Source organism: Hippopotamus amphibius, chromosome 7 (assembly GCF_030028045.1).
Source record: "Hippopotamus amphibius kiboko isolate mHipAmp2 chromosome 7, mHipAmp2.hap2, whole genome shotgun sequence".
In the NCBI taxonomy this organism is placed as follows: domain Eukaryota; kingdom Metazoa; phylum Chordata; class Mammalia; order Artiodactyla; family Hippopotamidae; genus Hippopotamus; species Hippopotamus amphibius.
This window is the reverse complement of record NC_080192.1, coordinates 7,004,891-7,125,292: the sequence shown is the minus strand read 5'-3', so window position 1 is coordinate 7,125,292 and position 120,402 is coordinate 7,004,891. Positions and strand designations below refer to the sequence as shown.

Below are 120,402 nucleotides of genomic sequence, written 5' to 3'. Positions count from 1 at the left end.
AATGCCTTTCCAGCCCCTCACACTGAGAGCTCCTCTTTATTCTTCATTTTGGAACCAGACTAATGTGTGTTGGAATTCCTGCTCGAACAAGACCAATCAACCTTTCTAGGCCTCAGTTTTCTCATCCGCAAGATGGGCTGCTAGCTTCTCTTTGGCAGGGCTGTAGAGAGAAGCCAATGGGTCTCCAGTTGAAAAACATCCAGGAATATGTAGCTTTTGGGGAGCCCCAGCCATAGTGGTGCTGAGAAGATGGTGATTCCACCGTGAGTGCCACCCCCAAGCCTCAAAAGCTCATTCCCAAGCCCATCCTGCTTCCATTTCGTCCATGGTGGAGGGTTACCCAAGAAGCAGAGATTCTTGGGGACTATGGACTCCCTGCTAGTGCAGATGCCTAAGCCAGTACCGACCGGGAGGGGGTCTGGAGGGGAGGGCCCGAGGCTCCTTTGTCTCCCAGAGAGGCAGCTTGTGACTCAGGCTCCAGCTGCCTGTGGGAGGGAGGGGACGTCCGGGCTCCTGAGGTCGCAAGGGAGGGAGGGTTGGGGGTGGTGGTGCTGGGAGCTGGAGTTCAGCTTCCCTTCTCAATCCCGCACGCACTCAATGAAGGTACAAATCTGGAGCTGTCCACCAGGACCCTAGCGCGGGAACAGACCCGGGGAGGACAGTTCTTGGCGGAGGCCATACAGCGCCTCCACCCGGGACAGGTGCGCCCTGCCCCGCCAGCCTGCCGATTCCTGAAACACAACTCTGAGGTCAGCTCCGAGCCTGAGGTGGGGGACAGAGTGGGGGAGGCCATCCCTCCCTAAAGTCGGAGCCAAGCCTTGTATTTGGACCCCTTCTTGCTCGGACTGCAGTCCTCGGGCCTCGCTTGAGGTTGGGGACCCCGCGTGAGCGCGGCGGTCCAGAGGTTAGAGAGTCTACTGTTGGTTTCTGTGCCGCCGCTCATCCATCGCCTCCCTCTTTCCCTGCGAAGGGGGCCTTGAACCCAGCCCTCTACATGCTTCTGGCCCCGCCCCTTTCCTGCTACCGGGTGGCTTGGATTTCCTCAGCCCCACCCCTTTCCTTGACCCCGCCTTCGGCTGCGCCTCTAGTCCTGGCCCCAACCTCTCCGTCCCGCAGCCCCGCCTTCCGGCGCCCGAAGGCTCAATGTCAAGGTGCCACCGGTCTCGCTGACCGCAGGAGACGCCGAGATAGACTTTCACCTGCTCTGAAGTCGCTGGCACCGTCCTGGATCCATGCAGGACGCCTGGGGCTGGTCGTTAGACTCTCTGCAGCTCAGAGGAGTAAGGAGATGCTCAGAGGCCCGCTGGGCCCTGGGACCCCTGTGGAATCCCCCAAGCAACTTCCCTGCTCTGCAGAGTCCCTGGAAAGAGCATGGGCTGGAACACAGGCATCTGTGTCCTCCTGGCTTCTCCTGGACTCTCCATGTGACCCTGGGCAGTTGTTTCAACCCCCCCACCCCCCCTTCCCCACCCCTAAGTCAGGACCAGGAAACTGGGGAGCCAGCACAGATTGGAGAGAGGTCAGATTTTGGTTCTGGGTGAGGGAGAATTTGGCCTGAGCCACCTACAACAGAACAAATGGGAGTGAGCTCCCACCCTGTGCCCCCAGGAGGGCCAGAGGGATTTGGTGGCCTCTCAGAGGTGACAGAAAGGGTGAGACCAAACGATGGGGTTGGAGGAGCACCGGGTCCCCTGAGGTGCGTGCCTCTGTGTGCATGGGGCAGGAATGGCCACAGGGAAGGTTCTGACAGCCTCACCTGGCACTCAGGGGCCATGGTGCCCAAGCCTCCAGCCCCTCCTCCTGCCTCCTCTTCTCTGCACCTTTCCACACAGTTCCTCGGGCCAGGAATACCCTTTCTCTGCTCCGTTCCAGCAGGAAAACTCCACAGGGCATACCTTCTACTCTCCAAAGCACTCTAAATGCTAAATTAGTCACACACACACACACACACACACACACACACACACACACACACACACACACACACACACACACACACACACCACACACCCCCACCAGCTTGGGGCATTCTTTGGTACTGGCAGGGATCACCCTGTCCTGTCACTGTGTCCTGCTCTGAATCTCCCACTGGAATAGGACCTCAGGACCTCATGGCAGGGTCTGAGGCTGACCTCCTGGCACTGACCAGAATGGTCCTGGCACAAAGCAGGCGTGCTGGGATCTGGTGTGATCAACAGCGCAGTAAATAGATGAGCAATGGGAGTGGTAACTCCTGAGACCAGAGCCTCAGGCCAGCTCTGGGAAACTCACTTCCCAGGTGGAATTTCTGAGGGTTGGGGGCCCTGGGCAGAAAAGTGTCTGCATCCCAGGGAAGGAAGGAAATAGAGGCACTTCTGAGGTGGAGACCCTACTTGCCACATGAGCTCTTTAATCTTGGACAGCTGGTTGACCCTCAGGCTCTGTTTTAAATATGGAAGACAGGCCCAAAGAGATGCCACAGCTTCTGAATACAAGGGCTATGTGGAGCCTTCCTTGCTGAGACAGAGGGAGGTTAGGGGTCAGGTCCTTCCTCCCTGGCCTCACCAGCTGGGCCTCCCACCCCCACCCTGAGCCAGGAGTCAGGGCTGCTGGGGCAGGAAGTGAGAGGTGCCTGCAGGAAGCCCCAGGAGGAACTGAGACTTCAGCCAGCCCCGCCCCCACCTGTGGGGCCCTGGGGACTTCGGGGACACCTGACCCTCCATCAGGAAAAACTAGCCAGAAACAGGCAAGGGGAAGGGGCCTACTTCCCTCAGTTCCCATCTCAACAAGCAGCACTCCCAGTCTATCTTGGATCCCTCTTACTGCAGAAAGAGACCAGTCAGAGAGGGAAACCTTTGAGTAGCAATAGGAACAAAGACTAAAACCTGGAATCAATGCCTGGAGCCTGTTGCTCCCCAGGAGAGCACTTGGGCCAGGGACCTTCTGGCAGGCAGGTGCCCGTGTCTAGCCCAGCTCCACCACTGCTCATTGTATTTTGGGCTGGATCCCTTCACCTTTTTTTCCTGTCTGCAAAATGGGCTGTATCCCTGCTCATGGACATGAACTGGTCCCAATTTTCAGGAAAGCAACTTGAACAACAGGGGTCTTAAAAAAGATCGAGGCCTTTTTAAAGCAATGACTCGCCTAGGAAACAGAGACTCAGTTTCCTCATCTGTAACATGGAGGTGGGGGAGGGAGGATCCTCTAAGTTTCCTTCCCAGTCCTCCTGGGAGGGCTACAGGCCAGGAGGAGAACTTTGCATGCAACTCCCATCCCCATTTTTCAGAAAAGGAAACTAAGACTGGACTAGGGGTTCAGTGGGGACACAGTGGTGCCAGAGGTTTGCATGTCTGGGCCTCAGGGGGTTTCACCCACTTGTTTCACCCCTGGTTGTGGTAGAAAAGGTAGGGTGGAAGACAGGGGTGGCCGAGAACAGCTCAGACTCCCCCAGCTCTGAGATGGAGGGAAGTGGAAAGCTGGGCCCATTCTGGGCCTGCCCCCCACCCTCCTGCCTATGCCCGCACCCTGACCTCACCTCAGCCACCTGGTGGCCGGGGGCAGGGCATCTGAGATGGGTTCGGGAGGGAGAGGAAGAGACTTAGATGTGGTTGTCCAGGTTCTGGGGGCTCCAAATGCTGGCTGCTATCTTCTGAACTGGGAAGGGAGTGGGCAGGAAGGGAGGGTGTCTGCCAGGCAGCTCTGATGGGCAGGTCAGGGAGAGGTGGGCAGAAAGCAACAGATGCATGGAGCAGAACCTGGTCAAGATGGGACCTCCCTGGCGGGCCAGTGGTTAGGACTCTGAGCTCTCACTGCCGAGGGCCTGGGTTAAATCCCTCGTTGGGAAACTGAGATCCCTCAAGCCACGCAGCATGGCCAAAGAAAAAAGACCATGGTCAAGAACTTACAAGTGGGACAAAATGGTGCTCAGAATCCCATCTTCTGACTCCCAGTCCATTGTCCCTTCCAAGGGTGCTAAGCTGTGACAAATTCCAAGGACACTGTGCAGGGTGGAGTCCAGGTCAGGAGGTTCTAACCCTGTGTAGGGGGGTCAGCAGGAGAGTCAGTGGCTGACTGTGTGCACAGTGTGGTCCAGAATTAGAAGAGATGGTCTCACCTCCAGGCCCCAGAGCAAGGGGCACCGCTGTCAGAGGAACAGTTCTGCTGGAATGGTGGGTGACTGCAGGAGGCTGGCATAGAATGGCCAAGTGACCCGAGCACTTGGGCAAGACAGGCCTCAGAGAGAAGGGCACTCAAGGGACATCAGGTCCAGCTGGTTCAAGTCCTCAGGCCTGTCCAGGTCTCCTAACAAAGGAGCCTCCTGCAGGTCCTGGGCCCTGCCCTGTGTACAGCTCAGTGTGCCCTGGAGGCAGCTGGGACTCCAGGTCTCTGATGGAGATGCCTGGCAGTGTGCCTTCAGTGTGAATTTGCAGTCCAGCCCCAGAGGCTGTAGACTTCCTTCCAAGTGTAAGTCTGGGGCTCTGGAAGCTGCCACCAGGGTGAAAATGGCATCATAGGTCTTAGCAGATTGGGCCAAGCTCAGGGGTGACCCTAGGGTACCCAAGAATCAGCACAATTTAGGCTATTTCTTACAATCATCTTGTACTAAATCCCAAATCACACTGGTCAGTTGGTTACTCATTTCTGCCATTTGCATCAGTTTAAAAGCAGGACAGCTCTGAGAGCATGTATTAAAGAAATACAACACCCAGCTACAAATTAAGCATCCTCCCACTGGATCCCTCTCTTAGATTCATTCTGGCTTATGGTGGCTTCCTCATGCTTTAAGAAAAACTCCTACTCAGAGTATCCCAACCACTCAAAAGCACAGAACTCAGCCATGACCTTTGAGAGCTGCCATAGATGGTCTGATTTTAAGCCAAATGCTAACATGTCACGTGATGACATGCAGTCTGAACCCTGTGGTCTGCAGTGCCTGTAGTTCTGCAGGGTTAGCCAGGAAGAAGCCTGGCTCCCAGAAAAGGGATGGGTGGGCACTGGGATGAAAAACTGAATTCAACCTCCAAGCCCCTGGCTGGTGGCCCAAAGGCAGGGCATGGGCCACCTCCTGCCCCCTCCGTTGCTACCGTTGCTCGGGGCCAGCCGTCTTGGTGGTCACCAGCTCAGTGGAACCCAGCTCTGTGGCTGGCACAGGGACGCTGTGGGCAGGTGGGGTGGTGGCTGGGTCTTCACTGGGTGGAAGCCAGGTGGGAGCTGTGGTGTCCAGGGTTCCCGGGGAGAGGATGTCATTGTCCAGGGGCTCTGGGGTGGGAGGTGGGGGGGAATGCAGGGTCAGGATTGGGTCACAGCCTTCCCCCATCCCTGTTCTGGAAGCTTCCCTGGAGGGACAGCCCTCTGACTTATGAGAGAGAAGTCAGTTGGTGAAGCCCCGATGGCAGGATGGGGAGAGGTGGCACCTGACCGGCCCTCAGGACAGGAAGTGCTGAGAGTTGGTAAAATGGCAGAGCTGACAGAGGGAGAGGAGGGGTGGGAACCAGTGCGGCTGGTTCCCAGAGAGAGGGCGGGACAGACCCCCTCCCCTGACCGGGCTCCCCTGCCTGTGTCTCTTCCTCACACAGGCCTGGGACGCCAGGGCTGTGTCCCTCGCCTGGGCTGGGGTCTCGGGTGGGACTATGTCTCGCGGCTCCGCCTGAGGTCCTCGGGGCGCGCCTCTCGCCCCCGCTGCCCGCATCTCCCCCTAGAGCCCAGCTTCCGCTTCAGACCTCCCCCACCGCTTCGCCCTGCCCCGGCCGCTCAAGGGCCAGGTGTCCCCTCCGACGCCCGCCAGCCCGCGCGGTTCCCCTGGACGCGGAACTCACCGTCCTGGTCTCCGTCCGGGGCCCCCGGGGCGGCCGTCGCGCCGGGCCGCCGCCGTCGGCGCCTCCAGCTCACCAGGCCCAGCAGGACCAGGGCCAGCGCCAGGCCCAGGAGCGCGGGGGCGCCGAAGAGCAGCGCCGGGAGCGGCAGCGCGGCCGCGGCCTCGGCGCCGGCCCCCGGGCCCACCGACTCCTGCGGCTGCAGCGCCGTCCCGGGCGCCAGGCTGCTCGGGCCGCCTGCTGGAGGGGACGGGCAGGGAGAGCAGGGGGCAGAGGGGAGGGACGAGCGGGCAGGGGGAGGGTCGGAGGGAGACGAGGCTGGGCCGCGGAGGGGAGGGAGAGCCCGGCGGGGCGGGGCGGGGGGAGGGGGAGAGAGGGGGCCGTGAGGGCCACGCGGCGACGGCTGGTCGCCACCCAGCCCCAGCCCACAGGCCCCCCAGCCTCGCCCGTTAACCCGATGCCCCCCACGTCCCGAGACAGGTACAGCTGGGGCCGTGCCTGCGACTCTCAGGGCGTTGGGCGTCCTGGCAGAACCCTCCTTGCTCCTCCAGGGCCGCCCTGCACGCCATCCAGCAGAGCGGCTCAACTCTTACCCGGTCGAGGCTCCGTCGTCCGGAGGAGGCTGCAGGCCACACATCTGCGAACCAGCGGGTCGAAGCACTGGGTCTGCAGGCACTGCGTGGGTGCCTCCCTGTCCCTGACTCTCCGGCTCCTCCGCCCTCGCCTCATGCTGCCAAAGCCGGAGCCCCGTCTGCACACCCCACTGGGACTGAGTCTGGCCTCTACTGCCCTGTGGGGAGGAAACCGGGCGGGGCTACCACCCACTCCGCCCCAACCCGCCCTCCTGCCTGCTGGAGTGGGACCAGGTGGGAGCACTCTTAGCCAGGGCCCTCGCACCCCAGACCTTCTATCTGATTTCTCCATTCAACCATCACCCCTAGACAACCACTGGACGGGCCCTCTGCTGGGCACTGAGATAAGGCTGGGGCTCAGACCAGGGCCTGCTCTTGGGGAGCAGAGGATGGGCCCCTTGATCAGGGCACAGACATCTGGGTGGCCTCCTCTGTCCTGCTTCCCAAGGCCATCCTCGCCAGCCGTCTCCCCCCACCTGCCTCCTCTGGGGAGCCCTCCTGTCCTTCTCAGGCGGAGCTGGTCAGTTTATCAAACACATCCTGTGTGCCCACACTGTACCAGGCCCCAGGGGCAGCGTCAGTGAACGTGATCACCATGGAAGGGACAGGAAAGCTTTGTGGAGGAGATGATGAGAAGGTGTTTGCTAGATGGAGTGAGGGCTGGGGGAACGCCCAGTGTGAGCAAGGGCCTTGAAGCTAAATACAAAGGCCAGGGAGTGCTGGGACCAGAGGGTCTTGACTGAGAGAAGCTGGGACTCTGGCTGGAAAGGCACTGGGGAGCCATGAAGAGCTTTAAGCAGGGAGTGTCAGACAGACCTGCCTGTTAGCGAGGAAGCACTGGCTGGAATGGAGGGCACAGATGGGGCAGGTCCAGGGACAGCTCGGTCCCCAGATCCTAAGCAGGAGGGAGATAGATCAGCAGATGAACACACAAACAGACCAAGGCCCAGTAGGCAGTAGGCAGCCCACCCGCCCAACTCCTTTATCTCAGGGCTGTGTGTGTCCAGGCCTGCTCACCTCTGTGTCTCACCGAGGCCCCTCCCGTCTGTCTCTGCTCCCCAGGGTTTGGGGCAGCCCCACCTGTCTCGCACCCGTGTCTCTTAGACTGAGTCTCAGACAGACACTCAAGCCCCCTCGGCCTTCCTGGACATAGGCTGTCCCCTCCCTGGGGGCAGGGGCTGGCAGAGAGCCTCAGCACGGAGCACGGACTTAGTGCCTCATGGTCGGCCATACCAGACCCTTAAGCACTCAGCGCTGCAGGTGCACAGAGGAAAGAGTGACTGTCCAGGGGGCGGGGAGGGGGCTTAGGGGCAGGAGTAGATCTTTAGCAGCTCAAAGGGGGAGGGAAACCTTCCAGGCAGAGGGACGGGAAGGGCAAGGGCCAAAGCACAGAGGAGGGCAAGGGGAGGCTTGCCCTGGGGACAGGCATGGCCACTGCCTCAGGGGATGCTGCGGGGGGAGGGAGACTGAGGCCTCAGATGGGCCGGGCCGGGCCTCAAGCCGCAGGTCCCGGGCAGTGAGGATCCCAGGAGGTGTTTGAGTGGCGGAGAGATTCTCTCAGCTGTGCCTTAGGAGGGACCCTCTCCCTGCTGCTGTGGAGTTGGAGGCTGGACAGGGTGAGTGGAGCAGCAAGGAGGCTGGCACCATGGCCCAGGGCCGGGGAACAAGCCAGCAGTTGTTTAGGAGCAAAGAGGGATGCTGTGGAGTGAGGGGAGCCAAGGGAGGGGTTTCTGGCTCCAGGGACCTGAAGACTCACACAGAACCCTGAGTCGGCCGGCCTTGAGGAGCTGTGGCCCACTGCCTCTCCGTCCCCTGCCCACGGGCCAGCAACTCCGTGGCAGGAAGGTGTAGGCGGTGGGGCAACTGCAAAGGAGAAGTGGGTCTGGGGCGGTGGGTGTGGGTGTGGGTGTCGGTGTGTGGTGAGGGGGTGGGGGGCCAGGAGCCTGGAGAGGAGCCTGGGCAGGGAAGGCCCTCCTATGGGGCAGAGGAGTGGGGGCAAGGCTAGAAGCCTGGGCCCCAATCCCTACCCCGTCGCTACTGATGCTGTTATTACCTGTTCCCCTGGGGACTGCAGAGCTCTTACTAGCGTCAGGCATCTCTTTTAACCCGAGTGGAAGGGTCTGGGTCTCGAGAACCTGGAGGGGGAACCCATCCCTGGGAGAGGATGGGGCCAGTCTGGGGCCATTTACTTGAGCCACCACTGCACGGGCTGCCCCAGTCTCACTGTGTCGCTGTGGCTGCTCTGACTTTGGCGGGTAGCAGAGGAGGTGGCCGTCAGGGCCTCAAGCAATTCGGGCAGCTGTGGCTCCGCTGGTTGTGTACCTTGAAGGACAAGCGGAGACACTCAGTTGACACAGAGGTTTCCTGGGTGCTTCCTCTGTGCCCCCACGGGCAGGTGCTGAGGACAGAGCAGGCCTGCAACAGGACTCGTGTGGAGCGCGCGGGTGCCTGACTCTGGACAAAACTTCTCACTTGCGCCTCCTAAATAGGGAAGCGGGGAGACCTCGAATCTCTGCTCACGAGACAGGAATTAAGAAGAGAAATTTCACCATCAGACCAATGTGGTGAAAGGTTATTCCTCAATGATTCTTCTTTTTTCTTCCCACATAGCTCTTAAGTCCGGTTTATTAATTTTTAAAACTCGTCTTCTACATCACTTTTTTACCTATGAGATACGACCAAGAGGGAGGAGTTGAAGTTTCTAAAATCAATGTGGTTCCAGCAAAATTTCCCTGTTCTTTCAATAGTGTTTACTTTAAATAATTTGGGGGACTTCTGCGGTGGTGCAGTGGTTAAGAATCTGCCTGTCAATGCAGGGGACACGGGATCGATCCCCGGTCCAGGAAGATCCCACATGCCACAGAGAGCAACTAAGCCCGTGCGCCACAACTACTGAGCCCGCACTCTAGGGCCCTCGAGCCACAATTACTGAGCCTGTGCGCCACAACTACCGAAGCCCTCACGCCTAGAGCCCGTGCTCCACAACAAAAGCCACAGCAATGAGAAGCCCGTGCACCGCAACGAAGAGCAGCCTGCACTCACCACAGTAGCCCCCGCTTGCTGCAACTAGACAAAGCCCGCACGCGTCAACAAAGACCCAACACAGACAAAAATAAATAAATAAAATAAAATTATAAATAAATAAATTTGGTATCACTACCTCAATGTATGCTTACGTAGAAAATAAGGGACTTTGCTGCTGAAAAACCCTTCGAATTGAATCTATCAGTGTTCTCAAGTTTTCATGCATGGATGAGTTTTTTTAGAAAGATGATTAATTTGAGTTTGTCAGGGAAAAGGGAGTCTCCCTTGATCTACATCCCCCAAATACCCCCCCCAAACACCCCCCCCATGGTTCTGACACAGGTGCCATCATGATGTCAGTTTTTCAGACGGGGAAGTAGGGGCTCTGTGGGGCAAAGGGATGGCTCAGCATGTATGAGGGGCCTGGATGGCGTCTGTGTCCAGCCGACTATGAAGTGTGGCCTGTGCCCTTCATGCCTCAAGGACAGGGTTGGGGAAGTGAGGAAACTGCCTGTTGGACAAGCTCAGTGTCATGGTTGGGGCAGTCCCCGGGGCAGAGAGGCAGAGAGGTCTAGCCCTCCAGACCTGGATGTGAAAGTGCTCTGAGACCTGGGATGCATGTGTTCTGTACTTAAAAATTAGTTTGATTTGTCATTGTGTAATATCTGAACACATTCTCATGAAAAAACCCTCACACTCAGAAGGATATGAGTAAAAGGGGACTTTTGCCCGCCATCCCCAGAGGGAGTCTGTTTTCACTTTGGAGTCTTCCACCCCAGTCCTATTTTTATGCCTTTAAATTCTTGTATACCTGCACAGAGAAAAACAGGTTTCGTGTTTCATAGAGGGGCCGCGCGGTGCGGATTGTTCTGTCGGCCTCCCCCACACCCCACCCCGGGCCCATCCTGAATGCGGTGTTGGCTGTCTTGCGCCATCTTTTTTCTTTTTTTCTTTTTTTCCATGTGAGGCATGTGGGATCTTAGTTCCCCAACCAGGGATTGAACTCAGGTCCTTGGCCGTGAGAGCACGGAGCCCTAACCATTGGACCACCAAGCCATTCCCTCTTGCTCCGTCTTATTCTGTCATGGCTGCCGGAGAGCCACCCCCACCCCCTCCCCTCCCCCCAACCTCCTACAGTAGTCATTCCCTTTGTCTTTCTCATGTATTAGCTCTGATGTATAGGACCCTGCCAGAAAGTCCCCCTCACTGGGGAGAGTGGGAAGGATGCGATGTTGGGCCTCTGGACACTGTTGGGGGGTAGGGGTGGGGGGTAGGTAGAGGCAGGGAGATCAGTACGAGGTCCTGGTGCGGCCAGAGAGCCCTGGGGCCCCCTCTCCCCTCGAACCCAAGTTACACAAAGGCAGGTCATGTCTGTCCATGAAGCAGTTAGAAAATCCTTGCCCAGGCTCTCTCAGGCCCCCTCTGCCTACCTTCAAGCCCCCATTCTCCCTACACACACTCACCCACACAGGTGCAGTCCAGGGGTTCCTCTCCACCTGGCCCTGGGCTGGGGGACGTGGGCCCTCCATATGAGGTCAGAGAGGAGACCCGGCCCGTCAGCCTCACCGCCACAGGGAACGGAGTCCCCACCTCCTGGGGCCAGGCCTGCAGGTGTGTGAGGGGGACAGAGGCGGTAAGGCTGGGGGGTGGGTGGGGAGGAGCAGGGAACCTTCCCAGGGGCCATCCCTCCCCAGGCGTCATTCAGGGATAAGGAGGGGTAAGGTGGCCACTGGCTCTGGGCCTCCTTCGGGCTTAAAGCTCTACGTGAACGCACAGGCCGACGCCGTGTGCAGATACCAGGTACTTACTGAGTCTTACTACGGGTCGGGCACTGTTCTAGGTTCTGGGGAGACAGCAGGGAACCACAGAGACAAAACCCTAACAGTGAAACCATACAGTAGGTGAGGAGGCGAGAAGTGCTGGGGAGAAAACTTCAGGAGTGCAGGGTGGCTGGGAGGGCCAGAGACTTGGGAAAGGCCCGGTGAGACCTCAGAACAGGGGGACAGAGGTGGGAGTGATCCCAGAGGGTGTCCGGAGAGGGGCAGGCAAGGCCCAGGGACTGGCACAGCAGCCAGGATGACGGTGGTGTGCACGCCGAACATCCGCAGGGCCCGCGCCCTGCCCATCACCCGAATCCCTTGCCTCAGCCCTGTGGGTGAGGTGGCATCATGGCTCTTACTTTGCGAAGAACAAAGCAAGCTTAGAAGGAAAAGGGGTGAGCCAGGCAGTCCCCGAGCTCTCCCACCACCGCTCCCACCATACATCTGTGGGTCGATGACCAAGTGCTGGGGACCCCTCTGAGCCTGGCCTGGCAAGGCTGTTATGCAGTCAGACCAAGCATCCACTCCATGTGAGCTCCCAGAGCCCCCCAGATGTCTCTGGCATCCCCTGACATAACAGGGGCCCCAGGGAGGCTGCCACCTGTCCAGGTCAGGGGCACAGGGGATTGCCCCCCCCCCCAGAGCTGGTCCTCAGGGACCCCCAGTCCACAGGGTCACAATCAAGCGGGACTCGCAGCCCACCACATCGCCTCCCTCAGCCTCTCCAAGTGTCTGTGAGACGTGCTTTCACAATGATTCTCTGCTGGGCCCCAGGGGACACTGAAGGATGGGGAGGTTTACATCGGCAGGCACCTTCTGGAAAAGGCCCCTTCGTGCTGGCCTGGCACCAGGTGTGTGTGAGGAGGCCAAGCTGTGGCGGGGCTTTATCTCCAGAGCCTCCTGCAGCCACCTGGCCCACCACACCCCTGGGCACAACCAGCCGACCCTCGGGGACACCGTCCGTGGAGGGCGTGGAGGGTATACACGGGGCAGGTGCAGCGTCAGGCACTTCAGTTCCTCTGAGCCTCAGAAGAACCTCAACAGGCCGTGGCGCTCAGGGATGGGAAGTGAGCGGCCCCATGTCTCACTGCAGGTTGGCCACGGGCCCCAAGGCAGTGGGACTCAAAGGCCAGGTCCTTTCCCACTGCATCACTTCCCCTCTGCGGCCAGGCTGCCCTGCCTTAGCCACAGCCCCAGGCTGCCCCTGCCTCTGCTCACTGAGGGGTGGAGGAGACGCAGGTACCATGTGGTGGAGCCCCTCCCCGCAAGGAGGCCCTGCCCCCTGGGCAGGGATGGGAAACGGCGTCAGAGCGGGGCCGGAGCGCTTGGGTCTGCGCAGCCTCCTGCGGAGAGTGTGCGCTCCTTGGGCCTGGGCTCCCGGACTGCCCACAGCAACGTGGCCTCAGGGCACAAAAGAACCTGTGACCCTGAACGAGCCCTGCCCTCTGATGGCTTCGATGTCTCACCCACGCGGTGGGGGCCCAAATGCCCCCCTCCCTCCTCTGTGCTCTCAGAGAGCATGGACCGGGAGCTCCCAGACCCAGCAGAAGGGCATCCCTTCCAGGAGCCTCGGGTGCCCACCCACTTGGACCTGCTGCTCAGGGGTCCGTGCCCACCCTCAGTAACTGCCTCCAATGTGACCACCCTGTGACCATGGCCAGCTCAGGAGTCTTACATTTGCTTGAGTTTTATGTCTCAAGTAACAGCTTCTCATTCTCAGTCCTCACAACAGGCTGTGAAGAAAGGCATCAATTAGCCTGACCCCATTCTACAGAGGAGGAAACTGAGGCACATCGAGGATGAGGGACCTGGCTGAGATCATGAGATCAGTAGGAAGCCAAGTGCAGCCTCTCCTGTCTCCCTCCACAGCACCAAGTGCCAATTCCGGGCACCATGGGGGCGTAAAGATGGGTCTTCTGTTACTTCCCTCGGTCAAACTGTCTCCTGGACAACGTCGCTGGCCTCCACTGCCCAGCTGGGGGCAGGGGGCTGAGGGTGGCTGGCGGCTGTTTAGGGGTTGCTCCACTCTGCTGGGAGGCAGAGGTGGCCTCTGGGTTCCAGGGCGCCCGCCAAGCTCGCTGGAGTTGGCAGCAGTGACAGTACCATGCTCCCCCAGCACCTGGAAGGCTCCCAGATCTGCGGCTGGAGAACATGATGCCATTCCTCCTGTTAAATGGCACCAGGTGGCGAAGAAAATGTGGCACAGGGACTGGGGGTGGGGGGTAAGAGAGAGAGTGTCCCATGCTGGCTGGGGGAGGGCATACAGGGAGGACCCCACTGTCTCCAGCCAAAATGATAAGCCCAGAAGAGGCAGGCAGGCTCCTTGATGGCCCAGGCTCCTGAGGGGCTGAAGCCAGTGCTGGTTTCTAGGAGCTGCTGGGCCCTCGGAAAAGGCCGGCCTCCTGGGCCCCTGCTGCAGAGACCAGCGCACACCTTCCCCTCCCACAGCCAGCCTCTCCCTTCAAGCCAGACCCACCCCCGACCTCAGCGGAGAAGCGGGCCTCCCTTCCCAAATGCTGAGGCCCCAGGCCTGCACCATCCTCCTCCCCCGGTGGGCCAGGCCGGGGCTCCTACCCTGCTCTCCGCCCTCCCCGCCATGAAGCCTCCCCCTGTGCTGACGGGGCCCCAACCAGTGGGAGTGGCGCTTTAGGAGACCAGCCTTCCACATGGCTGCTTTCTCTGGCACAAGGTCTGTGTGTCCACCACTGCTGTGTTCTCAGCTCAGGGCCTGCCCGGCAGAGATGCCCAAACCTTTGTTCAACAATTAGGCACCTAAGAGAACAACCAGAGAGAAAAAGCAGAGAACTGGGGCCAGAGGTTGGCTCTGCCCCCGATGAGCTGTGGATGAGCCTCTGATGACAACAGTCTCAGTTTCATTAACTGAAATGGGGAAACACTGTCAGCCTCACAGGTCTGTGGGGAGGGTGGCAGGAATGACTGTGTGAGGAGGGCTCCGTAAAGCATGAAGCTCTGCGAAGGTTGGGTGACGTCTCGGGCTTGAACCAGAATCTCCACAGCTGAGGTTCTCAGAGGGCCCAGGGGACTGCCTGGAAGGTGGCCAGGAGTCTGCAAACCTTACTGAGCTTGCACAAAGGGTGGGGCCCTGGGCCAGGTCTGGGAGGAACCAAAGGAGAGGAGAAAGGCGGGCCCTACCCTCACGGCGCCTGCGTGAGCTGTGGCTGCCCCATGGTGACGTCAAAGCAGAGGCCCTGCGGTGCTGGCACCGTCCAGGGCATCAAGCAGGGCCGGTCCTGAGGCCTGAGGATGGAGGGCAGGTCAGGGCACAAGCTGGGTCGGGGGCGGGGAGGGTGCTGTCAGGCTCCAGGACCTGGCTCCCTTCCTGAGGCCTCTCCCGCCAAATCTCCTCTTCACCCCCAAGCTCCCACGTGTGTACCCAGCTGGCCACAGGGGAGGGGCAGGAGCCCAGACCTGGCTGCCAGGGTTCCAGGATTCTAATCCTGGCACTTCCACAAATACTAATTAGACCCAAAGGAGAGGGAAAGAAACGGTCATTGTGCAACCTCTTGCGGCCGACCCATAAACCAGCCCTTGGTCAGATTCTCTCTCTTAATTCTCATGAACTTAAGAATTCACTGTGTTATTCCTGGATGTGCACCAGTTTTTGAACTTAGCTCTGTGTAATTTCAAATAATAGTTCAAACACCTGTTCACTCAGTGCTTACCTGGCACTGCACAGGCACCAACACATTTATTATGAAATACATTGGCACCCAAACCAGCACAGGAGTAACACAGCCTCAGCCACTTCACCTCCACCCTTTCGTTCAACCCTCACAGTGCAGCAGGGTGAGCTGAACAATCTCCATCTCACACCTGGGAAAGCGGAGGCCCCGAGAGGCAACAACCAGGTCCTTTAAGGACGGCAAGGCCAGGATGTGGAGTCAGACCGGGCTCCTAGAGTCCAAGCTCCTCCTACCCGACTCCTAATTGTTCTGAGTCAGTTTCCTCATCTGCAAAATCAAAGTGGTGGATGAGACCAGTGATTTTCAAACTTTTTTTAGCTATGGGCCCTTTGTTCAATTGAGGTCTTAAGTGGAACTGAAGTCTTAAGTGGAAAGGTAACACGTCAGATGGAGGAAGCCCCGGGGCTCTGCTGGAGTGAGCATGGGAGGGGGAGGGGCTGGAGTCCCACCAGCTGGGCTCCCTCCGCCCCCCCGCCCCCGCCTCAGAACTCCCTGCTGGAGCTCAGGGACTTCGGCCCCGAGGGAACTGCCTGCTGACCCCGGCCTGTCAAGCCCGGGCACGGTCTCCAGCAACGGTCACTGTTTCCTGAGCTGGGCACCAAGCTGTGGGGAGGCGCAGCCCGGGGGCTGGGGGCCCTCACAGGTCCTCCAGGGAGGGGTTCTCGGAGCTCCTCAGCAGGGACAGCAGGTTCAGGGCCGAGACGCCGGGCACGTGGCCAGCGCAGATCTGCAGCATCCGGGCCAGGCGCTGCGCCACGGTGGCTCGAAAGTCTTCTATCTGCAGAGCAAGGGCAGCGGTCAGCGGTGAGGCGGCTGCTCCCCGCACTTGGAGCAGCTCCGCGGGCTTCCGGGGGGAGCTGGGGGCTGAGATGTGGGGCCAGCCACCACGGCCATGCCCTTGTCCGCGCCACACCTCACCAAGCCATTTCCAACCACCTCAGCTCATCCAATCCTTCAGACACCCTCCAGGGGTACCAAAGACGACGACCCCTGCTCCCGAAGACATGGAGGCTCAGCAAGCAGGGCTGGCGAGGGTAGGGAAGCTGTCCCGAGGCGCACAGTCAGTGCCTGCGGAGCTGGGATGTGAACCAGGGCTGGTCCCAAGCAACGCGGGGGCAGCACAGGCCCCCAAGGCTCCCTTCCCTGGGGTCTGTCTGAGACAGACACAGGGATGGAAAGGAGGGGTGGGTAGACAGTGGCCCTCACGGGGGACAGGGAGGCACCACCAACAGATGGTTCCTACATCAGGGCCTTTGAAGGGCTGGTGGGCACAGAGGAGCCGTGGGATTAGGCAGGGGCGACAAGACTGTCCAGCTGGTGCGGGGAAATGAGATGCTCCACAAATATCAGGTGGCCTCAGAAGCCTCTCCTCCTTCCCCTGTTCCCTCTCTAACTGGGGAAAGGGCGCCACCATCCACCCCATCACCCAAGCTAGAGACCAGGCATCCTCACGTCCTCCCGCTCTTACTCCTCTGTTTGTCACCCATGACATCCTTGGCTCTAAATCCAGAGGCCATGTCTCAGTCCTCATCACACTGGCCTTGTTCTCACTGAGACTCTCCTCACAGCAGAATCTGACGTAGCTGCTCCCCCGCTCCCGACAGGTCTTTTCTACCTGGCTCCCAGGCCCCCACCCTCACCCAGCTTTTCCTCCCACCTCACAGGCCACTCCCTCCTTTGTGCAGCACCTAACTGGGCCTCCCCGGGCTTGGTCTTTGCATCTCTTCCCTCCATAATCGGTCCTCAGGTGACCTCATCCAGCTCCGTGGCCTTCAAACCATCTAATTGCTGAGGATGCCCAAAGTGCATCTCCAGACCTTTCCTCTGAATGCCTGACACGCGTGTGCTGCTGCATCCCTGGTTTCTATGTATGTGTCTAACAGACCCCGGTCCTAGGGTATCCAAGACAGAGTTCCTAGGAGTGCCCCCAAACCTGCAGTCACTCCCATCTCAGCCAAAGGCAACTCCATCCTTCCAGTTGCTCAGGCTGAGACCTCCAGAGTCGACCTTGATTCTTCTTCCCCTCCTGTCTCACATCCAGGCCATCACATAGCTGTCGGCCCCATCCCGGAAATACCCAGCATCATAGACTATCCCATCTCCCTCTTCCCCTGACACCACTGAGCCCAGGCCATTCTTAACTCTTCGAGGGACAGTCCCCAGGCCCATCTCCCTATTTCTACCCTTACATCCCTTCAGTCTCGTCTCCTCCCAACAGCTGGAGGGACCTATTCAAAACCCAAGTCAGGCTGTGTCCCCCTGGCCTCACATCCTTCATTTGCTCCAGTCTAACTCAGAGTGAAAGCCACCGCCTTTACTACAACCCATAAAGCCCTAGTGATCTGGCCCCGTGGTCACTCTGACTCATCCCTGCAGCTCTGTTCCAGTCACCCCCGTCTCCCTGTGGGCGCTGAACACAGCAGGCAAGTTCCAAACTCAGGGCCTTTGCACTTGCTGTTTCTCCACCCTAGTGGGCCTTTCCATCAGGAGGCTGCCTTCCTTCACGTCTTCACTTAAAGGTCCTTTTCAGTGAGCCCCTTCAACCCCCATGTAAATCTTGCCACTTTACCACCACCTGACGTCACATCTCCATTCTCTAACACATCACACGTTCTACTTCCTCACTTTGTTCCCTCCGCGAGGACAGAACTGGGAGTTTCAAAACTGCTCTGCTCTATGTTGCCTGCCTAGTGCCTAGGGCCGGCACGCTGCAGATTACGTAAGAAACACTTGTTGGTAAATCCTCTGAGTTCTGCGGCCTCTGCCTCCGAACTGTCCCTCCAAACGGCTGCTGCTCTCACTCGGGCTCCAGGGTCCGCCTCCTGCACTGCCTCATCCCTGGCCTCCCGCCTCTGGCCGGGCCGCCTGTAATCCACACATCATACTCCAGAGGTGTGGCCCCCAAACCCCGCGGCTGACCCCCTCATGACTGCCCCGTCACCTACAGGAAGGAAAGACTGAGTTGCACTGCCGGGCTTCCACAGCTCTGCAAATCCTGCTGGCGCTGCTGCACATGGTACGTGCTGCTCTATTTCGCTCGAGCCTGAGAGGCAGGGCCCGTGTCTGAGGTATCTGTGCTCGCAGGGACCACGCAGGGCCCTCTCAGCGGAGCTGGGAAGTAATTGCACTCGGCGAATCCCACACCTCTGTGCTTCCTCTTCTGTAAAACGGGGCCAACGACTCCTGCCATGCAAAGGCCTCAGCATATACGAGGCTCCACCTTGATTAAGCAGAGGCGTGTGCCCCGAACAGGACAACACCGGTACGAGGAGTGCTGACTGTCCGCACACGGGGTGCTTCACAGGAGAGAAGGCCAGCTCTCGGTTCTCAGGCCTGGAAGTGCAAAGCGGGCCACAGACCTCCTGTGAGAGGACAACCCAGGACCGGGTACAGCCTGCCGCCGCATGGCCACGCGCAGAACTGCACCACCACGCACGCCCCCGCTGCGGAGCCACGCTCGCCATGCCCCTTCAGAGCGAAGAAAAGGAAGGCTGTGTGTGTGTGTGTGTGTGCGTGTGTGTGTGTGTGTGTGTGTGTGTGTTGGGGGGTGGGTCGACTTGTTCACACAGTCAGCCTGCTAAGACAGGAAAGAGACAGCTGCACACCAACTGGCTCTTCTGCTGACTTACCAGCTGTGTGGCTGAGCGCATCTCACCTCCCCTGTTGTGAGGAAAGCCTGCGGGGACAGGCGCCTCAGGGGTGCCGCGGGCCTCGGGTCCCATCTGTGAGATCAGAGCATTGGTCTAGTCGGGGTTCTTAAAACAGTCATCAGGTATGAAACACAGATTCGTGACAGAGCAGTAGGTGCATCTTACCCGATGCACTGAACGAGGAAATGAGGAGATCTAGGGCAAGTCCAGTGACTTCTGCAGTGTTGGAGTGGTAATGAGATCTGCCCCCATCCCCATGGGACACGGCAACGTCTGCCGCTTCTATCGTTAACCGTCACAGGGTCTGCTCATACCACTGACATCTCTTGCCTACATTCATAACACTCAATGTCTCTTAGAGGCTAGTGAAAATAAGAAGTAATTTTTCTCTCATCCAAGTCCACAAATTCACTGAATTCTTCTCCCTTCAGACCAGAGGGGTCCACAGACCCCAGAGTAAGAACCCCTTGTCTAGAGGGTGATGGGAGACCACATGCTGACTCAGTTCCCCCTGCATGACATCACTTTGCCTTTGGGGACAGGTACAAGACCCAGATACAAGAGCAGAAACACAAATCTTTAAAATGAATCTCAAAACCAATGAACATAACCTATGTGAGAAAAGAATCGGAAAAAGAATGGATATATGTACACATACAACTGAATCATTCTGCTGTACACCTGAAACCAACGGAGCAGGTCTGGTGTGTGGTGGGCGGCCAGGTCCTGGGAGCCCTTGGCAAACCTCCTAGAGGGAGCAGCATCAACTCCTCCTGAGGACCCTTCAGCAAAAATCATCAGGGTCCACACTGCACAGATAGAGGCTGGGGAGCAAAAGTCATCAGCAAACTAGAAATCCGCTGTGCTACCCCCACAAGTAGGATTCATCTCGTGAGAAACACCAACAGAAGCGAGTCAGGGCAGAACCAACATCATAGGTCTCCATCCAACCACCTACCCACACTCCATCCCTGCTGCCTGCTGGACCTCCTGCCCCGGACTGCAACCAGACAAGCTCTGCAATCCAGGGAGGAATGGGGGACGTGTGGCATCCTGATTGCTGGTTAAGGAGACAGACGCGATGCCTGCCCTCACAGCACTTACCCCGAGCAGGAAAGTGATATTAACATGGACCCACAGATACATACATGAAACTTCATTACAAGCAGAGAGAACAAAGCAAAGGCAAGAGGTGACGGCGCCTGGTTTTTGAGAGGAACTCAAGATGCATGTGGAGTGTTACCCTACTTCACACATGTGCACCCAGGGGTGGTGGGGACCCACCCAAGGACAGTGAGCGGAAGAGCCGGGATTCAGACGAGGACCCTGTCTCCACACCAGGAACCCCTCCCCTCGGGGACTCGCCAAGCCTCCAAGAAGCATCTCCACCACCCCCACTGTGTGCTGACCACCCCGTCCCCCAGCCCACGTGCTCAGAGTCCTCACCTCCAGGTCACAGAAGAGCAGGGGGCTCCGGTAGGTGTGGGCCAGCTTCACAACGGTGTTGCGGTGAATGCTGCAGTGGCTCTCCCGCCCAGCTGCAAAGAAGCCACGGCCTGTAATCTCCACCTTTGTGGCTGTAATCTAGGAAGCACTGGGCCAGGTCATTCACTCCCCCTCTCAGGGCCTCAGTTTCTTACGAGTCAGTGGGATGACAATCCTGTTCCAGCTCCCTTTCAGGGCAGTCAAGATCATCAAGTCAGAAAAGAGGTTGAAGGGGCTTGGATGGAGTGCTCTATAAAAACATGAGCGTCCTTGTCTGTGAAATGGGGACAGTAACAGCCCCTGCCCCAGGGAGTTACTATAGAGATTCAATGAATTCATACACAGAAGTGACCTGGTGTTCATTTACCCACCAATGCTGATTTAGAATAATGTGTGCCTGGCCCTTCCTGCAAGGAACTTGCAGTGCAGCTTGGCGGGGCGGGGCGGGGCGGGGGGTGGCAGGGGCAGACACACCATCAGTGTGTAGAAGGGTGAGGAGTCTCTGACAGAGGCATGTGTGGGATGGATACCCTGAAGGCCCAGACTGCAGGGCTGGTCAGGAAGGCGTCCCCCAGGAGACAGAAAACAGGGGTTAGCTAGATAAAGAAGAGTGAAAAAGACTTCAGAGAAGCCACATGGTATAATCATCAAAGGCGTGGGCTCTGGCGTATGACTATCTAGGTATGAATCTCTGCTCTACCACTGTTTAGCTACGGGGCCTTGGGCAAGTTACCTAACCTCGTGACCACAGTTTCCTCTGCTGTAAAACAGAGAAAATAGTACCCACCTCAGTAGTGCCTGTTGTGAAGATGAACCCAATATAGAAACAAAGCACTTAGAACAGTGTCTGGTCTGTAGTGAGTGCTCAGTATAGGGGAGCGATTGTTGTTTCCACTATTAATATTACAAAGCCTCAGAGAACTAAAAGCTGAACCAAAGGACAGAAGCGCAATAGGAGACGAGACTAGACAGGAAGGCAGAGGCCAAACTGCAAAACACTTTGTGCCTTTACAGGAGTTTGGATTTTACTCTGAAAGCCACAGAGAGCCACTAGGCACCTCTAAGCAACTAGCTCAGTGGAATTAACTTGGCAGAACCATCCGTTCAGATTTGCTTCATAAAGACCGACAACAGGTCAGATTCCAAAGCCTATGTTCTTTCCATCACCTAGGCTGCCTTTGCAGCGAGTCCCCCACAGGTCCAGATGCAGCTCGCCCTTGGTGGGAGGGTGGTGCGCATGGCAGGTGGGGGATGCACTTACCACCTGTGGCAAGGAAGGTCACCTTCCCCAGGAAGAAGGTGGCGTCCACATGCTGCAGGGACTCCTCCACATTCCGGAGGCTGGGGTGGCCAGGCCAGCGTGAGAAAACAAAGCAGAGGACAAATCTTACAACAGAGAGAGCAAAAGACCCCGCCGCAGCCAGAGAATGAAAGGAGGGTGACAGGAAACAGCCCTAGAGGAATACTTTGTCCTTTTGTATCTTGAAACTAATTTTTTTTTTTGGCCCCTCCACGGGGCTTGCAGGATCTTAGTTCCCAGACCAGGGACTGAACCTGAGCCCTCAGCAGTAAGATCTCGGAGTCTTAACCACTGGACTGCCAGGGAATTTCCCAAACTACTTTTAATTACAAAGTAACTCAAGTTCGTAATATAATCAAAACAGCAAATATTGGTGTATAAGTAAAAATCCCCACCTCCAGCACCACCCTTCAGTTTTTTTCTTTTTTAGTATTTTATTTATTTATATATTTGGCTACATCAGGACTTAGTTGCGGCAGATGGGCTCCTTAGTTGCAGCATGCAAACTCTTAGTTGCAGCATGTGGGATCTAGTTCCCTGACCAGGGATCGAACCCAGGCCCCCTGCATTGGGAACATGGAGTCTGAACTTCTGGACTACCAGGGAAGTCCCCACCCTTCAGTTTCAACTCCCCAGAGATAACTGGTGCCACCAGCAGGGGTTGTGATTCTTCTGGAATGTGTTTCATATGCAAATACAGACAGTGCTATGTGGAAGCATCCAGTTGGGTCTCACTGGGTTCGACATCTCTGTTACATTTTGTGGAATGACCACACAGTACCCCAAACTAACGACTTTCCCTGTGATGGACATTTAAATGGTATCCAGTGTTTCACAGCTACAAAGAATGCTGCGTGAACATTCCTTCCCACAGATTCTTACACAACCGAGCAAACGCTTCTGTAGGACAGATGCTAGAAGTGGAATGCCTAGGTTCTAGTATGTGTCTTTTTGTTTGTTTTTTATAAATTTGTTTATTATTTATTTTATTGGCTGTGTTGGGTCTTCGTTGCTGCACACGGGTTTTCTCTAGTTGCGGCGAGTGGGGGCTACTCTTCCTTGTGGTGCGCAGGCTTCTCATTGCGGTGGCCTCTCTTGTTGCAGAGCACGGGCTCCAGGCGCGTGGGCTTCAGTAGTTGCGGCACATGGGCTCAGTAGTTGCAGCTCACGGGCGCTAGAGCGCAGGCTCAATAGTTGTGGCACACGGGCTTAGTTGCTCCACGGCATGTGGTATCTTCCTGGCGCAGGGATCGAACCTGTGTCCCCTGCATTGGCAGGCGGATTCTTAACCACTGCACCACCTAGGAAGTCCCAGTATGTGTCTTTTTTAAGTGTAGATAAGTATTGCTGAATTGCTTTCCAATAAGATTACAGTTTTTTTTAAAGCATTTTAAAAATAAATTTATTTATTTATTTTATTTTTATTTATTGGCTGTGTTGGGTCTTCGTTACTGCACGCGGGCTTCCTCTAGTTGTGGTGAGCAGGGGCTACTCTTCATGGTGGTGCGCAGGTTTCTCATTGTGGTGGCTTCTCTTATTGCAGAGCACAGGCTCTAGGCACACAGGCTTCAGTAGTTGCAGCATGTTGGCTCATTAGTTGTGACTCACAGGCTCCAGAGCACAGGCTCAGTAGTTGTGGCGCACGGGCTTCGTTGCTCCGTGGCATGTGGGATCTTCCCGGACCAGGGCTTGAACCCATGTCCCCTGCATTGGCAGGCAGATTCTTAACCACTGTGCCACCAGGGAGGTCCAAGATTACAGTGTTTTAAGGCATATCAATTGTATGAAGACACTCTTTCCCTCTAAACAAGGGCACTCAGACCTTCTGGGTTGAGGCTTCCATTCACTTGCGTCCAGGGAGTGATGAAGGACTCTGTTGTCTCCTGGCCAAAAAGCCACCTTGGTCAGGCTTCAGCCTGAATGAACAAGGTCTGAGGCCAATAGCGAAGACGGCCCTGCCCTAAGTGTGGCCGTGGAGCAGAATCTCGCCAGAGAGCTGGCCTGGTGTCCCTTTGGGTGAACAGAGATCTCACCCGAAGAGCACCAGGTCTGCTGAACCAGGGCCCTCTGGCCATCATGGCAGAGCTCAGCTCTTTCTCAGCCCCACCTGGGCCAGCGTCACTGCCGACTGGTTCCAACTGGTCAGGTAGTGCAGTCTGGACTCGGTCCTGGTGCTACGTGTATCTGGTGTCTCTATTCCCCTGGGTTCCCAGGTGTTTCCACCACAGCCTTCCCTTAACCCCCACCACAGGACCAGGTGTCTGCCTTGGTTTCCATGCTGGACCCTGTGTCCTGCTCTTAGCCAGCTGTCCCCCAAGAGGGAGAGCGCAGCCCTTCCTTCTGTTCTCCCCAGGCTGGCAGCAGTCCTGTCCCCAGAGCTTCCAGCACCACAGGGAGGCTGGGTCAGGCCACCAGCAACACCACCCACGCTGCCCCGGCCACAGCCCCACACTAGCCTGGGCTCTGACCCTGCACAGGCCTTCACAGTCCTCCAAACACACGATACTCCTCCTCCCCTTCACATTAACCCCTCACCTGGAACCTGCAGCTCACTTTCATCTCTCCCTGGCTAACTCCTGGTCACCTCTCAGGAGTCTATTTCGAGATCACCTCCACCAGAAAGCCTAGCCTGACCTAAGTCCTGAGCGCCAGCCGTCTTGTTTGGGCTCTCACAGCCCCATGCTTTCTTCTTTAACAGTACACATCGCAGGTACTGTAACTGTCTGTTCAGAAGTCTAGTCCCCTCCCCTAATGGACCTTGAGGACAGGGGTCTGTTTCATTCATGTCTGTGCCTGCCGTCAGGGATACAGAGCAGGTCTCAGAGAGCATTAGCTACATGACAGACAACACTGCTGGCATTTATCAGTGTCTTTTAAACACCTTGCATTGGCCACTGGCTCCCCGCTCCTCACCGTCTAGGTTAACCCCAGGCAGCCTCTCCCTGTCTCCTCTGCTTCCCAACACAAGTGGGGCCACCGTCCCGGCACACCCCTGAGCCAGGTCTACCACAGCCCGCCAGCCCCCAGCCCCTGGCTCTCACCTGTATTTGCTGTGCAGGTTGACCACAAACACAATCAAGTCAATTCGGGGCCGATTCACACTGGAGGGCAGAGGGAGGGACTTTGCCAAGTGGCTGAAAAACAAGAAATTGCAGGACTAAAGATAGATGTACCCACATCACAATGACCGTTCACATGTGACCCTTCATAGGGCAAGAGGCTGTCAAGAGCTCCTTGCTTAGTCACCTGAAGCTTTGTGGACAAGACTCCTCAGGTGAGCACAGGGGCAGGGCAGGGCTGGTCCTATCCAGATGACCCCGGCTTTACTCTCCCTGCCAGAAAGTTTAGTAACTGCCTCACCAAGAGGGAGTCTGGGATATAAGATGGCACGAGGCTAGCCATCTACACTGCATGCTGGGAGGGAGACCAGGCTCAGAAGGGGGAGTGTTGGACTGTGAAGTTTAGGGGTCAAGATTGAAGCCCTTTGGGGTAAAACAGAAGTGGGCCCAAATCCCAGGTCTGCCAATTAGCTATGTGACTTGGGCAAGTCACCCTCATCATTCTTGTCTGGACTTGGTCTCAGATTGTCAAATACCCACCTGAAGGGTATTTTTGAATTCTCTAGTTCTGCTCATTTCCACATGTTCCTATTACTCATCTGCCCCCACCCCTCAGCTTATAATTCAAGAATACCACAAAAGGATACAAAACACAAAAGTTAAAGAAAAAAAAAATACACATAATCCTAAAAGTTCAGTGACCTAGAAATTACTATTAACATTAGAACATTTTTCTAAACATCTCTCCATGTGCACAATGTATACACATTCAGACACTAGAATACAGTAGATGTAATCTAAAAATAGGAGGGAGTTCCCTGGCAGTCCAGTGGTTAAGACTCAGTGCTTTCACTGCCGTGACCCAGGTTCAATCTCTGGTCAAGGAACTAAGATCCCACAAGCGGCATGGTACAGCCAGAAAATAAAAAATAAAAAAAAATAAAAATAGGACAACAGTATTAATTTTATCTGAATTTAATAGAAGCAAAATAATCAGTAAAACTGAAAAAAAAAGAGATGAACTTTGGATAAATTATTTTTTAAACACAAGAAATTATTTCCCGAAACAACCCAATTAAAAAAAGATTATGGGGACTTCCCTGGTGGCGCAGTGGTTAAGAATCTGCCTGCCAATGCAGGGGACACGGGTTCGATCCCTGGTCCAGGAAGATCCCACATGCTACGGAGCAACTAAGCTCGTGTGCCACAACTACTGAAGCCCATGCACCTAGAGCCCATTCTCCGCAACAAGAGAAGCCCCCGCTCACCACAACTAGAGAAAGCTGGTGCGGGCAGCAACAAAGATCCAATGCAGCCAAAAATAAATAAGTAAATAAATAAATAAATCTTAAAAAAGATTAGGGAAAAAAATGAGTAAGTTGGTATCATTTTTAACAGTTTTAATTTTACCTATATGGGATTGATTCTCTATTAAGAAAAGTGAGAAAATTAACATTCTTATAATTTACCTTACCATTTGGACAAAACTTACAAAGGTACATTTACATTACTATTATTAATGATATTATTGTATATATTTACATGTTGCTCTAACCGTAACTTTGGACGTCAGCTGATGAAGTTGCCACTCTAGAACCTGGGAGAGACAAAGAGTACTGAGGAGGGTCTCTCATCAGCAATGAAATGCTTCAGCAATAAAGAGACAATCATTTCTGCTCATATCTCACTGGCCAGAACTAGTCACATGGCTTCACACAACCACAAAAGGTCAAAAGGTGCAACCCTGGTTCCTGCCAAATTCTCCAAATGCAGAGAGTCGAAAATACTTGACAACAGAATGAACAGATAACCATATGGGTGATTTGCTTCTCTTGCCTATAAGTCTGAAGAATTATTGACTTGTGAAGTTCAGTAACTTAACTAGGATGTAACTGGACATGTGTTCTGTGTCCGTTTTTCCTAGAACAAGCTATATGGACCCTTTTTAATGGACAAATTCAACTCTTCACTCATTCCAGGGAAGTTTTCTTCTATTACACTTTAAAACTTGCTGTGACTTTCTCAAATCTTTCTTCTTTGTAAATAATTAAGTTTTCAACCACATCTACACTAATCCTTGCTGTTTCTGTGTATTCATTAGATAGATCTCATATGGTATTATTTTTCACCTTTTTTGTCCTTAGCTCTGCAAACTCCCTTTTCCTCTCATTCTGTTGTGTTATTATTTGGACACTGAATGCCTCTTTTAAAAATTCATGTTCCTATTAAATTTCTCAATGGCACAAAGCACTCAAAAAGGAGCTTTCTTCCCTTTTTCCCAGAGTGGGTTCTTCATCAGATTTTTGCATATCACGTGACTCATTCTTTTTTGGCAGTGGTTTCCATCTTGCTTAATGTAGGCAATTTTGTCCACATTTGCCATTTATTCTGATGCTAATTAAATTAATTTTTTGCTTTGGCCGCACCCCACTGCACGCATGTGGGATCTTAGTTCCCTGACCAGGGATCAAACCCATGCCCTCTGCAGTGAAAGTGCAGAGTCCCAACCACTGAACCACCAGGGAAGTCCCAAATTAATTTTTTTAACATTTCCTATTTCTGAGCAATGGGTTTGAGATTATTGGTTATTGTGTTGGTGTCCTATAGCCTAAGAGCCTGGCAATATAGGTAGAGCACACATGGACATATGAACAATCTTTATTTCGAGTGAAAGATTATGTTCTCTCTTATTCTACCTATAAGGGGCATTGCCAATCCCCACAGAGGAAATACCCTCTAGATCTGGATCATTCTCCTTCAACAAAGACTCCTGGAGCCTATCTTTCTACCAGGGAGAATGACACCCACCTACATTCAGTCCCTTGACTCCCGCCATCAGCTGATTCTACTCCCTATCAGTTAGAAAAAGGAAAACAGAACATGCTTCTTTAATCACCTTTTCTCCAAATTTGGAGATATTTGAGCATCTACTCTGTGCCAAGTACTGCTCAAGGCACTAGGGACATCAGTGAGTAAAAGTCAAATTCCCTGAGCTCAAGGGGCGGACCTTGGGGTCCCTTGGGGTGGCAGTCTAGAAACAAGTAAACATGTGAACAAGAAAATCTCTTGTAGTGACAAGCGCTAAACTGAAAAAACCGTGCGACAGAAAGTGATGGGGGATACCTTATACGGGGACAGATCACGCGTTAGCACGGAGACTCGGAGGGGTTGGTAACCGGCCCCACCTGTGCCCGCCTCTCTGGCGGTCCCCTCGCCGCCACCCCCGCTCTCCCTTGCGCCCAGGCCAGCGATCGGACACCCCCAGCATAAGGCTACTTACACCTTCAGCTCCGATGTGCAATCCTCCTTGAGCATCGAATCGGCCAGCTGCTGCAGAACAGCATCCTCCGTGCCCACCAGCTGCCCAGAGAGAGAAGGCGACCGATTGATACCTGGACACGGCAGTCCCGCTGGAGGGCCGGGACGGCCGCGAACCCAAGATTTCCGCCCCCCTCAGCGCGCGAGGCACCCTTTCACCGAGAGGACTCGGGCAGACGGCCGATGTGCACCCGTTCGGGTCTTGTCCGGAAAGCACTCACCACCCCCCACCTCCGGACCTTTCCTGGGACGGTCCCGTCCCTCTGGGAGGCCCGACCCCGCTACGCGGGAAAACCGAGTTTGGGACACCCGGCACCGAGCCCCGCGCGCGGTGGCCCCGCTCAGCCGCCCCACCAATCAGAACCTGGGAAAGGGCCCGCCGCGCACTTATTGGTGGGGACGTCTTTCAGCCTCAAGAGGGGGGCTACTCCGATTGGTTCAGAGCGTGGCTCTCCCGCCCACCACACCCCAGGCAGAAGAGCCCACTCCAGCACCTCAGAGAGCGCAGAGGGCCTGGAGGCTGAGGCTCAGCCTGGGAGAAGAGGCGGGCGGGGGAACCGGGGCTGCGGGAGCCTACCAAGATGGTGGCCGTGTTCAGGCCAGGCAGCTTGTCCAGCGGCCGCAACACCGACATCCCAGTGACAAGCCGAACCGCCGCTCGTGCAGTGCGCGCCGGGCTTTCAAACAGCCCTGTGGCCCTCGCCTAGTGCGTAATCGCCTGTCACGTGACACTGCCTGGGCGGGGCTTCGTGGGGGCGGGGTAGGGCCTTCTTAAAGGAACCACTACCCCCTTTTCTAGGGGGAGGTTCCGCAGCTGGCGCTAGGCACAGAGGGTGCTGCCTGCGGGCCAGGACTTTTATTTCACTCCTGGGAGAAAGAAGATATTCAGTGATTCATTTATTCATTTTCGTTCATTCATGCTCATTCAAGGTGCTCTTGATTCCTTCCACGCCTGTTCCTCACACATCTTTTCCATCCCAGTTGACTCCGTCCTTGCAGCTGCTCAAAACACAATCTGGGTAGCACAGACATATATATACTACCAACTGTAAAATAGATAGTCAGTGGGAAGTTGTTGTATAACAAAGGGAGTCCAACTCAGGATGGAAGATGCCTTAGAGGACTGAGGCGGGGAGGGTGGGGGGGACTCGGGGGGGGGGGAGTCAAGGAAGGGAGGGAATACGGGGATATGTGTATAAAAACAGATGATTGAACTTGGTGTACCCCCCAAAAAATAATAAAAAAACAAACAAACAAGATCCTTTTTGACCCACCTCCTAGAATCATGGAAATAAAATCAAGAATAAACAAATGGGACCTCATGAAACTTAAAAGCTTTTGCACAGTGAAAGAAACCATAAACAAGACTAAAAGGCAACCCTCAGAATGGGAAAAAATAATTGCCTATGAAACAACGGACAAAGGATTAACCTCCAAAATATACAAGCAGCTCATGAAGCTTAATGCCAAAAAAGCAAACAACCCAATCCACAAATGGGCAGAAGACCTAAATAGACATTTCTCCAAAGAAGACATACAGATGGCCAACAAACACATGAAAAGATGCTCAACATCACTAATCATCAGGGAAATGCAAGTCAAAGCCACAATGTGACCTATATTTCTGTTTTTGTGCCAGTACCATACTGTCTTGATCACTGTAGCCTGGTAATATAGTTTGAAGTCAGGAAACCTGATTCCACCAACTCCGTCTTTCCTTCTCGAGATTGCTTTGGCTGTTCAGGGTCTTTTGCATTTCCATACAAATCATAAAATTTCTTCTTCTAGTTCTGTGAAAAATGCCATTGGTAATTTGATAGGGATTGCATTGAATCTGTAAATTGCTTTGGGTAGTATAGTCATTTTCACAATGTCGATTCTTCCAATCTAAGAACATGGTATATATCTCTCCATCGGTTTGTGTCGTCTTTGATTTCTTTCACGAGTGTCTTATAGTTTTCTGAGTACAGGTCTTTTACCTCCTTACTTAGGTTTATTCCTAGGTATTTTATTCTTTTTGTTGCAATGGTGAATGGGATTGTTTCCTTAATTTCTCTTCCTGATCTTTCATTGTTAGTGTATACAAATGCAAGAGATTTCTGTGTGTTAATTTTGTACCCTGCAACTTTACCAAATTCGTTGATTAGCTCAAGTAGTTTTCTGGAGGCATCTTTAGGATTTTCTATGTATAGTATCATGTCATCTGCGAGCAGTAACAATTTTACTTCTTTTCCAATTTGGATTCCTTTTATTTCTTTTTCTTCTCTGATTGCTGTGGCAAGGACTTCCAAAACTATGTTGAATAGGAGTGGCAAGAGTGGACATCCTTGTCTTGTTCCTGAACTTAAAGGGAATGCTTGCAGTTTTTCACCATTGAGAATGATGTTGGCTGTGTGTTTGTAGTATATGTCCTTTATTATGTTGAGGTAGGTTCCCTCTATGCCCACCTTCTGGAGAGATTTTATCATAAATGGGTGTTGAATTTGGTCAAAAACGTTTTCTGCATCTATTGAGATGATCATGTGGGTTTTATCCTTCAATTTGTTAATATGGTGTATCACATTGATTGATTTGCATATATTGAAGAATTCTATTCTTAAAATGCATGCAGAAGCCTACCATTTCTCGGCACCTCCACCCCATCACCAGGAGAAGCCAATGTCATCTCTCACTAGGTCTATTATAACAGCCTTCTCACTGGCCCTCTGCTTCCACGCTGGTCTCCAGGAGTACTGGCTATTCTCCACACAGCGATTGGAGTCATCCTTTTAAAAGGGAAATCAGGGCAGGCCACTTCTCTGGTCAAAACCCACCGCCAGTTCCCCTGTCACCCAGAGTACATTGCAAATGCCTTAGGTGGCCTTTGAGGCTCTGTGTGCTCTGGCCCCATTTTCTGCCCTTCTCCCTCTAACACCTGCTCTAGGACCCCTGCCCCTGTGGTTCCCTCTGGCAGAAATGCTCTTCTCCCAAATGGTCACATGGCTTGTTTCCTAACTTTATTCATGTTTCTCTGCAGTGTCATCAGAGGGGACTTTCTTTAACGAACCTATCTAAAATACCAAGCCCTGCCATAATCCCTCTTTCCCCATTTCTGCTCAGTTTTCTCAGTAGCACTTCACATATTGACTAGAACTGTGCAGCATCTGAGATCTTACAAACTAATAAACTGTGACCGTTTATTACTGTTCAGTAATAGTCTGTTACCTCTTCATGGATGCTGCAGAAGACGTGAAACTGCTGGGTAAGGGACAAAGGATGTTATTGCTCATGGCAAAAGCAGTAGGTGGGACTTATGTTTGTTTGTGTTATTTCCCCATGTCCCCCAAGCCCTGCAAAGGACCCATCATGTTTGCCCGTATGCCTCACGGATGGCATTATAGGAGAGGAACACACTGCTTTTACAGTGAGTGGTAGGCACGCCTGTTCTTTTTCTGAGGGGAGATGTTGACCTCATCCCTCAAGGTTGCTTGCTGCAAACACAACTCTGAGAAATGGCCTGGGTAAAGAGCTTTCGGGGCCTTGCTTTCTTAGCATGCCGGGCAAGAACCTGCAGGGACTCAGAGCCCACGGCAGATTGTTTCTCCCGACAGTTATATAATTAGCTGCTCATTGTTTATCTCTCCAAGTAGACCCTAAGATACATGAGGGTAAAGATTTTGTCAGTTTATATGTCCAGCACTTTATGGTACATTAGTAGTTGCTCAATAAATATTTGTTGAATGAATGGATTTACATCCATTCGTTTATTCTCAGCAGTGATTCATTTGTTCATTTCCTAGGGCAGACCCAATGCCCCACCCTGGGAACACAGATGAATCAGACATTACTGACCAACTCAGTGTGATGGGGGAGTCGGACTGTGATCACACAGTGTGCTCATTGCTGTGACATCTGGGAGAACAGAGGCATACTTCCTGTCTAACCTAAATCCTTCTCACTGCAGACCAAACTAGTTATACCTTGCTTAGAAAGAGCAGAAAGTACATGGCTTCACGGAGCCCCTGCCCCAGCACAGAGGGAGCTTTGATTCCCCATGGCACGGGGCATGGAGGGGACTCCCTGACAGGTAATAGTAAGTACTAGGAAAATAAGGTAAGGTGGACTGGGGGATAGAACGTGATGGGTAGGAAGAGCTACTTTAGGTCAGCGGAAGCCTCACTGAGGAGGTGATGTTTGGGCATATGTCTGAATGCGGTGAGAGAGGAGCCAATTAAATATAGTGAAGAAGACGGGACTTCCCTAGTGGCACTGTGGTTAAGAATCCGCCTGCCAATGCAGGGGACACGGGTTCGATCCCTGGTCCGGGAAGATCCCACATGCCACAAAGCAACTAAGCCTGTGCGCCACAACTACTGAGCCCACACACCTAGAGCCTGTGCTCTGCAACAAGAGAAGCCACCGAAACGAGAAGCCACTGAAATGAGATGCCCAGGCATTGCAACGAAGAGTAGCCGCTGCTCACCACAACTAGAGAAAGCCCGCACACAGCAACGAAGACCCAACACAGCCAATAAATAAATAAATAATAAATAAATCTTTAAAAATAAACAAATAAATATAGAGAAGAGCAAAGGAGCAGCAAGTGCTAAGATCTCAAGTGGGGAGCATTCCTGACACTTTTGAGGGGCAGCAAGGAGGCCAGGGCTGAAGCGGGGAGGGCAGGGGTGAGGAGTGAAGGAGCTGAAGCTAGAGAGGTGATCGAGGGCCAGGTGACTGAGGCCCTTAGAGAGTCATGGAAAGACTGGACCCTGCTCAGCACGTTCCAGGAGGGGCTGAGCTGAGACCCATTCAGTCAACCTGTGCTGCGTGCCTGCCTTGGGCCCGGCCTCGTGCTGGACACAGTGACCCAGGCTCAGAGGTGTAATCCCTGCTTGATGGCGTTTTCAGCGGTGGATGGGCAGATAACAACAGCCAAAGGCAGCACAATAGGTGATAGCCACCCTGGAAGCAGCTGGAGCCCAGAGGAAGTTGCAGTAAGGCTCTTTGGGGAGCTCCTGCTACACTTTGCTGGGAGGTGGCTGTTAACTGAGGCATCAGGTGAGGTGGTGCTTGTTGCATAGGTAGTGTGATAGAAAATGGTTATGTGTAAGATCCAGGCTGTGACGAAGGGTAGAGACTGGCAGGAAGCCCAGACCCAGGCCTGGAGCTTCTTGTATCATCAACACCCAGAACTGGCAGGGCCATCGGAGACCCTCTGGGCCTGTGTTTTTCAAACTGACTTCTGCGGAACCCTGGGGAGATGCCTCAGGGGCACCATGAGGGGTAGGGGAAGCTGATGGGGCCCAGAAACCCCAACCCACCATTTAACAGAAGCAGTCTGGCTTTATCTCTATCACATATTGTGCTTCCCATAAACTTCTGTGTGAATAAAGAATCACGTGGCTGAAACAATATCTAAGGGCCATTGATCACTTTTAAAAACAGATTTATTATGGTGTAATTGACACTTAATAGGCTACACTATTTAAAGTGTACCATTTGGTAAGTTTTGATATAAATTGACACCCAGGAAGCCACCAGCACAATTTATAATGAACATACCCATTACCTCCAAAAGTTTCTCTGTGCCCCTTTATCATCCTCCCCCACCTCCTCCCTGTCCTCCCACTCCAAACTGTTGAACGGCACTTTGCCAGCTTTGTTCATCATAGTTCAGTACTGGAAACGCCCCAAATGCCCTTCAGCGGTGAACAGATAAGCACACTGTGGTCATTGGTACAGGCAGCATCATCAATGCAGAGATAAGCACTGCGCTGAACAACAGAAGTCAGACACAAAAGAGCACAAACCATGCGATTCCATTGATGTGAAATACTAATACAGGAAAAACTAATCTATGGTGACAGAAATCAGATCAGTGGGTACATTTGGGAAGGCAGGAGTGAACAGTCTGGGATGATGAAAATACCCTAGACGTGATCTGGGTGGTGGTTGCAAAGGTGTAAACACAGGGAAACAGTCATCCCTTAAGGCTTGTATTTTACTGTATGTACCTTATATCTTTTAAAAATATATATTTATTTATTTGGCTGTGCCAGGTCTTAGTTGTGGCACACAAGATCTTGAGTTACAGCATGCAAACTCTTAGTTGTGGCATGCGGGATCTAGCTCCCTGATCAGAGATCAAACCCAGGCCCCCTGCATTGGGAGCTCAGAGTCTTAGCCACTGGACCACCAGGGAAGTGCCTGCACCTTATATAAATCTTAATGAAAATCTCTTTGGAAACTCAGACTCATGCCCCTTGGCCCACATGTGCTGGAGAGGACACTTGCAGGGCCCTCAGATTGTCCCAGAACTGGCAGGAGGTCTATGGAGTGGGGTAGGGGACCCAGAGTCCCAAAGCCATTTTACCCATAGCCTTTCCCACCTGCCATCCTCAGTTTCTGGGAATGGACTCCCCAGGGAGATGGTTCCTCGAAGCCTCTTCTCCACCCTGTGGGCCTCTGGGGCTGCTCTCTCCTCCTGAGACAATAACCACTGCTGTTTATGGAATGCTCACTGGGCACCTGAAACTTTGCAGACACACTGTCTCTAGCACAGGAGGGAAGACCCAGGCTTGGGAGGTGGACCCCCTACCCCCACCCCCCAGCCCCAGCACCCTGACTTTGTCACTGAGAAGCTGAGTGACCCTGAAGACAGAGAGGACAAGCAGCTTCATGTCTCTGAGCCGAAGCCGCCTCATCCCCAAATTGGGTTTCAACATCCACCCAGCTGGAGGACTGAATGAATGATGTGGGGGGGCCAGGCCTGGCATGTGGGGGGAGGGCTCAGTGCCTGGAAGCCATGACTATCTCAGGCCGTATCCCAGCCGGGGGGGCTCTGGGGCTGGTAAGGCAGAACCAGGAGGGGCAGCCCCTAGGAGGGAGCCTGCAGCCCAGGCTAAGGCTCCAACCCTGGCATTGAGACTCTTGTCATGTGACCTTGGATGACCAATAAATGAGTTAATATAAATACGTGAAGCACTGAAAGCAGTGTCTGGCATCTGGTAAATGTTACATTGGACCAATATGTCCAGACTCTCAGTCTTGGTTCTTCCCTCTATAACATATGATCCTCATTGGCTCTACTGGTCATTGCTTCTGTGTCCCACCCACATGCTAGGGACCGCAGTCTCTCCCTTCCCTCAGATGACAAGCCTCCAAATCCTCCTAGTTATGTTGGTCGGGGCCACTTCCTCTCCAGGCCCAGCAGCCACGGGGCCCACAGCCTGCTCGGTGGCTCCCATCCATCCCGAATTTATCCAACCCTGCCCTGCCTGTCATCTCTGTACCACGTGCACAGTGCGAGGGATCCTGAAGAGAAGACTGGTTGCCAGGGCAACAGAGGATAAAGCCCTTGCTCTGCCAGGCTGCTGATTGGCTTAGGCAGGTCCCACCTCCCGCTATCCTGAGGGTGGGGGGCAGAGAGAAGGGTCTTGATGGGAAGGGAGAGGTACAGGCTGCTGGAGCCAGTCTAGGACCACCCCCTCCTGGCCCAGTCAGAGCCCCTGGGCCTGGGAAACTCTGTCTCCCGTGGGGAGCGTTGGCCTCGCCCTTTCTCTGTTTCCAGCACCCAGGGCGGCTGCAGATGGCAGCATCTCTGGGGACAGGAGCTGCGACTGAGTCCATGGGCCGATGCTGAGCTGCTCAGGCGGAGGCGGTGCGCTCAGCCCGGAGCCCCCGGAACAGGCATCTGCAGGGCTTGAGGTGGGTCTGTGGGCACAGGGGTTGGGGTGGAGGATCGTGTGGTGCCAATGGCTTGGGAGGCAGGGAGAGGGGCTCTGCAACCCTCACACTGTCCTGGATGGGACTTTAGCTGGAATGGGGGCTAGAAAATTCCTTATAGGTCATCTGGTAACCCCCATCCCCACCTCATCACTGTGCAGGGAATGCTTGAAGTTCAGAGAGGGTGAGGAGGGGCTCAAGGTCACACAGGAGGCCAGTGAATGTTTTGCTTCAGCTAAGCCAGTCCTCTGAGAAGCCAGAAGAAGGTCTGGGGTCCTCAGTTGCCCCAGGATGCCCGGGATTTTGTTCACAGGGTTGGAGAGGTTGGGAGACCCTGAACACTGCTCCGGAGACCCACAGCATTGCAGCTGAAATGGCCTCTGCTCTGCCCAAGTCCCCCATTCTTATGTTTAAACTCAAAGGAGGCTGGGGTCCTGGGTGGGGCCAGGGGAAGCGGCACGAATCACTTGGCCTCAGCAGGCTAGTTTGGAGCAGCCTTTCTGCTTGTAGGTCCCCTTCTCCACCTCCCCCTAAACCCAGGCCATACCAAGCAATTCTGAACCCTCTCTTTGGCTCTCCAGAAAGGCAGAGGGTTAGAAGGACACCACTCGAACCCCCACTTTGGGCCGTTAGCACACTTCATTTTATTTCTCCATGAATAGAACAGGGCACCTTGAGACATTATGCTTCAGAACAGCCAATGGGGATCCTGTAAAGCAGAGGAGGGGTTCCAGGTGGATGCAGGACCGGGAAGCAGCATCTCTCCCTCCTCTGGGGTCATAGTGCACCTTGTAGACCCACCTGGAGGTAAAGGGACGAGAGGAACTGGAGTTTGGAGACAGAGGTCTGAGAAGCTGGGGCTTCTCTTCAGCCTGCCCTGGAGGTCATTCCATCCATCCCCTTTCTTCCCTCCCTGGAAGACAAAGTGGGCCTCTGCTCATTTCATTCTGTTCAGGTAACTTTCCCCATCAAACCTTAGAACATCGCTGGGAGACTGGAGTCCAGCTCTGTCACTTCTCACTTGGGTAACTCAGGGCAAGTTAGTGAACCTCTCTGGGCCTCAGTTTCATCTGTAGTATGTGGACAGTAACACCTACCCCACAGGCCTGTTGTAAGGTCTGTGACTGCATTTTGACTGTTGTCTCCCTGCCTGGCAGGCGGAGGTGAGGCTTTTTACTCTACCACTTTCTCACACCTCAGGAACTATCTGAGGGTGGGTTTAACAGGCCCCAATTTATCCCATTTCTGGAGGAGATAATCTGTGGTGTGGCTTTTGAAGTATGTATAGGAGTTTGCCACATGACCATGAATGCAAAGGACTTTCCAGAGAAAATGAAAGCATATGCAAAAATGTAGACTGTATAACATGCAGATGCACATAGGTGATTGACAAGTGGTTCCCTATGATGAGTGGGAGATGAGGCTGGGAAGGTTGGCAGAGAGCAGATGTGGGCATCTTTGGGCCATTCTGAAGAGTCTGGGTGTATGTAACACTTGTGAAGCACCTTAAACCTGCTAGCTTCCACTTACCTGCTTCCCCCACCTCTGGTGCACAGGGAACAGCAATAGCTAACATTCACTGAGGGCCAGGTCTGCACCAGGCAGCATGATGCTAAATACTCTTTAGTCATTGTCTTGTTCAACATTCACAGACACCTTGAGAAGTGGGTCCTAATCCTATGCCCATTTTACCGATAAGGACACTGAGGCTCAGAGAATAAGGACAAACTACTGGTTCTGACCATTTTACGTAAATTAACTCTTTTAACAGTCACAACAGCCCTATGACCTAGGTACTGTTTTCACTCCCATTTCACGGATGTGGAAACCAAGGCCCACGTCTTTGGGAGCTGGTACCTGTGTCCACACTCTTTTCATTATGAGGTGGGGCATGGGCCTGAATTCGGGAGCCTGTGCAGAGCCTGTTGATATCAACCAGGTCCCCCGGGGATGGGTGGCTGTTCACCACGCTTTCACCAAGCCACACCTGGCCAGGATGTGCGCGTGGCTGGGGATCCACTCATCTGTGAGGCCCTGGCAAGTGGCAGCCTCTGCAAATGCACAGTCAGAGGCGGGAGGGGCGGCTCACGGGAGGCATGGCCCAAGCTGTCCTTTCCTGAGTGCTCTGAGGGCTCAGTCACCTCACTGAATCCCCTCATGGCTCCGTTCGTGTCCCCTTCTGCAGGGGACCATGCCGAGGCCCAGAGAGTTTAGGCATCTTGCCTGAGAGCACACATACTATTGAGGGACTGAGCCTGGGCCAGCCCTCTGCTCTAAGCTTCCTTGTAGACGGGTGAGTAGGAGCCGGGTGCGCCCCGTGGTGGGGGCAGCTGTGTGCTTGGTCAGGGGGGCCGAGGCCGCTGGGTCACTGCCCTGCTCTCTCCGGGGTCTCCAGTCTTCCCATCCCTAAGGTGATGCTCTGACCTGGCTCTGTGAAGCTTGCGGGTCCCCCTCTAGGAGGGTGGGTGGGACAAGCAGCCTCTCTGCTGGCTCTCACCGACCGTGTCTCAGCAGCCAAGGCCGCCGCGATGCCGCACTTCCTGGATTGGTTCGTGCCTGTTTACCTGTTCATCTCTGTCCTCATCCTGGTGGGCTTCGGCGCCTGCATCTACTACTTCGAGCCCGGCTTGCAGGAGGCGCACAAGTGGCGCATGCAGCGCCCCCTGGTGGACCGTGACCTCCGCAAGACACTGATGGTCCGCGACAACCTGGCCTTCGGGGGCCCCGAGGTCTAAGTTGATCGGCTCCGGTGGCGGTGGGGGGCGGGCACCGGGTGCCCTCTCCCACGCTGCCCAGCCTAGAGACCCTCGGGCAGAGGAGGACGACCCTTCGTCCTCCAGGCTACCCCTCTGCAGCCTGGCTCCTCCCAGGAGGAGGGGTCTGGGAGGATCCTGGCTGTGGAGAGATGGGGCACCCGGCGCCTTGAGATGTCGCCGCTGGTGGCCCAGGGCTTGCTTTCCAGGTCAAGCCAGCTCTCCCCACACCTGCCCTCCCCAACTAAGGGGACACCCACCGCCCCCCAGTGCCTTTGCGCTGCCGGGCACTCCTGCCTCTCCACTCAAGCTCAGGCATAGCTGCCCTGCCTGTCCTGAGCCTCCTGATCTCCCACTTCCCTACTGGATCCTCGGTGACCCTCAGCTCCCCACTCCAGCCAGTGCTATCGACCCTGCAGCTTGGTGGGCCAGGCTTCAAAGCTGACCCAAGGAAAGGGCCCCCTTTGGAGGGATGTCAGCTTAGTCCAGCCCAGTTCTACCACTCTGGACCCAGACTTTGCACTGATGTGTGTGTGATGGGGTGTGCAAGGGGCAAGAAGGAGGTGTGTGTGTGTGTGTGTTAGAGAAAGTTTGGGGGGACTGGGCAGGCATGGGGAGGGGAGGAGAAGCATGTTTGTATGAGAGGGAGGGGCGTGCCCCAGGCAGAGTGAGAGGAAGTGGGGATGGGGTGAGTTTTGTGGGCAGTGTGGGGGCCACCAGCAGCAGTTCCCGGCCCTCTTCCTCGGCTGGACTTCCTCATCCCTCCCCTTTCCCAAGGCTGAGGCTGCTGGCAGGAGCCCCTGCCCTCCCCTCCTGGTCCGGCACTGCACCAGGGGCCCTGTGCCCACCCTGGACCCCTCCTCCTCTGTGGAGCACCACCACCTCCTTTTGGACATAGATTGGCAACCTGCCTCACTCCCCTTCTCTGGGGCTTCCATCTTAATAAACTGCAATAATAAAGACTCCATGACTATCTTTGCAGGACTGTCTCCTTTCCTAAATGTAGGATCATGTCTGTCATTCACTGGGTCCTCTTAAAAAACGTGAGTTCAATATCCCCCATTTGGGTGATAGAAATACTGCATCTCCAGGAGGAAAGAGCAGTTTCTCAGCAGTGGCACTACTGACTTTTTGGACCAGATCATTCTTTGTTGTGGGGGGCTGTCCTGTGCGTGGTAGGGTGGTGAGCATCTCTGGGTCCTGTCCATTAGAAACCAGTAGCACTTGTGCCCTCCCCCCTAACTAACTGGAATCTCCAGGGTAGAGAACCAGTTAGGATATAAATTCAGGCACAGAGATGCAATACAGCAGGGCCTTAAACCAAATAGAATGTTCTTTCTATCTCACGGTACAAGAGAAAGGGAGGCTGTCCAGAGTTGGTCTAGTGGCCGGTTCCATGCAGTGTTCAGCGATCTGAGTTGCTCCTCTCTTGCTGCAGGGATGTTGTCCTGGTTGGTGCCATCTGAGGGGGCTATTCTGAACCCTGAGGAGCAGGGTGGAGGGAGAGAGGAAGGGGCCACCTGCCCCCTTGAGGGACACTCCTGCTGGCTGGACCCCTTATGCCTCACCAGGTAGTACTTAGCCACATGGCTACTCCTAGCTGCAAGGGAGGCTGGGAAGAGCTGGGTGGCTGCGTGTGTCCATTTAAAAAGTCCCCCTCCTTGAAAGGGGGAGAACACATGGAGGCAGCTGCCACTCCATTTTCACAGGGGCTTGCCAAGGCCACAGGGCAACGGGCTGAGATCTGGACTGGATCTCCTGACCCCAGACCGAGGCTCGCTCCTGCACACACCCCATCTCAGGAGTCAGCGAGGGCAAAAGCTGCCTTCTCTCACCTTGAGAGGTGGGGCTGCCCTTCCTCCCTGGGGCAATTGCAGGGGGCTGTCTTGCAGAGCTGGGTTAGAGTGAAGTAGGAGGGACACCTCATTCAGTTCTCGGCACCTCTCCTGCCTCACCCTAGGCCCAGCCCTGTTGTTTCTGAGCCTCACAGCCCTGACCTCTGACCCGCAGAGCATTTTGCAGCTCACAGAGATTCTCCCACACCCCCTCCCACACCAGGCAACTTCCCTGCGCTCCCCCCCAGGACTCTTACAGGCACAAGAGACCAAACTGAAAAGAGCTGCAATAAAAAGGTTTGGTTCTGGACTAAGGCTCAGCTGGACTCTGGGGCTCAAGGATGTCATCGCGTCACCCCATCTCTCCATCCTTCTCTCTCTCTCAGCCCTGTGGGCTTCATTCAGGTGGATTTTCTCCACATGGTGGCAAGGTGCCCTGGCAGTCCCAGGCTCACAGGTCCCTTGTGCCTTGATTTCAGGAGAGAGCACACATCTTGTTCTAGCAAAACCTCAGGGGTCGATTCCCATCAGCCCCCAGGGCTCGTGAGCTCAGGGGATGGGGTGCCCTGATTGCCAGGCAGCTCTGGCACCCACCACGGGAGCCAGGGATGGAGTTGGTTCTACTGATCACGTGGTCTGAGGGGGCGGGGGGGGATAGGTTGCAGCTGTTACCTAATGGGATGGTGGGTGAAAACCAAGAGGGATTGAGAACACTGCTTTACGGAGGAAGAAACAAGCATGGAGAGAAATGACCTAACCCTGCGTGACCCAGGGGGTTACTAGCACCTTGGTTTGGGACTGGGAGTCTGGGGTGGGGAGGGTGGACAGGAACCCTCAGAGTTGGGTGAGCATGTGAGTCGGGGCACTGAGTATGGGCTTGCAGGGCAGGCAGGGAGTGGCGGAGGTAGCTGAGCAGGTGGGTGGGTTCTGTGAGGACCCACTGGAGGGTAGGCCCCTTCCAGTGCCTTACAGATCACCCCACACAAGAATGGAGGGGAACCAGCACCACCCACTGAGTAGCCAGTCCCACACTGCCTCATTTTCTCTGGCAGTGGCAGCCCCAGTGTGTGCTGGGCTCCCTTCCCTGAGGGGATGAACTTCTTACATTATGAGGCTCTGGGTTTCACGAGTTCCTGCAGTGCTAATCCAAGTGAGTAGAGCCGGGGAGGGAGCCAGGAGGCCAGGACTAGGAGCTTGGTATGGCTCCTGTTTATCAGGAAACTGGAAAGAGCCCAAGTAGAAGCCATGTGCATAAGTTAGGACTGATGGCTACAAGCATCAGAAACCCTGACAAACCAGCTGGGGTGAGAAGAGGAAGTTATCACAAAGACAGCGGGGCGCCCTGTCCTGTAGGACAGGAAAGTCGCAGGGACTCAGGACAACTAGCACCAAGCACTCAGACCCCCTTAGGATTCTTTTTCAAACCTTTTTTTGTTTGTTTCTGGCCATGCCATGTGGCTTGTGAAATCCTACTTCCCTGACCAGGAATCGAACCCGTGCCTTCGGCAACGGAAGCGTGGAGTCTTAACCAGTGGACCACCTCTCAAATCATTTTTTATTCCTGTTTCTGTATACCCACTTCACTAGCCACCCCGACTTCCCCCATCATGGAAAATGCAGCAGGCAACTGCTGACAAGATTTATGTCTTACAGCTCTAGCCACTGGGAGAGAGTTAGCTCTCTCTCCGGCTGCAAGCACAAGTATCTCAGGGGAGGGGTTTGTGGCTCATCCTAGGTCAGGTGCCCATTTTAAACTCATCGCCCAAGACTGGGGCAGGGTCCTGTGTGTGGGCCAGCTTGGGGCAGCGCCTATGTGGACCAGTCAACATGATGTGGGCTCAGGTCATCTCAGAACCTGACTTTGACTCCTACTGTCAGGTCTCTTGGGATGTTATGGAAGGAAGGCAGGGTTCAGAAGAAATGATGAAAACTGCTCCCCCAGCCCTCCACCCCTAGCCTGCACACATCAGACAGTCTCTATTGAAGATGTATTAGGCTTAGCTGGCTGAGCCAAGGTCCAACACCAGAGTGTTTTGAAAAAAATGCCTTTTTTTTTTCGGACTGCACCTTGAAGCTTGCAGGATCTTAGTTCCCTGACCAGGGATCAAACCCAGGCCCTGGCAGTGAAAGTGCCAAGCCCAAACCACTGGACTGCCAGGGAATTCCTGCAAAACTACAAATTAATTGGCAACATTTATAAGTCAGAGATTTCACACGAAAATCTTTTTTCTGACTCCTTTTTAAAAATAAAAATTGCTCCCAGTACAGTCTTCTGGTATGCCCTGGCATATTTGGTCTAAAGTGTGAAGATGTTCAAGGCTACAAGTTTCACAGCCTTCACAGCAGCGAGGATGTTGATCGTGACCCTACCTGAGGCCTGGGCAGTGACCAGTCTTCATCACAGGAGAGCTGGCTGTGTCCAAGAGCTGCAGCAGGGCCTCCCACCCCAGGCTGCCAAGGAGGAGACTGAGGGTCAGAGAGGGTAAGGGATTCCCCAAGCCTTTTGCCCTTAAACCTGGATCCTTTACCAGTGCTCTCCCTAGGACTTATTACATAAATGTTTATTTATATATGCTCTTCCCATAAAGGACCCAAGAAGGTTTCAGCTGAAGGAGCCATATACACAGGGGTGGAACGGAAATATTCTGACTCTGACTCCTACTGTAATACTACTACTTGTCTCTGAGCTTCCTGGCAGCCAGAGGGAAAGAGGAAACACACAGGTCATTTTATTCCTGTTAGGTGATAGAAGGGAGAGATTGACTCAATGAAAGACAACTTTTCTATTTCTAAATTCTAAAAAAGGAATGTCTCAAATGGGATGTTAAGAGCAACACAGTAGACTGTGCCCTCAGCATCATTTTTTACAAAGGGGAGGGCTGACCGAGATGGCAGAGCCCATAGAAACAGGCCAGTGCCCATGGAGGCAGATTTTTCCATCTGCCAGGGCCTGCCAGAGAACTGTACTGGGTGCAACTTGAGGTCAGGGCCTGGCAATAGTAAATCCTATAAAACTGTTTATTTAAATTGCATTTTTTGGTGACTTCCTTGGTGGTCCAGGGGCTAAGACTCCACACTCCTGATGCAGGGGGCCTGGGTTCAATCCCTGGTCAGGGAACTAGATCCCACATGCTGCAACTAAGAGTTTGCATGCTGCAACTAAAGATCCTGTATGCCACAACTGAAAAAAAAAAGGATCCTGCATGCTGCAACTAAAAAAAAAAAGATCTTCCTGCAAGGAAAATACCACCTGTGTCAACGAAGATCCCATGTGCCGCGACTAAGACCTGGAACAGCCAAATAAATAAGTACATAAACAAGTATTTAAAAAATAATAATAAATTGCATTTTGGGGGGCAAGTTTCCTGCTCTCAGACACACAACTGAATTCACCAAGGATTTCTGTGTGCCAGACACGGAGAATCACAGATAATTAAAGCCCAGCTAAGTGACCCCTGCCAGTGCCTGGCATTGTGCTCTGCTCATGTCAGGTTCTTGTAGAGAGCTGGTTGTTTTTATATCAGTTCTGCCCTGCCTGCCTCACTGGGTTGTGGTAAATGTCAAAGGAGATGGTTGGCAAGAAAGCACTGTATAAATGCTATGCATAATACAGCTATTCTCCTGAACCCTACAGAGGCATGTCACGTACCTGCTCTGCCCCAGCACTAGGTCTGGCACAAGGAATGCAAAGACAAAGAAGATATAGTCCCTGAATCAAAGGAACTCACAAAGGGAAGGGGCAGATGGATATGTAAATAAATCATAACACTGTAATTGTAGCAAGAGAAGTATATGTGAGAAACTGAAAATAAAACTGAATCCCAGGGAAGGGGTTTATCAAGGAGGATATGACTACTGATCTGGGTTTTGAAGGCTGAATAAGAGTTTTCCCGATAAAGAGAAGAGGAGCCAGCAAGTGCAAAGCCATGGAGGCTAGGGAGGACTCAGTCCATTCTGAGAACTGTGAGTGGTGTTGTGTGGTTGCAGCACAGAATACCAGCGAGTAAGTGGTGGGAGTGGAGCATGAACAACCAGAAAGTTGTGTTTCAAGTAAGGCCTAGGTCCAGGGAGAGAACCTGATGACCTCCTAATTGCCACCTCCTCCAGGAAGACTTCCCTGACACCACCAGCAGCTTTCCCCATTACAGCCCTAGTCTGGTGCTGTGATTTTGTTCACGTGTCTGTGGAGAGCAGTGATGGCATCTTCTTATCTCAGCCTGCAGCCTCCCTGGCACTGAGCAGGGCCTCTCTGAAAGCATGCTTGTTGGATGAATGGGGCCTCTCTCTTTGCCTTGCCAGGGGCTACCCATCTCCTTAGAGAGGCTTGGAGGCTTCCTGGGGGTCAGGCTGTTGTGCAGGTTTTTAAAATGCTTTGGGAGGTTTTGAGGAGTCCTGGGATCTTTCCTTTCCCACCAGCTGGTTGCTGTCAGGATATGGTGGGCGTGTCTGGGCTGGGCCCAGGACCGGAGGACAGGAGGCGGGAATGTGCAGGGTCCCTGCATAGGAATGGCTGCAATGTTCGGACTCTGGCCCCGGAGGGCGGCACAGGCTTCTCATTGTTCTACCCCCTCGGCTCTCCACTCTGGCTAAGCGGGCAGGGCTTGGGAAGGCTTGAGAGACCAGCTTTGGGAGGAGGACAGCAGCTACAGGGCTCCTCAAAAGGCCATCGCACTGTCAGTCAACATCCTTACAGAGAACCCTGGGAGGGCAAAGCCCCACCTCCTCCACCCCACCAGGTGTGTGTGTGGGGGTGGGGGCAGGCACTCAGAATTTGGAGCCTGGAGACGTGGGTGTCCAGCTACTGGTTCATCATGTGAAATTTGGCAAGTCCATTTCCCTCTGTATCTGCAGCTGTAAACAGCTGGAATCGATGTGGAAGTACACAGAAAATGTACGAGGGTAAATAAAAGAGGAAATCAGAGCTACTAGGCAGTAACTTCAATGGCTGAAGTGGACTGAGTTCATGGCATGGTGCATCCTCACAGCCGTGCGAATGCACCAGCAGTGGTGCTCACCAAATATCTCTGGCTCTTGAGCTCTTGCACATGGTAGGGGTAACCTCCCTGCTTCCCTGTGATGGCTGGGGTCATGTGACTCGTTCTTGCCAATGAGTTGTGATCAGAAAAGTCCAGGCCAAAGCACTTAATAGCTACTGCATGACTCAAGACTCTCTCCTGCCTTCTGCCACAGTGACCCACACAGTTCCAGAAGGTGGCTGCTCTATCAGCCGGGGTCCCAGAGTGAAGGTGACATGGAGCAGAGCCTCAGTGGACCCAGACCAGGGCTGGCGTGAGGCATGAAATCAGAAATAAATCTTTGTTATTATAAGTCACTGGGATTTTGGAATTGTTTGTTATTGCAACATGATTTAACCCATCATGACTGATGTAATTCTGACTTCAAAGGTGAAGAAATTGGAGCTCACAGAGTTTAAGTGACTTGTTCAAAATTGCACAGCTGTAACAAACCCAGGTTTGAGACTCTAGAGCTTGTATCATTTGTCTGGGAGGCCACCACTATGATTTTTTGCTTGGGTGGTGGTCTGTCCTCAGAGGCCACTTTCAGGACTGTCAATCTTTCCTTCGGTGGCAAAAAAACTAGTGTACAGACCCAAGGAGGTCATTGCCACTTTGGGCCACTAGAGGGCAGCTGAACCCAAGCCTGTAATTACTGGGCAGGCGTGTCCTCCAGGCCCCCCAACACTGGAGGAGAGAGCTGGGCAGGTGGGCAGCAGGAATACTGAGATGAACAAGACTTATTTCTTGCTCTCAAGGCCCTAGTAGCCTGGCAGGCAGCAAGATGGAGGAATTCTTGATCTTCAAGAGGCCACATGAGGGCATCTGGTCCGTATTAAAAAAGCCAACTTGAGGCCCAGATGGGCAAGAGATCTGGTAGAAGTTGCACAATGAGTCACTGCCAAAGACAGGAGAGAAGCCAGGACCCCTGACTTCAGCTCGGGGTTTCTGCATCTCAAAGATAATGCAATGCAGTGCGGGTGGGTAGTAAAGTCTCCCCCCCATCCAATCTGTCCAGGGAGAGCTGTGCCATCCCCTCCCCCAGCCATGTCTGCTCTTCCTAGAGTCAGGCTTGTCCTCAGGCCTCAAAGCAAGGAGAGAAGGGGAAGAACTTCAGACAGATCCCCTCCCCCACCCACCGGGACTTCCAGCAGGTTGCCCTGGTAACCAGAGCACAGACAAGTTTGAGAACAGAAAGCCTGAAGGGGAGAGAATGAATAAGAAGAGGGGAAGTTCCTAGGTCCACACATTCACCGTTCATTCAATCATTTTTTCCTTTCATCCATTCATTCTACAGAAACTTATGAGGCTCATGCTCGCCAGGCCCTGGGACCCAGAGGCCCTTCAGAACTGTGCTGTCCAATATGACAGCCACAAATTAAAATTAAATAAAATTAAAAGTGCCATTTCTTGGTCACTGTAGCCACATTTTTAAGTGCTCAGTAGCCACCTGTGGCTAGTGGCTAGCACATTGGACAGCACAGATATAGAACATTTCCATTATCGCAGAAAGTTCTATCGGCCAGCTCCAGAAGCTCACTTGCTAAAGTGCATGACACGCAGGAAAATAGACCAGACCACACAGCACTGTGTGGGCTGCGATGTCCTCATCAGCAAAATGCAGGTGACAAGGTGAAGATTAAAGGCGATGCCAGGTTCTTGGCTTAGCCTAGTTCCCAGCTCAGGGTGAGTGCTCAGAGGATGTCCACCATCACTGTATTATAGTTACTGTAAGGATCTGTTTACATTCCCATCTTCCTAAGGGATTGCAGGCTCCTTCCCAGCCCTGATGTAGTGCCTGGCATGTAGTAAGTGTTCAGTAAATGGTAGCTATTATTATCTCCACCACTATCATTACCATTCCTAGGAGAGAGGCAGAAGAGGGCACCCAGCCCAAGGGCCAGGGTCTGCTGACAGCCCGCAGTGTCAGAGCCAGGGTCTGGGAGCCCTGGTGGGTCTCCTCGGGCCCAGGGGAGGGTCATCTTCGCAGGCTCAGGGCTTTAGTCCTGGGTCCAGCTGGAGGGAGCACGGGCTCAGGGGATAGTTGTTGAAGCAGACAGCCCCTGCTTTCGTCTCCGGGAACTCCAGCTTGCTCCAGGAAAGACCTCAGATGGGTGGGCAAGATGGTCTGAGGGTCACAGAACTAAACAGGGTGTGAGGCAGTGCAGGGGGAGAGCGGAAACGAGGCTGGCTCTGGGACCACCAGAGCGTGGCCATATTTGGAGTCTCTATTCTTACCACAGATATCTCTCCAGGGTCAGAGTCTGTGGGAGACAGAGCAAATTTGAGGAGGCCGGGTAGCAGGGCACTGCCCCCCACATGCCCTTGAGTCCAGGGCAGCTCAGCCTGGCCGTTACGAGCCTCCCATGGCCCTTTGGGATTCCAGAGGCTCAGAGCTGCCATTCACCGACGCCCACTGCTGGGAAGCCAGCCCCTCCCTGCCCCGGAGCCCAGCCCCGGCTGTGGATGTAGCTGGTGGGTCAGGTCAGGAGAGAGCTGGGCCCTAGGCCTGGGGACTACAGCCTGGAGACTGAGGGGACCGGAGGCATGAGGCCCCTGAGCTGGTCACCACGGCCAGAATCTGGGCACGGAGGAGGTGCGGGCCGGGCACTAGAGCCAGCTTCCCGGACCAGGGACCACCAGAGCGTTCTTGTTCTCTGATCAAGGTCGGTGAGTATTTGAGGGTGGGGAGAGGATAGTACTAAGTGACCGATGGGGGGTGGAGGCTCAGGGAGGGGAAGGGATCTGGGGATGTTAGAACAAATAGATCTCAGAAATCTTGAACACTGGCCAGCTCTGTGCATGTGTGTGCGTGTGTGTGTGTGTGTGTACACTGAGGGTAGATGTTTGCGGGAAAGGGCAGGGTAAACGTGCGTGTAACCAGGTATGTGTGGTTGTGAGTAAGGGCCCCAAAGCAGGGCTGCAGGGATATGCCAAGTGGGGAGGTGATGAGGCGGGGACAGCCTTGGGGACAGATATGTGACTGGAGGGGGATGAGGGGCTGGGACACCACCGTGAGGGGTGATGAAGACCCCTCCAGTGTCCTCCCTTCCCAGTCCCTGCTCCAGACTTTAGGGCCCCTGGCTTGGCCCCACCCCCAGCATCATGACCCCACCTGCTGTGTTGAAAGCAGCAGAAACAACTTTGTTCCAGAGGGCGGGTTACACGGAGCCCACCGTGTGCACCAGCTGGCCGTCTGGGAGCTCTGGAGCTCCCCTCGGGCAATGGCTCATCCACGCGGACCACCAGCCAGTCCTTGACCCCGCTCCCCTCTGAATGCCCAAGTGCAGGCATTCCCACTGCTTCTTCCCCTGTGCTATTCAGCCTTCTCCGCCCCCACCCCCAGCCCACAGAGTGTTTCAACTCACGGCTCTCCTTGCTGTAAGGCTTTCAGGATCTCAGTTCCCCAACCAGGGACTGAACGCAGGCCACAGCAGTGAAAACACGGGATTCTAACCACCAGGCCACCAGGGGACTCCTTCCTTGCCTCCACGTCTCTTCCCCGGCTCCCCCTCCCCCCATCTCTCTGTCACATGGCCCCGAGTGACCACCTGCAGATCTGACCAGGTCACCTTCCAGGGCCTGCGCATCACTGTGGCCTGGCCTGGGCCCCCAGCACCCCTGCAGCCTTGTCTCACCCATCCCCCCAGATACAGCCCGGGAGCCCCACGGAGGATTTTCAGAAAGGTGCCACACTCCCTCACCTTTGGGCCTTGTGTGTGAATTCTCCGCCCCAGGCCCAGCCTCCCTCCTTTAACCCCAAAGGCTGAGCGAATGCTCCCCCCGCAAGGCTCCCCTCAGGCATAGCTCTGCCTGCTTCACTGCCGGGCACCCCTGGGGATGGCGGGTCCCCCCCAGGGCAGGGACTGTGGCTTGCTCACTGGACAAGACCCCTGTGAAAGCTCATTACTTCTCTACTTCCCAAGCCTTGCCTCCTCCAGGGCCCCCTTCAGCTGCAATTCTGGCTCCCATTTCGGCTCCAGCAGCAGGCCAGCCCAGGGCTCTTTCTTGGTTCTGGTCAGGAGCCTCAGGTGCAGACCCTGTTCCTGAGCCACACTGGTCATCTTTCAGCCTCCTGCCTGCACACCTGAACTCCTATTTTGGCTGCTGTGTGTGGGAACCCAGAGTTCTCTGGCTCCTTCTGGAAGAGGCAGATAGACTTCCAGTAACCACTGCCCTCCACGGGGATGTGTGACCCCCACGGAATTGTCCATAGAGAGAGCGGCCACACTCGAGCCCAGGCAAAGGGAGAGGTTTCCTCATGCCGGGGCAGCCTGCTCACTGGGTGCCACCCATTGCTGGCACATTCTTCCACATTCACCTGGTATGTAGGTAGGTGTGTGTGTGAGAGAGGGCGCATGTGTGCAGGTATGTAACAGGTGGGAGCTGGGGGAAGGGCCATGTGTACCCTCTGAGGACCTGATGGTTCCCCAAACAAGGTCCCTTTGGAGGAGCACTAATAGCTAGCCAGGAGCGGGAAGGCCAGCACCTCCAGGCTCGAGACCTCACTCGTGCTTGGGCCCTTTTCTCTGTTGATCAGGGGAAGACAAAAGACCTGGATGGAGCACGACTTTGAGATGCAGCCACATGGAGCCCCAGGCCCTGGAGCCTCCTTCTCCCGCAGCCACCTACTGGGGTGCCCGGCCCGCCCCTCCAAGCTCCCTGGAGGAGTGTCACCTCTCATCCCTGTTCTCAAGAAGACCATCCACCTGGATGCTTTCCCCCAGAGCCACATCCCACAGGCTGCCAGCCGACCGGGCCTTGGAGCTAGGGCCTGGAGTGTGCCCCAACAGGAGACTGGCAAGGGCCTGGCGCCCAGGAAGCTCAGCTCCATCTCCTTAACAGTCCGCCAGCACAGCCAGCCATGGCCCCTACCTTCTCACTGGGAGGAGGTGTCCACCCTGGGCAGGGAGGCTGCCACCCGCAGAGGAGGGAGACTGTCCTCTCCTGACTCACCATCTATGACCCTAGTGCCAGGGGGCAGGGTCCATTCCGAGGGCCCGGGTAACCCAGGTCTGACCAAACCCAGCAGGATGCCCACGGTGGAGAAGCCCCTGGTGAGTTCATACCTGACCCTACCTTTCCAGTCCCGGTTAGCTCAGAGTCCACCAGGTCCTCCAGGGCCAGGCTCGGTAGGTCAGAGGCACCCTGTCCCAGTGACTGTCCATGCGCCTACCAGAGCTTCTCCAGGAAGAGGCAAGCCCCGGTCCAGGGGTATTCCGAGACCCCGGTTGCATTTCCAAAAGGCCACCCCTGCTACGGGGCCAGCGATGGCCATGGATTTGGCTACACTGGACACAAGGCCAGGCACAGCCAGACATTTATCCACAATGGCCACCAACAGACCTGGCTTGGCCATCAACTTGGCTACACCAAACACATCCAGACTGGACACAGGCACTGAGTTCCCTGATCTGGATACCAAACTGGGCTCTGCCATGGGCTTGGCTACAGCAGGCACAACCAAGCCAGGCATGGGCATGGATTTGGTAACCCCAGACCCAGGCAAGTTGGGCAAGGGCCTAGCTACAGCAGGCACAGCCAAGCCAGATATAACCACAGAGGGTACAGCCAGGGAACTGGCAGCACCAGACCCAGTCGAGCTGGGCACAGTCAGGCTGGACACAGCCATGGTGTTAGCTAGGGTGAATACATCCAAGCTGGACCCGACTACTCATTTTCTTGCTTTGGAAGCAAGCAGGCTAGGCACAGCCACGGGTTCAGTTGTGTCAGTCACCCCAGACCCAGCCACTGGCGAGACCACACTGGACAGTGTCATTAACCTGACTAGATCAGACACTGCCATCTCCCCATCAATGCCAAGGAGAAGCACAGACGCAGCCCTGGACCACGCTACAGCAGATGCTGCCACAGACTGGGCCACAGAGCTCACCATGCCTGACCTGGCCAGAGAAACCAAAGGTAAATGCAAAGAGCTGGGCTGGGGATGCACCGGACTCCTGGGGTGTATGAGCCTGGAGATGGATTATGCTTGGATAAATCTGGGGGACTTTAAGGCCAGAGTTGAATGAGCTGGGGGAAAAGGAAATGGGGTTGAAGGGGCAGAACACAGGGGATGCAACCTGAGCTGGGTCCCAACATACCAGTCAGAGGTCAGGTTTACGGGGGAAATTTGTGGGAGAACATTTACGCTGAGTCTGTCCTTTAGCATCTTCCATGATTGTTTCTTTGCTCCCTGAAGAGCTGAATTAATCAGGTGATCTATAGGTGAGTCCAGCTTGAAAAGCAAACTACCTACACAAAAATAGAGACCAGCACTTCAATAAGTGGTACAGTCGACACTGCCAGGCTCCTCTAGATGTCTCACCTGGAATTCTTTCTTGGTCCCCTACACCCAGCTCTTTAGTCCTGAAAGGTGAGTTGGAGACTTCTATGTTGGAAGTCCTATATAGAACTATAAACAGGTCAACACAAGGACTAGAAGTTCATTTGATCTTAGAGAGGCTGTGACATGCCTAAAGTCACACAGCTGGTTGGTGGCAGTAAGCTAATGGGAACCCAGAGCTTGGAATTCTATAGTACGTTGGGCAGTCTCATTCCCAACATTTCAAAGGCTCAGAGATCCTGGGTCTGGCTTGGAAAGCCTCCAGTCCAGTGGCTTAATTGGGGTTGGGGGTCGTCAGCTCCCTTCTCATTGTACCCTGCACACTCAGTCTGGGGGAGCCCACCTGGGCTCTGGTCTTTGCTCCTCCCTCCGGGACCTCAGCTCTTCCTCCATCTTCAACCCAGCCCTCTCTCCCGAAATGCAGGTGTGGACAGCCAGTGGCCTGCAGGACCCCTCCACCCAGACCACTCCTGGGCATGTCCAGAGGCAGCCCCTTTCTTCCTGACTTCTGCCCTCCCTGATCTCACTGCCTCAGCTGCAGGCACCACCACACCAGAAACCTGGGTATCCTCCTCTTCCTCATCTTTTTCTCTCCTTCATCCCATCCATCTAATGCCACCTCTGTTGACCAACCTCCTCAGTCCTTGGCTGTGTCCCTCCTCTCCATCCCTCTGTCCCTGTGAGGCCACCCCCCCTCCCCCCACCACCAACACAGCTGCCACAGGGACTTACATGTTTCATGGCAGCACTTTCTGCTTAACAGCGGTTGGTGGCTCACTGTGATCTTTTATAAGTCCAGCTCCTTAGCCTGGCTTCCAAGGCTTTGGGCTTCGCCAGCCTCTGAGCTTTATGTCCCTGTCTGGAATTTTCCCCGCCACGTTGCACCAGGAGCTCTGCTGTCTTCATCACCACGCAGCTCTCACCTCTGGGGCTCCTCACCTCTGCTGCCTGCTCTCCACAGAATGCTTACCCTTCTTCCTTATACTTGCCTTTCCATCTTGGCACTCACCCCCTCCAGGAAATCCTCGGAACTCCCTCTCTCCCCAGGGTGCCCACCTCCCTGCACCCACAGTACCCGGTGCATACCCCACCCCCTGCATCAGGACGGTCCGGATTTCCATCGTGACCCACCAGACCCAGAGCTCTTTTAGGACAGAAACGATGATCCTCATTCCTGTCCCCTCAAGGCCTGGCACTAAGCCGTCCATTCACGTTCACTGAATGCAAGGACTTTTCTGACGGGTAATTGAGGCTCAGGAAAGTTCCTGACCAGCTCAAGGTCATAGGGCTCATCATCCCAGAGCCAGGCCTGGAACCCTGGGCTCCCGAAACAGGCAAGGTTCTACAGGCATCCGCGTCTGAGCAGAACCGCGCTCGCTGGACCAGCCCAACATCCCAACCACCGCGTGACTCACGCGCGCGCACCGCCTCCCGCTGCTGCCACCGGTCCCCTGCGCTCCCCGCCCCGCCCCGGCCTAGAGGGTAAGAGGCCGGGAGCGGGATCGAGGGGGAGGGACCGGGACCAGGATGCGGGCACCATCCCCCGCCCGGCATCTCGAGCCTGCAGGCACAGCGCCCCCGCGCGCCTCCCCGGAGGCCCGCAGCCGGCGCTGGGTGCCCGCTCTCGCATGCGGGCGGGCGGGGAGCCTGTGCGGGCGAGGACGCCGTGAGAGGGGGAGGGGCCCTCGGCGGGGCGGGCGGGTCACGTGGTGCGGGTGGCAGCGGCGGCGGCGGCGGCATCGGTGCGCGCGGGCAGGGGCAGCGCTGCGCCGAGCCAGCCGAGTCGAAGTCCCAGGCGGGCGCGGCGGCGCGGGGCGCGGGGACTGCGCGGCCGGGCCGCGGGCCGGGCGGGTGGGCGGAGAGCGCAGAGGGGCGAGGCCCGGCTGCAGGGGCTGCTCGGCCCAGGAGGAGCCCGCGTCCCGCTCAGCCTTGCAGCCCCGCGCCCTGAGCATCTTCCCGGAGGAACGGAGACAAAGGAGGATTCATGTCCAAAGGTAGGGAAGCCGGCCGGGCCACCGGCGCGCGCCGGGAGGAGGCTACGGCCCCCAGAAGCCCGGCTGGAGATGCTACCAGGGGGAGGGTTGATGCGCCGAAAAACCCACGCGCGGTGACATATGCACGGAGACACGCACACACGGTGGCACACACGCCAAGATGTACAAACCCGGAGAAATGCACATACGGAAGCGCGGAGAGATACAGGGACCCCCGAACAGGCAAGCAGGCACCCAGATGCGCACAGAAAGCCTCACGCTGGAGCACATCAAGACGTGCACGCACATGCACACCACGCACAGGTATCAGGACCACCTCCTACAGCCAGATAAGAGACCTGGGCGCTGACACATGGCCCCTTCCCCCACACACAGGCGCACACGAGACAGGCACCAGCTGGTGGTCTCCAAGGGAACTCGTTGGCCTCCAGAGGACTGGGATGGAGGAAGTGGGTATCCCAGGGCCCTTTGCTTCCGTGAATGAGAAAGTACTAAGATACCTTTTGTGATTCCTTTTCTGAGAGCTTGGGGCTGGAGCTGGGGTGGACTGGAATTGCCTTTGCGGGTGGGGGTGGGGTCTTGAAGGCTGCTAGGGGCTGGGGGCTGGGAAGATCGCCAGCTCCGGATGGAAGAGCCTCGCCACCCCCTGGATCCACACTCAGCCAGGGAAGCAGGTGCTATTCTGGAAAGGTCCTCTCCCCCTGCTGCCACCTTCCCAACAGAGGGGTGGGGTCCCTGGGCCAGACAAAGACATAGCCATTCATTTGCCTGTAAAAGAAAGCACCAGGGTCCTTTCTTGGCATGGGGGGCTGCTGTTCCTGTGGGGACTAAGCCAGAGCTGAGTCGGGTGGCCAGCGTCTCTCCCTGGAGCACTGATGGGGCAGGTGGCTCCTGGCAGGGGTGCTGCAGACAGATCCCCTCCTCTCCAGGGAACCTGAGAGAGCTGGGAGCTTAGGAGGAGCCCCAAGAACCACCTACCTACATCCTGCTGTGACCCCATCCTGAGCTCTCTCCCACCCTTGCAGAGCCCCCCCTCCAATCCCTGTTGCAGGGGAAGGAGAAGGTCTCATAACAGAGTCTACCTCCATGACTGTGGCCCACACAAGGGCCATTTGGTGGGTGGAGGCCAGCTGCTCTGCCCAGGGAGCAGCATCTGGGGGAGGAGGAAAGCGATGGCTCTGAAGTAACATCGGCCTTGCAGTGAGGCTTGCATTCATTCATTCAGTCATTGCTTCCTTGCTGAGTGCCCTGTTATACTAGGTACATTGGGGCACAGAAATCGATACGACATGGCTGTGCCCTGAAGAAGGGTGGGAACTGGCCCATGTTTGGTGCCAGGTAATTTATGTCCATGCTTTTGTATAAGCTTCAATGCAACCCAGCAAAGTATGTACTGTCCCTATTTTCCTGAGAACATGGAGGCTTACAGGGGTCATCCAGCTGGGAGTCAAGTATAGGCCAGCTGCCCATCTGGAGTTGGTGGGGCGGGGCCAGGGGAACTGTAAGGGCAGAGGATGGAGCTGCAGAATTCAGCTCCAGAGCTGGTTTGTCCTGTGCCCTGAAGATCTTTATGCACTTGTCAGGCACCCTCACCAGAGAGTGGGCCCTCAGGGGCAAGGACCTTGTCTGGGATCCTTGGCATTTAATCTAAGGTTTGGCTGGAGTAGGCTCCTATTTGCCAGCATGCGGAATGGCCTGGATGGGATGGAGTGAGTGAGGGAGTGAATGAATGTGATGACCACTAAGGTACTCAGGGGGCCGAGGCAGCACGGAAGAGAGGCGTCCACACGAAATGGGAGGGCAGGGGCTTTCCTGAGCGGTAGCACTTGGGCTGAGTGGTGAGAGAAGAGTAGGAGTTAGCCAGGGGCTGGAGTGGGCAAAGGGTCTTCCAGCAAAGGCTGTGACACAGTGACCCACCACAGGTTTTCAGTACTTGTGGCTCATGGGTGGTGGTTAGCATGTGGTTGGCATGCAATTGCCGTGTGGTTGGGAGGGGCAGCTTGCCAGCAGGAGCTCTGTGGGTGCTAATAGGAGCTTGATGGAAACATGAAAGTGAGATCTGCTCCCGTGCTGGACCTGCAGCAGGCCTGCTGTAGCCCCTGGAAGCCGCCCTGGCATCTGGTAGGCTGGCCCCATGTTGCGACCAGGGTCTGTCTTTTGGGAATGATCTTTGAAGATGCTGCAGTTGACAGGCCAGGGCTGAGCAGGCCATGGTGAGGACACACACTTTATAAAAATACTTGCAAAAACTCCCATGCATAAATCCTAGACTCACTCTCCAGGTCTGTAAAATGAGGGAAGGCACCCCCTCCCCGCCACCCTGAAATACACACACATACACACAGATGGATCTATGTCACAACACAGGTGGTGGAGACCAAATGGGCTGGCTGTAGAGGCATGAGGGAGAGGAATAGGGCCAGCCGTGCGAGCAGCTGGGCAGGGAAAATGGGGCACTGGCCCCCAGTGCAGGTGTGCTGAGTCGGGCCCAGGAGCCACGTGCAGAGTGGAGGCGGAGGCCAGGCTGCTGAGAGTCAGCTGCCGCAGGGCTGAGCCAATCCTGCCACCTTCTGGAGCCGCCTGGCCGGCAGCAGCTTCCTGGGAAGCAGGAGGGAGCCACGCCAGGCCCTGGGGAGGTCCCGAGACTTTGTCAGATTCGGCTGTGCCTGGGAGTGACAAGGAGAAAACAGTTTCCAATTGAGAGAGAGAGCGAGCCTTGCCAGAAAGGACCAGGTGGTGGGGGTACAGGAGCAGACTCCTGGCTGGGCTTGGGGGTGGGGGAGGGAGGTACTCCTGTCCCCTCTCCCTCTTTCCCATCTGCTGCTCCATCAGTCCTCCCTGTGAGCTTGAGACTCTACAGGGTGGGAACTATGAACCATAGGATTCTAGAACTGCAGAGCTGGAAGCGGGCCTTGGGAGAGTGTGGAGTCCAGTAACTGTGCTGCGTAATTAGCATCTGGGCACCTCCCTTTAACAAGTGCTTTCACACGCAGCACTTCATTTCCCCTCCTGACAATCTGTGAACTTGAAAGGGGCAGGAGCAAGAGGGTCTGGAACAGTGAGGCGCTGTGCGTTCTAGGCATATACCTCAGGTGCAGTGCTCACCGCAGCCTTAATCACCATCCTAACCAGTTTACAGAGGAGGAAGCAGGCGCTTGGGGGAAGGTGGGAACGCCCAAGTCCACAAAGCTGGCAAGTAGCAGAGCCAGGTTCTTTCCACGTCACCACACACACCTGTTTTATGGGGAGGGAAATGGAGTTGCTCTATCCTGAAACCCACCCTGGTGGACAGTGGCCTGATGAGAAAACACACAGATTTCTCTTGTATGTGAATATACCCGTGATCTTCCAGACCCAGAGGATGTTTGCCTCAGGGGCTCCTCAGGGCAGACGCCCCTGCTTTGCAGCAGTGCTCATGAGACAGAGGGGACACTGAGGCCAGGAGACAGGAGTGATGCTCACTCCGCAGAGGCAGGGTATCCCCATGTGCTTCTAAAAGATGAAGCAACTGGGTCAGTAACAGCAGTCAATAGATGTTAGGTCCAGTATCCTAAAAGGTGTTTGCCCTTTATTTGGGGGAGGCAGGACTCAGGTTGGAATAACCCCAGACATCTCTTAGATCAGTGGTTCTCACCTGGGGCAGTGTTGCCCCCAGGAGACATGTGGCACTGTCTGGAAATATTTTTGGTCGTTAAACCGTGGGGCTACTACTGGCAACTAGTAGAGGCCAAGGATGTCACTAAACATCCTACAATGCACAGGATAGCCCTCTACAATAATTATCTGGCCCAAAATGTCAATAGCTCCAAGGTGGAGAAACCCCTGGGTTAGAGACACAGATGTGGTGCTTTGGAGCAGCGAGGTGCATCTGAAAGTGCCCCAGCACCTGGAGGGTCTGGGTCTTGGTCCAGATTTTGCATCTGACTTGCTCTGTGTTCTTACGCAAGCTCTTCCCTCACTAGGCCTCAGTATTCTCATCTGTGAGATGAGAGACCTGCACTGGAAGACATGTAAGGTCCCTTCCAGGCCCAACCCTGTATGATTCTGTATCCAGAGAATAATACTGTGGCTTCCATGTGACCTCTGCTTTCCTCCAGCCCACCTCTCCCACCCTGGCTTTGCAGGACTCCCAGAGACCAGGACGGACGCAGCCATGTCAGAGCTGGTGCCTGAGCCCAGGCCTAAGCCGGCAGTGCCCATGAAGCCCGTCGGCATCAACCCCAACCTGCTGGGCTACATTGGCATCGACACCATCATTGAGCAGATGCGCAAGAAGACCATGAAGACTGGTTTCGACTTCAACATCATGGTTGTTGGTACGGAGGGCATGGGCTCCCTGGAGGCCCTGGTGGTGGGCAGCACCGGCGATCCTGCTTCTTTCTCTAGGATGGCCTCAGCCCTGGCTTCTCTAGAATGAGCTCTTTCTTGGAGGAAAGATCCCACTGTGCTGATCTCAAAGGCCTGACCCCTTTCTTCCCGCAAGCCTGGCTGATCCAGGGCTGGGAGCTGTGGGTGGGTGGTCAGCCTGGCCCTGTCACCACCTGGCTGTACAGGCAGCCTCGTGGCCATGCTCAGACTGCCTTCGTGTGTGTAGCATGGGGGCATCACCAGTGTCCTTCCCCCCCTTCAAGAGCCAAGGGGAGGATCAGATGAAGGGTAGTCTTCTTTCTGATCTTTGATAGTGCTTTCAAGCTTAGAGAGAATTTCCAGGACACTAGTCACTAGGTAGGGTCACTGGGCCGCAGAATGTAAAAGCAGGGAGGGACCTTTGCCTGATCTCAGTGAGATGTTCTCTCAGGTGCTGAAACTGGGATCCAGGCATCATCCTTCTTTCCTCTTCCTTTATCCCCTAATCCAATTGATCACCAAATATGATCGGTTTTCCCCCTAAATATCTCTCAAGTCTGCCCACCTCTCTCCATCTCCACTGCTACCACCCTAGGCTGAGTGGGTCTCTCATCTGGATTACCCCGGCCACCTGACTCAGTGCTGCTCAGACAGAAGGAGCTAGGCCAGAGTGTAAATCATCTGGAAAGTCTTGCTATAAAAACATTGGCTAAACTAAACCCTGTGCTTGATGACATAAGTTGATTTACTTTCTGGTGCAAACTTCTTTTTCTCCTGGTTCTCTATCTCCTATCTCCTTCAATCTCTTGTCTACCAGTGACCAGCATAATTTTTCCAACCTGCAAAACTCATCAACTCATCCATCCTACTTAAAATCTTTCATTAGTTTAAGGGTTTAAATTCCTAGCTTGGCCTGGTACTACCTCTCCAATCATCTCTAACCACCTCCCATGTAGCGTTCAACTCCTCACTTAAAAGGAACAGTTTTCCTGGACTTGCCATCTTAGCCTCTGCATATGCTGTTCCCTCTCTCTAGAACCCCCCCTTCCAGCTTCTCATGGGTCATTTGAAGTCATTCTTAGGTTTTAGCTTAGCTGTTGCTTCTTTGTAGAAGTCCTCCTTGATCCCAGAGAGACTGGATTAGATTCCCTTCGTACACTGTGGTAATGCCCTCTGGTTACCTCTTTTACAGTGATTATTAAAACGAGTTGTCATTGTCCACTTATGTTTTGTCTCCCTCACACCAAATGGCTCCTGGAGGGTAAGGATAATGTCTTGTTCAACAGTCTACTTCCAGTTCTAGCACGGCACTTGACACTCAAGAATACTTAGTGAACAACGACCTTAGAAAACATCCAGACCAAGAATGGCAGTACAAGACACATGGGCCTTTTCTGTCCCTGGCAGTGCCCATACAGACATCACTGGTCAGGCACGGTGCACCCTCAGGGCCGAGCCCAGAGGTAGCCTTTTAAACATATTAGACAGGTGGCTACTCCCAGTTGATCAGTTGGATTGAGAAATGTACCTCCTTTGCCATCCTTGGTCTCATCCAATGCCCTCCCTCCCCACCATCCTATCAGTAAAGAGAAACTGAGGCCCAGAGAAGCAAACATGGCTAGTCCGTGGCACTCAGGGAAGAAGCACAGTTGAGTCCAGAACCTTAGGCTCTAGCCCCAAGCCTGGCCCATTTACTCGTAGACGACAGGAATCCTCTAGACTAGCATGTCTTAGACTTTACTGCCCATTTGAGTCATCTGAAGTCCTGTTAAAATGCAGATTCTGATTCATTGCGCTGGGGCGGGGCCTGGGATCCCACATTTCCTACAAGCATCTAGGTGATGCCAGTGCCACTCATTAGTTGCTAGGCTTGCTGGTGTGATTCTTGTGCATGTTTGAGAAGCACTGCTTAGACCAGTAGTTTTCACATATCTTTTAGTTGTGGAACTCTTCCTTGGAATGAAATCTTCTGCGGAACTGCAGTGTCAGTATGCAAAGTAATTTTTACTTTTAGTGTGATTAAATATTAAAAACTTAGGTTGAGCAAAACCAAAACAAAACAGAAAACCACTACACGGGACAAATGCAGAGGCTGTCCCTTTCCCAGTGGTCCTGGGGCTCCAGAGGAGACAGTGTGGAATCCAACTGAAGTTCCCCCAGGTCCTTCACCAGTAAGTAGGAAGCTGTTCCCACCCACTCGCTCTTCCCGCTCAGCCCCTCGCCTCCCCAGTGAGCGGTCGTCAAGGGCCTGGATCACAGCTCTAGAATTCTGTAAGCTCAGGGGAGAGATATTAGGCTTGGGGGTGGGCATGGGGTCTCCCCGCCTTCTCATCCTCCTCCTGTCTTGCTGCAGGTCAGAGTGGACTGGGCAAGTCAACACTGGTCAACACCCTCTTCAAATCCCAAGTGAGCCGCAAGGCCTCCAGCTGGAACCGGGAGGAGAAGATTCCCAAGACAGTGGAGATCAAAGCTATCGGGCACGGTGAGGACCAGGCAGGGACCCCTATGGGCATTGTTCAGAGGGGCCGCTCCCAGAAAAGGGAAAGAATGGGGCTTCTTGGGGAATGAGACAAATGAAAGGCAACCTCAGGACAGAATAGAATTGAGCCCTAAACACTGTGGAGCCAACTCCTTAGACTGGAAATCCAGAAAAGGGGGTGAGGGAATTAGAAAGGAATGAAGTAGGATTTGAGCTGGATGATACAGCCTGGGTGGATTTAGACAGGCAGAAGGGGTAAGGAGGGCATTCCCAGTGCAGGGACCAGCATGAACAAAGGTGCTGAAGACCCTGAACTCGACTTTTCCAGTAATCGGTCCTGCAGAAGCAAGGAGCCCTGGTCCCCCCCGGTAGGCAGCAGGGCGCCTGGCATCAGCTGGAGAAGTGACCTCCCTGGTGCCCTTTCTGTTCACTCCCTAGTGATAGAGGAAGGCGGTGTCAAAATGAAGCTGACCGTCATCGACACCCCGGGCTTTGGAGACCAAATCAACAATGAAAACTGGTATGTCTGCCTGTGAGATTTCCATCCTAAAGACTCTGCAAGGCAGATACTGAAGGCAGTGCTGATTCATTCACACTGAGAACCACGCTGAGGGGTTAGGCGGGAAGACTCGGGGGGAACAGTGCAGCTGAGGCATTGCCTGGAGGTAGGCGTGGATCTGTCACAGCAGGCAGGAGCGGCAGAGCAAGGGCAGCTGGGGTGCAAATCCAGGCTGACCTGAAGGCTGTGGCAGAGAGCTTGGCTTGAGGACCAGGTGTTGTAGCCCTGCACAAAGAGAGGACAGGTGGAAGACAGGAGGGAGGGGAGTTTCCACGAGGAGAGAGCCTCTGGGAATCCACAGAGCAAAGCTGCCATCAGCGTCCAGCCAAGAAGGGGTGAAATAGGCTGCCCCGACGTAGGTGGAAGGGTCGACTGTGAAAAAAAAGCACAATGTAAGGGCTGTGAGTTGGGTTCTATTCACTGTCTCACTGAGGATTGTAGCCTGAGAGACAGTCTCCCAGATGGCTCTGAGGACCTGCTCTGAAGAGGCAGGGGGAGAGGCCAGTGTATGTGTGACTTCTGGCTGGGCGACACGGCGAGTCAACCAAACATCTCAGCAAGAGGAACAGATATCTCAGTTAATGACTTTAGTTCTTTTCTAAGCAGGGGAAGGTGCAAGAATTTGGGTCCATAAAATTTTTTTTTTCTGAAATAGAACTATCTGAGGACCTGTTTTCCCTGTTTTCCCAAAGCATGGAGAGCCTTATCCTGTTCTTTGTCCTGAATTCCTTTCAGGGCATATTGTAGATCAGGGACTGCAGTGGCTAATGACTTAATCCTTGTAGGGCCGGATGGCAAGCGACATTCTCTGCTTTACAGAAGGTTCCAGGCAGAAGTGTGCTCCCAGACAGGGATGGAGGCAGTTGTGCCCCTGTGAGGGAGCTGGGGTGTGCCCCAGACAGACAGGGCCACTCAACCACACACCTAGGAACTGGGTGTATTGATCTTACAAAAAGGGCCGGTTGCCTTCTTCTGCGGCTATACGCACACTCCTGGACAGAGAAGGGTTATTATTGCAGCAGCTGTCATGAGAACAATGAACTGTTGCCATGATTGAGTACTTCCTCTGTGCCATTGCTCTGTTAAGTACTATACCTCTGCTCTTTCTAATGCTTAGATGAATCTCTCCAGGCACCTATTGTTACTCTCTTTTTACTTATGGGAAAACAGCTTCAGAGAGAGGCAGGGACTTCCCCAGAGCTGCCCAGCTCATAAGTAATGGATGTGGGGAAAGTGTGTGCTGCTGTCGGGAGTGGGGTGGGGTTCTATAGGTTCCCATAGGCCAGTCAGAGGGCTACGTCCCCAGGGGAGCTCTGTCCTTGCTAACAGGGAAAGCCATCTGTGGGGGCCTGAGGGAGAACAGTCAGCAGGTCACTTAGACCCATCAGGGAGGTAGGAAATAAGACAGATGTGAGGGGACTGCTACCTGACCCTGCCTAAGGTGAGCTCCCAGGTCCTGTCCTTCTGGGACATCCATCTGCTTTCTTCCCACCTTCCCCCAGCTGGGAGCCCATTGAGAAATACATCAATGAACAGTATGAGAAGTTCCTGAAGGAGGAGGTGAACATCGCCAGGAAGAAACGCATCCCTGACACACGTGTCCACTGCTGCCTCTACTTCATCTCCCCGACAGGACACTCGTATGTACCGGTCCCACCCCCACTGCTGGGCCTGGCTTTGGTTTGCATCATCCATGCCCAACCTGTGGTGGGTGACCTATACCTGGACTCAGCTAGGGAGGGCCCCCAATATAGTGACGGTCCTGTGATTCCCCAGAGTTTCTCAGCAGGCGAGTGAAGCTGACCAACATCAGCCCCCACGCGGCCCGCTGGTGATCTAGCACCATAGCACGACGGGGCCAGCAGAGAGGAGCCGGTTTACGTGGGCAAAGGGCTCTGCATTTTCTCAGTAGATACCTGCTTTGCACAAGCCTGGGGTTGGAGGCAGTTAAGAAGGGTGAAATGGATGGGGGAGGCAGGGAGCGGGCTACTGGATTGGGGCTGGTGTTTTGGGGGGGTGGGGAGCTGGGACCCAGCTGTAGGCATTTGGAGGGTGGCCAGCCCAGCATGAGGAGGCAGGTGTCTAGAGATGAAGGCTGGCAAGGAGCAGGGCATGCCGGGAACGCTGGCTGTGAGTATGAGGCAGGGCTGCACGATGGGGAGTGCCAGCAGAGAAGGCAGCCATCGGAGGGGGCGAGCGGGCAGCCTTCCTGTTGGGGGGTGTCTCATAACTTGCCACTCAGCCCGGCTGCTAGGCCAGAGGTCAGTTCTTGAGAAGATGGCACAAGCAAGGCAGGCCCCCAGTTCTGGAGGAACCAGATATTCAGCAGGTTTTCGATGGTGGGGCTAGGAAAAGGTGAGCGTTCCCCCCCCTAGAACCTGGAGCCAAGGTCAGAGCAAGCCAGCAGAGAGCCTGACTGAATGAGTCCGCTGGCCTTCGCCCTAGAGCCAGATTGGGGCCCCAGAGTCTAGAGGAAGCTGGGCCCTCAGATGGGGGAGGGGCTAGGCCGCCAGACGGACCTCTGTAGGCCTACCTGGGGGCTGGGAGGAGGCCTGTCAAAAAGTGCGGCCCCTTAGGCAGATAGACACACAAGTAACTGTGACGTAAGGCCGTGTGGGTAGGGACGACAGTCCGCAGCTGTTCCCAGGAGAAAGAAATCTCGGGTCAGAAAAGATGTTGTGAAGGAGTGGTTTGAGTGGGGCTTAAAGAAAGCCAGGATTTGCATGGGAACGAGGAATAGAAAGGGAGGTGGTGGACCATGTGTGCGTGGAGAGTTGGGGTCTGTTCTGCCCACTGAGATGGCGGATACATGTGAGAGAGGAAAGGGAGCAGCCTCTTGGCCTCAGCCAGTTCCCCGTCCAGTCCTCCTGTCCCAAGGGTGCCCCTGGAGTGGTGGCAGTGGCTGAGTGGGGGAGGGCACGGTGGCTCTGACACCCCGCCTTCTCTGGGCCCCAGCTTGCGACCTCTTGACCTGGAGTTCATGAAGCACCTCAGCAAGGTGGTGAACATCATCCCTGTCATTGCTAAGGCCGACACCATGACCCTGGAGGAGAAGTCTGAGTTCAAGCAAAGGGTGAGAAGGCCCCCTCCTTTTCCTGTCCCCATCCTTGCCTTCCCCTCTTCTGGTCCCAACCCTCTCCTATCCTTCATCTTTTTGAAAAAATTAGTTAATTAATTAATCTTTATTTATTGGCTGCGTTGGGTCTTCATTGCTGTGCATGGGTTTTCTGCAGTTGCGGAGAGCAGGGGCTACTCTTTGTTGCGGTGCACGGGCTTCTCATTGTGGTGGCTTCTCTTGTTGCAGAGCACAGACTCTAGGCGCTCGGGCTTCAGTAGCTGCAGAGTGCAGGCTCAGTAGTTATGGCACACGGGCTTAGTTGCTCCATGGCACGTGGGATCTTCCTGGAGCAGGGATTGAACCCATGTCCCCTGCATTGGCAGGCGGATTCTTAACCACTGTGCCACCAGGGAAGCCCCTATCCTTCATCTTTATATCCACCCTCTACCCCACTTCCCACCCAGCCCCTACTCAACCGTTAAAGAGGCTGGGCTGGCTGTGTCTGGGAACCAGTGGTGAAGAGAAGTTAGTGTAGCTGCAGCCTTCTTCCCATCCTCCAAACTTACCTGCAAAGACCGCTGAATACATAAATCACCATGAACATGAGAAACCACTCCTCACTGTTAGGTTGTTTGAAGGACTAGAGCAATGAATCAACTGCCCACTAGTCCTTCTTGTTATTTTCCATAAGCTCTATCCTGTGTCGGACACACAGGTGACAGGGTTGGAGAGATGCAGGAGTATAATGATGGTTGCTGCCTTTAAGAAACTTGCAATCAAGTAGATTACTGAAAAGGTAGTGGCTGGCTTCCTGGAGGAGCAGACTTAAGCCGAGCTTTGAAAGAGGACAAACAGAGAGGCTGGGGGTGGGGGGATGCACCTCTCTTCCCTGCAAGCAGGAATGTGACAAGTATGGCATGAGCACTGCCATGTGGAATCTGTTCCCAGCTGCACTGCTTGTCTAAATCCTAATCCTACACAACCTAAGATGAACAAGCTATCCCCCACCCCAGACTCTTCCCCATCGCAGGCTGGGGTGGGCTGTGGTAATTGTAGGACTGGGGCTCCTATTTGTTCCGGATCCTCCTGCTGCCCAGGGCCTCAGAGTTTAGAGATGACTGGATTATCAAAGACTTCATTCATCACTCTGACTTCAGTGTGCACGCACTTGCACATACGTACACACACAGCCCTCTCCCTTTATCCTGACACTTGGCTACCATGCTTCTCCTCCCCGCCTCTAGGTTCGAAAGGAGCTTGAAGTAAATGGCATTGAATTCTACCCCCAGAAGGAATTTGATGAGGATTTGGAGGACAAGACAGAGAATGACAAAATCCGGGTAGGTGCCTGGGACTCTGTTCATCACACGGATGCCCGCCTTGGCTCCCCTGGGATGTGTATCATGTACCACTTCTGTTTTTCCACCTGCTTTTCCCTTTCTATACTCCCTGCCCCACCTTGCCTAACCCAGACTGGAAGTGACATGGGAGAGGATGAGGACTTGGGGCCTTGGCCAGGACTGTGAATCCAGCACCCAGAAAGCCAATGCTCCCGTCCATTCCCAGACCACACAAAAGCCTCTCGTTCCCCTACAGGGCCAAGTAAAGCCAGGGTATGGGGTGATGGAGGGCACAGGTGGGAAAAGCTTCTGGCTGGAGTCCAAAGTATCTATACTCTAGTAGAGCTCTGCCTGTTTCCCCTTCTGTAAAATTCAGAGGTCAGACTAGATGAGTGGCTTATAGGCTCTTTTTTTCCCCCTAGAAGAACCCTTAAAAAACCTAAATGTTAGACAGCCTCCAATATATAAAACACAAAAATAGAGCTGCTCTGGCTAAGTGACACAGGCACAGCCCTACTTTCTGAGCAGCTCCTGGGGTATCTCCTGGGAATCTTAAGACTTCAGGAAACCTAGCTTGAAAACCATTGACATGTGTAATTTCTAAGATCCCTCTCAATTCTAAACTTCTACTATTCTGTGATTCTACATCAGAATCCTGAGTTCTAGTCTGAGCTTTTCCACTGATCACCATAACCTGGGACAAATCAAATCGCTCGCTTGCTTTGATCTGGGGTCTCCTCCATCAGGTGAGGTAACCTGGTAGAAGCCCCTTATCTGACGTAGTTGAGACAGGCAGTTGGTCAGTTAATTGAAAAAATCAATTGAAGTGAAGAAATCATTTTAAAAATGAAGCATACAAATCTTAAATATTTTAAAATAAATATTCTACTAAATTATTAAGTTAAATTATCATAAAACACATCACGTTCATGAAACATTCTTTTCATAGAGAGACAAGGCCTCTTCTTTGAAGATAAGTCCACTCTGAATGCAAAAGTAACCCACCTTTATCACGTCTTTCTGAAACATTCAACTTAATTTTCAGAGAAACAACTCTCCACACTGTGATATGGCCTCAGCTTATATAATAGTTAATTTATCCAGTTGCAATAACAAGTACACACCAGGCAAACAGATTTGGGAGCAGACACCTGGTGGAGCAGAGGGGCCAACGCACGTCAGAAAGCAGCCTTGGTGGTCAGCGGGTGTGGGCCTCCGCCAGCGCGGGAGACAGTGTAAAGCTTCGGTTACTTTGGCAGTCAGTTGGGTGGGTGTCCTTTAAGAGGTCTGTCTTTCCTGGCTAACTCACAGAGTTGTTCCAAATCAAATCAAACCTATTAAAGCACTAAAGAGCATGAAGCATTCTCCAGTTGTAGGAAAGCTGACTTACTGAGGTTAACCCTCTAGGCAGGGGAGCGATCAGGGTTAGACCCAGGACTTCGGACTCCCAGTCCAGTGCTCTTTTTAAGAGATAAGAGCCTCGCCCTTGCCGTCAGCGGGATCACTAAATGCGCTTCAGAAGTGTGCAGTTCAAGGCAGAGGCCCAGGACCATATGCCATCCTGCCTTTGGGGGCCCAGATGGTAGGAGGATGACATGCACGTGTGTCTGGTTTGTCAGCAGGAGAGCATGCCTTTCGCTGTGGTGGGAAGTGACAAGGAGTACCAAGTGAATGGCAAACGGGTCCTCGGCAGAAAAACTCCCTGGGGGATCATTGAAGGTAATTCAATGCATCTTCTTGAAGAACTGGCTGCTGGTCAATGACGCTTATTTATTAAGCATCTGTAGGTCAAGACAGAGTCCTAGGAAGTAAGACATAAAATGAATGCCAGCCAGACCCTGCCGTAAGGGGCTTACAGTCTAATTGAGAAGATGAGACTCACAGGCAGGAAGCAATAAAAGATGGATTTAGCAGCTGACCAGGAGGCACTAGCTCGAGGGTCAAAGGAGTTTAGAACATGGAGAGATTAATAAAGATCTGAAAAACCAGAGAAAGGTTTTGACATGAAAGGAGGCACAATCTGAAACACTGCTGAAGGGTTGTTCAGATGTTGCTATTTTCATTTCATTAGGAACGATGTGACCTTGAGAAGGTCGCAGTGATTATGAAAGTTCTCAGAGAATCACTTCAGTGATCGTGTTCATTATGATAGCCTTCCGAGCGGAGCAGGGCAGGTGTGACTGTTCTCAGAACATTCGTGCTGAGGCACTTGAGTCTCAGGCAGGTGAAGTGCCCTGCCCAAGATCACATGACTTGTTAGTGGTGAAACTTGGGTTTTAGAACCACATATTTTGATTCCAAAACCAAGTTCATCCCATCATATCATGTTGTCTCTCATTTTTCTATGACCCTTTGTTAGGATTTTTCTTAAAAAGTAACATTTTCTCATTATCTGCCTTGAATGGAACTATAAGAATATCTGTCCTACCCATCGATTGTGAGACAGGAGGGTTTATGACTTAATCCTCTTCTGCTTCCACAGTCTTTGGCAAGTGATTTGCAAATAGTAGGCACTCAATCTATGTCAAATTAGATTTATCAAGCCATCATGACCTTTTTAGATGGCTCGATTATTTTCTGTGTTCTTTTTTTTTAAAGAAGTTTTATTGAGATACAGTTAACATACAATAAACTGCATATATTTAGAGTGTACAGTTTGGTATCTGTGTGTTATTTCTTCCAATCAGTTTATAAGCTCCTTAAAGATAGGAATTGTGTCTTAGGCCTTGGGCAAGGTTCTTAGACTCCCTGTGTATTAGTGTCATTTTCTATAAAATGGGAAATATAATAGTGCTTATTAGCTATTATTCCACAGAGTCTAGAATAGTATTGTGCCATTGTAGCTGCTTAATGAATACTTGTTCAGTGAGTAAAATCCAGTGCACTAAAGTGCCAAGATGAGACACCTCTGAAAGGATGACAGTTGCCTGACCCATGGCTTGCTCCTAAATGCCTCCATGACCTGAACAGACATTCATCTGCTGGTGTTGCTGCATTAGTGAAATGACCACTTTTTTTGTTTGTTTGTTTGCAGTGGAAAACCTCAACCACTGTGAGTTTGCCCTGCTTCGAGACTTTGTCATCAGGTAAGATGCACCCGTTCCCGTCAGACAGCAGGGTTAATTATTTGGGGTCCAGAGCCCATCTGTTCAGATCCACTTCCTCAGTCCCCAGGTCCCTCTGACAGAGCCTTCTGCCCCAGTCCTCGCTCCCATCTTGAAGGCAAGGGGCTCAAGAGGTATTGGCTCTCTGGAGCGGGTCCCAGTCATTGGGTTCAGGCCATGGAAGCAGTAGGTTGACCTCAGATGTGGGTCCCCTCTTTCTCCTCCTGCCCCTAATCACATCCCTCTCTCTTCTCACCCTGTGTCCTTCAGGACCCACCTCCAGGACCTCAAGGAAGTGACACACAACATCCACTATGAGACCTACAGGGCCAAGCGGCTCAATGACAATGGAGGCCTCCCCCCGGTGAGCGTGGACACAGAGGAAAGCCACGACAGTAACCCATGATGACCTCTTCTCTGAATCATCACACATACCCACTTCTCCACGCACACACATCCCCAAACCACCAACCACCTTCTTCCTTTCTACTCTGTCCCACAGGCCTGTCTGGTAATTGTGGAACATCTTGTCTACAGCGTGTGTGTGTGTGTGTGTGTATGAGTGAGTGTGTGTGTGTGCTCGTGTGTGTACGTGTGTGTGCCCGTGCAGGGGTGAGGTATTTTTACTGCCCTCCCTGGAAAGTCCCTTGTAAGTTTGGTTCCTCCATGGCTGTCCATTATCTGTCTCCTTTCCTTGTGTCCCAGAACAAAGCCGTGTGCCTCACTCAAGAGGTCTGGGAGAGGTTTCATTTAAAATGTTGGGAGCAGGTGAGCCACAGGTAACGCTTTCTTATCTCTGAAACCCACCTGTAAACAGGGACTGCAGAGATTCTCCAAGGACAGTGTGTGGAGCTCACCCTGGAAGGGGGCAGGGAGTTGATGACGTAACCCTCCCTATAAGTCCGGGGTGGTCTGGGGTAAGCCTAGGACGTTTAGGGAAAAGAAAGTTCAGGGGAGAGCAGAAAAGTAGGCCAGAACTGGGCTCCTGCAGGTGGAACTAGTGCCTGGACGTGGAGAGAGCTCCACCCTTTGGTCTGTGTCGTGTTCACTGTCCAAAAGCAGTCACTTGTCACCATCTCAGGTTGCTGCTTTTCGCACTCCCCTTGCCTCCCTCCCCTCTGCTCCTACTTTCTTTCCTTCTGCCTCTTTCCCTCCTTCCTTCATCCTGCCCTCTCTGACTTCTTTCACTTCCTTTTAGCCTAATCCACCTTAGCTTCATTTCTACATTTAGGATTCATGCCCAGTCTCCTTCCAAAAATGACTTTAGGCCACTTAAAATCACCACGAAAATCACAGGACAGTACAAACTGAGATTACAGGAGAAATCAGGTCTATAGAGAGGCATGGGAAAGAAAGTTTCTGCAGTCAAGCGCTGAAAGTGGCCCTGAGCTTGTGGGCGGCCCAGCAAAGGAAGAGATACAGTGTCTGGTTAAAGAAGCATACGTGCTGGTCAAGTGAGACAACCCTTTTTTTTAAGGCATTAAGTTATAGAAGAACTGAGTCTAAAGAAGTATCAAGAACAACATACACTATTTGTCTTTCTTGGTAGCTTGGCTTCAGAGATGATTTTAAACCACACCTCCCTTCGCTCCATCAGGATCCTTTCTCCTTAAAGCTGCTTCTGTTTCTCTCTTCTTCTTGTATATATGTGACCCCCTTTTCCTTCTCTTCTATTCTCTCTCTTTCGTGTTGAAGCTAATTGCAGTTTTGCCTGTCTCGCTTTCTGTGCTTTCCCCCAGTTCCTCCTGCTGGCCCCTGTAGACATTCCCAGTGATACCCACAGTCATACATGTAGCCTTTTCTTGCCTTGTCTTTCAGCCCTGTATTTATTAATGCATATATTCCCCCTGTTCTTTTAGAAACAAGTTACTCTTTCTCCTTTAGTCTGTAAGGTGGCTGAAATTTGGGGCGGGAGAAACAATGTAGCCTTAGGTGAGGGAAAACAAGTGATACAGTTTACAATAACCTCTTACAACCTCCTGTTCCATCTCCTGGTCCAACCCTAGGTGTTTTACTGGTCCTCTACAAACCCCCGCATTTATAGTCCCTTATCACTCAGGTGCTAGGAAAACACATAGACTTAAGACCAAGATGCAGTGGGCCAGGAGAAAAAGGTTGGGTGATCAGATTGCCAATGGCCCCAAACTCACAGTTACAACCTTTCCTGGAAGCTCTTTACCAATCCAGCCCATATCTTCCCTCACCCACAAAGTTATTCCAGGATAGGCACCTGGTCAATAGAACAGCAGCAGGGTTAGAGCCCAGAGGTCACTACGTTTTAACAGAAGAGGGATCCCTGGCTTATACGGAGACGTGAGACTAGACATCTCAGCCTAGTAGGGAAGGTCTAAGGGTGGGGGTGGGGGGCATGGGAGAGGCTGAGTAGGAGAAGGATGCTTGGTGCCTCTAAACCATGATCTCAGCCCCCTCTGGAGAAGCTGTTTTATATGTCTGCTGCCAGCTGCTGGTCTCCACACCCTCAACCGTTCTCAACCCCCTGCAGGGAGAAGGTCTCCTGGGCACTGTCCTTCCACCCGTGCCAGCCACCCCCTGCCCCACTGCAGAATGAAGGCCATTCCAAGCGCCGCTCCTCCCTCCATTCCTCTCAGCTGTTATTGCTGCAGGGCCACGCCTTTTTTAGTGCTGTGCGTGTCCAGCCACCCCCACAGCCCCTCTCAGCCCTCAGCAGGTGGGAGGGGCCCGCTGCCTCTTTAGGACAGTTGCTTCTTCCACTTATCCAAACCACCCCTCTCCTCCCAGTGGAATGGAGTTCTCGCCAGCACTGCCCTCCTCCATCGTCTGTGTGAGCCGGTCCTAGCCCATCTGTAGGGTTGAAAGAACTCACCAAGAGCTTCTTCTGCCCTTGCAAACCCATATCAGCTACTTGTAACCATCTCCAAGGGAAACGGCACTGCTTCCTGTCCCTTCATCTGCATGAGCTACTCTTGGCTTCTTTAAAGAGTCAAGAAAGCAACTTTTCTGCTTGTCAGGTGTGTTGACGTCAGCTGTGTGAGCCCCAATGTGGGACAAGGGTGTCTCCTTCATTGCTCAAAGCTTATTTATAAAGATGGGTCACTACAGATGTGGGGAAGCAAGGGCTAGCATCACTTTAAAAAAAATCACCACTTGTGGCTGGCCCAGAGTGCAGTCACACACCCTCCCTACCCCATAATGCAGCCACTTAGGAAGAGTGGTTTTCCTGAAGAGACATTCTCGGAGCTGACTTCCTTATCCTCAAACTTTAAATCAGAACTAAAAACACACACACACAACTCCAGAAACTCATAAGATGTGAACCCTAGGAAGAAAAAAGCACCCTTCTGTCCACTTAGCAATAAGAGGGAATCTCTTCCCACCTACCCTGACTACTCCTACACCGCACCCCTGCCCCACTTCCGTTAATGTGAGTAATGAAGTAGTCTGGCCACAGTCCATCACTGTAGGCTAGTGGAAAATCCCCAGGGGAGGGCACCGCCCCCCCCCCCCCCATCAGATGCATGAATGTTTGCGAATGTCGGCTGCCACTGCCCCCCACACTACGTCCTTATGGAATACCCCTTGCCCACTGCTCCACCATTTCCACCTGGACACAACTTGCTCAAAGGCTGGTGACTTGTGGGCCATTCACCTACAACCAAATCCTGATGGAGCAAGAGGCCCAAGCCTAGGGGATGCAAGAACGACCCGTTTCTTAAATGTTACCAGTCCCAGACAACCTTTTGGTGACATTATGGTTAATTTTCCCAATTGAAAGTAAGCCAACAGACACTCACACTGGTTGTGTAAATGTTGCTAGACTTTATGTGTTGTACAACTAAACATTGCTGTTTGAACAACAACTGTCTGAACTGTGTTTTATTTGTGCCCCTCGATCCTTGGCCACATTAGCTCTTACGTCATCTCACCCTTGGGTGCAGGGTGAGACAGGGACCATCTTGGAAAAATTAGACACAGAAATAGAGATGGAAAAATTTTTGTGAGGTCAGTTCATGTTCAGTTGGCATGAAGTTGGATCCCAGTCGTTATTCCCTGGAGTTTTGTGTCCAAAATGAGGGATGGAGCTATCACACCTGACCTTGAGGGATGCTTTACTCTGCATAGCCTGTCTCCTTCAATGGAAACAATGTTTATTTTCATTCAATTAGTTTCCTAGCTTTCCCCCTCCTTTTTCCAGAAAGGAGTGGACCCCATCTTGCCTAGATACCTGCCTATTTTGCAGTGACTTTTAAGAGTTAAACTTAAAGCACTAGCTTGTCTCATCTTTTCAAACTTAAACCAGTCCTTCCTCTCTGTGAGGTTCACACTCTCGTCTATAGCCAGCAAATAACACAACTCTCCCTGTGTATTATTTCTCTGAATTTGAATGTGACAACCATGTGCCATCATGTTTGGGTCTTCAACATTCTGTAGGGTGAGCACAAGGTATAGATGAATGGTGGGGAGTCAAGTCTAGAGGAAGAGAGGTCAGTAGATTCTTGGAGTCATTCAAGTAAAGTGATAAGGCTGGAACTAGAGTGGCAAGGCCACACCAAGATGGAGAGAAGTGAGAAGATCTGAGTGACAGTGCAGTTTGGCAAACATAAAATATCACAGCTGAAAGAAACCTAAGAGTTCTTCTAGTTCTGCCTTCAAACAGACATGGAAACAAATCTAGAAAACATAATCACCTTGCCCAAGGTTATACACTTAGTTATCAATGCAGGACAGGGCCTAGACCTCCGTGCTTGTTCCACTGCTTCATACCATTCCTACTGTAGTCATACTTTAAATATATATATATAAATATAAAAATATATATATATAAATATATAAATATATATTTTTATCTGGGACTTCCCTAGTGGTCCAGTGGTTAAGACTCCACGCTTCCAATGCAGGGGGCATGGGTTCCATCCCTGGTCATGGGAAGATCCCACATGCCACACAGCATGGCCTAAAAAAAAATTTTTTTTAAAGACATATATATTTCTGAAATTAGGATGCCTCTTACAGCTGATGTCAGTTTATTTGGCAACTTTTTTCCCCTAGAGTTACACTTTAAAATGGTGCATTTTTATAACTGACATCTTAAATTTGATGAAATATGGTAGGTGGTCTGGAAGGTGTTAACATCCTTCTGTTGGAAGCCCTCTGGCGCTATTGGTGAAGTTTAAAGGAAATAAGAAGACATACAACATTTTAGTCTTAAAAGCAATTCCGGTGTAAGGTATCCCACCTGATCCTCACAGCCACCCAGGTATGATGGGTGACACAGAGACCACAGTCTCTCTCCGTCTTGGAGCTGGAATGGACTCAGGCAGGTTTGCAATTCCCCTTCAATTTCCTGACCCAGCTCACGCACCCTTTCCTGGATGCTACCTCACAAGAAATCGGCTTTGATTCCAGTCTTTCTCTGGTGGCAGAGAGTTCTGCTCGCCTTAGGAGAGGTGAGGAACCGTTCCGGACCCTTTCTACAAAGGGCAGCAGCTTCCTGACCTGGGCCAGGGAGGGCGTAGGAAAATCCTGCTTTTAATTTTGATTCCTGATAGGACCAATTCAAGGTCATAGCCGTGGGCAGTGGGGTCAGCGGGCAGGGGCACCACGTAGGGTCCAAGACGGCGAATGGTTGTTGAGGAGGCCCCTCGCTTATCAACTCGCGCTTCTGCGCCCTGAGGGAGGAGGCAATTCCCTGGACCTGCCGTCTTCCCCATCAGGGCTGTCTCAACCTCGACTCCGCCGGGTCCCCTGACCAAGGGCCCTCACTTGACCCTCACGTGACCAGACGCCGCGTCCGCTCAGTCCCAGCCCTTGCGCCATAATCTCCGCCCTCCCCTTCAGAGCCCCACCCAACAGCTTGGCGCAGGCCCCGCCCCTTCCCATCTGAGGGGCGGCAGGAGGGGGCCTGGGGCAGGATGGCAGTGAACCAGAGCCACACCGAGAGCCGTCGCGGGGCCCTCATCCCCTCCGGTGAAAGGTGCCTGAAAGGAAGCTCGCAGATTTGTCAGAGGAGGGAGGAGTTGCATGGGGAATCAGTGATTCGCAAACTCTCAGCAAATCAGAGACTTTCCCACCTTTCCCGCGCGGCACGCGTAGCTCTGCCCCGACGTTAAGGCGCGTGCAGCCTCGCGAGTGTTCGGGACGTGAAGACGATAGAGACGGGAATGGGATGGGGGGAGGGGGCGTCACAGGCGTGAAGGGCGCATGCGCCGGGAGTGAGGCGCGCGCTGCCTCAGAAGAAAGTGGAAGTGCAGCGTGGGGAGTGGGGAGTCGTACCGACCCTCAGGATCTCTTGCGGCTGCCGTGAGGAGTGCGCTACCTTTGTAGAGAGACGGGAACTAGGTACCAGGCTTCTAGGAGGTAGAAGAGGCATGAGTGTCGATCTTTCTGGAAAGATCCGGAACTGTCGGGGGCTTCTCCTTACCCTTAGAACTTCGAAAAGCCCTCTCTCTCCTTCACCCCAGCCAGGGAGACGCCTGGTCTTACGTTTCTGAAAAGATGGGGACCGAAAGAGGAAGCGTGTGGAAGAATGATGCTCTCCCGCCTCCGGGGGCGGCCTTGGGGTTCGCACGCCTCTTTGCGTGGTGCTGGCGGTGTCCCCGCGCGCCCCGCTCCTCTCGCCTCCGTCAGGCTCAGCCCGGAGCCGCCCGTGTTCGCCTCCCCACCTGACCCCTCCGCTCCGCTCCCCTCCTAACCCCCCTAATTCCAGCGTCCTGCTCCATCTCCGCAGCAATTCTGAAACATGCTCCTCTCTCGGCTCCGATTTCCCCTCCTTTCCCCTCGCCCTCGCCCAGCAGTGAGACTCTGAAACCCAGTGCAGTGCTCGGGGAGGCAGCACACACCTGGGGGTCACTTTGAATGCATCTGTCGGGAAAATCCGCTGAGACAGTACCAAATGCTGACGTCCAGATCTTTTTTCTGTGCCTCCTTCCCCAGAATATTTTCTTGACAGATGTATTTACACGCGCTGTCAAGGCCGTGTGTCCGCCCTTGCTCCCGAAGGACCGCTGCTGTTTGTGCCATTTTGTGGTAGGACGTGATTGCCCACCCGTCCGACCGCGTGCACACTGGCCTAGAGAACTTTGACCTGTGTGCCTGTGCTTCCGTGCCGGGAAGCCGCTTCTTATCTGATGTTTGTGTGTCTTCTCGTTGAGCCCACGGGTTCATCTCTCTGCTTTTCTATTTGTGCGCCGGAGGCAGGGAATGAAGCATGGTTTCAAAAAATTATAACAAATACAGATGTTATGGTGCTCTTGACCGGTGAACCATAGCCGAGCACTGTTCTGAGGACTCTATAGTTGTAACTGCTTTATCTGCAATGAGGATCAGTACTAGCTTCCTCATTTCACAGGTGGGAAAACTGAAACAGAGAGAAGTAATTTGCTTAAAATCATATGGCCAGTGAATGTGGGAGAGCGCTGAACTTAGCTACTGTGCATTCACTTCTCTACTCTGCGCGCCTCTCAAAAAGGAAAAGGACTGCTTCTCTGCTTTCTCCTCGGCAAGGAAGGCTCTGTCGGTGCTCTGGCTTCCTGGGTAGAATCTACTTTAAAGAAAAAGCTTGAGAGGGAGGCGATTGGTTACATTTTGACTTCTCCTTACTATTCACGATACCCAGTTGAGAAATTCCTCACAGCTTGACTGTGTTGTGTGGAGATTTTTTTCTGATCCCAGCTGAAAAGTCATAAATGTGTGGGCCAGACTCTACTGGTAAAAAGGAAAGACATTGAGTTTTGTATTTTTTTTTAAATCCAAATGCTGAAAGGTGTGCTGGTAATACCATGTAGAAAAATTGGGAAAATTTTTAACTTACCCCAAACTCCTACATCCTTCTGTCCTTTTTATATTTTGGTATGTACCCTTCTATACTTTCGCCTGTGGAAATATACACACCTTCCCCCCGTCAAACTCATTTGTAACTTTTCTCATTTACCAGTGTATTGGGAATGCTTTCCAGTATTGGTTATCTACATCATTATTTTCAATGTCTGGTGCTCTAGCATGCATACATTTTTGCTCAAGCCCCTATCTGGTAGTCTTTTTTATTTATTTATTTATTTATTTATTTATTATTTTTTGGGGGGTACACCAAGTTCAATCATCTGTTTTCATACACATATCCCCATATTCCCTCCCTCCCTCAACTCCCCCCCCTCAACTCCCCTCCCCCCCCCCCCCCCCCCGTCCCAGTCCTCTAAGGCATCTTCCATCCATCCTCTAGTTGGACTCCCTTTGTTATACAACAACTTCCCACTGGCTATCTATTTAACAGTTGGTAGTATATATATGTCTGTGCTACTCTGTCGCTTCATCTCAGCTTCCCCTTCACCCCCCACCCCCCCCCCAAACCTCGAGTTCTCCAGTCCATTCTCTGCATCTGCGTCCTTGTTCTTGTCACTGAATTCATCAGTACCATTTTTAGATTCCGTATGTGTGTTAGCATACAATATTTGTCCTTCTCTTTCTGACTTACTTCACTCTGTATGACAGACTCTAGGTCTATCCATCTCATTACATGTAGCTCCATCTCATCCCTTTTTATAGCTGAGTAATATTCCATTGTATATATATGCCACATCTTCTTTATCCATTCATCTGTTGATGGGCCTTTAGGTTGCTTCCATGCCATGGCTATTGTAAATAGTGCTGCAGTAAACATTATGGTACATGTTTCTTTTGGGATTATGGTTTTCTTTGGGCATATGCCCAGTAGTGGGATTACTGGATCATATGGTAGTTCTATTTGTAATTTTTTAAGGAACCTCCAAATTGTTTTCCATAGTGGCTGTACCAACTTACATTCCCACCAACAGTGCAGGAGAGTTCCCTTTTCTCCACACCCTCTCCAACATTTGTTGTTTCCAGATTTTGTGATGATGGCCATTCTGATCGGTGTGAGGTGATACCTCATTGTGGCTTTGACTTGCATTTCTCTGATGATGAGTGATGCTGAGCATCTTTTCATGTGTGTGTTGGCCATCTGTATGTCTTCTTTGGAGAAATGTCTATTTAGGTCTTCCGCCCATTTGTGGATTGGGTTATTTGCTTTTTTGGTATTAAGCTGCATAAGCTGCTTGTATATTTTGGAGGTTAATCCTTTGTCCCTTGTTTCACAGGCAACTATTTTTTCCCATTCTGAGGGTTGCCTTCTAGTCTTGTTTATGGTTTCTTTCACTGTGCAAAAGCTTTTAAGTTTCATGAGGTCCCATTTGTTTATTCTTGACTTTATTTCCATGATTCTAGGAGATGGGTCAAAAAGGATCTTGCTTTGATGTATGTCATAGAGTGCTCTGCCTATGTTTTCCTCTAGGAGTTTTATAGTGTCTGGCCTTACATGTAGGTCTTTAATCCATTTGGAGTTTATTTTTGTGTATGGTGTTAGGAAGTGTTCTAATTTCATTCTTTTACATGTAGCTGTCCAATTTTCCCAGCACCACTTATTGAAGAGGCTGTCTTTTTTCCATTGTATACTCGTGCCTCCTTTGTCAAAGATAAGGTGCCCATATGTGTTTGGGCTTACTTCTGAGTTCTCTATTCTATTCCATTGATCGTCCTTTCTATTTTTGTGCCAGTACCATACTGTCTTGATCACTATGGCCTTGTAGTATAGTTTGAAGTCAGGAAGCCTGATTCCACCAACTCCATTTTTCCTTCTCAAGATTGCTTTGGCTATTCGGGGTCTTTTGCGTTTCCATACAAATAGTAAGATTTCTTGCTTTAGTTCTGTGAAAAATGCCATTGGTAATTTGATCGGGATTGCATTGAATATGTAAATTGCTTTGGGTAGTACAGTCATTTTCACGATGTTGATTCTTCCAATCCAGGAACATGGTATGTCCCTCCATCTGTTTGTGTCGTCTTTGATTTCTTTCAGCAATGTCTTAAAGTTTTCTGCATACAGATCTTTTGCCTCCTTATGCAGGTTTATTCCTAGGTATTTTATTCTTTTGGTTGCAATGGTGAATGGGAGAGTTTCCTTAATTTCTTTTTCTGCTCTTCCGTTGTTAGTGTATAGGAATGCAAGAGATTTCTGTGCATTAATTTTGTATCCTGCTACTTTACTAAACTCATCAATTAGTGCTAGCAGTTTTCTGGTAGAGTCTTTAGGGTTTTCTATATATAATATCATGTCATCTGCAAAGAGTGACAATTTTACTTCTCCTTTTCCAATTTGTATTCCTTTTATTTCTTTTTCTTCTGTGATTGCTGTGGCTAAAACTTCCAAAACTTTGTTGAATAATAATGGTGAGAGTGGACACCCTTCTCTTGTTCCTGTTCTTAGAGGGAATTCTTTCAGTTTTTCCCCATTTAGAACGATGTTGGCTTTTGGTTTCTCATATATGGCTTTTATTATGTGGAGGTAATTTCCTTCTATGCCCATTTTCTGGAGAGCTTTTTATCATAAATGGATGTTGAACTTTGTCAAAAGCTTTTTCTGCATCTATTGAGATGAGCATATGGTTTTTATCCTTCAATTTGTTGATATGATGTATCACGTGGTAGTCTGGTTTTAATTCGTCATTGCTATAAACATTGCTGCAGTGAACTTTTTGAAGATTTATCTTTGCCCACCTGTCAAAATGTTTCTTTTACATGTATTCCTGAAAGTGGAATTATGGGATCAGAGGACACAGACTTTAAAAAAATTATTTTAAAAATATATTTTAATATGAAAATCCTTGTCAAAATATTTTAATATATTAAATATATTTATAAATAGAAATATATTTATTGCAAAATCACCCTACAGAGTTATATCAATTTATATTCATTTTAATACTTTGAGTGCCCAATTTCAACATACCCTTGCCAACACCCTATCCTAATCTGTGATAGCTCTGCCAGTCCGATAAAAGAATCTGAATAATGAAATCTTTTTAAAAGATTTTATCGCTAGTGAAATTATTTTTGTCTTATAGTTATTGACTATATGTATTTCGTAAATTTTCTTGGTTCATAAATGTTCTCCATTTTTTTGCTAAGTTCATTTTTGTATGTGGGAAAAAAACACAGCCAAATTTACCATCATAGGCATTAAAAAAATAAAAATTGTATGTATTTAAGGTATACCACATGGTAATTTGGTGTAATATACGTAGTGAAATGATTACTACAGTCAAGTTAATTAAAGTGTCATCTCCTCAGATATTTATAATTTTTTTGGTGTGATGAGAGGACTTCATATCTACTCTCTTAGCATATTTCCAGTGTTCAGTACAGTATTATTAAATACAATATAGTCTTCATGCCTGTATTTTAGATCTCTAGGCTTATTCATCTTACGTAACTGTAAATTTGTAACCTTGCCTAACATTTCCCCATTTCCCCCAGCCCCTCAGCCCCCGATAACCACTGTTCTACTCTCTGCTTCTGTGAATTTGACTTTTTCTTTCGATTCTACATGTAGGTGAGAGCATATAGTATTTGTCTTTATCTGGGTTATTTCACTTAGCATAATGTCTTCAAGATTAACCCATGTTGTAACATGTGACAAGATTTCCTTCCTTTTTAATGCTGAGTAATACTCCATTGTGTTTATATACCACATTTTGTTTCTCCATTTACTCACTGATAGACTTTTAGGTTGCTTCCACCTCTTGGCTGTTATGAATAGTGCTGCTGTGAACGTGAGTGTGTAAATATCTCTTTGAGACCTGCTTTCAATTCTTTTTGATATATACCCAGAAGTGGGACTGCTGGATCATGGAGTAGTTCTATTTTTAATTTTTGAGGAGACTCCATACTGCTCCATACTGGTTGCACCATTTTACAATCCCACCAAGAGTGCATGAGACTTCCAGTGTCTCGACATCCTGGGCAACACTTTCTTTTTTTCATTAGTAGCCATCCTAATAGGCGTGAGGTGATGTATCACTTGTGGTTTTGATTTGCATTCCTCTGATGATTAGTAATGTTGAGCGTCTTTTCATATTTTTTAGTCATTTATATGTCATCTTTGAAGAAATGTTTATTTAAGTCCTTTGTCCATTTTTAAATTGGGTTTTGTTGTTTTTGTTGTTGTTGAGTTGTAGGAGTTCTTTATATATTCTGGATATTAATCCCTTATCAGATTAACCCCTTATGGTTTGCAAATATTTTCCCCCATTCTGTAGGTTGACTTTTCACTTTGTTGATTGTATCCTTTGATGCACAATAGATTTCAAGTTTTATATAGTCCTATTTGTCTATTTTTGCTTTTGTTGCCTGTGCTTTTGGTGTCATATGCAAGAAATTGTTGCCAAATCCAATGTTATGAAAGTTTCCACCTATGTTTTCTTCCACAAGTTTTGTAGTATTAGAGCTTACGTTTGGTTCCTTGATCCATTTTGAGCTGATTTTTTAATATCATATAAGATAAAGGTCCAACTTAATTCTTTTGCATGTGGATATCTGGTTTTTCCAACAATATATGTTGAAGAGACTGTTCTTTCCCCACTGAGTGGTCATGACAACTTTGTTGAAGATCATTTGACCGTATATGTGAGGGTTTATTTCTGAGTTCTATATTCTATTCCACTATCTTTACACCAATACCACACTGTTTTGATTACTGTAGCTTTGTAATATGCTTTGAAATCAGGAAGTGTGAGTTCTCCAATTTTGTTCTTTTCAAAATTGTTTTAGCTATTCAGAGTCCCTTCAGATTCCATATGAATTTTAGGGTGAATTTTCTTGTGTGTGAAAAAAACACTATTGGGTTTTTGATAGGGATTGCATTGAATCTGTAGACTGCTTTAGTTAGTATGGACATTTTAACAACATTAAGTTTTCCAGTCCATGGGATGTCTTCCCATTTATTTGTGTCTTCTTCAATTTCTTAATTTTTTTAAATTTTTAAAAAAATTTATTTTGTGTTGAGTCTTCATTGCTGCATGTGGGCTTTCTCTAGTTGTGCTGAGTGGGGGCTACTCTTTGTTGTGGTACACTGGCTTCTCATTGAGGTGGCTTCTCTTGTTGTGGAGCACGGGCTCTAGGTGCATGGGCTTCAGTAGTTGAAGCACGTGGGCTCCAGAGTTGTGGCTCATGGGCTTAGTTGTTCTGCAGCATGTAGAATCTTCCCGGATCAGGGCTTGAACCCATGTCCCCTGCGTTGGCAGGCAGATTGTTAACCACTGAGCCACTAGGGAAGTCCCTTCTTTAATTTCTTTCAGCAATGTTTTTAGTTTCCAGTGTACAAGTCTTTTTCCTCCATGGTTAGGTTTATTTCTAAATGTTTTATTGTTTTTGATGCTATTGTAAATGGAATTGTTTTCTTAATCTCCTTTTTGAATTGTTTATTGTTAGTGTATAGAAATGTAACTGATTTTTGTGTGTTGATTTTGTACCCTGCAACTTTGTAGAATTTGTTTGTGTTATAACAGATTTTGTGTGTGTGTGTGGACTTTAAGGGTTTTCTACATATAAGATTATGTCATCTGTGAACAGAGTTAATTTTACTTCTTCCTTTCCAATGTGGATGCCTTTTAGTTGTTTTTCTTGCCTAATTGCTCTGATTAGGACTTTCAGTTCTGTGTTGATTAAAAGTGGTGACAGTGGGCATCCTTGCCTTTTTCCAGATCTTGGAGGAAATGTTTTCATCTCTCACCATTGAGTATGATGTTAGCAGTGGGCTTTTCATAAAAGACCTTTATTATTTTGGGGTAGTTTCCTATGATTCCTAGTTTGTTGAATGTGTTTATCATGAAAGAGTGTTAAATTTTGTCAAATGCTTTTTCTGCATCAGTTGAGATGATTATGTGTTTTTTTGTCCTTCATTTTGTTAATGTGGTGTATTGCATTGATTTTCCTTAAAAAATCTAATATATATCTATAAATTTGTATTAAGTTTGATCCTTTTACTAAGCTGTCCCTATTCTCTCCCCAGCCCCCTTGGCCCCTTGCCTCTGGCAACACCACAAAAGTAGAGTTTGACTTTTTAAAGATTCCACATATAAGTGATTCCATGCAGTATTGTCTTTCTCTGTGTGGCGCTCTCCCTCTCTCCCTCTCTCTCTCCCTCTCTCTCTCTCTCCATGTATATATCTATCTCACATCTTTATATGCTCATTAATTGATGGACACAAATTGTTTCCATATCTTGGCTATTATGAATAATGCTTCAATGAACATGGGAGCACAGATACTTCTTTGCTATCCTGTTTTAATTTTCTTGGAATATATACCCAGAAGTGGGATTGCTGGATCATAAGATACTTCTATTTTTATTTTATTGATTGATTTTCATATCTTAAACTATCCTTGTATTCCAAGGGTAAATCCCAGTTGGTCATGGTGTATAATCTTTTTAATGTGTTGTTATATTCAGTTTACTGGTATTTTTTTTTTTTTGAGGATTTTTTGCATCAGCATTTTCCCATTTTTTTATTTTTGGAATTTTTTTGACTACTGATTCAATCTCTACTTGTTATAGGTCTATTCAGATTTTCTTTCTTTAGTCAATTTTGGTAGCTTTTTTCTAGGAATTTGCCCATTTTATCTATGTTATCTAATTTGTTGGCATAGAATTGTTCATGTATTCTCTTATAATCTTTTTTTAAATTTCTGTAAGGTTTGTGATAACATCCCCACTTTCATTCCTGATTTTAGTAATTTGAGTTTTCTCTCTTTTTCCCTTGGTCAGTTTAGCTAAAGATTGTACATTTTGTTCATCTTCACGATGAATTAACTTTGGTTTCATTGATTCTGTTTTTCTATTCTTTATTTCACTTATCTCCATTGTAATCTTTATCATTTTCTTCCCACTGCTAGCTTTGGGTTTCATTTGCTTTTGCTTTTCTAGTTCCCTAAGGTGGAAAGTTAGGTTATTAATTTGAAATCTCTCTTTTAAAAAAATTTAGGCATTAAAAGCTATAAATTTCCCTCATAAGCACTGCTTTGCTGCATCTAAATAGTTTTGGTATGTGTACTTTTGCTTTCATTTATATCAAACTATTTTCTAATTCCACTTATGATTTCTTCTTTGACCCATTAGTTGGTTAAGAATGTGATATTTAATTTCCATATATTTGTTACTTTGTCAGATATCCTTCAGTTATTCTTTCTAATTTCATTCCATTGTAGTCATAAAAGATACTTTGTATGATTGCAGTCTTCTTAAATTTAGTGAGAATATGATCTGTCCTAGAGACTGTTCCATGTGCACTTGAGAAGAATGTGTATTCTACTTTTGTGGGAGGGGTTTCCTTGTATGCTAGGTCTAGTTGACTTTTGTTAGATGCATCCATGTTTATTATTGTTGTATCTTTTTAATGATTGACACTTTTATCATTATGTAAGATTCCTCTTTGTCTGATAGTAATTAAAAAAAATTTTTTTTTATATATTAGTATAGCCACTGCAGCTCTCTTTTGGTTACCGTTTCATGGAATATCTTTTTTCATCCTTTTACTTTCAACCTCTTTGTGTGTTTAGATCTCAAATGAGTTTTTTGTAGACAATCTATAGTGGTAACATGTTTTTTAAAAAATATATTCTACCATTCTCTGCCTTTTAATTGGAAAGTTTAATCTATTTACATTTAATGTAATTATTGATAAGGAAGAACTGCTCTTTTGCTATTTTCTATAGTTCTTATATCATTTTTGTTCCTCAGTTCCTCCATTAATACTTTTTTTGTGTTTAACAGATATTTCTTAGTGTACCATCTTGATCCTCTTCATTTCTTTTGCTGTATATATTTTAGTTATCTTCTCTGTGGTTGCCCCACAGATTATGTTTAACATCTTTATTTATAACAATCTGGTACAAATTAATACCAACTTAGTTTTAATTGTATGCACAAACTTTACTCCTACATAGCTCTGCCCCCTTATATTATTATTGTCACACATTACATATTTATACATTGTGCTCACCATTATAGGTTTATAATTATTGTTTTGTGCAATTGTGTTTTAAATCATATAGGAAGAAATAAAGAGTTATAAACCCCAAATTCATTCATACTGATTTTTAATTTACCTATGTAGTTATCTTTCCCAGTGTTCTTTATATCTTTGTGTGGATTTCATTTACTGCCCTGTGTCTTTTTATTTCAGGCAGAAGGATTTCCTGTAGCATTTCTTATTGTTCAGGTCTATTAGTGATAAGCTCTCTCAGTTTTTGTTCATTTGGTAATGTTTTAATTTCTCCTTAATTTTTGAAGGATAGTTTGGTCAAATATAGAATTCTTGGTCGACTTTTTTTTTCTTTTAGTACTTTTTTTTTTTTTTAAACCCGCTTTATTTTGTTTTGTTTTTTTTTGTTTGTTTGTTTTTTTGGCACATGGGCTTAGTTGCTCCCTGGCATGTGGGATCTTCCTGGAGCAGGGATTGAACCTGTGTCCCCTGCATTGGCAGGCAGATTCTTAACCACTGCGCCACCTAGGAAGCCTTCTTTTAGTACTTTGAATATGCCATCCCACTACCTCCATAATTTCTGGTGAGAAGTCAGCTGTTTGTCTTATTGAGGTTTCCTTGTGCATGATAATTTAACAGTTTGATTGCAGTGTGTCTCAGTGTTGATTTCTTTGAGTTTATCCTACTTGGAGTTTGTTGAGCTTGGATGTGTAGATTCATGTCTTTCATTAAATTTGGGACAATTTTGGACAGTATTTGTTCAGAAAATTTTTATGCCCCCTCTTTTCCTCTCCTCTCTTTCTGCCAGTCCCATTATGCATATGTTGATATGTTTGATTGTGTTCACAGGTCTATTAGACTCTGTTCCTTTTTCTTTCTTTTTTCTTTCTGTTACTCAGGTAGTGACTGTTAATCTCAATTTACCTACCTTCAACTTCACTGATTTGTTTGCCTGCTTAAATCTACCATTAAGCCTCCCACTATCAAACTTTTTATCTCAGTTATTATAGTCTTCAACTCCAGAATTTCTATTTGGTTACATTTTATAATTTCTATCTTTTTATTTGTATTTTCTACTTGTTGAGACATTGTTTTCATCCTTTTCCTTAAGTTATTAAGTCATTGTTTCTTTTAATTTTTTGAATGTATTTTAGATAGCTTATTTAGAGTCTTTGTCTAGTTAATCTAATTTCTTGGCTTCCTCAGGGGCAGTTTCAATTAATTTCTTTCTCTCCTGTGAATGGGCCATAGTTTCTTGTTTCTTTGCATGCCTCATGATTTTTTTTGTTGAAAACTGGACACTTTTAAAAATTATAATGTGGCAACTCTGAAAATCAGATTCTCCCTCTTCCTCAGGATGTTGTTGCTGCATGTTATAGCTATTGTTTAGTGGTTTTTCTGAACTAATTTTGTAAAGTCTATATTCTTTGTCATGTGTGGCTATTGACATGTATGGCCTTTTTATATTAATTTAGTGGTTAGCTAGTGATTTGACAATTTACTTGTATGTCTCAAACAACAACAAAAAATCCCAGTCTTTGCAGATGGGCTGTGTGTGTGTGTGTGTGTGTGCGTGCGCGCATGTGTGTGTGCTGGAGCCTGTCTTTATCACTAGGCCAGGCAGTTTAAAACTCTGTCTTAGCTTTCACTTCCTGCTTGAGCAGAGCTTCATTGTCAGCCAGAGGTTACAGTTTTAGGGCCTTCTCAGGTTTCTTCTGAGCATGAACCCAGCCCTGAAAATGTATGTGTGGTGCTTTCTAGATTCCCATGAACATGTCAGAGGTTTTCAAAGCCTTTATTCCTCAAAGCATCTCATTCCCCAGTCTTTTCTTCCTGAATTTTCAGGTTTTTTTAATTGTTTGCCCCAAATGTCATCTTTTGCCCCAGATAGCAGCTCTAACACATTTGCCTTGAAATGTTTTTGACAAATGTGCCCTGGGTAGCTGCCTGAGTCCTAAGAGAGTCCTGAATTAGGCACATGCCCTTAGAGATTGTCCTCCAGGAAGCCACTGGACAGGTCAAAACAGACAACCACAATAAGATCTGTTCTCCTCCTCCCAGTACTTGGTACCTATACTGAGAATGTAAGCTGTTGTCAAGGCTGTTGCCAAGCTGGGAAGTGGAGGTTAGTACCAGGGTAAGTTAAAATGCACAAAGCTCTGTTTTTGACATTTGACTATTTTTTTCTTGATTTAACATTCCCCTAGTTGCTATAAGCTTTTGATTAGATTCTGAAGTTCTAGACTGACTTTTAGAGTTCCCTATTCCACCATTTTTGCTGACAACCTATTTTTTTTATAGTCTCTTAAAAAGCCCTTTTTATCCATACACCACCACCCTAGTTCCAGTTCATATTACCTCATATCAGGACTGTTTTAGGAACTCTTAAATGGATCCCTCTGACATACCACCACTTCCTTGATCATGTGACTTCCCTGCTGAGACAGCTGCAGGTCACAGTTCTGCCTTGCCTACTGAATGATGTCTCCAAGTCCCAGCATGGTTCCAGCTTCATCTCACTGTTCCTCCCAGTCTCACTTCCATGCTGTTTTGATGAATCCACACAGGTAGGATGCTCCCAAGTATGCAGTTTTCTTTCACTGCACACTTCCATTAATGCTGCCCCTGCCTCTCCATTAATGCTGTTTGCTCCCCATCAGGATTGTCCCCTGCCCTCACCTGCCTACTCATACACTATTCATTTCTTAAGAATCAGCTTAGTGGGACTTCCCTGGGGGTTCAGTGGTTAAGACTCTGCACTCCCAATGCAGGGGGCACAGGTCCAATCCCTGGTCAGGGAACTAAGATCCTGCATGCCACACAGCACTGCCAAAAAAACCCCCCAGAAACTCAAGTTTCAACCTTTCTATGAAGTCATTCCTAATTACTTCAACCAAGAGCTAATCTCTCCTTCCACCAAACTGCCATGATATTTTTATTCCATTTGTGTGATGTATGTCATATATTTCTTGCATTGTTACCTATATTCGTATTTTCATTCACTCATTCTTTCAATAAATATTTAGTAGCACCCACTTATGTACTTATAATTTATATGTATAAATTACTAAGAAAGGGAAAAACGCCAATAGGATTCTATGAGTAAGAACAAGATGAGTCCAAGTTTTTCAGGTTAGGCGTGAAGGGAGAACATGATAGACAGAGGGAACATGTCAGAGGCTTCTGGAGCACTCTGTATGTGCCTTACCCTCTTTACCGGAGTCCAAGAAACATTTCCACTAACACAGTGCTTTATACCAACAGCACAAGAAGTAGAAGAATTAATGAATAGACAATAAGAATGGAAGTAGGTTTGATAAGAAAGAAAAAAAGAACCCAGTGATAAAGAGGAAGAAGAATAAGTGTGAATTGGGACTTCCCTGGTCATCCAGTGGTTAAGAATCCGCCTTCCAATGCAGGGTACACAGGTTCGATCCCTGGTCCAGGAACTAAGATCCCACATGTCATGGGGAAACTAAGCCCACGTGGTGCAACTACTGAGCTCCACGTGCTCTGGAGCCCACACGCCACAACTAGAGAGAAGCCTGCAACAAAGAACCCACACCCCGAAACTTGGACCCGATGCAGCCAAATAAATAAATAAATAAATAAATAAATAAAAATTTTTAAAAAAGAAAAGAATAAGTGTGAATTGTCAGAGAATAAGACCAATTCCTTTCTATTTTAATAAAATAGTAGTAGCAGCAGCAGCAGCAGCAAGTAACATTTATTAAAGTCTTCCTCCAGGCTGGAAACTTTCCTAAGAGCTCTGTTTGTATCATTGTATATAACTTTCTAAATTGTGTGCTATCTGTCCTGTCTTTTTTGCAGTGTCTTGAAGCAGAGTCAGGATGTGGACCTCTCCTTCCTACAGCAACCAGTGGGGTCTGATCTCTTTAGTGGTACAAAGAGAGGAACATTGTTTCTCACTTCATACCGGGTAATTTCTACTTCTACATTGATACGATTAACTCTACATTTGTCTTACTTAAAATGGAGAGAGATTAAACATTGACTTTCAAAGTGTTTTAAACCAATTCTACTTTGAGATTTTCCATGTTGAAGAGTGATGGAAGAAAACTGGTGATGTTTCTCAATTAGAGGCCAAGATGCCAAAGCAGCCTTGACTTCAGAATTGCTTTTGTATGTCTCAATCCATGGACAGATTGCATTCCTTTTCCAAAGTCTCTTTTCTCTCTTAGGTGATCTTCGTGACTTCACACTTAGTCAGTGACCCCATGCTTTCTTTTATGATGCCATTTGGTCTGATGAGTAACTGCACCATTGAACAACCAATCTTTGCCCCCAACTACATTAAAGGAGCCATCCAGGCAGCTCCAGATGGTAAGCGTTCCCCCTCAGAAGTGTATTTTTTCTCAAAAGCTTCCAGAAGGTTTGAGATTCAGACTTGGCCCTGCTTCGTTGGGTAGTGCTTCTCTCAGTGTTTGTGGCAGTCCTTCTGTTACAGTGTGTGCCATTTCTTCCCCCAGGTGGCTGGGAAGGACAAGCTATTTTTAAATTATCCTTCAGAAAAGGAGGTGCCATCGAATTTGCCCAGCTGATGATGAAAGCTGCCTCTGCTGGTGAGCAATGCTAATAAAGTTATTAACCGCTTTGGGGTTTGGGGGCCTGTGTCATTGAAGTAGGACTGTTAACTAGTGAAGACTTCTGGCCTCTGTGGTCAGGTGGTTGGTATTTGCACATGTATTCAGCAGGCATTTCCTGAGCCTACTGACCACGTGCCAAGTACCATACTATGCGCTAGGAACACAAGATTTACTCCCTCCCTGTCCTGAAGGAGTTTGCAGTCTAGTGGGAGCTTACCATCAAACACCTGAACAGCTAATTATACCTGATGGTCTTGTCCATTTAGGTGCCCCTCTCATGTATCACTGAGTAGTCTTGTTTTCGGTAGGGTTGCCTTGGCCCTTCTTCCTCTGGCATGCCTTTTTGTCTTCTCTCCTCTCTGGCTTTGCCCTTGCTTCTTATGAATTTCATTCTCATCTTCCATGGAACTAAAGCGTGAGAAGAGGTACTATCAAGCCCTGCAGCATTGATCTAGTGGATATACCAGAGGATACAAATAATCTTGTTATGATACGTTTTAATTCAACCTAGCCTCACTTTATATCCCTCACTCTCTCATCTTTTGTACTCCAATCCAACTGGACTTCTTTGTGCCTTGCTCTCCCATCTCTTAGCCTTCATGCTATTTGCTCTGTCTGGAATGCTCTTCCCCTTTCTCCCTTGCCTTCTCCACCCCCAACTCCAATCTAATTGAGTCGAACACAGTCTAGTAGAGATAGACACATGCAAATACATTATCCTCTCTTGTGGCATGTGCTGTAATAGAGGCATGGACAAAGTTCTGGGGATACACAGAAGGATGTAATGAATTTTCTACCTTAGAAGACTGACTGGATCATGATGCTGTAAACCATAGCCAATGGTATAAGAGATAGTCTAGGGAATTCCCTGATGGTCCAATGGTTAGGACTTGGTGCTTTCACTACTGCGGGTGTGGGTTTGATCCCTGGTCAGGGAACTAAGATCCTGCAAGCCACACGGTCCAAAAAAAAAAATGAGTAGGACTTCTTATGTAGTGCAGTGGTTGGGAATCCGCCTGCCAATGCAGGGGACATGGGTTCGAGCCCTGCTCTGGGAAGATTCCACATGCTGCGGAGCAACTAAGCCCGTGCGCCACAACTATTGAGCCTGTGCTCTAGAGCGCATGAGCCACAGCTACTGAGCGCATGTGCCACAACTATAGAAGCCCACGTGCCTAGAGCCTGTGCTCCGCAACAAGAGAAGCCACCCACTACAATGAGGAGCCCGTGCACCACAATGAAGAGTAGTCCCCACTCGCATCAACTAGAGAAAGCCCTTGTGCAGCAATGAAGACCCAATGCAGCCAATAAATTAATTAAATAAATAAATTTATTTTAAAAAATGAGTATAAGAAACAGTCTAAATTGGAGAGGAAATGAGTTCAATTTTAAACATAGTAATACTAGCTAACATTTATTGAATACTTATCATATACTGGGCAGTGTTCAAGGCCTTTACATGTGTAAATTTATTCAATCCTCACAGAAACTTATGATGTAGATTCTATCATTATCTCCAATGTACAGCTGGGGAAACTGAGTCAGTGATGGTTATACAGTTTCCCAAGGCTATACAGTTAGCAAGTGGTAGAGCTGGAATTTGAACCTTAAACCTACTCTCTCTCTCTCTTTTTAAACTTTTCATTGAAAAAAAATCAGATCCATAGAAAAGTTTTAAAACTATTAATTACAATGAATTCCCACAGACCTTCATCTAGATTCACCTATTATTAGTATTTGCCATTTGCTTTATGTTATTATTATTATTATTATTATTTTGCTTTTGTTTGAACTGTTTGGGACTAAGTCACAAAGATCATTTCCTTCATTCCTAAATATTTGAATGTGTATCTCTTAAGAACAAGGGCATTCTCTCATTTAACCTCAGTGTGCTTATCAAATCAGAAAATTTAACATTGAAATAATACTATTGAAAATTCAAATTCAAATGACTGACTATTACTATTCCTAATTCTAATAGCATTTTTTTTTCCAATCCAGGATCTAATCCCAGATCACATACTGAATTCAATTGTTCTGTTTCTTTGGTCTCCTTTAACCTGGGCTCAGCTTTTCTTTATCTTTCGTGACATTGACATTTTAAAAAGAGTACAGCCTTATTGTTTTGTAGACTATCCCATAATTTGTGTTTGCTGTTTCCTCATGATTATATTCAGGTCGCGTATTTTGGCAGGAATACTGTATAAATGATGTTGTGTCCTTTTGCGCCTACACTCTTAACCCCTGCACCATAATAAGTGTGAGGTAGATGAGATGCTAGAGGCAGTGGACATGTAGTTCAGAGCTCCAAAAGATGAATTGTGTCAAGACACTGATTTGGAAATCCTCAGCACACAGGTCATCTCTGGAGCCATGTGAATTATGGGCTCATTCAGTGGATTAAGGATGGTATTCCAAGGGTCCTTAACATCCCATAAGGGATAGGTAGGGAGGGTTGACCTTCAGTGAAGATTGAGAAGGGGCTGGTTGAGAGGTAAGAGAAGAATCAAGTGGGTTTTTTATCCTGGAAGTTAAGGGAGGAGAAAATTTTAAGCATATCTGGGTGGTCACCTGTCAGCTGCTGGAGAGATGTTTGGTAAGATGAAGACCGAAAAATGTGCATTGCATGTGGAAATATGAGGATTTTGGTGGATTTAGCAAGAGATTTCAGAAAACTGCTGGAGAAGAAAGGTGATGGAAGAACCATATTAGAGGAAATTGAGGAGTAAGAAAATTTGTTGCAGTTACCTTTAATAATACAGTGCAAATATATAAAGGCCAAGGAGTTCACAAGCTGTACCCAACTGACTGCTCTTCACGGTCCAGAGGGCAGACAGCACCTGGAAGCCTGGCGTTAGATAACAGGGTGTCCTACAGACAGACAGAGTGTAGCTACGTAGAATCCAGGGTCAGGGGGCACTTGGAAGTCCAGTTCCTCTTTGCTAGAGATGGCTGGAGAACTCGGAACAATTGCACCCTGAGTCTTGAGTTCACTCACTTTTGGCCTCACAGTACTGAAGGAGCTTAGTTTTAGGATTATGGGATAAGGGTCAGGCCACTTTAAGAGGATTCTCTTTGTGCTCTCATTAAGTTCTGCTTCTTGACCTGCAAAGGTAGGTCAGTGTCTCAGCTGTTACATAATCACTTGGAAGGATTTAGGCAACTTTTATGAACTTGGCCCAATGTCTGGAACTGCTCCAGGTCTGACTGTATCTTGGTTTAGGTGGGGGAACCTATGCCTGCTTCCCTGGCAAGAGTCAGGTCTTGTGAGCTGGGCTTCCTTGAGGCCTTTGGAATTCGTTAACCACCCATCATGCATCATGATCTGATTATTTGACCAGGAAAAATTTCTTTCCCCTCTGCAGAGTTGCTTTGTCAGGGCTCTTTGATTTATGTTTTTAGCAAATATGTATTGAGTACCTGTATTGCGCCAAACATTAGGTGAGACAATTGGGAACACAACAGTGAATGAGACATATGTACATAGTCCCTGCCTTTGTTAAACTTACAGTCTAGTGAGGGTCATATAAGAAATAAGCAAACATGTAAGTGAATAAAATAATTACTTATTCTGAAAGGGGATACTAATAGAATATTGAAAGGGAGGGTAACAGGGAAGGATGACAACTTTAGATTCAGAGTGAATTAGTGAAGATAATGCTAGCTATTGAAACATATAAACCCCAAATTATAAATGGCTTAAGGTAATGGATATTACTTCTTATATTAAAGACCAGTCAGCAGAGGTGAAAGGGGGCTCTGTTCCACTTAGCCCTTCAAGGACCCAGGGTAATAGAGTCTCTGCCATCGTTAACACATGTCTTCCAAGGCCTCTTTGGGTAGCCAGCAGGAAGGTGGAGAGAGTAAAGATGTCGCCTGGGCAGTTCTCATGGGCCAGGCCTGGAAGCAATGTATATTACTTCTGGTCATATGCCATAGGCCAGAAAGTAGTGTGGCAGTCTGATAATGGCTCCCAAAGATATAATCCTTGTCCTAATTCTCAGAATCTGTGAATGTTACCTTGTTTGTTAAAAAAAAAAAAAAAAGGTCTTTTCAGATATAATTAAGGATCTTGAGACAAGGGGATTACTCTGGATTATTCAAGTGGGCCCCAAATACCATCAAAGATGTCCTTATAAGAGAGAGGCAGGGCTTCCCTGGTGGCGCAGTGGTTAAGAATCCGCCTGCCAATGCCGGGAACACGGGTTTGATCCCTGGGTCAGGAAGATCCCACATGCCACGGAGCAACTAAGCCTGTGCACCACAACCACTGAGCCTGTGCGCTAGAGCCTGTGAGCCACAACTGCTGAGCCCACACACCACAACTACTGAAGCCTGCTATAAGAAACCCATGAACTGCAATGAAGAGTAGCCTCTGCTCTCTGCAACTACAGAAAGCCCGTGCGCAGCCACGAAGACCCAAAGCAGCCAATAAACAAAAATAAAAAATTAATAATTTAAGAAGAGAGAGAGAGAGATGCAGAGGGAGACAACCAGAAGTGCTTTCTTCGGTACTGCCATTACATTGGCCTTTAATGGACTTATCTTGCCAACTTGATAGAATCCTCACTTGGAAATTTTTTCTGAATACCTATTACGGTGGGTGTTACGCTAAGCCCTGCATAAGCACAGGCAAATACACACAATCACTGCCTTTAAGAAGCATACAGTTGAGGACAAGGGTGGTGTATATTTTTAATCTTGTATCCTGGGAGCATTGTTAGACACAAATGTAAGGTGATGGTTAAAACTCTGTTAATTATTTGGTTGATAACTGCTGTACCTCTGACTTAAAATAATTAGAGTCCCTATTTTGTCAAACTTGTCTTCTCAGCTGCCAGAGGAATTCCACTTGGAAGCGTAAATTACTGGTTTGGCGCTTCAGGACTGTATATAATTACTACACCAGGGGGCATGATGTGCACCCAGCAGGCGCCTTGTCCAGGTAAGTTATGGCAGGGAGGTTCTTCCTGGAGGGTGGAACGGTATGCCAGGGGCTCAAAGATCTACTCACTGCTAGCTTGCCTCCAACTCTGCTGCAGCAGAGGTTTGAGAGGTTAGAAAATGGTTGAGTCCATGACTTCATTTCCAGACTAAAACCCAGTGGCAAGCCAATAAGTGACCAGGCTTCTATTTCAGGTTTACTTTTAACTATAATGTACACATATGGAGCATACCTGGGCAACCCCATCAGTGGAAATAGCCATCATGCTTGTGCTGTGCCCTTCAGCCTCACTGAGGACTGCAGTTCTGGGCTTTATGCCCTGTGGCCTTTCCTTTAACAGTTGTGCCTGTCCATAGCTACTGAACCAATGTCCCGGGAGACGCAGATCAATGATTCTCAAATGTGGTCCACAGTCTGTTGGTGGACCACAAAATGTCTCCAACAGGTTGCCAACAGACCCCCAAATGCAGGCCATTTCTTGGTTTCTCCTTGGAACCTGACATGCATGTCCATTGGCTTTTAGTTTTGCATGCAACTGAAGGATAGTTATTTATAGCCTTGATAGTTACCTTAGTTTTTAAGGGTCAGTGAAATGTAATATTCAAAATCTAAAAGTAAGGGTTGCTAAGGTTTTATAAAAATGTTTTTGAGCTGAAATTCATATAACATACAATTAACTATTTTAAAGTGTACAATTCAGTGGTATTTAGTGTATTCACAATGTTGTGCAAGCATCAGCTCTCTCTAGCTTCAAAACTTTTTCAGGACTTCCCTGGTGGTCTAGTGGTTAAGACTCCATGCTTCCACTGCAGGGAGTGTTGGGTTGATCCCTGGTCGGGGAACTAAGATTCTGCATGCTGCGTGGTGCGGCCAAAAAAACAAAACAAAGTTTTTTCATCACTCCATGAGAATACCCTGTACCCACTAAGTAATCATTCTCCATTGTCCCCTCCCCACATCTCTTAGTTTCCTCTGATCTACTTGTTGTCTTTCTGGATTTGCCTATTCTGTGTATATCACAGAAAAGGAGTCAAGCAACATGGGATCTTTGTGTTTGGTTTATCTCACTCAGCATAATGTTTTCAAAGTTTGTCCAATCAGTAGCATGTATCAGTACTTTATTCGCTTTTTGTGGCTGACTGATATTCCATTGTATATATCACAATTTGTTATCCATTCATCCGTTGATGAACATTTGGCCTGTTTCCACCTTTTGGTTATTATGAATAATAGCTGCCATAAACATTTGTCTGTAGGTTTCTGGGTGGACATAAGTTTTCATTTCTCTTGGGTATATACCTAGGTTTGGAATTATTGGGTCATATGGTAATTTAATGTTTAACTTTTTGGGGAACCACCAAACTATTTTCCACAACAGCTTCACTATTTTGTATTCTCCTCAGCAATGCACATGTTCCTATTTCTCCACATCCTTGCCAATGCTTGTTATTTTCCTTTTTTTTTTGCTTGTTATTATTTATATTAAAGCCATCCTAGTGACTGTGAGGTGATATTATAATTTTAATTTGCTTTTCCCTAATGATCAATGATGTTGACCATCTTTTCATGCACTTGTTGGTCATTTGCAAATCTTCTCTAGGTATATCTACTGAAGTCCTTTGCCCATTTTTAACTTGGGTAGTTTATCTTTTCATTGTTTGAGTTGTAAGTTCCTTATATATTCTGGATATTAAATCCTTATCAGATATTGGACTTGCAAATATGTTTCCCATTCTGTAGGTCATCTTTCACATTCTTGAGAATATCCTTTGATGCACAAAATTTTTAATTCTTGTTGAATTTATCTATTTTTTTCTCTTGTTACTTGTGCTTTTTTTTTTTTTTTGGGGGGGTACACCAGGTTCAATCAACTTGTTACTTGTGCTTTTGGTATCAAATTAAGAATCCATTGCCAAGTCTAGTGTCTTGAAGATCGACCCCTATGTTTTCGTCTAAGAGTTTTATAACTTTGGCTCTTATATTTCAGTTATTGATTCATTATGAGTTAATTGTTTTTTAATTTTAAAAATTTATTTATTTATTTATTTATTTATTTATTTGGCTGCGTCGGGTCTTAGTTGTGGCACGTGGGATCTTCGTTGCCCCATGCAGGATCTTTTTTGGGTTTTTATAGTTGCAGCATGAAGGTCCTTTTAGTTGTGGCATGTGGGATCTAGTACTCTGACCAGGGATTGAACCTGGGCCCCGTGCATTGGGAGTGTGAGGTCTTAACCACTGGGCCACAAGGGAAGTCCCTGTGAGCTAATTTTTGTATATGGAGTAAGGTTAGGGTCCAGCTCTATTCTTTTGCATGTGCTTATCCAGTTGTCCCAGCATCATTTTTTGAAGACACTATTCTTTCCCCATTGAGTGGTCTTTGGCATCCTTGTTGAAAATCGATTGGTAATAGATGTTTAGGTTCGTATCTGAACTCTCAGTTCTATTCCCATTGGTATATAAATCTATCTATCCTATGCCAGTACCACGTTGTTTTGCTTTGTAGTAAGTCTCAAAATAGGGAAGTGTGAGTCCTCCTATTTTGTATTTTTCAATATTGTTTTGGCCATCCATGGTCCCTTATAGCTCCAGATAAATTTGAGAATCACCTTTTACATTTCTGCATAAAAACCATTAGAATTTTGAATAGGGATTGCATGGAATCTGTAGATCACTTTGGGGGGAATTGCTGTCTTAATATTGTCTTCTAACCCATGAACATAGGAAGTCTTTACTTAGGCCTTCTTTAATTTATCTCAGTAATGTTTTGCAGTTTTCAGTGCACAAGTCTTTTACCTCATGGTTACGTTTATTCCTAGGTATTTTATTCTTTTGGATGCTATTGTAAATAGAATTGTTTTCTTAATTTCCTTTTTGGATTGTTTATTGCTATAACTGTTTTTTAAATTAAACTTTTAATTTTGAGATAATTACAGATTCACATACATTTTTGGAAATGATACTGAGATAGTCCTTATACCTTTTACCTAGTTTCTCCCACTGCTTACATTTTGCAGAATGCTAGCATAATATCACAACCAGAATATTGACATGGATACAATAAAAATGCAGAACATTTACATTAGGACAAGGATACCTCACGTTTGTCTTTTTATAGCTACACCTACTTCTCTTCCTCCCCCTCCACTTTAATGCGTGAGAACCACTAATCTGTTCTCCATTTCTATAATTTTGACATTTGAAGGATGTTATATAAATGGAATCATATAGTATGTAAGCTTTTGGAACAGGCTTTTTTTCACTCAGCATAATTCCTTGAGATTCACCCAGGTTGTTGTGTGTATCAATAATTTGTTCCTTCTTCTTTTTGAGTAATATTTCATGGTATAGACGTACAACAATTTATTTAACCATTCAAACAGTTCAGGGATGTCAGAGTTGGTTGCAGGCGTTGGTTATTATGAATAAAGCTTCTGTAAACATTCATGTGCAGGTTTTTTTGTGAACATAAGCTTTCATTTCTCACCCATTAGGATGGCTGCTATCAAAAAAACTCAGAAAAGAACAAATGTTGGCAGAGATGTGGAGAAGTTGGGATACTTATGTACTGTTGGTGGGAATGTAAAATGGAACAGCCACTGTGAAAAATAGTATGGAGGTTCCTAAAAAAAATTTTAATGACGCAGCAATTCCACTTCTGGGTATATACCAAAAGAATTGAAAGCAGCATTATTCACAATAGGTAACAGGATAAGTTAGGAAGTCTTCCCTCATTTTCAATTTTTTGGAAAAGTTTGAGAAGGATTGGTATTAGTTCCTTAAGTATTTGGTAGAATTCACCAGTGAAACAATCAGGTTCAGGTCTCTTCTTTGTTGGTAGATTTTTTAAATTATTGATTCAATCTCCTTATTAGGTCTATACAAATTTTCTGTTTCTTCACGATTTAGTGTTATAGGTTTTAGGTTTCTAGGAATTTATCCATTTCTTTTAGGCTATCCAATTGTTAACATACAGTTGTTCATAGTAATGTATCATAATCCTTCTGATCTTATGTAGGGTCAGTAGTAATGTACCCTCTTCCATTTCTAATTTTAATAACTTGAATCTTCTCTTTTTTTTTCTTGGTCAGTCTAGCTAAAGGTTTCTCAGTTTTGTTGCTCTTTTCAAAGAACCAACTTTTGGCTTCACTGATTTTCTCTGTTGTTTTTCTATTCTCTTTTTCATTTATCTATGTTCTAATTATTATTACTTCCTTCCTTCTAGCTTTGGGTTTAGTTTGTTCTTCTTTTCTTAGTTCTTTAAATTGTTAAGTTAGGTTGTTGATTTAAGATTTCTCATTTTTTAGTGTGTTTTTAGCTATAAATTTCCCCCTTAGCATTGCTTTTGTTGCATCCTTTGAGTTTTGGTATGTTGTGTTTTCATTTTCATGCATCTCTAAGTATTTTCTAACCTACCTTGTGATTTCTTCTTTGATCCATTCATGGTTTAAGAGTGTGGTGTTCATTTCTGCAAATTTGTGAGTTTTCCAGTTTTACTTCTGTTGTTGATTTGTAAATTCATCCTTTGTGGTCAAAGAAGCTATTTTGTAAGACATATATCTTTTGAAACCTACCCAGACTTAATTTGTTGCCTAATATATGGTCTATTCTGAAAAATGTCCCTTGGTACTTGAGAGGAATGTGTATTCTGTTGTTGTTGGGTAGAGTGTCCTATGTATGTCTCTTAGATCCAGTTGGTTTGTTGTTTTTTTAAGTCCTCTATTTCTTAATTTATCTTCTGTTTGGTTGTTCTATCCATTGTTGAGTGAAGGATATTGAAGTCTCCAACTACTATTGTAGAACTGTCTATTTCTTCCTTCAGTTCTGTCAGTTTTTGCTTCATGTATGTGATAGTCTGTCATTAGGTGTGTAAATGTTTATAGTTGTTATATCCTTTTGCTGTATTGAACATTTTATTAATATGCAGTTTCCTTCTTTATCTCATAATCTTTTTGATGTAAAGTCTATTTTATCTGATATTAGTATAGCAACTTTTGCTATCTTTTGGGTACTATTTACATGGAATATCTTTCTCCATTCTTTTACTTTCAATTTATTTATGTCTTTGTATCCAAAATAAGTCTCTTATACACACAGTATATAGTTGAATCATGAGTTTTTATTTATTCTGCCAATCTCTGTCTTTTGATTGGGGAATTTAATCTATTTACATTTAAAGTAATTACTGATGATGGGAGCCTTACTTCTGTCATTTTACTATTTGGTTTCAATATACCTTATAGCTTTTTTGTCCCTCATTTCCTGCATTACTGTCTTCTTTTGTATTTAGCTGATTTTTTAATAGTGAAAAGTTTAAATTCCTTTCACATTTCATTTTGTTTATATCTTATAGCTGTTTTTTGGGGGCCTACCATGGGGGTTACATTTAACATCCTAAAGTTATAACACTAACTTGAATTTTTACCATTTTAACGTCAATAACATACAAATACTCTATAACTTTACAGCCTCTCATGCTTCACCTGTTTCAGTTGATTTCACGAAATTACATTTTTATACATTGTGTCCCCCAAAATATAATCTAATAATTCTTTTAAATTTATTCATCTTTTAAGTTATGTAGAAAACAAAAATGGAATTACAAACCATTGTTATAATAATGTTAGCTTTTATAATTGCTCAGTGATTTACCTCTGTTGAGATCTTTACTTCTTCATGTGGCTTCAAATTACTGTCTAGTGTCCTTTCATTTCACCCTGTAGGACTCCCTTAAGAATTTCTTGCAGAGCAAGTCTAGTGGTAAAGAACTCCCTCAGCTTTTGTCTATCTGAAAACATCTTAATTTCTTTCTCACTCTTAAAGGAGTTTGGCCAGATATAGGATTCTTGTTGGACAGCTTGTTTCTGGCCTCCAATATTTCTGATGAAAAATCTGCTGATTTTCTTATTGAGAATCTCTTGTATGTAATTATTCACTTCTCTCTAGCTGCTTTCAAGATTCTCTCTTTCTTTGACTTTTGAAAGTTTGACTATAATGTGTCTTGGTGTGGATCTCATTGAGTTCGTTTTATTTGGAGTTTATGGAGCTTCTTAGATGTTTATATTCATGTCTTTTATCAGATTTGGGAAATTATCAGCCATTATTTCTTCAAATATTTTCTCTGCATCTTTCTCTCTCTTTTCTTTTTCTGGAACTTCCACAGTATGTATGTTTGTCTGCCTGGTAGTGTCCCACTTGTCCCTTGGGCTCTGTTCACTTTTCTTCAATCTTTTTCTTTCTGTTCCTCAGTATCAGCAATTTTTATTGTCCTGATTTCAGGTTTACTGATTCTGTCTTCTGCCTATTCAAATCTGAATTTGAATCCCTCTTGTGAATTTTTCATTTCAGTTATTGTGCTTTTCTCCTCCAGAATTTTTTTTTTTTTTTGGTTTCTTGTTAGGTTTTCTATCTCTTAATTGATATTTCTATTTTGTTTATATATCATTTTTCTTGACATTCTCCACATTTTCCTTTAGTTCTTTGAGCATTTTTGGGACAGTTCTTTTAATGTTTTTTCTAGATACCTCAAACATAAATATGGATTGTAGAAAAATAACTTGACAGTTGTCCATTCACATTGACACACTTAAATCACTTTGGGAATGTAGCCAAGGAAATAAATAAAACCCATGTTTATTATAATGTTAATTGGAAAGTTGGAAGCAACATGCTCTCTGACAACCAGAGAGCACTTATCATAAGTAACACTTATCCATATGATAAAATAGTGTCCAGCTTTTAATTTATGAAATACATTAATAATATAAAGAACTTTCTCATAATGTCAAGTAAAAAGAGCCAGATTTAAAAAAAATCGAATGGTTGTTATAATCACAATTGTATAAAAAAGATTAACAGAGATCCTACCAATAAATCCACCAAAATATTAAGTTTTTACCTTTGATGACAGAATTATAGATGACTTTTTTATATATAAATTTATTTATTTATTTATTGGCTTTGTTGGGTCTTCGTTGCTGCACATGGGCTTACTCTAGTTGCGGCGAGTGGGGGCTACTCTTCATTGTGGTGCATGGAATCCTCATTGTGGTGGCTTCTCTTGTTGTGGATCATGGGCTCTAAGCATGTGAGCTTCAGTAGTTGTGGCACATAGGCTCAATAGTTGTGGTGCACGGGCTTAGTTGCCCCAGGCATGTGGTATCTTCCTGGGGCAGGGATCGAACCTGTGTCCCCTGCATTGGCAGGCGGATTCTTAACCACTGCACCACCTAGGAAGTCCCTATAGATGACTTTTAAAATTTTATCTCTTCTCTATTTCCCAAATATGTATTCCTCAGTGAGCATTTATTACTTTTTTATCACCAAAACAAACTTTATTAAGTATGTATCTTGTGTACAACTATAAGTAATATAGAGATATAAATAACTATAGGGTGGTTTTCATGTTAATTTGAATTCTTCCACAACAGGAAATGATAAAGCCTTCAGCTGGTGATGGCTGAAGGATATGGCTTTTGCATTGTTCTGCCTGAATTCTCTTCCTGTGTCAGTTTGCTTCAGTATTTATCTTCTACCTCCTTCTTACTTATTCCTTGTCTACCCTAAAAAATGAGTAACTGATTTTTTTTCCTTCTTATCATACCCAGTTGTGGTCTATGGACCCCCACCACCAGGATATGGAGCCCAAACAGGGGAATATGGAGCTCCACCAGCAGGATATGGAGCCCCACCTATGGGATATGGAGCCCCACCTGTGGGATATGGAGCCCCACCTGTGGGATATGGAGCCCTACCTGTGGGATATGGAGCCCTGCCTGGGGGATATGCAGCCCCACCTGCAGGATATGGAGCCCCACCTGCAGGATATGGAGCCCCGCCTGGGGGATATGCAGCCCCAGCAGGATATGGAGCCCTGCCTGGGGGATATGGAGCCCCACCAGTGACATATGAAGCCCTGTCTGCAGAATACGGAGCCCCATCAGCTGGAAATGAAGCCCCACCTCCAGCATATGAAGCTCCACCTGCTGGAAATAGAGCTGCCTCTCACAAATCTGTGGCAGCCCGGCCGGAGGCTTCTCTTCCCTCTACCTCATCTTCTCTGGCTCGTTTACCACCTTCTAAGAAGTAAATCTTGAAGACTCACCAAGCAAAGGGCACCCTAAAGCTGAAGTCATGATAAGCAGGAGGACTCAGGTATGTGGTTAAAGACCTGTATCAGGCAGTTGTCACACCCTTTGGGAGGGCAACCTTAGAGGGAAGATTACACTTTACTTCCATGCCTAGATTTTAGATGCAGAGTCAACTCTTGATTAGATGGGTTAAAGGAGAAGTAGAATTGTAGAGCTAATTCTCCAATACTTTGGTTGACATTGGGCTGCATTTTTTTTTAACATGCCTTAAGTGAGTGTGGAAAAAATGTCCTGCATTTTCCCCTCCCTCATTCAAGAAACATTTATTATGCTCATTTTGATAGGAACTAAGATATAAATTTAAAAATATCAAGTTGAACACTTAGTTCTTTTTCATAGCATTATTTATGTTAGTGAAAGGATGGAACAACTTAAATTTTCAATAGTGAGAGAGAATTTCACGAATTGTGGTATATCCACACAATGAAATATTATGCAGCCATTGAAAATGATATCTAGAGGTAGGGGAAGCCTTATTTAAGAAGACCAAAAACAATGAAGCAATAAAGGAAAACAGTGATAAATTTGACTATATCAAAATCTTAAGCTTCTGTATGACCAAAGTTAAAAGATAGGCAATAGACTGGGAGGAACTAATTTCTAACACATATATTAAACAAACAAATAATTTGTAGTCAGAATATGTAAACTTCTACAAATCAACCCAAAAGAAAAAATGGACAAAAGATGTGAATTCTCAATTAACTGAGGCAATAGTGTGACCAAGAAACATTTGAAAAGATGTTTGTTCAACTTGACTAGTGTTAGATAAATGCAACTTGAAAGGAGAAAGAATTATCTCTCAAGATTCACAAACATTAAAAAGATTGAGACAGGGACTTCCCTGGTGGTCCAGTGGTTAAGACTTCACACTCCCAATGCAGGGGGCCGGGGTTTGATCCCTGATCAGGGAACCAGATCCTACATGCTGCAACTAAGACCCAGCGCAACCAAATAAATACATAAATTTTTTTTTAAAAAAAAGATTGACACAGTCAGTGAGGTGACTTCCACCTCCTTTTCCATGCTCCTTGTTGCAAACTGCTTCTAAATGGCATCCAGCCAAGCTAGAAACTGGTGTAGATTGCTGCAGAAATGACTGTGCAGAGGTAGCCCCGAGCGGGAGAGGGACAATCTGGGTTTTCTGAACTCTGTGTTTTTCTGGTAAAGGAATCCTGAGGGCTGATCAGGTCTTGCAGGTCTAAAACCACGGCCTGTGGACCAGTAACATTCAGGTATGTGGCCGTAGAGTTCTTTCAGCATGAGTGGGAATTTCTCGACCCCGTTCAGAGTTGTACGTGATGTGATGATGGAGAACTATAGTAACTTGGTCTCACTGGGCCATTCCATTTCTAAGCCAGACATAATTGTGTTATTGGAGCCAGGAAAAGAACCCTGAATGGTTGTGAGGGAAGAAACAAGAAGCTGGAGTACAGATTTGGATTCAAGTTATAAAATAACCAGCAATAGAAAAAGTTTATGTCTGGAAAACATTCATCTCTTTTTCTGCATCAGAGAATTAATAGCGGTGAGAAACCCTATGAAGATGAAGACTGTGGGAAGGCCTTTAGTTATGCCTCAAACTTTATTCAACACAGAAGAGTTGACATTGGAGCAGACAGCCAGGACTCCAAGATGGCATCAGTTGTACCATGAAGGAGAAGAAGCTCCTGGATGTCAGATTCAAGGAGCTGTCAAGCTGGATACTAATGCAGGATTTCATCCCTAAAGGCATTGCTGGAGCCTTTCAAATAGGTTATTACTGTTGTTACAGCAAGTATTTCAGTATGAAGAAAGGGAGCATCATTGGGCTTTCTGTGGTGCTGGCAGCTTATGTGTTTTCAACTACTGCCATTCTTACAAAGAACATAAAGATGAGCAGCCAAGCGAGTACCACTGAAGAGGGCACACTCTGCATTCCTAACCATGATCTTTGCCTGGCACCCCTGAATCCTTTCATATCCTAATGGAGAATTAACACCCAATAAAAGATGACTGGTTGGGACTTCCTAGGTGGTGCAGCGGTTAAGAATCTGCTTGCCAGTGCAAGGGACGTGGGTCCGAACCCTTCTCCAGGAAGATCCCACATGCCATGGAGCAACTTATCGCGTGCACCACAACTGTTGAGCCCATGTGCCACAACTACCGAAGCCCATGCGCCTAGAGCCCGTGCCCCACAAGAGAAGCCAGCACAATGAAGAGCCTATGTAGCGCAACAAAGAGTAGCCCCTGCTCATAGCAACTAGAGAAAGCCCGTGTGCAGCAACGAAGATCCAACGCAGCCAATAAATTAATTAATTAATTAATTAATTTTTTTTAAAGATGACTGATTAAAAAAAAGATCTCTCTTCGCAACTTTCAAGTATGTAATACAGTATTATTAGCTATACTCACCATGCTGTACATTACATCCCCATGACTTACTTATTTTATAATTGGAAATTTTTAGCTTTTGACCACCTTCACCCATTTCACCCACTGCCTCTGGCAACCATCAATCTGTTCTCTGTATCTGTGGCTTCAGTTTCATTATTTTGTTTTTGATTTGGGGGATTTTTTAAATTTCATATGTGAGTGAGATCATACAATATTGGTATTTTTCTTTCTCTGTCTGACGTCACTTAGTATGATGCCCTCGAGATCCATCCATGTTGTCACAAATGGCAGGGTTTCCTTCTTTTTATGACTGAGTAATGTTCCATTGTGTATATGCCACGTTTTAAAAAAATCCATTCCTCTCTTGATGAGCTCTTGTTTCCATGTCTTGGCTATTGTGGATGGTGCTGCATTAAACACTGGGGTGCAGATATATTTTCAAGATGGTGATTTTGTTTCCTTTGGATTGTCAACTTAAAAAAACATGTACAAGGTGAGAACTGCGGGTTGAGGACTATAGCCAGGGAGAGAGCATTTCAGATAGCTCTGAGAAATTGCTCCAGTGAGGCAGTGGGGAAGGTCATTATGTAATTTTCATGAAGGAGGAGTACATGCAGTCGAGCACATATTGTTTTGCAGAAGGTTACTGCTAGTCATGAGGAGCAGGCGTCACCATGAAGGATTTTAGTGCTTTTCTAGATAGGAGGGGTTATGAGAAGTGCGCTCACATAATAGGCACCTGAAAATATCTAACTATCTGAAGACCTGTTCGGCCAGTTTTCCCAGAGCACAGAGTGCCTCATTTCAGCTGAACTCCTTGAACTCCTTGCAGGGGGTGTTGAAAGTCAGCAGCTGCAGCAGCACATGATTTAATCCTTATAGAGGTAGATGGCAAGTGCCAATTTGTAGTTGACAGGATGAATGCCAGGAAGTGGATCTGCTGGGTTATGTGGTAGTTCTAGTTCTGATTTTTTGAGGAACCCCCATGCTATTTTCCTTGGTGGCTGCACTAGTTTGCATTCCCTGTAGCAGTACATAAGGGTTCCCTTTTCTCCATTCTCCACGTCCTTGCCAGCACTTGTTATTTCTTGTCTTTTTGGTAGAGGCCATTCTTACAAGTGTGAGGTGATATTTTATTGTGGTTTTGATTTGCATTTCCTTGATGACTGGTGATGTTGGGCACCTTTTCCTGTGCCTGTTAGCCATTTTTATGTCTCCTTTGGAAAAATGTCTTTTCAGAGCCTCTCCCCATTTTTTAATTGGGTCGTTTGTTTGCTTTTATATTAAGTTGTATAAGAGGTTTTTTTTAAACGTATTTTGGATTGTAAATCAACTATCCTCCAATATAAAATAAAAATTTTTTTAAATCGAAAAACTCAAGTGTTGGGAAGAATGTGGGGAAAGATTATTTTTATACACTATTGGTGGGAATGTAACTTGGTATGTCTTTTTAGAAAGAAATTTGGTGGTATCTTTTTTTTTTTGGATGCAGCACGTGGCTTGTGTGATCTTAGTTTCCTGACCAGGGATTGAACCCGGGACTTCAGCAATGAAAGCACCAAGTCCCAACCCCTGGACTGCCAGGAAATTCCCCAAATACCTTTTAAAAGTTAAAATATTTCTACTCTTGATTTAGCAGCTTCACTTCTCAATATCCATCCCTAAGAAATACTTGCACATGTGCACAAAGATGTATGTGGGAAGATTTCTTTACACTCTTTGTTTCTAACAGCACCAAATTAGAAATATCCTATATGTCCATTAATAGTAAATGTTTAAATAAACTATGGCACATCCATGCTACATATGCAGAAACTTCTATGTCTTACTGTTAAATGAGAAAAGCAAATTGTGAGGAGTATATGCTACAGTAATTTTTAATTCCATGAGACTGAATGCCCCCTTTTATAAAAAAAATATTTTGTAATGGCTCCTTTACTTCATTGGAAAGAAATTTATAGATAATTGCACATGATTCTGCACCATTTCAACCAAAATCAACATAACCCGTAAATGTGATTTAAAGGAAAATAGAAGAATAGTTTGGGCACAAAGTTTTAAGTATTTTTAAAAATTTTATTTATTTTATTTTTGGCTGCATTGAGTCTTCTTTGCTGCACGCAGCTTTTCTCTAGTTGTGGTGAGCGAGCGCTACTCTTCGTTGCAGTGCCTGGGTTTCTCAGTGCAGTGGCGTCTCTTGTGAAGCACGGGCTCTAGGTGAGAGGGCTTCAGTAGTTGTGGCATGCAGGCTCAGTAGTTGTGGCTCGAAGGCTCTAGAGCACAAGGTCAGTAGTTGTTGTGCATGGGCTTAGTTGCTCCATGGCATGTGGGATCTTCCTGGATCAGGGATCAAACCCATGTCCCCTGCATTAGCAGGAGCATTCTTAACCACTATGCCACCAGGGAAGTCCTTAAGTATTTTAATATACATATGAATGCTCAGATACCACCGTACTAGAAGACACAAAGAAGTAATCAGGTGCTCACTCACCATGTGTAGATTCACCTTGGTCATAAACTGATATGTGTATGCCTGTTGGTGACTTGAGTATCATGGTGGCATTGCCATTGGCGATGTTTTCCAAAATGATAAACAATTCTTGACAAATTTCCAAATAAAAGAAAGTTTAATTTTCTGTTTATTTCCACAGTGGTTGAATTCCTGAAATGTTCTGTATATATTAAAGAGGGAAAGATTTTCAAAATATACACCTTTCTCCAAAATTATTTGACCTTAGGGGGACTTCCTTGGTGGTCCAGTGGCTAAGACTCCATGCTCCCAATGCTGGGGCCCCCAGTTCAATCCCTGGTCAGGGCACTAGATTCTGCATGCCGCAACTAAGAGTTCTCATGCGGCAACAAAGATCAGGCGAGCTGCAACTAAGACCCGATGCAGCCAAATAAATAAATAAATATTTAAAAAATATATATATTTGACCTTAGACTATTTAATTCACTAAACATTTTGGAAAAACTATTATTCAGTGGAACACACTTTGGGAAACACTTTTTGGAATGATGGGATATTAGAATTAAAATGGACTTCAAAACTCTTTCCAACAATGAGACAAGTCAGAGATTGTTCTTCCTCCCATTCCAAGAAAAAGAGCTTCATGTCCAGTTTACAGAGAACAGGAGATCTTCTTCAAGAAGATAGATGACAATACGGAGAGCAGCTAGCTGCTGCTTCCTCTTAAAGGTGCGGGCATTGAGTCATGCATGGGTCTAGGGAACTGGAATGTCAGTAGCACAAGGAACTGCCTGTACGCCCAGACACTGGCACATCATGCTCCTTAGTAATTCAGGGTCCTGCACAGCCTGGCCCTTCCAGTGGCCTCTCCAGCCGAGTGATCCAGCCGAGCATGGCCTTTGCCTCTGTACCTTCCTCCCCACATGTTCTGCTCATCTTTCAAAATAGCCCAGAAGTTCTTTCTTCTAAGAAGATTTTTCTTAACTCCGCTTCCAGGATAATCGCCCTTCTGCTGAGTTTGTATTGTACCCTTGGAGTATTTCTGGCGAAATACTGTACCAGTCCTGTTGGGACTGTTTGTGTGCTCATCTCCATAACCTGTGAGCTCCTTAAGAGCAGAGCCTGTATCTCATTGCAGGGGCACCTAGCAGAAGGCACCGCACAGAATGGGTGTCTAGTAAACATTCGTAGAGTGAATAAAGACACGAAGTAATTGTGTTTCTTGATTTATGATACACACATACAACACATTCATACACTGCTGAGTTCTGGCCACCAACTGAAGATTATAATTTGCAGAATCAGTTTTGTTTGGCAGACAGAGAGGATTAGAAATTAAAATTTCAGACTTTATAACAAATGTTGGCGAGGATGTGGAGAAAAGGGAACCCTTGTACACTGTTGGTGGGAATGTAAATTGGTGCAGCCACTGAGGAAAACAGTATGGAATGTCCTCAAAAACTAAAATTAGAACTACCGTATGATCCAGCAATTCCACTCCTGGGTATATATCCAAAGAAAATGAAAACTCTAATTCGAAAAGATACATACACTCCAGTGTTCATAGCAGCATTATTTACAATAGCCAACACATGGAAACAACCTGAGTGTCCATCAACAGATGAATGGATAAAGAAGATGTGGTGTGTGTACACACACACACACACACACACACACAATGGAGTACTACTCAGTCATTTAAAAAAAGAATTTTGCCATTTGCAACACCATGGATGGACCTGGAGGGTATTATGCTAATTGAAATGTCAGACAGGGAAAGACGAATACTGTGTGGTGTCACTTATATGTGGAATCTAAAAGATAAAACTAGTGAATATAACAACAACAAAAAAGAAACAGACTCACAGATATGGAAAACAAACTAGTGGTGAGAGGGAAGGAGGGAGGGACAAGATAGGGGTAGAGTTCAAACTATTATGTATAAAATATATAAGTTACAAGAATATATTGTACAGGACTTCCTAGGTGCCACAGTGGTTAAGAATCCACCTGCCAGTGCAGGGGACACGGATTCGATCCCTGGTCCAGGAAGATCCCACATGCTAAGGAGCAGCTAAGCCCGTGAGCCACAACTATTGAGCCCGTGTGCTGCAACTACTGAAGCCCACACACCTAGAGCCCATGCTCCGCAACAAGAGAAGCCACAGCAATGAGGAGTCCATGCAGCACAACGAAGAGTAGCAGCCGGTCTCTACAACTAGAGAAAGCCTGAGCGCAGCATCGAAGATCCAATGCAGCCAATAAATGAATGAATGAATGAATGAATGAATTTAAAAAAGAATACATGGTACAACACAGGGAATTGAGCCAATATTTTGTCATAACTATAAATGGAGTATAATCTTTAAAAATTGTGAATTACTATGTTGTACCCCGACACATATAATATTGTAAATCAACTATACCCAATGAAAAATAAAGAAATTGACATACAAAAATTTTTTTTGCAGATTTTGGAGAAAGCTACCCCTTCTCTGGCCAATTGAGCTGAACAGTCCTGAAGGCGTGGTTATGTTTCACCTCTTCCTACCTCACAGCCACGGTTTGTAGGGTTCTTTCTGGCCAAAGTCACCACGGGCAAGGAGGACCCTTAGGACCGATGTGGTGTTCAGTGGCCTTTGAGAATGAACTCATGACCATTACTGTAGCTAGGTGCCAGGCAAGTGCTAACGCACTTCAGAAGCATATCTTGCCAAGCAGTCCAGTGAGGGTTACAGTCTGTTCCTATCTTCACGTCACAGCCAAGCATCCTGAAGCTTGGCGACCTTAGGAAGTGAAAGAACCCACAGCTGTTGAGTGGTGGAAGGCGGGACTTGGAACCCTAGCCTCTGACGGTGAACCTGCTCCCGAGCATCCTCTTTTCATCCCACAGGTGCCGAGCAGTCGGAGGCGTTTCCTATGCACGTAGTGGCCTGATCCTCTCCACACACCTGTGAGGTCCTGGTGAGCTCTAAGTCCCTTTCCCTGTGGCAGGCTTGATCCCTGGTGATCAGAGGGCTCAGAAAATTGACTGTGTCAAGCGTGGTTTAGCAGGTCAGAGGAGGGCTCAGATTTCTCACAGGACCAGAAGATTGGTTCCAGATCTTCTGTTGCCATGTAATTGGGGTGCGGGGGTTGCTGAGAGCCTGAGGTCAGCTGCCCTTGAGTCAGCTCCACTGGCACAGGAAAGAGAGAATCCTGAGAGTTTTGGGTTTTTCATGGCCTCATCCCCTCATCACAGCCCCAGACCTGAAGCCTCTGGTGCATTAATTGCCTTCGTAATGGCCCTGACTAAAGAGTACTTATAACGGAAGGTGAAGCGTTTGAGAAGGGCAGTAATTATGTCAATTGGCCCCTTCATTAACCATCCATTCATGCCCAGCACCCTGCCAGGCACTTCACATGCATAATCCAGTGAGCTGGGTGCCTGGACTCCAATCTCATAGGTGAAGAAACTGGGCTGAGGGAGAAGCAAATTGCCCAAGGCACACAGCCGGCTAGTAAGTGACAGAGCAGGACCCAAACCTAGGTTTCCGTTTTCATTCACATACTCATTCGTTGAGTGCCTCTGGTGTGCCCTTTCTGTGCGCTTTATCAGTCAACAAAAGGAACACAAATTCCTGCTCTTATGGAGCTTACATTCTAGTAATGCTAAGACACAGTCTGTATATTATGTATATAATGTTATGATATGACTAGGCATATCATATTCAAACTGCAGAAAAAGCAAAGACAGAAGCTATTAAGGGCTATGAAAAAATATAGAGCAAAGTAAGGGAGATTGGGAGCGCTGGGAGGTTGGCAGAGGGAGCAGATTGTAATAGGGCCTTGTTGAGAAGTAATATTTGAGTAAAGATTTGCAGGGTGAAGGAGATGAGGGAGGTAGCCACGCAGATATCTAGGGAAGAATGTTCTAGGCAGGGGGAGCAGCTAGGGGAAAGGCAGCTCAATTCCCAGGTGCCTTCGCTTCTACCCAGTGCCTCAAAACACAGATGAATGTGAGAGGACTCCTGTTCTCAAGGAAGGAAAATGCTTGAAAACAGATTGCAAGCCAACCAGAGTGACAGAGATCCGAACCAGCACTTAAAACAGCTTGGGAATGGAGACTGATTTCTGAGCCCTCGTTAGAAAACAGGCCTCCTGCCTGCCTACGTCCTGAGGAGAAAAGAGACGTCAATGTTACCGAAGAGGCTAGGGTCACCCTGGCTTTCACCCTCGATTAAAGCCTGCTTGCTGTTGCATACTCCTCTGTGGCCTTGGGTCTCTCTTGGGTTTCTGAGGGCATCTGTGATGTGCATTTCCTGGTGCTGGTCCCTTGGGGCTTCCCAATAGGGCAGCTAGGATGTACCCAGGCCCTCACCTTCAGGCTGGGTGCTGCACTTGTCCTGCTTCATTGTCTGGTTCCAAGAGAGGCGGATCTTCTTGATGCGGAAGTCTCCGAATCCCCTTGGTAGAGCACTTGCCTAAGTCAGAGAATAGGCTTCTCTGACTTTCCATGGAGAGGATGTACTTCCTGAGGCTGCTCTGCACCAATCCTGTGCTCTAAGGAAACTGACATGGCCTGATGTCAAGGAGTACACAGACTGCTCCAGAGATAGACAACTTCATTACATTCTGCAAGTGTCCACCTTGTCCTGGACTCCACCCATCCCTGAAATATAAGGTGGAAGCAGGTAGGTACCGCATCCTCTGAGTGGTACCCCTGGGGAGGTTGTCTAGACCTCCTCCTGTTGGCTTCCTCTGCTGGTCTTATTTTCCCTGGTCCTCAGACCTCTGATATGGCCTTGGTGTACCTCAATGTGAGAAAATACATACATACATACATACATACATACACACACTGGAAAGGGACTTCCTTGGAGGTCTGGTGGTTAAGACGCTGCACTACCATGCTTCCATTGCAGGAGGTGCAGGTTTAATCCCTAGTCAGGGAACTAAGATCCCGCATACCGCAAGGCACAGCCAAAAAGAAGTAAATAAATCAATAAGAGAACTATTTTAGAAATATTTCTGCTCAAGCTTCAGTTCCTCCCTTGGACCCAATTCTGGCGTTAGACTTCTGGCTTTTACCTGACAACCAGTGAGAAAGACACTCCTAATTCCTGACAAAATTGCAGGGATAGAGGTCTGCATATGGCTTAGAGGAGGGGTTCTGGCCAGCCTAGGTGGGTTCTTTAGACTTCCTGGAGAAGGGATGCCTGTGTTGTTCTAATGCCCCAACCAGGAAGGCCTTTGGTCTGGGCATGTGGTTCAGCCTCTGTAAGGAGACCAGTTGTCCCCTTGTGTGTATCTCTCTCTCTTTTTTAAAGATTTATTTTATTTTTTATTTATTTATTTTGGCTGCGTTGGGTCTTCGTTGCTGTGCTTCGTTGCTGGGTCTCTAGTTGTCGCTAGCGGGGACCACTCTTTGTTGTGGCGCTCAGGCTTCTCATTGTGGTGGCTTCTCCCGTTGCAGAGAATGGGCTCCAGGCAAGCAGGCTTCAGTAGTTGTGGCATGTGGGCTCAGTAGTTGTGGCTTGCAGGCTCTAGAGCACAGGCTCAGTAGTTGTGGCGCACAGGCTTAGCCAGGCCACGGCATGTGGGATCCTCCTGGACCAGGGATCGAACCTGTGTCCCCTGAACTGGCAGGTGGACTCCCAACCAATGCGCCACCAGGGAAGCCCTGTATATATCTCTTGCCTGCATATCCTTCTGCTCCCTTCACGGATTGATTCCTAAAAAGGAGATGAGCATGTAAGGGGCTTGAAAGTCGACGTTCCCATCCTCATAACAAGAAAAAGAAGCTGAATAAATTGAAAATCAATTACTCTTCTTAGATCCACTGGAGAACTGAAGTCTTCAGGGCAAACTGCTCTCTGCAAAACTAGAGAGACGGGTGGATACAATTCACTGAAAACAAAAGCTCAAAAAAGGAAGCCCTGCCAATGGAGCCAGTGTCAAGGTAGGAAAACTTAAACTGCAGTTGACGAATTGCTTGTAGACAAGCTTGAGAGTTAAAAATTTCAGGAGGTACAGTTGTAGAGAAGAGTCCAACATTTCTGTGAGTTTTATCTCCAGGAGCCTTACCAGCTCCCTACGGTAAAGAGTGAAGCAAAACTCCTTTGTGTTTCCAGCAGGGGTAATGGAATAGTAGCTCTTTTGAAATTACACCCAAAGCATTCTATTCTCCTTAACATGATCTACCCTCAAAAGAAACCACTTAACCAGAGACTAATTGACTGGGGTTCTACCAGAGCCTAACTGACCCAGGGAGGGAGAATACCCAGCTCCAGCCCACTGCAGCCTTTCATGTGGAGGAAGGGAAATGTCCAAGTCCAGCCCTAATTTGTCTTTCTGCCTCAATTAAGGGGAGTGGGATCAACAACTGGGAAACACTTGTGAAGGTCAAAGCGCTGGGACTAAAAGTTTGACACTAAAAGTTTGACACCTCTTCATAGGACTATAGAATTCTTCCCTTCCCCCAGCACCTTGCCACCACATCAGTAGGGCCCCTGCCTAACAAAACGGGATTACAGCTGAAAGAACTGGACATCTCAGACCTTATTTAAGAAGTCTCTAGGGAGACACAAAGACAACAGGGGAGACAAAAATGTGGACACCAGAGGACATTTTAGCCTCTGACACCTACAGGTGCAGCAAACAATAAAACACAGCCTAATTCCAAGCCAGATAAACATAAAGCCTTACACTAAAGGCCTATTTAACTCAGTTCCTTTTACATAGTGTATATCGTCTGGTTTTCAGCATAAAACTACAAGGCATACTAAAAGACAAAAAACGTGGCTTGGACAGATCAAGTTTCAGAACCAGACTCAGACATGGTAAAATGTTGGAATTATCAGACTGGGAATTTAAAACAACTGATTATTATGTAAAGAGCTCTAATGGAAGAAGTGGACACATGCAAGAAAAGATGGATAATGTAAGCAGAGAGATGGAAACTCTTAAGCAACAGTCAAAAGGATCAATGATCCTTGAAAGACATAATATACCAAAACTCACACAAAGAAAAATAGATAGGGAATTCCCTGGCTGTCCACTGGTTAGGACTCTGAGATTTCACTGCCGAGGACACAGGTTTGATCCCTGATTGAGGAACTAAGATCCTGCAAGCTGTGTGGTGCAGCCAAAAAGAAAAAGAAAAATAGATAATCTGAATAGGCCTATATCTATTAAATAAATTGAGTTCGTAACTAATAACCTTCCAGAAAAGAAAGCACTAGGCCCAGATGGGTCAACTGGTGCATTGTACCAAACATTTAGAAAGAAGAAATGGTATCAGTTCTGTACATTCTCTTCTAGAAAGCAGAAACAGAGGGAATACTTCCTAAATCAGTCTGTGCAAGCAGCATTATCCTTATACCAAAATCATATAAGAAAAGAAAGAAAAATACAAGTTGATATCTCTCATGAACAAAAATGCAAAATCCTCAAAAAGTTAGCAAATTGAATTCAACAATGTATAAAAAGAGTTAGACACCATGACTAGTGGAATTTATTCCAGGTATGCAAGGCTGGTTTAACATTCAAAAATCAGTTAATGTAATCTGTCATATCAGTAGGCTAAAGAAAAATTATATGATTATATCAGTAGATGCAGAAAAGAGCATTTGACAAAATCCAACACCCATTCATGTTAAATACTGTCAGTAAACCAGGAATAGAGAGAACTTCCTCAACTTCATAAAGAACATCTACAAAAGAGCCCTGTAGCTCACGCTATAGCTTACTACGCCTATTCAGTGTTGTACTGGAAGTCCTGGCTAATTCAGTAAGACAAAAAAAGAAATAAAAGGTATACAGATTTGAGTATTTTTTTGCAGATGACATGATTGTCTATGTAGAAAATGCCAAAGAATTGCCAAAAAGGCAGAAACAAAAACAAACTCATAAACTAATAAGCAATTATAGCAGGGTGACAGAATACAAGGTTAATATACAAAAGTCAATTGTTCACCAGCAATGAACAATTGGAATTTGAAATAAAAAACACAATACTATGTACCAAAAATAAAATAGTAAAATAAAATAAAAAGAAACACTTAGGTATAAATGTAACAATATGTACAAGATCTATGTGGGGTAAACCTACAAAACTCTGGTGAATCAAATTCTAAATAAATGGGGAGATATTCCTTTTACAGGGATAGGAAGAATCAATATTGTCAATATGTCAGTTCTTCCTAGTTTTGTCTGTAGATTCAACATAATCCTAATCAAAATTCTAGCAAGTTATTTTGTGGATATCAACAAATTGATCCTATATTTTATATGGAGAAGCAAAAGACCAATAATAGCCAACACAATTATTGAAGAACAACAACAAAGTTGGAAGACTGCCGCTATCCAGCTCTAAGACTTTATGTAAAGCTACAGTAATCAAGACAGTGTGGTGCTGGTGAAAGAACAGACAAAGAAATCAATGAAGCAGAATAGAGAGCTCACATACAGACAACACAAATGTAACCAACTGATCTTTGAAAAAGAAATACAGTTCAGTGGAGAAAGGATAGTCTTTTCAGTGAATGACACTGGAACAACTGAACATGCACTTGCAAAAAAAAATCTCGACACAGATATTTTACAAAAATTAACTCAATGTGCATCAAAAACCTAATATAACTGCTAAGATATAGAACTCCTAAAAGATAACATAAGAGAATAACTACTGACGTTGGCTTTTGTGATGAGTTTTTAGAAACAACACCAAAGATCACTATCCATGAAAGAAAAAATTGATAAGTTGGACTTTATTAAAATTAAAATGTTCTGCTCTGTGATGGACACTGTTAAGAAAATGAAAAGACAAGCCACAGACTTGGAGAAAATATTTGCAAAAGACACATCTGGTAAAGGACTGGTATCCAAAATATACAAAGAACTCCCACAACTGGACAATAAGAAGAAATGTCAACCCAGTTAAAAATGGGCAAAAGAGGCCTTCCTTGGTGGCACAGTGGTTAAGAATCCACCTGCCAATGAAGGGAACATGGCTTTGAACCCTGGGCCGGGAAGATCCCACATGCCTCAGAGCAACTAAGCCTGTGGCACCACAACTACTGAGCCTGCACTCTAGAGCCCACAAGCAACAACTATTGAGCCCAAGTGCCACAACTACTGAAGCCCACATGCTGAGAGCCCGCGCTTTGCAACAGAAGTCACCACAATGAGAAGGCCACGTGCCACAATGAATAGCCCTCGCTCGCCACAACTAGAGAAAGCCCGTGTACAGCAATGAAGGCCCAATGCAGACAAAAGAAATAAATACATAATAAAATAAATCTTTAAAATAAATAATTTTTTTTTAAAAATCAGCAAAAGATTTGAACAGATACCTCACCAAAGAAGATAAACTGATGGCAAATAAGCATATAAAAAGACACTCAGCATCATATGTCATTAGGGAATTGCAAATTAATACAATGAGCTACCAATACACACCTATTAGAATGGCTAAAATTCAAAATACTGTCCACACCAAATTCTGGCAAGGATGTGGAGCAACAGGAGCTGTCATTCATTTGCTGATGGAGTTATGAAATGGTACAGCCACTTGGAATACAGTTTGGTAGTTTCTTATAAAACTAAACATACTCAGGACTTCCCTGGTGATCTGGTAGTTAAGACTCCGTGCTTCCATTGCAGGGGTTGCGGGTTTGATCCCTGGCCAGGTAACTAAGATCCCACATGCTGCAAGGCTTGGCCAAAAGAAAAAAAACCAACTAAACTAAACATACTTTTACTATCCAACAATTGAGCTCCTTGATATTTATCCAAATGAGTTGAAAATCTATGTCGTCACACAACTCTGCACATGAATGTTTATAGCAGCTTTATTCATAATTGCCAAGATATGGAGGCAACCAGATGTTGTTCTTCAATAGCTGAGTGGATAAACAGTGGTACATCCATACAGTGGAGTATTTTCAGCAATAAAAACAAATGATATCAAGTCATGAAAGTATATCTTAAATGCAAACTGCCAAGTGAGAGAAGCCAATCTGAAAAGGCTACATGTTGTGGAAATCTATGACATTCTGGAAAAGGAAAAACTATGAAGACTGAAAAGATGGGTGGTTTCGGGGTTGAGGTGGGGGTAGGGAGGGATGAGTAAGTGGAGCACAGAGGATTTTAGGGCAGTGAAACTTGTCTGCGGGACTGTAACACAAATCACACATTGGTCAAAACCTGCAGAATGTACAACACAAAGGGTGAACCCTAGGGACTTCCCTGGTGATCTGGTGGTTAAGACTCCACACTGCCAGTGCAGGAGGTGCGGGTTTGATCCGTGGTCAGGGAACTAAGACCCGCGTGCTGAGCGGTGCAGCAACCACCCCCCACCAAAGAAAACCCAAAGAGTGAACCCTAATATAAATTATGGACTTTATTTTTTATGTACTTTTTAAATGTGGCCACGCTGGGCAGCTTTCGGGATCTTAGTTCCCTGACCAAGGATCGAACCCGGGCCGGCAGTGAAAGCGCTGAGTCCTAACCACTGGACCACCAGGGAATTTCCTTATGGACTTTAGCTAATTATAAATATCAATACTGCCATCAGTTATGACAAATGTAGTACACTAATGCAAGATGCTAACAGTGGAGATACTGGAGGAGGCCTGAGGGGAAGAGGGGGTGTATGGAAACTCTACTTTCTTCTCAGTTGTTCAGTAAACCTAAAACTGCTCTTTTAAAAAAGGGGGTTGAGGGGAGACATGAGGACTGGGAAGCCCATGAAGAGGGAGAGCCTGCTACTTCCCATGGCCTCCCACAGAGGGCTTCTGGGCTTAGTGGCAAATACCACAATATGGAAAAGTCTGGGCCTGAATAATTACTAATTCAGGTTCCATTCTAAGTGCTTTACAAAGATTATCTCATTTAATCCTCTAGCAACAATCCTATGAAGTAGGAACTATTAACATCCACACTTTACAGAGGAGGAAGTAGAAGCACAGAGAAATTAAGTAACTTGTTCAAGATTGCTGTAAGTGGAGCCAAGATTTAAATCTAGATATTGGAACATATAACTAAAGCGGGGAAAGAGCACATGGAGTTGACTTGTATGAGATTCCACAGTGAGGCTTCCTGGATGTATAGAGGTTGGCAGAAGGTCTTGGGGACCAGGAAAAGGATGCCATAAGCAAAAGCAGTGCCCCAGTCCTTCTTCGGACCACTAGTGGGAAAAACAAACAAACAAACACATAGAACTAAATCACCACATGCAACTTTTTTCTCATTCTGTGAACTGGGCAGTCTATTTTAATGAGGCAAATCACCCCAACTGCACATCCTGAGTCAGTACAAATGCCTCTGTTCCAACCTGGGGAGGTTTAGGGTCTCTTTCAGCTGGGAGGTCAGTCTTTGTAGGACCACTCCCACAAACACCCTATCTAGGGACTGACTGGGGGAATAGTTTCTGAAAACTGGTTGAGTTTCTTGAAACAGGAATCCAGTTTTGTTGTTTTTATGAGGAGAGTCTATTGCTGGAGACAGTGTTGTGAAACAGGTACTTTTCAATCACCTCATAACACTTCTGTCTTTATTTACCACCAGTGTCTTTGGCTTGTACACACTGCCTTCATGGTCCTCTGCCCGATTGCCACTCAGTCATGGGGGTCTGGCCAGTCCCTCTCTTTCATCTTCACTACAATCACCCCCTGTCCCTGTCTCCCTCTCTCTCACGTGGACCACTGCACAGCTGATCCCAGGCTCCCTGTGTACTTGTCAGGGTCCAGCCAGGAGACAGAAACCACATCAGTTATTTGAACAGAGAGATAGTTGTGCAACCATAAACACTATCTGATTTCAGAACATTTTCATTGCCCTCCCCCCAAAAAACCCATACTCACTAGCAATGACCACCCATTCCCTCTTGTTAACCACTCATCTACTGTCTGTGTCTATGGATTTGGCAATTCTAGACAATTCATATAAATGGAATCATACAATGAGTGCTCCTTTGTGTCTGGCTTTCTTCACTTTGCATAACATTTTCAAGGTCCATCCATGTTGTAGCGTGTATCAGTATGGATATACTGTATAGATTGTGTGGATATAGCACATTCTGTTTATCCATTCATCGGGTAACAGACATTTAACTTGTTTCCGCTTTTTGGGTATTATGAATAATGCTGCTCTTAACATTCACATATGTTTTTTTGTGCTGACATATATTTTTATTTCTCTTGGGTATATCCCTATGAGTGGAATTGCTGGGTCATTGTGGTAACTCTGTTTAACATTTTGAGGAATTACCAAATAGTTTTCCACAGTGACTGATGGCTAATGGTGTTGAGCATCTTTTCATGGCTTTATTGGCCATTTGTATACCTCTTTGGAGAAACATCTATTTAAATCCTTTGCCTATTTTATGTTTTATTTTATTTTATTTTTGACTGCATTGGGTCTTCATTGCTGCGTGCGGGCTTTTTCTAGTTGTGGAAAGTGGGGGCGACTCTTCATTGTGGTGTGTGGGCTTCTCAGTGTGGTGGCTTCTCTTGTTGGGGAGCACAGGCTCTGGGTGCACAGGTTTCAGTAGCTGTAGCACACGGGCTCAGTAGTTGTGGCACACAGGCTTAGCTGCTCCTCAGCATGTGGGGTCTTCCTGGACCAGGGATCAAATCTGTGTCCCCTGCATTGGCAGGCAGATTCTCAACCACTGCACCATCAGGGAAGTCCCTTTGGCCCATTTTAAAAGTGGGCTATTTGTCTTTTTACTGTTGAGTTGTAAGAGCTCTTTATTTTGGATAATAGATATAAGATATTTATTTGGATAATAGAAATAATCTTATCGAAGATAAGATTCACAAATATATTTTCTGATTCTGTGTGTTGTCTTTCATTTTTTTATAGTGTCCTTTGACAGACAGAATTTTTTTATTTTGATGAAGTCCAATATATTTCTTTGGTTGTTTGTGCTTTTAGTGTCATACCTAAGAAATTGTTGCCTAACCCATGGTCACTACGATTTACACTTATGTGTTCTTCTAAGTGTTTTATAGTTTCAGCTCTTACATTTAGGTCTTTGATCACTTTCGAGTTCATTTTGTTTATGGTGTAAAGTAGAGGTTTAAATTTATTCTTTTACATGTGTGTCCCAGCACCATTTATTGAAAAGACAGTGTTTATTCATTGAATGGTCTTAGTGTCTTTGTCAAAAATCAATTGACTAAGCATGTATGGGCTTATTTCTGGACTCTGAATTATATTTCATTGATGTATACATCTATCCTTATTCTAGTATCACACTGTCTTTACTATTCTAGCTTTTAAGTAGGTTTTGAAATTGGAAGTGTGTGTCTTCAAATTTTCTTCCTTTTTGTTCGAGATTATTTTAGCTACCCTGGGTCCCTTGTTGTATGAATTTCAGGATAAGCTCTCCATTTCTGTAAAAAGGCCATTGGAATTTTGATAGGGATTTCATTGAATCCGTAGGTCAATTGGGGGCCCCTTTTAACAGTATTAAATCTTCCAGTCCACAAACATGGGATGTTTTTCCATATTTAGGTCTTTAATTTCTTTCAGCAGTCTTTGGATGTTGTATTTTGTCAAATGCTTTTTCTCACATCTATTGAGTTGATGATATGGTTTTTATCTTTGATTCTATTAATGTGGTGTATCACATTAATTGATTAACATATGGTGAACGTTCCTTGCATCCCAGGGGTAAATCCATGTGATCATGGTATGATCCTTTTGAATTCAGTTTGCTAATGTTTTGTTGAGAATTT

General features: G+C 48.4%; 5 protein-coding genes and 1 pseudogene across 15 annotated transcripts; 4 read left to right on the top strand and 2 right to left on the bottom strand.

Annotated features, from left to right (window-relative positions):
• Positions 1-4,822: 4,822 nt before the first annotated feature.
• Positions 4,823-6,521, bottom strand: TNFRSF13C (TNF receptor superfamily member 13C). The gene is made up of 3 exons (XM_057742107.1): positions 6,386-6,521; positions 5,796-6,029; positions 4,823-5,244 (listed from the first exon to the last, which is right to left on the bottom strand). The coding sequence occupies exons 1-3, from the start codon at positions 6,519-6,521 to the stop codon at positions 5,060-5,062; spliced, it is 555 nt and encodes a 184-aa protein (XP_057598090.1). The 3' UTR covers positions 4,823-5,059.
• An 8,748-nt stretch (positions 6,522-15,269) lies between these two features.
• On the bottom strand, positions 15,270-28,495 carry CENPM (centromere protein M). 5 transcript variants are annotated; one of them, XM_057742101.1, is made up of 7 exons: positions 28,362-28,473; positions 27,747-27,826; positions 24,449-24,541; positions 21,369-21,448; positions 20,069-20,160; positions 18,602-18,694; positions 15,270-15,750 (listed from the first exon to the last, which is right to left on the bottom strand). In XM_057742101.1, exons 1-7 carry the CDS (start codon positions 28,416-28,418, stop codon positions 15,610-15,612), a joined length of 636 nt encoding a protein of 211 aa, XP_057598084.1. In that variant the 5' UTR covers positions 28,419-28,473; the 3' UTR covers positions 15,270-15,609. The 5 variants fall into 5 exon arrangements, with proteins under 5 accessions (XP_057598084.1, XP_057598087.1, XP_057598086.1 ...); XM_057742104.1 differs by having other exon boundaries at positions 28,279-28,416; XM_057742103.1 differs by lacking the exon at positions 28,362-28,473 and adding an exon at positions 28,006-28,023.
• A 9,521-nt stretch (positions 28,496-38,016) lies between these two features.
• Positions 38,017-38,223, top strand: SMIM45 (small integral membrane protein 45). Its single transcript, XM_057741309.1, has one exon. The coding sequence runs from the start codon at positions 38,017-38,019 to the stop codon at positions 38,221-38,223; it is 207 nt and encodes a 68-aa protein (XP_057597292.1).
• An 11,427-nt stretch (positions 38,224-49,650) lies between these two features.
• On the top strand, positions 49,651-72,154 carry SEPTIN3 (septin 3). Of its 7 annotated transcripts, none has more exons than XM_057741921.1 (11): positions 49,651-51,013; positions 57,556-57,747; positions 60,132-60,260; positions 60,696-60,777; positions 62,319-62,456; positions 63,772-63,889; positions 65,119-65,214; positions 66,834-66,933; positions 68,249-68,300; positions 68,589-68,682; positions 70,822-70,887. In XM_057741921.1, the coding sequence occupies exons 1-11, from the start codon at positions 49,651-49,653 to the stop codon at positions 70,885-70,887; spliced, it is 2,430 nt and encodes an 809-aa protein (XP_057597904.1). The 7 variants fall into 7 exon arrangements, with proteins under 7 accessions (XP_057597904.1, XP_057597906.1, XP_057597905.1 ...); XM_057741926.1 differs by lacking the exon at positions 49,651-51,013 and adding an exon at positions 53,305-53,431 and having other exon boundaries at positions 66,837-66,933; positions 70,822-72,154; XM_057741925.1 differs by lacking the exon at positions 49,651-51,013 and adding an exon at positions 53,408-53,431 and having other exon boundaries at positions 70,822-70,903.
• A 2,055-nt stretch (positions 72,155-74,209) lies between these two features.
• WBP2NL (WBP2 N-terminal like) lies at positions 74,210-101,768 on the top strand. The gene is made up of 6 exons (XM_057743414.1): positions 74,210-74,271; positions 87,962-88,070; positions 88,333-88,474; positions 88,621-88,713; positions 93,572-93,682; positions 101,278-101,768. The coding sequence occupies exons 1-6, from the start codon at positions 74,210-74,212 to the stop codon at positions 101,766-101,768; spliced, it is 1,008 nt and encodes a 335-aa protein (XP_057599397.1).
• A 1,696-nt stretch (positions 101,769-103,464) lies between these two features.
• On the top strand, positions 103,465-103,729 carry LOC130857713 (ATP synthase subunit f, mitochondrial-like; annotated as a pseudogene).
• The last annotated feature ends 16,673 nt before the right edge of the window (positions 103,730-120,402 follow it).

Coding starts and splice junctions, on each gene's coding strand:
- TNFRSF13C (XM_057742107.1), bottom strand. CDS start 6,521: ATGAGGCGAGGGCGGAGGAGCCGGAGAGTCAGGGACAGGGAGGCACCC. Junction 6,030..6,385: donor GACGACGGAGCCTCGACCGG/GTAAGAGTTGAG, acceptor CCCCTCCAGCAG/GCGGCCCGAGCAGCCTGGCG. Junction 5,245..5,795: donor CCCGGACGGAGACCAGGACG/GTGAGTTCCGCG, acceptor CCCCACCTCCCA/CCCCAGAGCCCCTGGACAAT.
- CENPM (XM_057742101.1), bottom strand. CDS start 28,418: ATGTCGGTGTTGCGGCCGCTGGACAAGCTGCCTGGCCTGAACACGGCC. Junction 21,449..24,448: donor AACCTGCACAGCAAATACAG/GTGAGAGCCAGG, acceptor TGGCCACCCCAG/CCTCCGGAATGTGGAGGAGT. Junction 20,161..21,368: donor GACCTTCCTTGCCACAGGTG/GTAAGTGCATCC, acceptor GCTTCTTTGCAG/CTGGGCGGGAGAGCCACTGC.
- SMIM45 (XM_057741309.1), top strand. CDS start 38,017: ATGCCGCACTTCCTGGATTGGTTCGTGCCTGTTTACCTGTTCATCTCT.
- SEPTIN3 (XM_057741921.1), top strand. CDS start 49,651: ATGGAGCACGACTTTGAGATGCAGCCACATGGAGCCCCAGGCCCTGGA. Junction 63,890..65,118: donor AGTCTGAGTTCAAGCAAAGG/GTGAGAAGGCCC, acceptor CCCCGCCTCTAG/GTTCGAAAGGAGCTTGAAGT. Junction 66,934..68,248: donor TCCCTGGGGGATCATTGAAG/GTAATTCAATGC, acceptor GTTTGTTTGCAG/TGGAAAACCTCAACCACTGT.
- WBP2NL (XM_057743414.1), top strand. CDS start 74,210: ATGGCAGTGAACCAGAGCCACACCGAGAGCCGTCGCGGGGCCCTCATC. Junction 88,071..88,332: donor TGTTTCTCACTTCATACCGG/GTAATTTCTACT, acceptor TTTCTCTCTTAG/GTGATCTTCGTGACTTCACA. Junction 93,683..101,277: donor CCAGCAGGCGCCTTGTCCAG/GTAAGTTATGGC, acceptor TTTCCTTCTTAT/CATACCCAGTTGTGGTCTAT.